Source organism: Oncorhynchus gorbuscha, linkage group LG12 (genome assembly GCF_021184085.1).
Source record: "Oncorhynchus gorbuscha isolate QuinsamMale2020 ecotype Even-year linkage group LG12, OgorEven_v1.0, whole genome shotgun sequence".
In the NCBI taxonomy this organism is placed as follows: Eukaryota; Metazoa; Chordata; class Actinopteri; order Salmoniformes; family Salmonidae; genus Oncorhynchus; species Oncorhynchus gorbuscha.
The window spans coordinates 58,993,474-59,102,069 of record NC_060184.1 but is presented as its reverse complement, the minus strand read 5'-3'; the positions used below and the strand labels follow the sequence as shown (position 1 = coordinate 59,102,069).

At 43.6% G+C, this 108,596-nt stretch overlaps 4 protein-coding genes across 6 annotated transcripts; 3 read left to right on the top strand and 1 right to left on the bottom strand.

Annotated features, from left to right (window-relative positions):
- Positions 1–49,873: 49,873 nt before the first annotated feature.
- On the top strand, positions 49,874–53,194 carry dtx3l1 (deltex E3 ubiquitin ligase 3L1). The gene is made up of 5 exons (XM_046290776.1): positions 49,874–50,082; positions 50,232–50,314; positions 50,421–50,575; positions 52,149–52,360; positions 52,686–53,194. The coding sequence occupies exons 2-5, from the start codon at positions 50,239–50,241 to the stop codon at positions 52,753–52,755; spliced, it is 513 nt and encodes a 170-aa protein (XP_046146732.1). The 5' UTR covers positions 49,874–50,082; positions 50,232–50,238; the 3' UTR covers positions 52,756–53,194.
- Positions 53,195–70,149: 16,955 nt separating this feature from the next.
- On the bottom strand, positions 70,150–74,820 carry LOC123990201. The gene is made up of 5 exons (XM_046290775.1): positions 74,649–74,820; positions 73,843–73,951; positions 72,856–72,975; positions 72,589–72,667; positions 70,150–72,497 (listed from the first exon to the last, which is right to left on the bottom strand). The coding sequence occupies exons 1-5, from the start codon at positions 74,795–74,797 to the stop codon at positions 72,406–72,408; spliced, it is 549 nt and encodes a 182-aa protein (XP_046146731.1). The 5' UTR covers positions 74,798–74,820; the 3' UTR covers positions 70,150–72,405.
- A 724-nt stretch (positions 74,821–75,544) lies between these two features.
- LOC123991164 (STEAP family member 1B-like) lies at positions 75,545–89,999 on the top strand. 3 transcript variants are annotated; one of them, XM_046292446.1, is made up of 6 exons: positions 75,545–75,757; positions 78,610–78,728; positions 79,415–79,772; positions 82,004–82,170; positions 88,497–88,661; positions 88,952–89,999. In XM_046292446.1, the coding sequence occupies exons 2-6, from the start codon at positions 78,618–78,620 to the stop codon at positions 89,213–89,215; spliced, it is 1,065 nt and encodes a 354-aa protein (XP_046148402.1). In that variant the 5' UTR covers positions 75,545–75,757; positions 78,610–78,617; the 3' UTR covers positions 89,216–89,999. The 3 variants fall into 3 exon arrangements, with proteins under 3 accessions (XP_046148402.1, XP_046148401.1, XP_046148403.1); XM_046292445.1 differs by lacking the exon at positions 75,545–75,757 and adding an exon at positions 76,187–76,337; XM_046292447.1 differs by lacking the exon at positions 75,545–75,757 and adding an exon at positions 77,123–77,319.
- A 508-nt stretch (positions 90,000–90,507) lies between these two features.
- Positions 90,508–100,092, top strand: LOC123990200 (metalloreductase STEAP2-like). The gene is made up of 6 exons (XM_046290774.1): positions 90,508–90,791; positions 91,957–92,393; positions 92,473–92,631; positions 94,092–94,619; positions 98,139–98,303; positions 98,582–100,092. Exons 2-6 carry the CDS (start codon positions 92,004–92,006, stop codon positions 98,864–98,866), a joined length of 1,527 nt encoding a protein of 508 aa, XP_046146730.1. The 5' UTR covers positions 90,508–90,791; positions 91,957–92,003; the 3' UTR covers positions 98,867–100,092.
- The last annotated feature ends 8,504 nt before the right edge of the window (positions 100,093–108,596 follow it).

Below are 108,596 nucleotides of genomic sequence, written 5' to 3'. Positions count from 1 at the left end.
TCCTCCAGGAGGTCTCACAGTATGACAACGGATGTAGCCAGTTCTTAAAGAAACGAACCAACCCACACTTTCCTCAGTGGTTGAATTGTTCCCCATCTGTGCCTCTTGGGAGTGAATGGAAAATTCTGGTACACCAAATTCTGTCCATTAGGAGTGAGGATTATTTGGTCATGGGCATAGGTTAGTACTTGTCACTGACTCTCTCTACACCTCTTATAGAGACACATAGAGCTTGATTCAAGCCGTGTCGCTGAATTTAAAGGTAATCTCCGACATATGCAGCATTTACTGTCTCTGCTAACGTGGGAACCGTTGCCTTTAAATGTATTTTGCACTGTGGCGCAGCTCTCCAGCACTACGGATTGAATTGGGCCCTTATATTTGCTTTGTTGTGAGTCACTCTGGCTCACCGCAGAGTTCCAAAGGGCCATATGGGCACTTTAGAAGTCATCTGAGTGGAAAACAACATTGGACAGACTCAGACAGAGAGAGAGGAGAGAGGAAGAGAAGAATGGAGAGCGTGAGGGAATAGGTGAAGGAGAATGGTGTCAGGGAGGACAATGCGACAGCCTCACACCTCTGTTAGCGCTCCAGATGGGGCGTCGGTCTGGCCGGTGGTACAGATGTCAGATCTTAATTTGAGCCAGTTCGCTGCGGCAGGAAAACAATCCTGCATCAACAGGAAATGAATTATTATGTGGATTATAACTATTGGACATTTTCGTATTGTAGGGGTTAATCATTTTTTTTGTAAGAGAAAATCAAGTCTGAAATGTAAAGGTGGAAATAAGAAACTTCAGAAGCCTTTTTAAACCTCAAATAAACTACAAGTTTGACATTTCCTGCATTTCAGGAAATATGTCCTGCAACAGGGTGATCAAATTAAGATACTTCATCTGTACAGGGGAGGGGTGTGTCTGGTTATGGACAGGACAGGACAGGACAGAACACAACTTGACATCTTGATTTATTCCTTTAACTTCCAGCAAACTCTGTTTACGAAACAACATTCCCACTCTATACAACACAGCAGGGGTCAATGGTTATACACAGACAGGGTTATGTAGTCAATATTGAATATTACATAATGTTATATTGATAAATGACTGCATTGTCATGGCTTGTTAGTATGGTGGTGATTAAAAACATCTGTCTATGCACAATGCTGCTGTTTTGGGGAGATTTCCCTTCAGAAGGTTTTTGAATCCTGAAATATTTATTTTGTACTGTCAGAAAAAGGTGAATGAAATATTCACAGAATCCTGGCTGTTCCATTATCTGATCATGCAGTACTAATTTAACCACACCCCCCAGGCTCAATTGCTACCACCTTATGTTGGCTGGGGACGAGATTTGTCCTATAGGCAAGTAAACATCATTGGATGACGTAGTAATGACAGCAAATTATATTTGTAAATTTGAAGTGAATTTAATGTTTAGATTATTAAAACGTCGTCCTGGAGGTGAGATTGGGCCAATCAGTGAGCTGTGGGTCATAGGTCAAAGGTCATGACACTTTGTTAGGTCAGAGTGATTCCCAAATGACCCTGCAGGAACACGTACCAGGATGGTAACAATACCACACATAGACATATCTCTGAGGACGATCTGTGATATCTACAGCCTTCATGCAACATGTCCGTACACTGGCGATCAAAGCGTCTCTTCTTACACACACACACACACACACACACACACACACACACACACACACACACACACACACACACACACACACACACACACACACACACACACACACACACACACACACACACACACACACACACACACACACACACACACACACACACACACACACACACACACACACACACACACACCAACCAAATGGAGTGACCTTTTACTCTCAGGTAATCAATAACATCCTCAGCGTCTTCAGTACGGGGACTTTATTAATCATTATAATGACTCTGATGTTGACAGCCTCTATATGCCACATGAAAGAGGAGTTATATCACACAATTATCTCAGAACTGCAGCTAACACAGTCAGATTTCTCCTCATTACTCGTCACAAATCACAATTGCTTCTTCAAACCAACAACTCCGTCAATAAATGGATAAATGAAAAAGATGCTACGTCAGCACTAGTCACTCTGCACATGCCAGTCCTCTAATCTCTCCTAATGTGTCATCAGACATACGTCTGTTACATAAAAGATACTTACTTCCTCAATCCAATCAAATCAGACTTTCTTTTCCCTTCATTCACAAGGAACCAACCAAGGACATCTGTCTGTGACGGGTTTAAACTTTGTGTTCCTTCCTTTCTTCCTTCTGTGTCTTTTCTTCTCCTGATGGCCAGCTTTAATAATGATAATGTCCAGGTTGGGATTGCTCCTATGTGGCCGTCAGACGGCCATTTGTCACACAGAGTCCTGCCTAGCGGAGCCACCTGTTCAGAAGGCTGCTGGCTGTCTGGCTGGCTGTGTGTGTGTATGTGTGTGTCTTTTTCTCACTGTACGTGTGTGTGTGTGGGTGTGTGTGTCTCTCTGTGTGTGTGTGTCTCTGTGTGTGTGTGTGTGTGTGTGTGTGTGTGTGTGTGTGTGTGTGTGTGTGTGTGTGTGTGTGTGTGTGTGTGTGTGTGTGTGTGTGTGTGTGTGTGTGTGTGTGTGTGTGTGTGTGTGTGTGTGTGTGTGTGTGTGTGTGCGTGCGTGCATGTGTGTGTGTGTGCTGGCTGCACATGTCCTTCATTATGAGCTGTCTATCCCAGACCCCATTAATTACACATCAGTTACCAGCAGGAGACAGGGGACACTGGACATCTTAGTTTGACTGAAACCCAGCCTACAGATCATACACATACAGGTACACGTGTGAGACTCACAGTCTATTTCTGATCTGAACCAACCCCACAATAATATTCTATTCCGATGCCGTCCTTCGTCTCCTCGTCTCCAGTATATTGTGCTGTCCTATAAAGTACCCATCCTCCCTCTCCTTTTTCTGAGCCCCGTGTACTCTATTGCCCAACCCGAGATCTACCAAGTGTAAAAATAACACGGTCTAGAAAGTTGGTTGGAAGACATACTGTCACGGTCTTCCTCCTCTTCATCTGAAGAGGAGAGGCGAGAAGGATCAGAGGACCAAAATGTGGCGTGGTATGTGTTCATACTGAATTTTAATAAAGAGAACACTGAACACTGCAATACTATAAAAAAGAGTTACAAAAACAATAAACCAATGACGACCGTGAAGCTACACATGAGACCTGTGCTGACACAAGCCACTAACATAGACAATCACCCACAAACAAACAGTGCAACCCAGGATACCTAAGTATGATTCTCAATCAGAGACAACTAATGACACCTGCCTCTGATTGAGAACCATACTAGAAATCCCAAATCATAGAAAATCAAACTCACGCCCTGACCAACTCACGCCCTGACCAACTCACGCCCTGACCATACTAAATAAATACAAAACCAAGGAAATAAAGGTCAGAACGTGACACATACAGACATTATCGATACGATTTTTCCGGTTGACGTCTTCTTGGTACAGACAGCCCTGTGTCAGGACTGAGGACAGAACAGCTGAATATACCGATCTTCATTTGAGCCAGTTTGCTACAGCAGGAACATAATCCTGCAGTAACAGGACATATTAATTGTTACGTGGATTATAATTAAAGGACATTTTTGTTGGGGTTTATACATTTTTTGTAAGGGAAAATCATGTCTGAAATTTCAAGGTGGAAATTACATACTTCAAACTTTTTAAACCTCAAGGTGGAAATAAAAATAAACACGTTTTACATTTCTCCTGCAACAGGGTGATCCAATTAAGATCGTACATCTGTACAGTCTCCAGTCACAAAATCACAATAGGAAACAATGTCCACATTACCAGAGAAACCTGCAGGTCAGAAGATAGATAATAGAAGTGTTAACACACACTCACACTCACACACGCACACGCACGCGCACGCACGCGCACGCGCACGCGCACGCACGCACACACACACACACACACACACACACACACACACACACACACACACACACACACACACACACACACACACACACACACACACACACACACACACACACAAAGCTCATTGAAAAGATACCCTTAAGTGCCATTACTGCAGAATGGGTCTCCGGGACAGAAACCAATATAAATTGATAAATATGCCAAGGGAATATGCTGGGTGTCATTTATCTAGCGGAGCAGCGCTCAAAGATTCTAGGTCTAGAGTCTGGAGGAGAAGCCTGAAATCAATCTGTATGGTTATTTCTGAGTGCTGTTATATCTGAGGGGCATCTGTAATGTTGACATGTTGTCCTGCTTAGGCCTATTATATAAGGAGCACAGACAGCCAGGCACAGACAGACAAGGCCAACAGGCAGGATAGTCTCCCCAGAATAATCTACTCTCCATGGCTGCGCTCAAAATGATTACCGTCGTTGGGTAACAAGTTATGGTTTCAAGGTACTTTGCAGCCAATCCAGTAACGTAACTGGTAAACATTTGAAAGTGACCCAAGTAGCCTGTGTGGAATAGGAACAGTTGACAACAAAAGCATAAATGGTCGTAACATTTATAAAACCTCATCTTTTTTTGCACGGCGGTCATTGGAAACAGATATCTTAGCTACTTTACTTGTTTGAACTATCCTTTAAAAATAAGACATCACAATGGAAACCTCTGATCAATATTTGATTCAATGAGAACTGCCTGTGCAATGTTATGGTGTATCGTGACTCAAACTCATTCAAAGGTTTATTTAAATTTCAATGAATAGTTCTATCTGGGGAATGGGCGAGAAAGCCTGAGAGAAAGAGAGAAGAGAAAGAAAAGGGAGGAACAAAATAGAAGGGGAGGAGAGAAAGAGATGATAGAAAACAAGAAAGGAGGAATGCATTAATCAGAAGGTAAATCGATGGCTGTGTGTCACATTCAGGAAGAAGCTATATCTGTATGTGTCTTTCCAGAGTGAAAAAAAAAGCCCTGTGAGTTGTGTGTGTGTATGTGTGTGTGTGGGTGTAACAGTGTCAATGCTCACCCCACACCACCCCTTTACGCACGAATGCAATCATTAATGGGGTCTGGGATAGACAGCTCATAATGAAGGACATGTGCAGCCAGCACACACACACACATGCACGCACGCACGCACACACACACACACACACACACACACACACACACACACACACACACACACACACACACACACACACACACACACACACACACACACACACACACACACACACACACACACACACACACACACACACACACACACACACACACACACACACACACACACACACACACACACGATCCAATGTTTTTAATCAGGAAAGGTCAGAGCAGAGAGAGCAGAGGGGGGATGTGAGGTGTTTAAATAAGAGGCAAATTATAACGATGAGAGAGAGGAGGGCTGAAGAACAAACATATTAACAGCATCCCATCTGAAAGGAAATTAATGTGGGAGTTAGGAGGGAGTGAAATGTCACTGGCCTTGCTGTCTCATATTGGGTAGAGGCCTCTGTGACTCAAGGAGATCAACTTTCATCTCTAAGCACATCAGCTAAAATGCTAACGAACCACGACAAGCTAACTACAGGCCTTAATTTGCAAGCACTACTCTTATGACATTATTTAAAAAAAAACTCTTTATGGGATCATCCTAACTTTCACATTTTTTTAAAGAGGTAGTAGGCCTGTACAGTCTATTTACATATATTCCCACAAAAAACTTCCATAGGACCACACTCAATCACAAGAGCGTTCAATTTGTAAGTTGTCAATTGTTAGGGGTCTCCTTGCCCCCAAGCAGGCAAATTGAATTCTCTGCACCTTACTGTGATGTTTTATTGATAACAACCTATATTGATCTACATATACTGTGCACCAGGCCATACTATTGTCTGAATCTATAAATACCTATAGGGCTCTATTCAATCCATAGCACTGAAGATCCGCTTTATAGCGCAATTGACAATTAAAGGAATTGTTCTCATGGTTGTAGAGACTACATTCATGATAAATGCTGGATATGTCGGCTCAATTGGAAAAAACCTTTACATTTTAACCCGGCTCTTCCGCGATACTTCGGTGATACGGTTTGAATCCAGTCCATGGTCTTCAGAGAGGAATTTCAGTTCAATCTAAGCGCTTTTTGTCTCAAACCCTTTTGTTGTTCTGACATAAATCCCCAGCTCTCCTGGTGGCTCTGCGGATCTGCAGAAGGCCTGAGCAGTGTGTGTGTGTGGTAACACTGCGTTTTGAAAACAGGCTCTTCTCCTCGGGCACGGATCGGCTCACACTCTGCTCCCCACTCTCCTACCCCCTAACCAGATTTTATCGTCTCAAATGGCAGCCTATTCCCTACATAGTGCACAACTTTTGCCAGAGCCCTGGTCAAAAGTAGAGCCCTTTATAGAGGATAGGGTGCCATTTGGGACTCATATCCCAGTGAGATAATGAAGGCCAACCCCGGAACGCCACGGGAACCCCATCTGACAGCCCCAAATCCTCCCTGACTTTGACTGATCGGGACAGGAACAAAAACACGCAGCAAAAAAGTCCAATTACCTTCAGTGGCCGGTTCCCCCCACTACTCTCCTCTTTTCTGGTCAATGTGGAGGGAGAAAGGGAGAGAGGAAAGAAGGAGAGGAGAGGGAGGGAGTTAGAGTGTGCATTGCGGGATTGGCCCCATGTTCCACTTAGAGCTGGGAAATGGAATGGATAGGATTGATTTAAACAACTCAAACTAAACATGATGACCTGGGGCTAGGCTCTGCTGCAGTTGCCCTGGCCGTGACAAACTGTTGAAGGTGCTAGTTGTGAGTGAGTACGGACAGAGTGTATTCTTACAGTATGAACTGATTTGACTGTATAGTATGCCTTGTGTACCCACACACCAACTGGTCTTGTAGTACTGTATTGCAGTACCCAATCTGCTATGGAGTGTGCAGCACTGTCAGATGCAGTTGTGTCAGGTGTGCAGCACGACAAATTGCTGATACCAATCTACAGTGGTAATCCCCTGTAAACAACTGGTTTGATGTCAACGATGCCAGGCATGCACGAACACACACACACACACACACACACACACACACACACACACACACACACACACACACACACACACACACACACACACACACACGCACGCACGCACGCACGCACGCACGCACGCACGCACGCACGCACGCACGCACGCACGCACGCATGCGCTCACGCGCACACACACACACACACACACACACACACACACACACACACACACACACACACACACACACACACACACACACACACACACACACACACACACACACACACACACACACACACACACACAGCCTTTTTTCTTTCCTGAATTAGCTAGGTAGAGAGAGGCAGAAAGGCTGAGAGCGGTGAAGAGATGAGAAGTGACAGGTACTGTGGAACTATTTGGACGGGGATGGGATTCACTTCTCTCCTTACTGATCAAATCTCCCTGAGAACAGACTATTAACTCCAAGCAAATTGTGCCAAGTAGCTTAAAGGGCCTGTTGTCTCTTCTAATATCTTTGATATCTCCATTTGTTGTCAGGGTGTAAAACACTCTGCTGCTGCTGTGGATCTATTAGGACAGGGGGATGTGATAGCAAAAAGCACATTTGTCATGGTCCCCATCACCACCTCTCTCTTACTGTATCTCTCTCTCTCTCTCTCTCTCTCTCTCTCTCTCTCTCTCTCTCTCTCCCTACCTCCCTCTCTCTCTCTCTGTCTCTCTCTCTCTCTCTCTCTCGCTCTCTCTCTCTCTCTCTCTCTCTCTCTCTCTCTCTCTCTCTCTCTCTCTCTCTCTCTCTCTCGCTCTCTCTCCCTCTTCATCTCTCTCTCTCTCACTTTCTTTCTCTCACACGCACCCAACGTGTGCACACCCACACTACCCATCAGATGTCTCCTTGCTATTTGCTGCTGGTACAGAAGTACTCTTCACATTACATGGGTGAATGCTGACATTGGTCGCGTCTCAGTTTCTTTGAGAAGTGTGAAATTGTGAACACTGGTTCCAATTCTAAGTGTTTATTTTCTTCTTCAAATCAGCTGTCCCTTGCTTTTCTTAGCTAAATAGATAAAATTGAAAGATTTGATTGAGGTTGATAACTTATTTATCTACATATTTGTAATCATCAATCATGCACACTATGTCAATGTAATGTAAACCAGGTGTGTGTGTGTGTGTGTGTGTGTGTGTGTGTGTGTGTGTGTGTGTGTGTGTGTGTGTGTGTGTGTGTGTGTGTGTGTGTGTGTGTGTGTGTGTGTGTGTGTGTGTGTGTGTGTGTGTGTGTGTGTGTGTGTGTATGCGTGCGTGCATGTTTTTTGGGTCCATGCCGAAGCTGGCTGCCACCAATTCTTCTGGGATGGGCCTGTCACACACGCACTCTTCGGACGTCTATCCCTGTGGATATAGGACTATGGATTTCCAGACAGCAAATGAGATGGCAGCGCGATGTCTGAGTTCCTCAACACAAACCAGTTCTGACACCAACAAGACAAGACACCAGCGGACAGTGGAGAGGAATGGCACAGAAGAATTAGGGGAAAGAAATAAAGTATCTAACAGATCCGGCCCGAAAGACCATGTAAAAAATAGTCTGTTGTCAGCTAAGGGGAGGGAGGAATGCTACGTTTTGTAGTATGTTTTCAACTAAGGGGAGGGAGGAATGCTAAGGTTTGTAGTATGTTGTCAGCTAAGGGGAGGGAGGAATACTAAGGTTTGTAGTATGTTGTCAACTAAGGGGAGGGAGGAATGCTACGTTTTGTAGTATGTTTTCAACTAAGGGGAGGGAGGAATGCTAAGGTTTGTAGTATGTTTTCAACTAAGGGGAGGGAGGAATGCTACGTTTTGTAGTATGTTGTCAGCTAAGGGGAGGGAGGAATGCTAAGGTTTGTAGTATGTTGTCAACTAAGGGGAGGGAGGAATGCTAAAGTTTGTAGTATGTTGTCAACTAAGGGGAGGGAGGAATGCTACGTTTTATAGTATGTTGTCAACTAAGGGGAGGGAGGAATGCTAAGGTTTGTAGTATGTTTTCAACTAAGGGGAGGGAGGAATGCTATGTTTTGTAGTATGTTTTCAACTAAGGGGAGGGAGGAATGTTACGTTTTGTAGTCTGTTGTCAGCTAAGGGGAGGGAGGAATGCTAAAGTTTGTAGTGTGTTGTCAACTAAGGGGAGGGAGGAATACTAAGGTTTGTTATGTGTTGTCAACTAAGGGGAGGGATGAATGCTAAGGTTTGTAGTATGTTGTCAACTAAGGGGAGGGAGGAATGCTACATTTTATAGTATGTTGTCAACTAAGGGGAGGGAGGAATGCTAAGGTTTGTAGTATGTTGTCAACTAATGGGAGGGAGGAATGCTAAGGTTTGTAGTATGTTGTCAACTAAGGGGAGGGAGGAATGCTACGTTTTATAGTATGTTGTCAACTAAGGGGAGGGAGGAATGCTAAGGTTTGTAGTATGTTTTCAACTAAGGGGAGGGAGGAATGCTATGTTTTGTAGTATGTTTTCAACTAAGGGGAGGGAGGAATGTTACGTTTTGTAGTCTGTTGTCAGCTAAGGGGAGGGAGGAATGCTAAAGTTTGTAGTGTGTTGTCAACTAAGGGGAGGGAGGAATACTAAGGTTTGTTATGTGTTGTCAACTAAGGGGAGGGAGGAATACTAAGGTTTGTTATGTGTTGTCAACTAAGGGGAGGGAGGAATACTAAGGTTTGTAGTGTGTTGTCAACTAAGGGGAGGGAGGAATGCTAAGGTTTGTTATGTGTTGTCAACTAAGGGGAGGGAGGAATACTAAGGTTTGTTATGTGTTGTCAACTAAGGGGAGGGAGGAATACTAAGGTTTGTTATGTGTTGTCAACTAAGGGGAGGGATGAATGCTAAGGTTTGTAGTGTGTTGTCAACTAAGGGGAGGGAGGAATACTAAGGTTTGTTATGTGTTGTCAACTAAGGGGAGGGATGAATGCTAAGGTTTGTTATGTGTTGTCAACTAAGGGGAGGGAGGAATACTAAGGTTTGTTATGTGTTGTCAACTAAGGGGAGGGATGAATGCTAAGGTTTGTAGTGTGTTGTCAACTAAAGGGAGGGATGAATACTAAGGTTTGTAGTGTGTTGTCAACTAAGGGGAGGGAGGAATACTAAGGTTTGTTATGTGTTGTCAACTAAGGGGAGGGAGGAATACTAAGGTTTGTTATGTGTTGTCAACTAAGGGGAGGGAGGAATACTAAGGTTTGTAGTGTGTTGTCAACTAAGGGGAGGGAGGAATGCTACGTTTTGTTATGTGTTGTCAACTAAGGGGAGGGAGGATTACTAAGGTTTGTAGTGTGTTGTCAACTAAGGGGAGGGAGGAATGCTACGTTTTATAGTATGTTGTCAACTAAGGGGAGGGAGGAATGCTAAGGTTTGTAGTATGTTTTCAACTAAGGGGAGGGAGGAATGCTATGTTTTGTAGTATGTTTTCAACTAAGGGGAGGGAGGAATGTTACGTTTTGTAGTCTGTTGTCAGCTAAGGGGAGGGAGGAATACTAAGGTTTGTTATGTGTTGTCAACTAAGGGGAGGGAGGAATACTAAGGTTTGTTATGTGTTGTCAACTAAGGGGAGGGAGGAATACTAAGGTTTGTTATGTGTTGTCAACTAAGGGGAGGGAGGAATACTAAGGTTTGTAGTGTGTTGTCAACTAAGGGGAGGGAGGAATGCTACGTTTTGTTATGTGTTGTCAACTAAGGGGAGGGAGGAATACTAAGGTTTGTAGTGTGTTGTCAACTAAGGGGAGGGAGGAATGCTACGTTTTGTTATGTGTTGTCAACTAAGGGGAGGGAGGAATACTAAGGTTTATAGTGTGTTGTCAACTAAGGGGAGGGAGGAATGCTAAGGTTTGTAGTGTGTTGTCAACTAAGGGGAGGGAGGAATGCTAAGGTTTGTTATGTGTTGTCAACTAAGGGGAGGGAGGAATGCTAAGGTTTGTAGTGTGTTGTCAACTAAAGGGAGGGATGAATACTAAGGTTTGTTATGTGTTGTCAACTAAGGGGAGGGAGGAATACTAAGGTTTGTAGTGTGTTGTCAACTAAGGGGAGGGAGGAATACTAAGGTTTGTAGTGTGTTGTCAACTAAGGGGAGGGAGGAATACTAAGGTTTGTAGTGTGTTGTCAACTAAGGGGAGGGAGGAATGCTAAGGTTTGTTATGTTTTGTCAACTAAGGGGAGGGAGGAATACTAAGGTTTGTAGTATGTTTTCAACTAAGGGGAGGGAGGAATGCTACGTTTTGTAGTATGTTGTCAACTAAGGGGAGGTAGGAATACTAAGGTTTGTAGTGTGTTGTCAACTAAGGGGAGGGAGGAATACTAAGGTTTGTTGTGTGTTGTCAACTAAGGGGAGGGAGGAATGCTAAGGGTTGTTGTGTGTTGTCAGCTAAGGGGAGGGAGGAATGCTAAGGTTTGTTATGTGTTTTCAACTAAGGGGAGGGAGGAATGCTAAGGTTTGTAATGTGTTGTCAACTAAGGGGAGGGAGGAATGCTAAGGCTTGTAATGTGTTGTCAACTAAGGGGAGGGAGGAATGCTAAGGTTTGTTGTGTGTTGTCAACTAAGGGGAGGGAGGAATGCTAAGGTTTGTCGTGTAGTTTATACAAATAGAATGTTATGCGCCTAACAGCTTCAGTTAGAGAGGGACTGGGCCTCAATTTGGAGTGCTATTATAAGGATAAGATTCTTTGTCCAATCCTGGAACAGCACTGAAGGAGAGCATCTCAAACCCCTTACTCCAGTTGGCCCAATATCCCCAATCTCTCACCATGACAACCATATAATGGGGTAGAAATAATGGAAATTGCTGCAACATAGTTCACTACATGGTCAGTCCTTTTATAGATAAAGATGAGTTGAGAGTAGGTAGGGATTGTTGTTAGCGAGGAAAAGAGAGAAAGGGATAGATAAACAATCTGTCCCTGAGTGAAAAAGAACAAGACCAATAATAAAATGGATAATTCTCATCATTGGCCCAAGTTCCTACTCATTCTGTCCTAGAATGTGTAGGTAATGTGGTAATGTGTTGATAATTCAACAACAACATCTACCATAGTGGTTTTGTGTGAATGGTGTTGTTATTGTGTTGTAAATACAGTGGTGGAAAAAGTATTCAATTCCCATACCTTAGAGCATTTTATTCGTATTGATTTTTATTTAACCTTTATTTAACTAGGCAAGTCAATTAAGAACAAATTCTTATTTACAATGACTCAAGTAAAAGTGAATGTCACCCCGTAAAATACTACTTGAGTAAAAGTCTAAAAGTATTTGGTTTTAAATATACTTAAGTATCAAAAGTAAATGCAGTTGTTAAAACATAATTAAGTATCAGAAGTAAAAGTACAAATCATTTAAAATTCCTTACATTAAGCAAACAAGACAGCACACTTTTATTTAATTGTTTTAATTTACGGATAGCCAGTGTCACTCTCCAACATTCAGACATAATTTAAAAACAAAACGTTCAGAGGCAGTAAGGATGACCAGGGATGTTCTCTTAATAAGTGTGAATTGGACAATTTTCTGTCCTGCAGGGAGTAAAAAGTGCATGATTTTATTTAAGGAAACGTAATCAAAAATATAAATGGTAAAGTAAAGTACAGATACCGCAAAAAACTTCTTAAGTATTACTTTAAAGTATTCTTGCTTAAGTACTTTACACCACTGTGTAAATATAGTAAGTTATCCAATAAATTCACAATAATAGTAGGGAAATAAAACATGAATCCTTTAAAAAAAATCTGTAACGTAGTCATCAACATTATAAATCAAACATTTTTTGGTTACTAAGGTCACTTTGAATTGGCCTCAAACTGAAGGAACATCAACAACATGTGATGTAGACTGATAGACATTGTATTGACCAGAGAGAGAGTTCATCATTGCTTAGTTCGAGCCAATGTCAACTGCTCCATTCAGCCTATTGCTGTGAACTAACAAATGGCTCCTTCGTGGCTGTGTGAAATCAATGTTCCCTGTATGTCACAATCAGAACCAGCCTGCAAAGCTAGTTATTATTGAAGATAGATTAGCTGTATGTTCCATTGCTTCCTACACAACGCACACAAATGACAACCATTGACTAACTACACAACCTGAACATCGAGAGAGACTCACATTTCAGGACATGCAAAGGTTGAAGGCACTGGCAGAGGAAAAACCCTGTCCATGTTCATAACAGCCCAACCACTTTCTCAGCTGAAGTCTTGAAATAAAATTGCAGCTCGCAGACGGAAGACAGATCAATTGTGACATTTCTGGACGGAGTGTGAAACATTTAATTAGCACAAGGCAACACTGGTGAAAGCTTGAATTACTCAATAAATCAGCCGCAGACGATGCCTGCTCGGACCGGGAGCAGTGAGGTGTCGGTTGAGATGCGGGAGGAGCAGGAGCAGGAAGTGCTGTCCATTTATTTGGCACTTTCCACAAATGTTTCACAACAGGAGCCAGTAATACTTGACAGCATTTAGGGGCTAATTGAGGCCCAGTCGGCACCTTGATGAAGTAGTCAGCTGATCCCCTGCAATTGGCTTTCTGAAACAACCAATTCCTTCTGGTAAATGTAACCTCTATCTCCTTGACGTTTCCAATTAATACAGTGCATACATTTTCAAGACAATCAAGTTTGAAAGTAATGGATAATTGTAAAGTAATTCAGGTATAAAACAATAGAGAAAAATAAGCCATGGAGTCTAGAATAAAGTTACCTGTAAGTCTAATGGTTGATCTAAGGTCTGTTGTTTCACCTTTCTTCCAAATCTTGAAGGCTACAAATGGGGTGGAGTAAACTGATCAGGTCAAACCTACAGTGACCTCCAAATTTTTAGCAAAATTATTTAAATTATTGGCACAATTATGTGCAAAAAATACTACATCAAATAAATAATAACAAATACTGAGCTATGTTGTATGCTCCAAAAAATGAGACAATTATATTATTTAATACTAATACAATTGCTTGGGGAAGTAATTTCTGTTTTTTAAAGACAGGTGCCATAATTATTGTCAACCCTGTTTTCAATGCTTTGTGGACCCTCCCCTTGCGAGGATAACGGCACTCAGACTTTTTCTATAATGTTATCTTTCCAGAACCTTGATTTCCTTGGTCTGCGCTTATGGACTGCCCTCTTCAATTCAAATCACAGATTTTCAATTGGGTTCAAGTCCAGAGACTGAGAAAGCCACTGAAAAATGTTGATGTTGTGGGCAATTAGCCATTTCTTTGTGGATTTTGATGTGTGCTTGGGGTTATTGTCTTGCTGGAAGATCCACATGTGGCCAAGTTTCAGCCTCCGGGCAGAGGCAACCAGGTTTTTGACTAAAATGTCCTGGAACTTGGTAGAATTCATGATGCCGTTGACCTTAACAAGGCCCCTAGGACCAGTGGAAGCAAAACAGACCCATAATATAAAATATCCACCACCATATTTTAGAGTAGGTATGAGGTTATTTTCTGCAGATGCATCTTTCTTTCGACACCAAACCCACCACTGACGTGGGTGGCCAAAGACCACTATTTTCATCTCATATCACCATTGCACTTACTGTAGTTCCAATCCAAGTGTCAATTCTGTTTAACAAGACCCAGACATTTACATTTGTTGGTTACTGTCAATAAATGCTTTTTTTCTGATAAGCCTTGCAAATAGCCTACTGGCATAGAGGTGGCGTCTAACTGTAGATTTGGAGACTTGCTGACCCGAAGATAAAAAGTTCTGTAATTCGCCAATTCTTTCCCTTGGACTTTTCTTTGCCTCCCAAACCATCTGGTAGAGGACCCAAGTGTATCTTGGCCATGGAAGGCCACAGAACAGTTCTATAATCTGAGATGAACATTAAAAAGTAAAATGTTAATGCTGATTTGATTTCTAAGAATCTTTACGGGTGGTCATAACTCTGACACCTACTGTATCTTTTATTCGATATTTTCCGCTCCAAAGGAAACAAGTGAAAGACAAAACAGTACAGATAAAAAACAGGGTAAAAACTATGTGCAGGTGAGGTTGGAAACCCAAAAGGGCTTATGGGAAAACTACAGTGCCTTGCGAAAGTATTCGGCCCCCTTGAACTTTGCGACCTTTTGCCACATTTCAGGCTTCAAACATAAAGATATAAAACTGTATTTTTTTGTGAAGAATCAACAACAAGTGGGACACAATCATGAAGTGGAACATTTATTGGATATTTCAAACTTTTTTAACAAATCAAAAACTGAAAAATTGGGTGTGCAAAATTATTCAGCCCCTTTACTTTCAGTGCAGCAAACTCTCCAGAAATTCAGTGAGGATCTCTGAATGATCCAATGTTGACCTAAATGACTAATGATGATAAATACAATCCACCTGTATGTATTCAAGTCTCCGTATAAATGCACCTGCACTGTGATAGTCTCAGAGGTCCGTTAAAAGCGCAGAGAGCATCATGAAGAACAAGGAACACACCAGGCAGGTCCGAGATACTGTTGTGAAGAAGTTTAAAGCCATGTTTGGATACAAAAAGATTTCCCAAGCTTTAAACATCCCAAGGAGCACTGTGCAAGCGATAATATTGAAATGGAAGGAGTATCAGACCACTGCAAATCTACCAAGACCTGGACGTCCCTCTAAACTTTCAGCTCATACAAGGAGAAGACAGATCAGAGATGCAGCCAAGAGGCCCATGATCACTCTGGATGAACTGCAGAGATCTACAGCTGAGGTGGGAGACTCTGTCCATAGGACAACAATCAGTCGTATATTGCACAAATCTGGCCTTTATGGAAGAGTGGCAAGAAGAAAGACATTTCTTAAAGATATCCATAAAAAGTTTCGTTTAAAGTTTGCCACAAGCCACCTGGGAGACTCACCAAACATGTGGAAGAAGGTGCTCTGGTCAGATGAAACCAAAATTGAACTTTTTGGCAACAATGCAAAACGTTATGTTTGGCGTAAAAGCAACACAGCTCATCACCCTGAACACACCATCCCCACTGTCAAACATGGTGGTGGCAGCATCATGGTTTGGCCTGCTTTTCTTCAGCAGGGACAGGGAAGATGGTTAAAATTGATGGGAAGATGGATGGAGCCAAATACAGGACCATTCTGGAAGAAAACCTGATGGAGTCTGCAAAAAACCTGAGACTGGGACGGAGATTTGTCTTCCAACAAGACAATAATCCAAAACATAAAGCAAAATCTACAATGGAATGGTTCAAAAATAAACATATCCATGTGTTAGAATGGCCAAGTCAAAGTCCAGACCTGAATCCAATCGAGAATCTGTGGAAATAACTGAAAACTGCTGTTCACAAATGCTCTCCATCCAACCTCACTGAGCTGTTTTGCAAGGAGGAATGGGAAAAAATTTCAGTCCCTCGATGTGCAAAACTGATAGAGACATACCCCAAGCGACTTACAGCTGTAATCGCAGCAAAAGGTGGCGCTACAAAGTATTAACTTAAGGGGCTGAATAATTTTGCACGCCCAATTTTTCAGTTTTTGATTTGTTAAAAAAGTTTGAAATATCCAATAAATGTCGTTCCACTTCATGATTGTGTCCCACTTGTTGTTGATTCTTCACAAAAAAATACAGTTTTATATCTTTATGTTTGAAGCCTGAAATGTGGCAAAAGGTCGCAAAGTTCAAGGGGGCCGAATACTTTCGCAAGGCACTGTACATCACAAAACCAACATACAAATATTAGTACAAAAAAAGTTTGATCAATCAGTTACACAGAGCATACTAATTATACATGTACATGATGTACTCAGTGTATAAGAAAAACCATGATTGATTATGCGTGTGCATGTGAATGTGAGAGTTAGGTTATATGGAGGGGATTACTGGGTAGTTTGGTTCATCAGGCTGACCCCCTTGAGGGATGGTGATGTTTTGACAATGTGAAGATTGGAATTCCAGAGTATGAAACCTCTGTATCTGAGAGAGAATTGACTACGTGAGGTGAGGCAGTGGGGAGGGTGAAGGTTATCGCAGTGTCTTGTGTTGTATGCATGGATTTAGGAATTCACTTGGAAGAGTCCTTTGAAGGTTTAGGGCCCATAGGGCGGCGCACAACTGGCCCAGCATCATCCGGGTTTGGCTGGGACACTTCAGGGTTGGAGCGAGCGGTCGCATCGGCACTTCGCTCCGCAGGTAGTATAACTTTTTCATTACATTTCATTACATTTCATTATAGTACAACGGTTTGATTTGTCTAATCTTAGCAATTTCTTCTTAGCTAGCTACATAGCCGTCTTTGTATCAAAGATAATTGCATAATTATCGTATTTCGTCGTCCTAACGTAGTCTTCACTGCTATTTGCCCAGCAGCTAGTCAGCTAGCCAGCTAGCAAAGCAAACGCCCACCGATTAACAGCACTGTAGTAACTATTACACTCAACGGAACGACTTGATTAGTGTAGTGTTAGCTAGCTACATAGCTGTCTTTGCTGTCTTCGTATCCAAGATAATTGTGTAGTTTAGAGTGTGTAGTCTTAGAGTGATTATCTTAATTTACCGAGGTTAGCTAGCCAGCTATTTGTCGTCCTTAACGTAGGAGACTCTGCTAGCTAGCCAACAGCTAGCCAACAGCTAGCCAACAGCTATCCGACAGCTAGCCAACAGCTAGCCAACGTCTACCGAATAGACTCAACAACCCGGTCGCATTCACAGGTAGTATCACATTTTCATTTCATTTCATTACAGTACAACGGTTTGATTTGTTTGATCGTAGCTAGCTACATAGCTAGCTACATAGCCGTCTTTGTATCAAAGATAATTGTGTAGTCTAGAGCGATTTTCCAGGTTAGCTAGCCAGCTATTGTCGTTCTTTTAACGCAACGTAACGTAAACAACACTGCTAGCTAGCCAGCTAGCCCCCGAATAGCAGCACTGCAGAAACTATTACACTCAACGGAACGACTTGATTAGTGTAGTGTCAACAACGCAGCCACTGCCAGCTAGCCTACTTCAGCAGTACTGTATCATTTTAATCATTTTAGTCAATAAGGCTCTTGCTACGTAAGCTTAACTTCCTGAACATTCGAGACGTGTAGTCCACTTGTCATTCCAATCTCCTTTGCATTAGCGTAGCCTCTTCTGTAGCCTGTCAACTATGTGTCTGTCTATCCCTGTTCTCTCCTCTCTGCACAGACCATACAAACGCTCCACACCGCGTGGCGGCCACGGCCACTAGGGTGGCTGCGCGCACGACCCACGTGGAGTTCCAGGTCTCCGGTAGCCTCTGGAACTGCCGATCTGCGGCCAACAAGGCAGAGTTCATCTCAGCCTATGTCTCCCTCCAGTCCCTCGACTTCTTGGCACTGACGGAAACATGGATCACCACAGACAACACTGCTACTCCTACTGCTCTCTCTTCGTCCACCCACGTGTTCTCGCACACCCCGAGAGCTTCTGGTCAGCGGGGTGGTGGCACCGGGATCCTCATCTCTCCCAAGTGGTCATTCTCTCTTTCTCCCCTTACCCATCTGTCTATCGCCTCCTTTGAATTCCATGCTGTCTCAGTTACCAGCCCTTTCAAGCTTAACATCCTTATCATTTATCGCCCTCCAGGTTCCCTCGGAGAGTTCATCAATGAGCTTGATGCCTTGATAAGCTCTTTTCCTGAGGACGGCTCACCTCTCACAGTTCTGGGCGACTTTAATCTCCCCACGTCTACCTTTGACTCATTTCTCTCTGCCTCCTTCTTTCCACTCCTCTCCTCTTTTGACCTCACCCTCTCACCTTCCCCCCCTACTCACAAGGCAGGCAATACGCTCGACCTCATCTTTACTAGATGCTGTTCTTCCACTAACCTCATTGCAACTCCCCTCCAAGTCTCCGACCACTACCTTGTATCCTTTTCCCTCTCGCTCTCATCCAACACCTCCCACACTGCCCCTACTCGGATGGTATCGCGCCGTCCCAACCTTCGCTCTCTCTGTCTCCCCCGCTACTCTCTCCTCTTCCATCCTATCATCTCTTCCCTCTGCTCAAACCTTCTCCAACCTATCTCCTGATTCTGCCTCCTCAACTCTCCTCTCCTCCCTTTCTGCATCCTTTGACTCTCTATGTCCCCTATCCTCCAGGCCGGCTCGGTCCTCCCCTCCCGCCCCGTGGCTCGACGACTCATTGCGAGCTCACAGAACAGGGCTCCGGGCAGCCGAGCGGAAATGGAGGAAAACTCGCCTCCCTGCGGACCTGGCATCCTTTCACTCCCTCCTCTCTACATTTTCCTCCTCTGTCTCTGCTGCTAAAGCCATTTTCTACCACTCTAAATTCCAAGCATCTGCCTCTAACCCTAGGAAGCTCTTTGCCACCTTCTCCTCCCTCCAGAATCCCCCCCCCCTCCTCCCTCTTTGCAGATGACTTCGTCAACCATTTAGAAGGTCGACGACATCCGATCCTCGTTTGCTAAGTCAAACGGCACCGCTGGTTCTGCTCACACTGCCCTACCCTGTGCTCTGACCTCTTTCTCCCCTCTCTCTCCAGATGAAATCTCGCGTCTTGTGACGGCCGGCCGCCCAACAACCTGCCCGCTTGACCCTATCCCCTCCTCTCTTCTCCAGACCATTTCCGGAGACCTTCTCCCTTACCTCACCTCGCTCATCAACTCATCCCTGACCGCTGGCTACGTCCCTTCCGTCTTCAAGAGAGCGAGAGTTGCACCCCTTCTGAAAAAACCTACACTCGATCCCTCCGATGTCAACAACTACAGACCAGTATCCCTTCTTTCTTTTCTCTCCAAAACTCTTGAACGTGCCGTCCTTGGCCAGCTCTCCCGCTATCTCTCTCTGAATGACCTTCTTGATCCAAATCAGTCAGGTTTCAAGACTAGTCATTCAACTGAGACTGCTCTTCTCTGTATCACGGAGGCGCTCCGCATTGCTAAAGATAACTCTCTCTCCTCTGCTCTCATCCTTCTAGACCTATCGGCTGCCTTCGATACTGTGAACCATCTGATCCTCCTCTCCACCCTCTCCGAGTTGGGCATCTCCGGCGCGGCCCACGCTTGGATTGCGTCCTACCTGACAGGTCGCTCCTACCAGGTGGCGTGGCGAGAATCTGTCTCCTCACCACGCGCTCTCACCACTTGTGTCCCCCAGGGCTCTGTTCTAGGCCCTCTCCTATTCTCGCTATACACCAAGTCACTTGGCTCTGTCATAACCTCACATGGTCTCTCCTATCATTGCTATGCAGACGACACACAATTAATCTTCTCCTTTCCCCCTTCTGATGACCAGGTGGCGAATCGCATCTCTGCATGTCTGGCAGACATATCAGTGTGGATGACGGATCACCACCTCAAGCTGAACCTCGGCAAGACGGAGCTGCTCGTCCTCCCGGGGAAGGACTGCCCGTTACATGATCTCGCCATCACGGTTGACAACTCCATTGTGTCCTCCTCCCAGAGCGCTAAGAACCTTGGCGTGATCCTGGACAACACCCTGTCGTTCTCAACTAACATCAAGGCGGTGGCCCGTTCCTGTAGGTTCATGCTCTACAACATCCGCAGAGTACGACCCTGCCTCACACAGGAAGCGGCGCAGGTCCTAATCCAGGCACTTGTCATCTCCCGTCTGGATTACTGCAACTCGCTGTTGGCTGGGCTCCCTGCCTGTGCCATTAAACCCCTACAACTCATCCAGAACGCCGCAGCCCGTCTGGTGTTCAACCTTCCCAAGTTCTCTCACGTCACCCCGCTCCTCCGCTCTCTCCACTGGCTTCCAGTTGAAGCTCGCATCCACTACAAGACCATGGTGCTTGCCTACGGAGCTGTGAGGGGAACGGCACCTCAGTACCTCCAGGCTCTGATCAGGCCCTACACCCAAACAAGGGCACTGCGTTCATCCACCTCTGGCCTGCTCGCCTCCCTACCACTGAGGAAGTACAGTTCCCGCTCAGCCCAGTCAAAACTGTTCGCTGCTCTGGCCCCCCAATGGTGGAACAAACTCCCTCACGACGCCAGGACAGCGGAATCAATCAACACCTTCCGGAGACACCTGAAACCCCACCTCTTTAAGGAATACCTAGGATAGGATAAGTAATCCTTCTCATCCCCCCCCTTTAAGATTTAGATGCACTATTGTAAAGTGACTGTTCTACTGGATGTCATAAGGTGAATGCACCAATTTGTAAGTCGCTCTGGATAAGAGCGTCTGCTAAATGACTTAAATGTAAATGTAAATGGCTGGAGTAGGCCGTCACTATAAATAAGAATTTGTTCTTAACTGACTTCGTCACGCCCTGATCTGATTCACCTGTACCTGTGATTGTCTCCACCCCCCCCCCCCAGGTGTCGCTTATTTTTCCCAGTGTATTTATCAGCTTTTCCGAGAGGATTCGAAGCCAACTGAGCGTCTCGTGAATCTATGACGGGTGAGTTGGATACTCCTGAGACTATGCAGTTGGGAAGAGCTAGGTTATAAGTTGGGAAACGCTCACTGAGGATGAATAGTAAATGTTGTCTGTACTGTGGAGGGGCAGGACAGTCTGCCCTATTAGGAAACCCTTGTCTCTAAGTGAGTACCAGTACTATGGTGAGTCAGACTGGGAGTCTGGGGCTAATAAGAGTTCTATGGATACCGCTATTGCTTCAGCGCATGGTATTCCCACTCTGCCTCTCTCTGTGCCCACGGATGCTAGGGAATTGGACAGACGCTCTATAGGGGAAGTCACCCAGAGTACTTTTTCCGTTCAATTACGGGTTTCTGGTAACCACAGTGAGACGATACAGTTCCTCCTCCTTGCATCCCCCCATGTTCCGGTTGTTTTGGGATTTTCCAGGCTTCAAAAACACAATCCTGTGATTGACTGGACCACATGCTCCATCTTGGGTAGAGCTCATTTTTCCATTCTCACTGCCTTCATGCAGCACAGCCTTCCCCAAGTCGTCTTCCTCAGGATGTTAGCAAGACTGTGGATGTCTCTGCTATTTCCCTTGAATACCATGAACTCCTGGAAGTGTTCAGTAAGGTACATGCTACTTCCCTTGCCCTGCACCATCCTTATGATTGTGCCATTGATCTTCTCCCAGGCACTACACCACCTCGGGGTAGGTTGTATTCTCTGTCCGGACGAGAGACCAAAGTTATGGAGGAGTACATAGAGGAGTCTCTGACCACTGGGGCCGTCTGTCCATCTGCATCACCTGCCAGCGCAAGGTTTTTCTTTGTGGCGAAGAAGGACAAGACCCTGCGTCCGTGCATTGACTACCGGGGACTTAACAACATTACTGTTAAAAATCATTACCCCAAGCAACGATGTGCTCCAGGACATGCTAAACCGTTTTTGTGTTTGTTTACCTTGACGACATCCTGTTAACCCGATCTGCCCAATAACATGTACTTCATGTCAGACAGGTCCTTCAGCGCCTCCTGGAGAACCAATTTTTTGTGAAATGCGAAGTGAGTTCCACCGCTCTACCATCTCCTTTCTGGGATATGTCATTGATGAGGGCAATGTTCAGATGGATCCTGGAAAGGTGAAATCAGTGGTGGATTGGCCTAAACCAACATCCAAGGTGCAGTTGCAACGGTTTACAGCACCCTGGTGGCCCCCCCTCTCGGCATTCACCTCCCCCAATGTACCGTTCAAATGGTCACCAGCTGTCGACAAAGCCTTTGTGGACCTGAAGCATCAGTTCACAACAGCACCCATCCTCATCCATCCGGACCCCTCGCGTCAATTTGTGATGGAAGTTGATGCTTTGGATGTTGGAATGGGGGCCATCCTGTCCCAACGATCTGACCAGGACCAAAATCTTCCTATCCCATTGTCTCAATCCTGCAGAGAGGAACTACGATGTAGGCAACCGAGAACTCCTTAGCAGTTAAGATGGCATTGGAAGAGTGGAGGCACTGGCTGGGAGGAGCAGAACAGCCATTCTGGGTCTGGAACGATCATAAAAACTTGGAATATGTCCCTACAGCCAAGCGCCTCAACTCCAGGCAGGCCCGGTGGGCCCTCTTGTTTACCAGATTCAACTTGACCATTTCCTATCACGCCCTGATCTGTTTCACCTGTCCCTGTGATTGTCTCCACCCCCTCCATGTGTCGCTTATTTATCCCTGTTTCCTGTGTCTCTGTGCCAGTTTGTCTTGTGTGTTTAGTCAAGTCAACCAGCGTGTTTTTTCCCCGTACTCCTTTTGTATTCTCTTTTGCTACTTTCCAGCCTGCCTGATCATCCTGCCTGCCCTGACCTTGAATCTGCCTGCCCTTTGGTACCTATTGGACTCTGAACTGGTTTTGATCTTTTGCCTGTACATTACCATTCTCTTTCCTACCCCTTTTTGGATTAATAAACATTGTACGACTCCAACCATCTGCCTCCTGTGTCTGCATCTGGGTCTCATCTTGTGCCTTGATAGACTTGCCTAGTTAAATCAAAACAATTAGAAGAGTTTCGGTAGGCTGTCTGGTACGTATTTATAGATGAATGGGCATAATTGGAGTAAATTAATGTAACTCTATTTTCTTAACTGCGTTGTTGGTTAACTTCTTGCGGCGACCCATCCCGGATCCGGGATCGTGACTACGGCTCAAGCTCATTACCATAACGCAAAATGCAAAAAAATATTCTTAGAAATATTTAACCTCCACACATTAACAAGTCCAATAGCTCAAATGAAAGATAAACACCTTGTTCATCTACCCAGCAAGTCAGATTTCTAAAATGTTTTACATTATTTATATTAGACCACCACCGAAACAAAAGACGAGAGGCAGCCATTTTGTCCCAGAAAATATAAAACTATAAAAGCAGGATTAAAAAATAAATCATTCACTAACCTTTTGAAAATCTTCATCATATGACAGTAATACTACATGTTACACAATAATTTTCTTTTTCAATAATATGCCATTTATATCCATAAATCTCTGTTTACAATGACGACATTTCAAAAAATGCTACTCAAATGTCTGGAGAAATGATGATAGCTCCGACAGATAACGTCACATAACAAGCAATAAACATGACTAAATATACATGTTCTACATATAGTTACAAAGATACACTTCTTCTTAATGCAACCGCTGTATTACATTTATTTTTAACGTTACAGAATTCGTTCACAATGAGACGGCGCTCAGATATTAGCAGTATGTCTCCTCTACGTTTGGAGTCCACAGAAACCCAAAATAACCACATAAATATTCCCTTACCTTTGATGATCTTCGATCAGAAGACGTAGAAGGAGTCATACTTACCCAATACATCGTTTGGTTTCACGTTGTGTGTCTCTGTATTAGCATATGCTAACAGCTTCAGCTGAAATGCACCCAAAATGACTTCTGGTCCCGCACTCTTGCGCATCAAAACTTCAAATTTACATATTATATGTCGACTAAACTGGTCAAACTATGTGCAGAATCGAGCTTTATGATGTTTTTAACATGTAAAACAATGATCAGCGCGAACAGACAAACCGCCTTCAATTGCTGTTTCTTGGAAAAAGAGTGTGCCCCAAATCGGCCGCGCGCAATAGAGTGCTAGTATTTGAGAGTGACCCTAACATTTTCGCCCGCCAATCGACGATGAACGCGCCATTTGAAAGCAGGCATCGCGCTGAACACATACATACTGTTCCCAGATCGGTAGCTGCCTGGGAAGGGTGGGTGCGATGACGTCAAAGTTGACCCAACTTTTCTCTTGACAAGAGAGAGTTTGGGAGAAAAGCTGCCCTGAGAGTTCTGCTTTACATACAGACATAATTTAAACGGTTTTTAGAAACTTTAGAGTGTTTTCTATTCAATAATTATTATTATATGCATATATTAGCAATTTTGGGGAAAAGTATTTTCAGTTTACTATGGGCACGCAGGGGGCAGTATTGAGGCCTAGTCTTAAGAGGTTAAGAGCTTGTAAGCATTTCACTGTAAGGTCTATGTATTCGGCGCATGTGACAAATAACATTTGATTTTATATGCTTCCTACCTACACATTACTCATCACACAACAAATCTGCAAGACTAGACACCTGTAAGTACTTGGCTCCATCTGCCCCTCTGTTTAAGAAACTCAATGTACTGTCTATTTACAACTACAAAATAAACCAAGGTTAAAAAAAATGTTAAAGTAAGACAAAAAAATACAGGGGTACAGAGTCAATGTGCTGCGGTACAGGGCAAATAGTCCAGGTTGCCATTTGATTAATTGTTCAGCAGTCTTATGGCTTGGTGGTAAAAGCTGTTAAAACCTCTTGAGTGTAGGGGGCAGTAATTTTGACGTTTGGATAAAAAAACATACCCAAATTAAACTGCCTATTTCTCAGGCCCAGAATCTAGAATATGCATATAATTGTCAGATTAGGATAGAAAACACAAAAGTTTCCAAAACTGTCAAAATATTGTCTGTGAGTATAACAAAACTGACATTGCAGGTGAAAACCTGAGGAAAATCAAACCAGGAAGTGGCCTATATTTTGAATGTTCCATAGCCTGCCTTCACTCCATTTAAAGGGATATCAACCAGAATCCGTTCCCTATGGCTTCCCCATGGTGTGAACAGTCTTTAGACATAGTTTTTATTTTGAAAAATGAGCTAGAAATATCACATCGTGTCATTGTATGGCTGGGTGCCAGCAGCATTTTGTATGCGCAACAGCTTGGAGCAGCCATTTTCTCTCTCTCCTATTGAAGAAGCTTACATTCCCGGTTGATATATTATCGATGATATATTGTAAAAACAACCTGAGGATTGATTAAAAAACATTTGAAATGTTTCTACGAACATTATGGTTACTATTTGGACTTTTCGTCTGCGATGTCGTGACCGCTCTAGCCTGTGGATTTCTGAACATAACGGGCCAACCAAATGGAGGTATTTTGGATATAAAAAATAATCTTTATGGAACAAAAGGAACATTTATTGTGTAACTGGGAGTCTCATGAGTGCAAACATCCGAAGATCATCAAAGGTAAGCGATTTAATTGATTGCTTTTCTGACTTTCGTGACCAATCTACTTGGCTGCTAGCTGTTTGTAATATTTTTCCTACTGAGAGAGATGTCCTTACATAAACGCTTGGTATGCTTTCGCCGAAAAGCTTTATTGAAATCTGGCATGCCAGGTGGATTAACAGCAAGCTAAGCTGTGTTTCGCTATATTGCACTTGTGATTTAATGAAAATGTAATAGTTTTAGTGATTTAATTTGAATTTGGCGCTCTGCAATTCAGCAGTGGTTGACAAAAATGATCCCTCTAACGGGATGGGTGCATCAAGAAGTTTGAATTAAGGAGCCTTTTGAACCTAGACTTGGCACTCCGGTACCGCTTGCCATCCGGTAGCAGAGAGAACAGTCTATGATTTGGGTGACTGGAGACTTTGGCCCAAAATATTTGGGACCTTCCTCTGACACCGCCTAGTATATTGGTCCTGGATGGCAGGAAGCTTGGCCCCAGTGATGTACTGGGCTGTATGCACTACCCTCTGTAGCGCCTTACGGTCGGATGCTGAGCAGTTACCAGTTACCAACAGGCGCTGATGCAACCGGTCAGGATGCTCTCAATGGTGCAGATGTAACTTTTTGAGGATCTGGAGAACCATGACAAATAATTTCAGTCTCCTGAAGGGGAAAGGTATTTTCATGCCCTCTTAGTGTGTTTGGACCATTATAGTTTGCTGGTGATGTGGACACCAAGGAACTTAACTTTCGACCCGCTCCACTACAGCCCCATCAATGTCAATGGGGGCATGTTCAGCCCTCCTTTTCCTATAGTCCATGATCTTCTCCTTTGTCTTGCTCACCTTGAGGGAGAGGTTGTTGTCCTGGCACCACTGCCAGGTCTCTGACCTCCTCCCTATAGGCTGTCTCATCGTTGTTGATCAGGCCTGCTACCATTGTGTCGTCAGCTAACTTAATGATGGTGTTGGAGTCGTGCTTGGCCAAGCAGTTGTGGGTGAACAGGGAGTACAGGAGGGGACTAAGCAAGTATCCCTGATGGGCCCCCATGTTGAGGATCAGCGGGGCAGATGTGTTGTTGCCCACCCTTACCACCTGGGGTAAGTCACTGGTACTTCCGGCTTTTGTTTTTGCTTGTAAGCAGGAATCAGGAGAATATATTTGTGGTCAGATTTGCCAAATGGAGGACGAGGGAGAGCTTTGTACATGTCTGCATGGTCTAGAGTTTTTTCTCTCTGGTTGCTTATGTGACGCGGGTAGAAATGAGGTAAAAACGGATTTAAGTTTGCCTGCATTTAATGTCCCAGGCCTCTTGGAGCACCTCTTCTGGATGAGCATTTGTTTTGTTTGCTTGTTTGCATTGGACTAGTAACTGAAAGGTTGTAAGATCGAATCCCCGAGCTGACACAGTAAAAATCTGTCCTTCTGCCCTTGAACAAGGCAGTTAACCCACTGTTCCTAGGCCGCCATTGAAAATAAGAATTTGTTCTTAACTGACTTGCCTAGTTAAAAAAATAAATAATGAAACATGGCCTTATAAAACTTGTTGAATGCGGTCTAAGTGCCAGAGTCGGTTTGTGGTGGTATATAGATGGCTACGGAAAATGTAAATGTAAACTCTCTTGGTAGATATTGTGGTCTACAGCTTATCATGAGGTACTCTACCTCAGACGAGTAATACCTTAAGACTACCTTAATATTAGACATCACGGACCAGCTGTTATTGACAAATAGATACACACCCCCACCCCTCATCTTAACGGACGTAGCTGTTCTGTCCTGCTGATGCGTGGAAAACCCAGCAAACTGTATATTATTTTGTATTTTCTTTACCCCTTTTTCTCCCCAATTTCATGGTACCCAAATGGTAGTTACAGTCTTGTCTCATCACTGCAACTCCCGTACGGACTTGGGAAAGATGAAAGTCGAGAACCGTGCGTCCCCCGGAACACAACCCAACCTAGCTGCACTGCTTCTTGACACAATGCCCAATTAACCCGGAAGCCAGCCGCACCAACACCATACACCTGGCGACCTTGTTAGCGTGCACTGCGCCCGGCCCGCCACAGGAGTCACTAGTGCACGGTGGGTCAAGGACATTCCTGCCAGCCAAACCCTCCCCTCACCTGAACGACGCTGGGCCAATTGTGCACCGCCCCATGGGCTCTGCGACAGAGCCTGGACTCGAAACCAGAATCTCTAGTGACACAGCTAGCACTGCAATTCAGTGCCTTAGACCACTGCGCCACTCCAGATTCCAGTGTAGAGTAGTTTTTACGAAAACCATATTGGTGCTCATATAGAATATAGTGTGGTTTTAAATGTTTCAACGTTAGTATTATAATTAATTTTATTCAACGAGGCAAGTCAGTTAAGAACAAAGTCTTATTTACAATGACAACACCAGTTTCTCTAGGACTATTGGTGCACAGATTTGTCATAAAACATACAGTACATTGGTCAGCCATGTTAATCGTTTTTTCTAACAGCCGATATAGTAAGCCTTACTCAAATGATCACTTCCACTTGACCTTAGCTTAGTCTGTTTGCTCACTGTCTTTTCTCTGGTCTGTCCACTATACACTCACATACTTAGCCAAATTAGTCAGAGCCAAGCGAGAATAGGTTGTTGGGGCTGCTGGATACGAGAGTTCATCTTTCATAAAGCCCCCCCCCAGCCATGCCCTAATCTGGCCGCACATTCTTAGATTCTCTCCCCTGGGGCTGGGGCCATAGTGTGGGGATCAATACCAATACAGCCAATTGTTTAGCTGTGCATGCCTGACCACACTACTGTATACTCATACATCACAGCCAGTAGGCCATGAGTGGCCAGGGAACACTTCTGCATATGTGTCTTCGACAGGACACAATACACACACACATATGCTCGCACAGAGGGCCGGTTTCAGGCATAAGCGACATTAAAAACACTTTAAAAAAATAGGCAAGTCAGTTAAAAACAAATTATTATTTATAATGACAGCTCATCTCAGCCCAGACAACATAAGACTATGGGACTCCCAATCACAGCCAGATGTGATGCAGCCTGGATTTGAATTAGGTACTGCAGTGACATATCTTAACACTGAGATGCAGTGTCTTAGACCATTGCACCACTCAGGAGCCCTAAGTGTTAAGCTTGGGCACTTGGTCACTAGAGTGCCCCCGACCCAGATATAAATAAATATATATGTTGTATTTACAGTACCAGTCTGGACACACCTACTTATTCAAGGGTATTTCTTTATTGTTACTATTTTCTACATTTTAGAATAATAGTGAAGTCATCAAAACTATGAAATGACACATATGAAATCATGTAGTAACCAAAAAAGTGTTTTGTAGTTGAGATTCTTCAAAGTAGCCACCTTTTGCCTTGGTGACAGCTTTGCACACTCTTGGCATTCTCTCAACCAGCTTCCTGAGGAAGTCACCTGGAATGCATTTCACTTAATAAAACCTCTTTGGGCTAGGGGGCAGTATTTTTCACATCCGGATGAAAAGTAAAGTAAACTGCCTGTTACTCAGGCCCATAATTGGTCGATTTGGATAGAAAACAGTTTCTAAAACTGTTAAAATAATGTCTGTGAGTATAACAACTGATGTGGTAGGCAAAACCCAGAGGACAAACCAGCCCAAAAAATAATAATTTCAGCCTACCACAGTTTCCAATGGCTTTCATGTTTATTATGAGGCGAAGTCCTCCCAGAGTTCAGTTCCTAGGGCTTCCACTAGATGCCAACAATCTTTAGAAAGAGTTTCAGGCTGGTTTTTGGAAAAATTAGCAAGAAGTTATAATTTTTCTAAGTGGCTCCCATTTTGGCTGTAGTGTTTTCATGCGCGTGGATGAAGCGCGTCCTTTGTTATTTATCTCCGGTAATGAACATACTATTCTCCGTCTTAAATTGTATCATTTATTTACGTATAAGGTTTGATTATAAACCATTTTTGACTTGTTTGGATAAGTTTATTTGTAACATTTGGGATTCAATTTGTATGCATTTTGAAGGAGGGAAACCGGTGGATTATTGACTGAAGCTTGCCAGCAAAACTGTTTTTATGGATATAAAGAAGGACATTATCGAAACAAAAGGACCATTTGTGATGTAACTGGGACCTTTTGGAGTGCCAACAGAAGAAGATAATCAAAGGTAAGGCATTTATTGTATCGCTATTTCTGACTTTCGTGTCGCACCTGCCTGGTTGAAAAATGTTTTTCATGCTTTTGTATGCGAGGCGCTGTCCTCAGATAATCGCATGGTGTGCTTTCTCCGTAAAGCCTTTTTGAAATCTGACACCGCGGCTAGATTAACAAGAAGTGAAGCTTTATGATGTATTACGCTTGTATTTTTATGAATGTTAAATATTTATATTTCTGCAGTTTGAATTTCGCGCTCTGTAATTTCACCGGATGTTGTCGGTGTCCCGCTAACGGCACGTCTAGCCGTAACAGGTTCATTTAACAGGTGTGCCTTGTTAAAAGTTTGTGGAATGTCTTTCCTTCTTAATGCGTTTGACACAATCAGTTGTGCTTTGACAAGGTAGGGATGGTATACAGAAGATAGGCCTATTTGGTAAAAGACCAAGTCCATATTATGGCAAGAAAAGCTCAAATAAGCAAAGAAATGACAGTCCATCATTATGGAACATTTCAAGAACGTTGAAAGTTTCTTCAAGTGCAGTCTCAAAAACCATCAAGCACAATTTTTGTCCTTCATTTAACTAGGCAAATCAGTTAAGAACAATGATGGAATAGGAACAGTGGATTAACTGCCTTGTTCAGGAGCAGACAAAAGATTTTCACCTTAGGGGTTTGAACTAGCAACCTTTCGGTTACTAGCCAAATGCTCTAAACATTAAGCTACCTGCCACTATGATGAAATTGTCTCTCATGACGACCACCACAGGAAAGGAAGACCCAGAGTTACCTCTGCTGCAGAGGATATAGTTCACTAGAGTTAATTGCTCCTCAGATTGCAGCCCATAAATGGTTCACAGAGTTCAAGTAACAGACACAGCTCAACATCAACTGTTCAAAGGAGACTGCATGAATCAGGCCTTCATGGTCAAATTGCTGCAAAGAAACCACTACTGAAGGACACCAATAGGAAGACGAGACTTGCTTGTGCCAAGAAACATGAGCAATGGACATTAAACCAGTGGAAACCTGTCCTTAGGTCTGAAGAGTCCAAATTTGAGATTTTTGGTTCCAACCGCCGTGTCTTTGTGAGACGCAGAGTACAGCAGGCGGACGGATGATCTCTGCATGTGTGGTTCCCACCACGACTCATGGAGGAGGTGTGATGGTGTGGGGGTCCTTTGCTGGTGACACTGTCAGTGATTTATTTTGAATTCAAGGTACTTAACCAGCATGCCGACCACAGCATTCTGCAACGATAAGCCAGCCCATCTGGTTTGCGCTTAGTGGGGCTATCATTTGTTTTTCAACAGAATAATGACCCAACACACCTCCAGGCTGTGTAAGGGCTATTTGACCAAGGAGAGTGGTGGAGTGCTGCATCAGATGACCTGGCCTCCACAATCACCCGACCTCAACCCATCTGAGATGGTTTGGGATGAGTTGGACCACAGCGTGAAGATAAAGCAGCCAACAAGTCCTCAGCATATGTGGGAACTCCTTCAAGACTGCTGGAGAAGCATTCCTTATGAAACTGGTTGAGAGAATGCCATGCTGTCATCAAGGCAAAGGATGGCTACTTTGAAGAATCTCAAATATAAAATATATTTTGATTTGTTGAACACTTTTTTTGCTTACTACATGATTCCATATGTGTTATGTCATAGTTTTGATGTCTTCACTATTATTATACAATATAGAAAATGGCAAAAATAAAGAAACCCTTGAATGAGTCGGTGTGTCCAAACTTTTGACTGGTACTGTACATTTTTTAGAATCTCAGTTGGTGTCTTAATTTACTATTGCGAGTAAGAATAGTATAATACCAGCAGCCTGGTCACTAGACATCAGGTTAATAATACAACCAGTTTTGAAAATTTGTTGTGCATCAGCAGTTTTTTTATTTTGTTATATCAATCACTGAGTTACTCAATTAGCCATGTCAGCTAACACTTTTTAGATTGGTAGGTAGTGTAGCCAGCTATCTAAACTTGTAGTAATCATGGCTGAAATACTGACCGGGTACGCAGGGCACTTGCCCATGGGCCCTGAGCTCCAGGGTGCCCACACTGATTTTGTTAGTCATTGTGAGAATCTCAAATGCATACTCCTCACATCCTCTCTTATTTCTCCTGTCCTCCTTCTCTAAACCCATTGGATGAGAAAGCCAGAGGTCACTCCCCGCTCTAATCTCAGTTTAGAGAAGGAGGTGAGGAGAGAACGCGAGGAATATGCAACTAAGATTCTGATTGTATCTCAGACTGTCTCATATTAATATGGTATAAGTCATTCCAAAATGTGTAGAATTGCAGGAAATTAGCTTTAAAACTGCACGTTTCTTCTCTCTACCTCATGATAAAATGAGTAGAATTGCATGAAATTTGTTATATAATTTCCATATTTTCTCTACACCCCACGTAAAAAGGTGTACATTTGCAGGAAATTAACTTTAAAACTTCAAATGTTCTGTCCATCATCAAGAGGGGGGGCCAAGAAAATGGTTTGTAGCTAAGGCCCCCAAAAGGCTAGAGCTGGCCCTGCTGTCACACACTAATAACAAAATACATGGATAGCTATAGCTCAACATAGAGCTGATATATAGTGAAGAGATATTTTTAACTCTCATCTATAATCTAAATAATCTGAACCTCTCTCATTTAATGGAAATTGCTTTTCACCACTCTGACCTTACCAGCCAGGACTCAAGCAGAACTAATTTCTGAATACTGATTAAAGTGCTTTTGGCTGAAATCTGCTCGTGTCTGCTCCCATCTGCAATTTCCAAAGACAACTGAACTAAAACAGATGAACATTTTATCCCCTTGAAACACTTACACAACCATGAGAGTAATCAGGTGTTGGTCAAGAGATTAATTTGTTTTGTAAAGATTTAAAAAAAAATACATATAACCTTAACTTAACTAGGCAAGTCAGTTAAGAACAAATTCTTATTTACAATGATGGCCTACCTCAGCCAAATAACACTGGGCCAATTGTGCGCTTCCCTACAGGACTCCCAATCACAGCCAGATGCGATACAGCCTGGATTCGAACCAGGGACTGTGGTGACACCTCTTGCACTGAGATGCAGGAGCTGATGAAGATGTGCTTTGAGTCAATAAACCTGGCATAAAGGTAAATGAATAGGATACCCCAAGGAGGCCGAGATGCAAAAATGATAATATCATTAATTTAGTCCATGCTCAAAATAATTACAAAAGTGAAAGTACAAGGGGGGTTAGGGAGAGGGGGAGGTACAACTGCTGGTGCGTGTAGACAATACAACTTAATATCAGTCACAGCATGATTAGCCTCATGAAAGTATCTGGCCACTGGTGATTTTTTTTAGCGAGAAGTGGCCTCACCAGTGTGAGATATTTTCATGAGGCTAATCATGCCGTGACAGATCTTAAGTTCTGTGCCATTGACCGTGTTTTCTCAAGCCGCAGACGCCGCAATACGGATGAGCGCCTTCTCCAGTGTGAAGCCCGATGGATCTTCTACTTAACTCACACCCCCAACGGCTTAATGAGGATTTGGACCTTGTATGTTTCCAGTAGTGTTGTCTACACGCACATGTAGCCCCCCCCCTCCCACTGCTCTCTGAGTATTTCATATGTATTGCTTCTGATATTGTTTTGTAACCCAGACTGTTGTCTCTTTCCAATTATATGTGACATTTGAATTGTCCATTTTTGATAGTCATATATATTCCCTGTTAATGTGCATTGACTCCCGATTAGCCAGTCTCTAATCAACTATCTGCTTGCAACTGTTGTGCCTGTTATGCACAGCAGGTGTGTCTTCATAAGTGTCTTCTTAATTTGTTTGTACAGCACTGAAGGCATAAGGCTGAAACGTATGCTTCGTTCCCTTTATTTTAAATATTTTTTTACTGAACAAACGGAACATTCAACAGTTTCAAAGATTTTACTGAGTTACAGTTCATATGAGACGATCTGTTAATTGAAATAAATAAATTTGGCCCTAATCTATGGATTTCACGACTGTGATTGCAGATATGCATCTGTTGGTCACAGAAACCTTTAAAAAAAATGTAGGGGCCTCCCGAGTGGTGCAGTGCTCTAAGGCACTGCATCGCAGTGCTAGAGTAGTCACTGCAGACCTGGGTTGGATCCCAGGTTGTGTTGCAGCCGACCACAACTGGGAGACCCATGAGGCGGTGCACAAATGGCCCAGCGTCGTCCGGGTTAATGGCCCAGCTTCGTCCGGGTTAGGGGAGGGCTTGGCTGGCCGGGATGTCCTTGACCCATCGTCCTCTAGCAACTCATTGTGGCAGGCCGGGCGCATGCACACTGACTTCAGTCACCAGTTGTAGAGTGTTTCTTCTTACACCTTGGTGGGGCTGGCTTCCAGGTTAAGTGGGCAGTGTGTTAAGAAGCAGTGTGGCTTGGCAGGGTTGTGTTTCCTGAGTCCATGCAGAAATTTCTGCGATGGGACAAGACTGTAACTACCAATTGAATATCATTTTTAAAAAAAAATTAAAGTAGGGGTGTGGATCAGAAAAACCTGAAGGTGTGACCACCATTTGCCTCATGCAGTGTGACATATTTCCTTTGCATATAGTTGATCAGTCTGTTGATTGTGGCCTCCTCCTCAATGGCTGTGCAATGTTGCTGGATATTGGCGGGAACTGGAACATGCTGTCGTACAGGTGGATCCAGAGCATCCCACCGGCTCAACGGGTGACATGTCTGGTGAGTAATGCAGGCCATGGCAGAACTGGGATATCTTGTGCACAAACCCTTGTGACATGGGGCTGTGCATTATCATGATGAAACATGAGGTGATGGCTGCAGGCCTCAGGATCTCATCACGGTATATCTGTGCATTCAAAATACCATCGATAAAATGCAATTGTGTTCTTTGTCCATAGCTAATGCCTGCCCATACCATAACCCCACCGCCACCATGGGGCACTATGTTCACAACGTTGACATCAGCAAACCGCTTGCTCACACATAGCCAAGATCTGCATTTGAGAGGCCGGTTGGACGTACTGCCAAATTCTCTAAAACAATATTTAATCAGCTACCTAGATATGCCACATTTGTCAGGTGGATGGATTATCCTTTGACAAAGGAGAAATGCTCACTAACAGCGATGTAAACAAATTCATGCACTTTTATTTCAGCTCATGAAACATGGGACCAACACTTCGCGTTTATATTTTTGTTCAGTGTATATAGCACCTTACACTTTCACTTTTTGTTTTCTTTCGAGCATGGATTAAATTATTTTAAATAAATTATTTCATTTTTGCATCTCGGCCTCCTTGGGTTATTCCTTGTCATGATTTTGAGTGTGAGTACCTATTTTCACTCCCAAGCACCGGCCTTTCATTCTAGCCTGAGCGTGAACCCTCATGGCTTTCTACATCAAATGAACCTTCAAACTAACAACATATTTTACATACAGTACATTGATTACCAACTGGGGTTATTTTGACACCAAGAATGAATCACAATTAATTAAATGGCCACCGGAAAATTTACATTGACCCCCCCCCCTCCCAGTTGCTTTGTACACTGCTGCTACCTACAGTAACCTAACCTGTACACACACGGCCAGGTCTCTGACCTCCTCCCTACAAGCGGGCTCATCATTGTTGATGATTTGGCCTACCAGTGTTGTTGGAAAACTTAATGATGGTGTTGTAGTGCTTGGCCATGCAGGCATGGATTACAGGAGGGGACTGAGCACACACCCCTGAGGGGCCCCCGTGTTGAGGATCAGCATGGTGTGGCAGATGATTTGTTACCTACGCTTACCACCTGGGGGCAGCCCATCAGTATGTCCAGAATCCAGTATGTCCAGAATCCGTGTTTAGTCCCTGGGTCCTTAGCTTGGTGATGAGCAAAAAAATATTTTACCTTTATTTAACTAGGCAAGTCAGTTAAGAACAAATTCTTATTTACAATGACAGCCTACCAGGGAACAGTGTGTTAACTGCCTTGTTCAGGAGCAGAATGACAGATTTATACCTTATCAGCTCAGGGATTCAATCCAGCAACCTTTCGGTTACTGACCAAGTACTCTATTCACTAGGCTACCTGCCACCCCACTATTGTGTTGAATGCTGAGCTGTAGTCAATGAATAGCATTCTCGCGTAGGTGTTATTTTTGTCCAGGTGGGAAAGGGCAGTGTGGAGTGCAATAGAGATTGCATCATCTATGGATCTGTTGGGGCGGTATGCAAATTGGAGTGGGTCTAGGGTTTCTGGGATAATGGTGTTGATGTGAACCATGACCAGCCTTTCAAAGCACTTCATGGCTACAGACGTGAGTGCTACGGGTCGGTAGTCATTTAGGCAGGTTACCTTGGTGTTCTTGGGCACAGGGACTATGGTGGTCTGCTTGAAACATATTGGTATTACAGACTTTCTAGGGTTTCTGGGATAATGGTGTTGATGTGAACCATGACCAGCCTTTCAAAGCACTTCATGGCTACAGACGTGAGTGTCATGCAGGTGAATGAGGACCCAAAAGCGACTTGGCGAAAACAGAGTTTTTAATCCAGTAAGATACTTAACAAAACAAAAGGCATAATACTACTCGTAAAGACGAGAACAGACTGGAGACATGATCAAGAACTGCAGGTTGCCTCGGGAAGGCACTTGAACCTAGCAGACTCAGACACCTGCTCACCACGCAGCATCTGAGGGAAACACGACACGACAGGGCAATACATAGACACAGCACGGTGAATATTAGACAAGGATCCGACAGGGCAGGAACGGAAAACAAGGAGAGAAATAGGGACTCTAATCAGGGAAAAGGATCGGGAACAGGTGTGGGAAGACTAAATGATTGATTAGGGGAATAGGAACAGCTGGGAGCAGGAACGGAATGATAGAGAGAAGAGAGAGCGAGAGAGTGAGAGAGGGAGGGGGAGAGAGAGGGATAGAAAGAGGGAAAGAACCTAATAAGACCAGCAGAGGGAAACGAATAGAAGGGGAAGCACAGGGACAAGACATGATAATTAATGACAAAACATGACAGTACCCCCCCACTCACCGAGCGCCTCCTGGCGCACTCGAGGAGGAACCCTGGCGGCAACGGAGGAAATCATCAATAAGCGAACGGTCCAGCACGTCCCGAGACGGAACCCAACTCCTCTCCTCAGGACCGTAACCCTCCCAATCCACTAAGTATTGGTGACCCCGTCCCCGAGAACGTATGTCCATGATCTTACGTACCTTGTAAATAGGTGCGCTCTCGACAAGGACGGGAGGGGGGAGGGAAGACGAACGGGGGTGCGAAGAAAGGGCTTGACACAGGAGACATGGAAGACAGGATGGACGCGACGAAGATGTCGCGGAAGAAGCAGTCGCACAGCGACAGGATTGACGACCTGGGAGACACGGAACGGACCAATGAACCGCGGAGTCAACTTACGAGAAGCTGTCGTAAGAGGAAGGTTGCGAGTGGAAAGCCACACTCTCTGGCCGCAACAATACCTAGGACTCTTAATCCTGCGTTTATTGGCGGCTCTCACAGTCTGTGCCCTGTAACGGCAAAGTGCAGACCTCACCCTCCTCCAGGTGCGCTCACAACGTTGGACAAACGCTTGAGCGGAGGGAACGCTGGACTCGGCAAGCTGGGATGAGAACAGAGGAGGCTGGTAACCCAGACTACTCTGAAACGGAGATATCCCGGTAGCAGACGAAGGAAGCGAGTTGTGAGCGTATTCTGCCCAGGGGAGCTGTTCTGCCCAAGACGCAGGGTTTCTGAAAGAAAGGCTGCGTAGTATGCGACCAATCGTCTGATTGGCCCTCTCTGCTTGACCGTTAGACTGGGGATGAAACCCGGAAGAGAGACTGACGGACGCACCAATCAAACGACAGAACTCCCTCCAAAACTGTGACGTGAATTGCGGACCTCTGTCTGAAACGGCGTCTAACGGGAGGCCATGAATTCTGAACACATTCTCGATAATGATTTGTGCCGTCTCCTTAGCGGAAGGAAGTTTAGCGAGGGGAATGAAATGTGCCGCCTTAGAGAACCTATCGACAACCGTAAGAATCACAGTCTTCCCCGCAGACAAAGGCAGACCGGTAATGAAGTCTAGGGCGATGTGAGACCATGGTCGAGAAGGAATGGGGAGCGGTCTGAGACGACCGGCAGGAGGAGAGTTACCCGACTTAGTCTGCGCGCAGTCCGAACAAGCAGCCACGAAACGGCGCGTGTCACGCTCCTGAGTCGGCCACCAAAAGCGCTGGAGAATAGACGCAAGAGTGCCTCGAACACCGGGATGACCAGCTAACTTGGCAGAGTGAGCCCACTGAAGAACAGCCAGACGAGTGGAAACAGGAACGAAAAGGAGGTTACTAGGACAAGCGCGCGGCGACGCAGTGTGCGTGAGTGCTTGCTTAACCTGTCTTTCAATTCCCCAGACTGTCAACCCGACAACACGCCCATAAGGAAGAATCCCCTCGGGATCAGTAGAAGCCACAGAAGAACTAAACAGACGGGATAAGGCATCAGGCTTGGTGTTTTTGCTACCCGGACGGTAAGAAATCACAAACTCGAAACGAGCGAAAAACAACGCCCAACGAGCTTGACGGGCATTAAGTCGTTTGGCAGAACGGATGTACTCAAGGTTCTTATGGTCTGTCCAAACGACAAAAGGAACGGTCGCCCCCTCCAACCACTGTCGCCATTCGCCTAGGGCTAAGCGGATGGCGAGCAGTTCACGGTTACCCACATCATAGTTGCGCTCAGATGGCGACAGGCGATGAGAAAAATAAGCGCAAGGATGAACCTTATCGTCAGACTGGAAGCGCTGGGATAGAATGGCTCCCACGCCTACCTCTGAAGCGTCAACCTCGACAATGAATTGTCTAGTGACGTCAGGAGTAACGAGGATAGGAGCGGACATAAAACGTTCTTTTAGAAGATCAAAAGCTCCCTGGGCGGAACCGGACCACTTAAAACACGTCTTGACAGAAGTAAGAGCTGTGAGAGGGGCAGCAACTTGACCGAAATTACGAATGAAACGCCGATAGAAATTAGCGAAACCTAAAAAGCGCTGCAACTCGACACGTGACCTTGGAACGGGCCAATCACTGACAGCTTGGACCTTAGCGGAATCCATCTGAATGCCTTCAGCGGAAATAACGGAACCGAGAAAAGTAACGGAGGAGACATGAAAAGAGCACTTCTCAGCCTTTACGTAGAGACAATTCTCTAAAAGGCGCTGTAGAACACGTCGAACGTGCTGAACATGAATCTCGAGTGACGGTGAAAAAATCAGGATATCGTCAAGATAGACAAAAACAAAGATGTTCAGCATGTCTCTCAGAACATCATTAACTAATGCCTGAAAAACAGCTGGCGCATTGGCGAGACCAAACGGCAGAACCCGGTACTCAAAATGCCCTAACGGAGTGTTAAACGCCGTTTTCCACTCGTCCCCCTCTCTGATGCGCACGAGATGGTAAGCGTTACGAAGGTCCAACTTAGTAAAGCACCTGGCTCCCTGCAGAATCTCGAAGGCTGATGACATAAGGGGAAGCGGATAACGATTCTTAACCGTTATGTCATTCAGCCCTCGATAATCCACGCAGGGGCGCAGAGTACCGTCCTTCTTCTTAACAAAAAAGAACCCCGCCCCGGCCGGAGAGGAAGAAGGCACTATGGTACCGGCGTCAAGAGACACAGATAAATAATCCTCGAGAGCCTTACGTTCGGGAGCCGACAGAGAGTATAGTCTACCCCGAGGAGGAGTGGTCCCCGGAAGGAGATCAATACTACAATCATACGACCGGTGAGGAGGAAGGGAGTTGGCTCGGGACCGACTGAAGACCGTGCGCAGATCATGATATTCCTCCGGCACTCCTGTCAAATCGCCAGGTTCCTCCTGAGAAGTGGGGACAGAAGAAATGGGAGGGATGGCAGACATTAAACACTTCACATGACAAGAAACGTTCCAGGATAGGATAGAATTACTAGACCAATTAATAGAAGGATTATGACATACTAGCCAGGGATGACCCAAAACAACAGGTGTAAACGGTGAACGAAAAATCAAAAAAGAAATAGTCTCACTGTGGTTACCAGATACTGTGAGAGTTAAAGGTAGTGTCTCAAATCTGATACTGGGAAGATGACTACCATCTAAGGCAAACATGGGCGTAGGCTTGTCTAACTGTCTGAAAGGAATGTCATGTTTCCGAGCCCATGCTTCGTCCATGAAACAACCCTCAGAGTCAATCCAGGCACTGCATGTAGCACCCGAACCGGTCCAGCGTAGATGGACCGACATAGTAGTACATGATCTAGATGAAGAGACCTGAGTAGTAGCGCTCACCAGTAGCCCTCCGCTTACTGATGAGCTCTGGCCTTTTACTGGACATGAATTGACAAAATGTCCATCAAATCCGCAATAGAGGCACAGGCGGTTGGTGATCCTCCGTTCCCTCTCCTTAGTCGAGATGCGAATCCCTCCCAGCTGCATGGGCTCAGTCTCTGAGCCAGAGGAGGGAGATGGTTGCGATGCGGAGCAGGGAAACACCGTTGATACGAGCTCTCTTCCACGAGCCCGGTGACGAAGATCTACCCGTCGTTCTATGCGGATGGCGAGAGCAATCAAAGAGTCCACATCCGAAGGAACCTCCCGGGAGAGAATCTCATCCTTAACCACTGCGTGGAGTCCCTCCAGAAAACGAGCGAGCAGCGCCGGCTCGTTCCACTCACTAGAGGCAGCAAGAGTGCGAAACTCAATAGAGTAATCCGTTATGGATCGATCACCTTGGCATAGGGAAGCCAGGGCCCTAGAAGCCTCCCTACCAAAAACTGAACGGTCAAAAACCCGAATCATCTCCTCTTTAAAGTTCTGGTATTTGTTAGAGCAATCAGCCCTTGCCTCCCAGATAGCTGTGCCCCACTCTCGAGCCCGGCCAGTAAGGAGTGAAATGACGTAAGCAACCCGAGCTCTCTCTCTAGAGTATGTGTTGGGTTGGAGAGAGAACACAATCTCACACTGGGTGAGAAAGGAGCGGCACTCAGTGGGCTGCCCGGAGTAGCAAGGTGGGTTATTAACCCTAGGTTCTGGAGGCTCGGCAGGCCAGGAAGTAACAGGTGGCACGAGACGAAGACTCTGGAACTGTCCAGAGAGGTCGGAAACCTGAGCGGCCAGGTTCTCCACGGCATGGCGAGCAGCAGACAACATGATCAAAAACTGCAGGTTGCCTCGGGAAGGCACTTGAACCTAGCAGACTCAGACACCTGCTCACCACGCAGCATCTGAGGGAAACACGACACGACAGGGCAATACATAGACACAGCACGGTGAATATTAGACAAGGATCCGACAGGGCAGGAACGGAAAACAAGGAGAGAAATAGGGACTCTAATCAGGGAAAAGGATCGGGAACAGGTGTGGGAAGACTAAATGATTGATTAGGGGAATAGGAACAGCTGGGAGCAGGAACGGAACGATAGAGAGAAGAGAGAGCGAGAGAGTGAGAGAGGGAGGGGGAGAGAGAGGGATAGAAAGAGGGAAAGAACCTAATAAGACCAGCAGAGGGAAACGAATAGAAGGGGAAGCACAGGGACAAGACATGATAATTAATGACAAAACATGACAGTGAGTGCTACGGGTCGGTAGTCATTTAGGCAGGTTACCTTGGTGTTCTTGGGCACAGGGACTATGGTGGTCTGCTTGAAACATATTGGTATTACAGACTCGGTCAGAGACAGGTTGAAAATGTCAGTGAAGATACTTACCAGTTGGTCAGCGCGTGCTCTTAGTACACATCCTGGTAATCCATCAGGCCCTACAGCCCTGTGAATGTTGACCTGTTTAAAGGTCTTACTCACATCGGCTATGGAGAGCATGATCAAACAGTCTTCCGGAACAGCTGATGCTCTCATGCATGCTTCAGTGTTGTTTGCCTCGAAGCGAGCATAGAAGTAATTTAGCTCATCTGTTGACCTCATGTCACTGGACAGCTCGCGGCTTTGCTTCCCTTTGCAGTCCGCAATATTTTGTAAGCCCTGCCACATCTGTTGAACGCCGGAGCCAGTGTAGTGCGATTCAATTTTAATATCATTTGCTTTTTGGAATTTTGAAGTAAATATACTTATTTCCATATTTATGTTATTAAAAACTACTGCAATGTATAGGGGCAGTACACCACAATTGGAAATAAACTTTAAATGTATTGACAAAGAGTGATTCATCTATTGTATCCTAAGACAATTACCAAAATATGGCTTCATTTTCTTTATTGACATACCCCACAGCCAGCATTAGCATCGCTGCTAGTGAAACACTGGGAGTGGTAGGGCCTGTGGCAGGATGCTTCAAAAAGCATACCCAAATCCTCAAAGTCACTTGAACCCAAATGATATAGCAACCAACATACCATAACAAGATGCGTATATATAATATTGGTGGGTATTATAGGAATTCTGGTATTAATATAACATTTTCAGTAGGATAACTCTTTTTCGGGGGAATACACACCAATACAGCACTATGTGTACATTCAGAGGGTATCTGGTTTCTGTATTACAGCTCTACTAAGTATTCATAGTACTGACAGACTTTTATGAGCTGTTTAGACTGCAACTATGCATATATCTAAAGTAATTTCTATTTTGTACACGTCATACCCAGTTATAACCCTAGGTGAGTACATAAGGTGCTCCATCTCTGCAGTTATTTTTGTATTTATTAGGATGCCCATTATCTGCTGCCATGACAGCAGCTACTGTACTGTTCCTGTGGTCCAAACAGGATTAAAACAATTACTTTACAACAAAACGCAACAGCCTACATCCTTAATAGCACAATAAGTCATACGTGACATCATTACATTATTATGTTATTATTACACCTCTACAACATAAAATGTACGATAATACAATACAACAATATTACAATATGTGTGTGTGTGTGTGAGAGAGTGTTTGTGGGATCTGTATATCAGGTCAAAATCACTCCAACAGGTCCCCCTCCACCCTCTGACGATATGTACAACTTAAAATTACGTCACCAGAGAAACCTGGATTGAATAAATACTTGTTTATATTTGCCCATTGAATAACTACACTCTCATAAAAAAGGGTTACAAAAGGGTTCTTCGCCTGTCTGTGGAAAAGGTTCTGCAGGGAACCTAAAAGGGTTCTTCAAAGGGACACCCAAAGAACTCTTTTAGGTTCTAGATAGAAAAAAGGTGCTTTTCAGAGAATACAGAGTGTACTTTTCAGAGAATACACACCATTACAACAGTGTAGACCATATCTGAGTACTGTATTGCAGTTCTATGAAGTATTTATACTATTGGCAGACTTGTATAGATACACAAAAATAAGGTACTTTTGGTTATGTACACAGTCTTACGATACGTGATATAGAAAAGTACATGGGAAGTTATATCTCTGCAGGTTATCTGTCAATCTGGTCAAAATCACTGATGCAGGTCCCCCTCCACCTCTGGTGGTGTGGATAACTTGTTATCCAGAGAAACCTAGATTCAAATTAAGGTCCTATCTTTTAAATTCCTATAGGTGGAATTAGGTGTTTTTGGCCGGGATCAAAATGACCCCAAAGGACTTGGATTTTTTTAGTTCATGTGGATACTGAAACACAAAACAATGGTTTAGATTTGAGTAGTTACCCGTGTCATAGGCTATCTTTGTCATGTTTTGTCATATATTGTCTTGTCATTATGCTTTCCCTTCTGTTCGTTTCCCCCTGCTGGTCTTATTAGGTTCGTTCCCTTTTTCTATCCCTCTCTCTCCCCCTCCCTCTCTCTCCTCTCTCTATCGTTCCGTTCCTGCTCCCAGCTGTTCCTCATTCTCCTAACTCACTCATTTAGTCTTTTTACACCTGTTCCCTATTTTGTCTTCTGATTAGAGTCCCTATTTCTCCCCTTGTTTTCCACTTCTGTCCTTGTCGGATCCTTGTCTATTGTTCACCGTGCTGTGTCTATGTATCGCCCTGTCGTGTCGTGTTTCCCTCAGATGCTGCGTGGTGAGCAGGTGTCTGAGTCTGCTACGTTCAAGTGCCTTCCCGAGGCAACCTGCAGTTCAAGATCAAGTCTCCAGTCGGTTCTCGTCATTACGAGTGGAAATTGTTTTATTTGATTGTATTTTTACTTTACTGGATTAAAGACTCTGTTTTCGCCAAGTCGCTTTTGGGTCCTCATTCACCTGCATAACAATCTTAGTGTGTGAGCTTATTGCTCCCCTTTATAGACTACTCTGGTGGCAGCAGTGGCCTTATTGTCTCACGGGTTAACCTAAACCATGCCCTCAGTTTAACCCAGGTGCCTGCCTGCCTGCCTGTCAACGCCGACAGCAGAGGCGTTATGGAAAGATACAGCCAAAGACCGTCTTCATCCCAACTGGCATCATACTCCCTATATAGTGCACTACTTTTGACCAGATCCTTATGGGCCCTGGTCAAAAGCAACGCACTACATAGGAAATAGGGTGCCATTTGGGACATATTCAAGCTATAGACACATCCTGAGTCGGAGTTGGAGGAGCAAATTGGTGCTCCCGCATTCCGGGCCATTAAGTGTACCAGGTGGTTATAAATAGACCATTGAAAAACAGACATTAGATCAGACAGCCTCTCTGAGAGATTGGAGGTTGTCGGCAGGACGCAGGGCCACTGTACAGGTGTTAGTCAGTTGTGCTGCCGTGCACACAAGCATGTTCTCTTCTCTGTGTTGTTGGACTCTTAAAATACTGCAGAGACTGCAACATGGAGGTCAAAAGTACCCTCTTAGAAAAAGGTGCTATCTAGAACCTAAAAGGGGTGTTCAGCTGTCCCAATAGGAGAACCCTTTGAAGAACCAGTTTTGGTTCCAGGTAGAACCCTTTTGGTTCCAGGTAGGACATTCTTTTTGTTGTTGTGGAACCCTCTGTGGAAAGTGTTATCCTATGGAGACAGCTGAAGGACCCTTTTGGAACCCTTTTTTCTAAGAGTGCAGCTAAAACAAAGATTTTGAATGTATTCATTTCCCCCCTCTCCATCTCTCTCAGAGTATCTTTAGGGTATTCTATTGTTGATTAGACTCAGTCTGGGTAGAGATAATCATGAATCACATTCATTTCTTCCAACTGTTAATGAGACCTGCGTAGAATCAGCACTAGCATAATGACGTGGGTGCTCATGCATGAGTATCTTTTTGTACTGTAGTGTCTTTTTGTGTTTTGTCAATGTATTCTATCTACATACTAGATGTAGTTGTATGTTTGAGTGTGTCTCTAGCAATACAGTGGCATCAGCCTTAGCCCTGGGCTAAGAAGCAGGGTTACTAAAGCGTCTGATATTCCACAAAACAGAATGTATTTTCACCTAGGCCTAAATGTTCTAACCCCTGAGTAATAGTATGGATAGCCCTAAGGTAGGTAGCTAGGAAACTCAATTGATGAGAAGGAGTTCCCCAGAGACTATGGCTCACCAATGACCCCTGAGGATGTGTCCCAAATGGCACCCTAGTCCTTATTTCGAGCACTACATCTAACCAAAGCCCTACGGGCCCTGGTCAAAAGCAGTGCACTATACTGGGGTTAGGGTGGGACATAGATCTACAGTGATATATTTTCTAGCCTTAATATTTTCGAATGTATTATTTACATAATCTTGCAACCCTGATCAAGGGAGATTAAAGCCTTGTTTACAATTTGTGCTAAAATGTGAGTTTCTTGATCCAATCATAATAATCCAATCACTATCTGATAAAGGTCTGTCGTTTCTAAACATTGTAATAAAATGCCTCTCTCTGTCCACTGTATCTGCATTGTGACCAGATTAGCTGGTGCCTCCCTGTATGCAAATTGTTTGACAGATATTCTTTCCCAAAAAATCTGAATTTATTTTAAGATAATTACGGATGCCAAAAGTCAATGGTGCTACCTGTCAATGATTTTAGAGGCCATTATGATGATGATTTTAATGGTTTTAGCAACCAGATCTGTTTACACTAGATTATATACAGTATATGTTTTAAAGTAATGAACAAAGTTTTTTTTTTTCTGATAGCCAATAGAAGCTCATCATAACACACCTCTTCTTACACAGAGGGTCGAAGATCATACCCAAAAGACATGTTAACCTATCCTGTTAGTGGTAACGGTCAAAGGTTAGCATGTCTTGGGTGTATGATCTTTGACCCTCTGTAACTTTCTCATTATTCACAATTCAATTCTTATTGTATATTAAGGCACTCTAAAATGACACTACATTATTTACCATTCATTTCTATTGGGCAAATAAAAATACATCTGAAACGGAACCAAAACTAACTGCAAATGCATCCTACAAGTCTGTAGACTGATGTTGTCATTGCATGCTAGGAATATGTTTAGCATGCAATATAAACTCAGCAAAAAAAGAAAAGTCCCTTTTTCAGGACCCTGTCTTTCAAAGATCATTCGTAAAAATCCAAATAACTTCTCAGATCTTCATTGTAAAGGGTTAAAAACACCTTTTCCATGCTTGTTCAATGAACCATAAACAATTAATGAACATGCACCTGTGGAACTGTTGTTAAGACACTAACAGCTTACAGATGGTAGGCAATTAAGGTCACAGTTATGAAAACTTAGGACACTAAAGAGGCCTTTCTACTGACTCTGAAAAACACCAAAAGAAAGATGCCCAGGGTCCCTGCTCATCTGTGTGAACGTGCCAAAGGCATGCTGCAAGGAGGCATGAGGACTGCAGATGTGGCCAGGGCAATAAATTGCAATGTCCGTACAGTGAGATGCCTAAGACAGTGCTACAGGGAGACAGGACAGACAGCTGATTGTCCTCGCAGTGGCAGACCACGTGTAACAACACCTGCACAGGATCGGTACAGCCAAATATCACACCTGTGGGACAGGTACAGGATGACAACATCAACTGCCTGAGTTACACCAGGAACGCACAATTACGCCATCAGTGCTCAGACTGTCCGCGATAGGCTGAGAGAGGCTGGACTGAGGGCTTGTAGGCCTGTTGTAAGGCAGGTCCTCACCAGACATCACCGGCAACTACGTTGCCTATGGGCACAAACCCAAAAGTGCTCTTCACTGACGAGTAGCCGTTTTGCCTCACCAGGGATTCACATTTATCGTCAAAGGAATGAGCGTTACACCGAGGACTGTACTCTGGAGCGAGATCCATTTGGTGGTGGAGGGTCCGTCATGGTCTGGGGCGGTGTGTCACAGCATCATCAAAATGAGCTTGTTGTCATTGCAGGCAATGTCAACGCTATGCGTTACAGGGAAGACATCCTCCCCTCAAGTGGTACCCTTCTTGCGGGCTTATCCTGATATGACCCTCCGGCATGACAATGCCACCAGCCATACTGATCGTTCTGTGTGTGATTTCCTGCAAGACAGGAATGTCAGTGTTCTGCCATGTCCAGCGAATAGGCCGGATCTCAATCCCTTTGAGCACGTCTGGGACCTCTTGGATCGGAGGGTGAGAGCTAGGGCCATTCCCCCCCAGAAATGTCCGGGAACTTGCAGGTGCTTGGTGGAAGAGTGGGGTAACATCTCACAGCAATAACTGGCAAATCTGGTGCAGTCCATGAGGAGGAGAGGCACTGCAGTACTTAACACAGCTGGTGGCCACACCATATACTGACTTTTCTTTTGATTTTGACCCCCCCCCCCTTTGATCAGGGACACATTATTCAATTTCTGTTAGTCACATGTCTGTGGAACTTGGTCAGTTTATATCTCAGTTGTTGAATCTTGTTATGTTCATACAAATATTTTCACATGTTAAGTTTGCTGAAAATAAACGCAGTTGACAGTGAGAGAACATTTCTTTTTTTGCTGAGTTTAGCTCAGTATTTAAATGATTTATCTCGTACAGTCATTATTTCTCATCTTTATCAAGGGCGTCAATCATTTATGTATATCTACGTTTGTGTTTGTCTGTGTGTATGTGACTGCTTGTCTGTCGGTCTGCTTGTGTGTGGTACCTCTATCTAGCTATATTGTGTCATCTATAAAGTGTAACCCCACATACATCATTGGAAATTAAAGGAAATAAATGTGATTCAAATCCATAGTGTACCTGTCATTCTCTCTCATTGTAGCCTATTGTTTATCAATGCACAGTGACTCCTCCAATTGGATACTGACTGACTGACCAACCCCTCTTAACCTGTTAGAAAGATTAATCATTTGTCAGCCACACTGAGGTACAGTATTCCCTCTCTCTTCTGTCTCTCTTTCTTTTCTTTTTTTTCTATATCGCTTTCAAGAGTGGGGTTTCAAACTGTATGCATACAGTTTGAAACAACGGGAGTAGCGAGAGAGAGAGAGAGAGAGAGAGAGAGAGAGAGAGAGAGAGAGAGAGAGAGAGAGAGAGAGAGAGAGAGAGAGAGAGAGAGAGAGAGAGAGAGAGAGAGAGAGAGAGAGAGAGAGAAAGAGAAAGAAGACAAAGAATATTTAAAAAATGTAGACATAGAAAGTGAAAGTAACAAAAAAGGCTGAGCAGGGTGGGGCAAAGGAATCTCCTTCAGGAACATTGAAGGCGCTCAAAGCATCACCACCCAGACAACAAAACTATTCCTGTTGATCCAGGTCGGTAGCGAACTAGTCCTGTAGAGCCCCGCTCCCGTCTCCCACTCAGAGCTGTGGACTTAAAGGCAGCTGAGGGCAGAGAAAAAGCCTATCTCTCTTCATCATTCGACTATTCCTCCTATGCACTTATTATTGTCCCATAGGACTTGAGTTATAGCCCAGGGATACAACTCCAGTTATTGTTTGTATCAACACTTGCACCAAGGTATAGACGAGAACGAAACACTGCCCAAAAGAAAACATGTACCACTGTGTAAAAAAGTAATCTACATTTAAAATCTGCAATATTACAGGCAGAGGTATACAAAATAAATACACTGGCAAAAGAAAGCAGCTTAAAAATGTAAATATACACTATTCTGTCTTCGTTGGAGTAGTAGTGTGCACTCGTCAGGGTGTTAGTTTGTCTGTCAGTGGGTGTGAGACAATACAATTTTGTAATGGTGTGTCAGAATGTCTAATAACGAAAGTACTGTATACTGTCTATCAGTCAGTCAGTCACTGCTCCTATCTTCACTTATAGAGCTAATGTGCATGTTAACAACAACTCCATTGAAGGTTGCTCATAACCCCATTCACCAAACATTTAAAGGAAACATTTAAACAACACTGTAATTTCAACCAGTGCATGATACTAACTGACATGGTAATCTATGTCCCCATCACACTTACTCCTAAAACACAATAAGACCAGTCTGCCACACCCAGTGACCCACAAAACCCGTATCATGCATGACTTGACCTGTCTGGGGAGTTTGGAGCGGTCTGAAAGAGTTTTGGTCTACGTTGACATCTATTTGAAGTCACTGTACTGATAGAAAGTCCCATTTCCTGTTGTAATAGCCATTCGTTTATCAGTCAAATTAAATTGGCGATGCCACCAAAACACCCGTCAAACACAGTTTGAGAAATGGCATTGGAGAAAGTGTAGCCTGGTCATTGATGACTCAGTTGACAATTCAAGGAACACAAGAGCTCAAGAACATTGTAACGAAGGTGAAGAATAACAATCTACTGTAGATTAAGGCATTTAAGGCATCAACACCAACCCATCTAAATGTGATTAAGAAGGAACCAACAATAAACCACATGATAATGTCTACTTTCTGCCACGCCTCCTTTTGTTGTGAGGCTGAACAAGGAAGAACCTCAACCCCTGTGCATATACTTGCCAAAAGTACCTCCCGCCACACCCACCCGAACACACATGACAGGACTGCCAGCACTATTGTCAAAAACATTTGACCGCAGCATAGTACTCAGGTGACAGCTTGGTAGAGGAAACAGAGTTACTCAGACCCAGTCCCAGACCGTAATGGTTAGTATTGGGACGAGCTGAATGAACGTGGTCTGAGCTACAGGACCAGAGGAGAAAATAAGGCCCTGGAGGAGTAACAAGGCTGCGGAGACCATCACACAGTTGAGTGACACAGGTGAGGACTAAGTTTAATAGATCTTGGCAATCGCCAACCATCAGACTTGCTGGATGTTTTCACAGTTTAATACTACAATATCTTCATTGAAATAGTTTAAAATCCTCTCTTACTGAAAGGTACATTGTGTTATTTCTCTCCCCCCACAGCCCTGCTATGGGTGCTAAACAAGAGAAAATGTACTGCACCAGGTACTTGGATGGTCAGGGACCCCCAGCACTGATAGACCAAGGTACACTACCTGGATATTCTTCTCTCTCTCGATCATCCCTTTCTTTGTCTCGCTAATGCTTAAGATTGAACTCTGACCCTACCTGGTTGTGTGTGTCTGCCCCCAGCTAATGGGGATGTGAAGGGGAGCTATGCTGGGGTGTCAGAGGGCAGCCAGCCAGAGGGACAGATGACATGGGTCATTCTACACAGAGACCTCCCTGGTTACCCAGGGGACAACACCATACAGATCAATTATGTTTTTGCAGATGGAATACAAACAGTAAGTTAGTGTTAAAACAAAAGGCTTCAGTACTTATCATGTATTTATTATACAGAATAGCATACATCATATAGCCTGGTCCCAGATCTGTTTGTACTCTTGCCAACTCCATTGCTGTCTTTGTCAAGCCAAACATGCCAATGAGTGACAGGAGGAGTTGGCATGATAGCTCAAATTTCAAATTCAAGTTTGAAGTGTATTTGCCATGTGTTGGATATTTTACTCCCTTACTCACTCATACTGTTCTATTCTAAGTGTGTTCCACGTCTGAGTGTTCTGAGGAAAGAGAAACGCATTCTACAGGTGCTTATAGAGAGTTTGGTGACATTCCGTCCTGTTGATGTGATGATGTGGTAAATCAGGTTAGGCTAGTCGCTAGTCATTGAGATGTTGCATACCACTGGGGAGGAAGCACAGAATGAATGGGTGATGTAATGCATTCACTACAAGTCAGCAACTAGCATGAAGGAAATCAAATATCTTTGAATGTATTCAGAACAGGTGCACCCCACTGGGCAAAAACTGGCTGAATCAGCATTCTTTCCATGTCATTTCAACAAAAAAAAGTAAATGTGATGATGTTGAATCAACCCAACTTCTAACCTACATTTTAACCCAACTTCTAACCTAAATCCAATGTCATGGTGACATTTTCTATTGATTTCACGTTGAATTTACGTTAATTTATAATGAAAAGGAACAAACACGACCGGTTACCCGGCTTTAACTTTACCACTAATAAAAAGGAAAACATCAAACAGACAGGAGTGTACATAGTATTGCATCTCAGATTTGAGACTGGAGGTACAGTCATTCATGCCAGCTATTTGCTAGCCTTTTGGGGGCCCTAAGTAACATTTTGTTGGGTCCACCCACCTTTTGGCGATGCGTTTTAGTGGCCCACCTATTGATGACGGAGAGACTAAATTGAAGTTTTAGAGTTATTTTCTACACATTTTGCCTTGGGACGTAGAGAAAATGTTGCAGTTTTTAAGCAAGTATGCTGCAATTCTATACATTTTTCCATGACTTAAGCCAGCCTTATTTTTGCAGGGGGGGGATTGCATCAGCAGTCACTCAATTAGCCCATGTCAGCTAAAATGATTTAGATTGTTCAGTCTACACTCTTAAAAAAAGGGTTCCTAAAGGGTTCTTCGGCTGACCCCAGTTAGAACCATTTTGGGTTCCATGTAAAACCCTCTGTGGAAAGGGTTCTACATTGAACTCAAACGGTTCTACCTGGAACCAAAAGCATTCTACAAGGACCCAAAAATGGTTCTTCAAACTGTTCTCCTACAGGGACAGCCGAAGAACACTTAGGTTCTGCATGACCCCTTTTTTTAAAAAGAGTGCAGCGGACAGCTTTCTAAACTTGTAGTAATCATGGTCGAATTAGCGAACGGGGTGGGGCCCATTGATCATCAGTTATCATACTATAAACTGCAAACACTTGCCTCCAACCTATGGCAAAATGTGTAGATTTGCAGGAAATCGGCTGTAAAAATTGAAGTTTTAGAGGTATTTCACAGATCCATGATTATTTTGGATTTATTCAGATATTCTGATTTTACAGGACAAGCATCCCAATCCAGGGCAGACGTTTTTGGGAATGAGGACATTGGCGTATTTGCCCGACAACCGCGATGGAAGGAGGATCTTGGGGCTATTGGATAAGGCCTTCTACCAGAGGCTGGTCTTTACTGTAGCAACCAATGAGAATGGAGAGGATATGGTCACATGGGCAGATATACCCCATAAAACAACCCCTGACGCAGGAAAAGACAGGTTAGTGCTGGATGTGTGTGCTACAGAGCAATAGAAAAAGGCAAAGTTCCCATGTTAGTGGACTCTGCATTCACGGTAAACCCTCCATACATTTAGTCTCAATCGGAAATTACCTTCACATTTAAATCATGCTATAACACTGAACGTTGGTGATACAGATTGAATCAAGCCTTAAATTATTTATCTTTAAATACTCACTTTAAATCTATTATGTCTGTAAATCTATGTAATCTGTCTGACCCAGTGTTTCATATATATTAACTCTGCATCTGTACACACAATTGACTTTAGTCATAGACATTCATTTGTTTTTCTGATAATTCAGTCACAGCTATCCAGACCCGGACTACCTGAAAACAGCGAGGAAAATACTGAAAGACAAAGGCATCGAATGAGAGGCGACGAAGATCCAATCAACATCAGTTATCAACACTGTCAACGTCAACAGTAATGTCTGAAAGGTGCTGAATGCTCTGTCGTAGCCTACAGGTCCCGGTGTACAATTATTTTAGACCTCTACAGCAGGATTACGTACAAGTTTATTATAATATAATATAATATATGCCATTTAGCAGACGCTTTTATCCAAAGCGACTTACAGTCATGTGTGCATACATTCTACGTATGGGTGGTCCCAGGAATTGAACCCACTACCCTGGCGTTACAAGCGCCATGCTCTACCAACTGAGCTACAGAAGGACCATCTATTATTAGCTGCTGTACTGTATCGTGTCGGTTTTGTTTCTTGAACGCTTTGATAATATATTCATATTTTAGACTACGGGGTCCTTGTGTGCAGAATGTACAATAAATAGCTGTTTGCTGTACACTCCCTCTTGTGGTTGTTTATGTCTCTACACTCACTGTGTTTCCCTCCAAAACCAGCTCATAGGCACCTTGTTCCCTATGTAGTGCACTACTTTTGACCAGGGACATGTCCCAAATGGCACTCTATTCCCTATATACTGACTACTTATATTGAATAGGAGGTGTGTTCTTCAGGATATAGTAGACTAGTGGTTCCATAAAGATAACAGCATTCATTTGAAAACTAAGGTTTGTCACATATCTACACACCAGTCTCTCCAAACCACAAAAATGACTTTTAAGCACATGATGCTTCCCAACCTTTGTCTACCTCCCTGCAACAACACCCTAAACCCTAGCCCCTTTTCCTGAGAAAAAAGTGTACTCTCTCATAGTTATTATTTTTCTGATCTCCTTCCTTCCTTCCTGCTGGCCTAGCGTGTTATTGGTCCAGATTGCCGAGTGTGAACTTTCCACAGGGTGACGGCAAGGCCCTCTGTTCTTTTCAAACTGAATTACAGCCTGGGCTTCATACAGACAATAAAGTCTAATCTCATTGGCTGGTCCCATTAGGGAGGTGTCTGTCATCCAGGGGCGCCTCTTAAACCACTTTCTCCTGGACGTTTCACAGTAGAGTCATCCGTCCCAACTGTCAGGGTCTGGAGCTGGAGCGGCAGCCACAGCCACCGCAACGACAGCTATCAAATCTGTCTCACTGAGGCACTCAAGTCCCCCCTCCCATGCACCTCGCAGGCTCGTATCCTCCAGCACATTCTGGCCCCCATCGTCGCCACTTCCCCTGTCATCAGAAGCCTCCTATCTCTGTCTTTCTTAGAAAGACCCATGAGGAAAAGAGATGACTTGATGCTCAGTGTGTGCATGTGTTTGTGTGTGTGTGTGTGTGTGAGTGAGAGAGAGAGAGAGAGACAGAGAGAGAGAGAGAGAGAGAGAGAGAGAGAGAGAGAGAGAGAGAGAGAGAGAGAGAGAGAGAGAGAGAGAGAGAAAGAAAGACAGAGAGAGAGAGAGAGAGAGAGAGAGAGAGAGAGAGAGAGAGAGAGAGAGAGAGAGAGAGAGAGAGAGAGAGAGAGAGAGAGAGAGAGAGAGAGAGAGAGAGAGAGGGGAAAGAAAGAAAGATTGTGTATGTGAGAGAGAGAGGGAGAGAGAGAGAGGGAAAGAAAGATTGTGTATGTGAGTGATCGTGTCTCTGTCTCTGTTAGCAGTGTTTTGTATTAGCCTTTGTGACGCAGGCAGCCCTGTTAGATATGGCCAGAAATCATTGACAAATCATGACTACGCCTTAGACCAAAGCCAAAAAACACTTTTTTTTTAATCAGCCATAGAAAGCTTGAATTCTCAGCAGAAATATTTTCTCTCTCAATTAATTCCTCCTCTTCCTCTTCCTCTTCCTCTCCTCTCGCTGCATGAGTCCCAAATGGCACCCCATTCCCTCTCTTCCCTACCTAGTGCACTACTTTTTACCACAGCCCTATGGGCCCGATTCAGACCAGAGTTAAGCTGTCATAAATGGAACATAATTCCCTTTTGATGCACTTTTCGTCTATGCGTATTCTGACCAATTTATTCGTTTGGGGGGAGATCAAGTAAATTAAGGTGACTTTCACTTAATTCCCTCCACCTTTACGCGCAAGGGAACTGTGAATAAGGTCTAGCGAACCTTCCAGTGCCAAGTGGGAAAGGCATGTATTTATTTTTGGAGGATAGAAATAACACCGTTCTCCATACACTGCAATTTACAACCTGATAAACACCATTGACAAGAGCAAGGTACATTAATAATCCATTTGGACAAAGGAATTGTAAATATCAATGAATCTTGTTTTAGATATATTTGACCTTATAATCGCTGGAGAGAAATGTGTAACCAGTCATATTGGCAGCAAACTGAAGCACATCAACATATAAAGTTTCCCACTGTAAAGTTGAGGAAAAAATGTGCCATTATGCAACATCACATTTGCACTGCCTTCTAACATGCAGGGGTGGGCACTCTCGAATGTCTTAATTATAGGCTACCTTGACTTTCTCTGTCTCCTATTTGCTATCATTTTAAATATTTGCCACTATCAGTATCAACCGTCAGTAGGCCTAATAACCACACATATTCAACTGCCATTTTACTGTTAGTTCCCTTCAGTTGGTTTAGTCGACATTATCATTCCATTTCCTTCCATTCTTTCATTTATCTTCATTTGTTTCCTCCTGGCTGTTGCTGAGGATCATAAGTAACAGTGGATAATATGTTTTTTTAAAGACGTAGGCTAAATAAATCGTTATGTAGCGGAGCGCAGACCAAGCCTTATTAATTATTATTATTATTATTCAATTGTTTTGGATAAACACTCCAAACAGCCTACCAGACTGACCGCTCAGAGGCATCCGCATGGTCCTAAAGCACACCGTTGCCTCATTTTGTATCACATTCCAATTATATAACTGGAGGGGACAAAAATGCTATTTCAAAATGTGTGTGTGTGTGTGGGGGGGGGGGTTACGACCTTGTTTGGCCGTGTCATCACACAGTTCCATTGTTAGTGCAGTTCCATTGTTAGTGCAATAGTAGACTATAGACAAAGCTATAGTCTACTATTGCACACTATTCTCTCTATTACAATGACATGTAAACTAATCTTTCAACATTACCATGGATTGAAGAACATAATGTGGCAATTTTCAGAATGTCAGACCACCGTTTTCTTTATTTTGTGCGAAATGGCTCTCCAACCGATTTTTTAATGAATCATAAGTACTTTCCTAAACCTAAATAATCATGAGCTGAAGTAAAATATCCCAGAAATGTTCCATACGCACAAAAAGCTTATTTCTCTCAAATGTTGTGCACAAATTTACTTACATCCCTGTTAGAGAGCATTTCTCATTTGCCAAGATAATCCATCCACCTGACAGGTGTGGAATATCAAGAAGCTGGTTAAACAGCATGATCATTACACAGGTGCACCTTGTGCTGGGGAAAATAAAAGGCCACGCTGAAATTTGCAGCTTTGTCACACAACACAATGCCACAGATGTCTCAAGTTTTGATGGATCGTGCAATTGGCATGCTGACTGCAGGAATATCCACCAGAGCTGTTGCCAGAGAATGTAATGTTCATTTCTCCAACATCGTTTTAGGGAATTTGGCAGTAAATCCAACCTGCCTCACAACCGCAGACCCCATGTAACCACGCCAGCCCAGGACCTACATATCCAGCTTCTTCACCCGAGGGATGATCTGAGACCAGCCACCCGGACAGGGGTGGCAGGGTAGCCTAGTGGTTGTGTGAGCGTTGTGTTGTGTGAGTGTTGGACTAGTAACCGGAAAGTTGCAAGTTGAAATCCTAGAGCTGACAAGGTACAAATCTGTCGTTCTTCCCCTGAACGGGCAGTTAACCCACTGTTCCAAGGCCGTCATTGAAAATATGAATTGGTTTTAACTGACTTGCCTAGTTAAATAAAGGTAAAATAAAAATAATAAAAGATGATGAAACTGTGGGTTTGCAAAACCGAAGAATCTCTGCACAAACTGAAGTCAAAGAAGCTCTGACTTCAAAATGGCCCGAGTTGCTCCTTCTCAAGAAACCAACATTTGACTTATCTGAAGGTCAAAAACGACAGACCTGTATCCCTTATTTATTTTCTTTACAAAACACTTGAGCCTGCTGTCTCTGATCAACTTTCTCATTATCTCTCTCAGAACGATCTTCTGGATCCTAACAAGTCAGGCTTCAAGACGGGTCACTCAACCGAGACTGCTCTGGCAGGCCGCTCCTTCCGAGTGGAGTGGAGTTGTGTCTCCACCAGTGGAGTTGTGTTCCCCGCTTGTGCCATCAAATCCCTGCAACTTATCCAGAATGCTGCAGCCCGCCTGGTTTTCAACCTTCCCAAGTTATCTGATGTCCACTACAAGACCATGGTGCAAGAGGAACTGCCCCTCCCTACCTTCAGGCTATGCTCAAACTCTACACCCCAACCCGAGCACTCCGTTCTGCCACCTCAGGTCTCTTGGCCCTCCCAAGCCTACAGGAGAGCAGCTCCCGCTCAGCCCAGTCCAAGCTCTTCTCTGTCCTGGCACCTCAATGGTGGAACCAGCTTCCCCCAAAAGCTAGGACAGCTGAGTCCCTGCTCATCTTCCAAAAACATCTGAATCCCGACCTCTTCAAACAGTATCTTAAAACATCTTCCTCCTCAACTCGACCACCCTCTCCTCAAAAGAAAAGAAGATAATAATAATAATATGTCGTCGTGTGGGCGTGCAGTTTGCTGATGTCGACGTTGTGAACAGAGTGCCCCGTGGTGGCGGTGAGGTTATGGTATGGGCAGGCATAAGCTACGGACAACGAACACAATTGTACGTTATCGATGTCAATTTGAATGCATAGAGGTACCGTGATGAGATCCTGAGGCCCATGGTCGTGCCATTCATCCGCCGCCATCACCTCATGGTGCAGCAGGATAATGCACGGCACAATGTCGCAACGATTTGTACACAATTCCTGGAAGCTGAAGATGTCCCAGTTCATCCATGGCCTTGAAAACTCACCAGACATGTCACCCATTGATCATGTTTGGGATGCTCTGGATTGACTTGTACGACAACGTGTTCTAGTTCCCGCCAAGATCCAGCAACTTTGCACAGCCATTGAAGAGGAGTGGGACAACATTCCACATGCCACATTCAACAGCCTTATCAACTCTATGTGAAGGAGATGTGTCGTGCCGCATGAGGCAAATGGTGGTCACTAGGGCTGTTGCGGTGACCGTATTACCGCTACACTGGTGATCACGAGTCATGAAGGCAGTCAAACTCCACGTGAACGTTTAGTAATTAGGCTTCTCAAACCTCTGATGCTGTTATTGGTCATTAGTAGCCTACCAAACTTGCTAACTGCCTGGTACTCAGCACTTTATTGTCCCTCTAATCACTCTGACACCAATGCAAATGTGATCGAAAATCTAATCAAACACTTCATGAGAGCCTATGAGCTCATGTTGTGCAACATTTCTATAGGCCTATGCAATTGAGCTAGACAACAGAGTGATGACCTCTATTAAAAAGGGGAGGATCCCATCAGCTTTCTGACTAGGCCTAATGTATTTATTTTTCAACTTTCCTAATATTAAGCACATTGCTTATCTTAAACAACAGGAGTATAGGCTACCTGGCTGGCATGAAAATGAACCATGAGAAAAGCTCCTCCTTTCGCTATTTAAGTGCGTAGATGACATATTTTTCCCCCACTGCCCCTGTTTGGAGACAAGTGCATGATAATGGTGCATTCTAAATGAAAAGAAATTTCACAAATATATTATTTAGTATATGTAAAGAGAAAATCAAGAATAGTTTGAATGGGTGACAATATTTTTGGCAGCTTTTTTAGAATCATATCCGCACATGAATGGGCTTTACAGGGGCTGTAGAGCCTAACTGCACACATAAGCAGCATGTGAGTTTCACGTTTGGGGAAGATCATTTTCACCATAGAAATTCACCTTTATAAACACAGTTAAATATTTGAAATGGTTGCATGTTACGTTTATATTTACGTATGGCTTTCTTTCATTGATCCCTGATATTCTCAACCTGTTCCCTTCCCTAATCTAGTGAGTCTGTAGACAAAAAGTCTAACTATGTAAAAGGCACCCTGTATTTAAAGGGATGGCTTAAGATAAATGTACCGAAAAACCTATTCAATGAAAACGCCACCACAAAATCTGCTGGCCAGCAGTTGAATGAAATGTATTCAGAGTATTCAGAGTATTCAGAGTGTGCAAGGTAGCCACACCTGAAGAGCGCATTACACAACTGAATAAGGTAGGCTAAGTCTAAATACCAACGACTGAGAAGTGCATAGGAAAGGCATACACGCCTAAGTTGGAATCGACTCCTATGGGAATAGGTGCCATTTGGGATGCAACCAATGTCTCTCTGTACTAAGCGGTGTACAGTTCCCCTTGTTAGTGGTGATGAATGGGCTGTGGAGCTGGTTTCATTAGGGTCTTTAATTTGAACCACAATTAGATGCAATCCCTTTTAGAAGACAAAGCAGATTCCCAGACAGTTCATTAAAAGACATGGGCCACAAACGCTGAAGATGGATGCCTCTGGTCTCACTGGCCTGGGTCTCTCAGTCTGGGCCTTGTTCACAGTTTACTGAACTGAACCCCCATGAGGCAACTTTCCCCTCTTTACTCTGTAGTTCAAACACTGGCAGAGAAACAGTGGTGATTTTAGTAGAAAAAGCAGGTAAAAGGAAACAGTTCATTTCTATGTAAAAGTGTTGATGTTGAAAACACCACACTTTTCTCATACAATATAGTTGTCACGCTCATCTGAAGAAGAGGAATAAACCGCAGCACGTGTTCATGATACGTATTCAAACTGAACCAAAATAACAACATGGAACAACACAATACAGTTCTGTCTGGTGCAAACACAAAATACAAAAATACCCACAAAACACAGGTGGGGAAAAAGCTGCCTAAGTATGATTCTCAATCAGAGACAACGACAGACAGCTGCCTCTGATTGAGAACCACACCCGGCCAAAGAAAGAAAGAAATAGAAAACATAGAAATAAAGAAACTAGACTGCCCACCCTAGTCACACCCTGGCCTAACCAAAATAGAGAATAAAAACCTCTCTATGGCCAGGGCGTGACAACAGTGATAATTATGTCACATTGTTAAGAGGAGATAAAGTGAATGTAAAACGCTGTTTGGTTAGTGTGATTAGCTAGCACCATGCGAACAGATCTAATATTTGAGTTATCCTATCAAACAATAGGGATGATAAAGTTTGATGACGGTCAGGTTGTTCATAGAACTGACTCAGCGGGGGGCAAACCCATTATTATAAAACAAATACCTCCGGACAAACATGCAATCAGTAGCTGTGTGCATTATTGATCAGGGATAGAGAAGATGGAGTAATGAAGTTATGCCCTGCGTCCAGGGTTTTGGAGCAACCAAGAGCTTGAACCACACGGAAAGTGCCCGTGGGTTTCTTGGGAAAACAGTGTAAAAAAAAGAAAGAGGAATGAAAACACAACATAGATTTGAATCGTCAGGGCTGTCATATGAGCTATTGTGTCTCGTCGGGGGAACAGCCAGTCTCGCGTCCCTCCCTGTCCGTCTGACAGAAGTTTGCGCTGCATCCCATTTGTGTCACTGTGTCTCCTGTTTTACAGGCCCTATAAACCCTCCATGACAAGGGGGAAAAGAGATGGTAGGCCATCAATTAGACCTGAATGGTGTCCGTAAAAAAAAAAAAACAGGCTGATGCCACAAAGGTGAGCTGAGTCAATCTCAGAAGGAAAATGGTTTACGGTGTGATAAATCTTCCAGAGAGAGGTGGATAGCGTGGAGACATCTCCGGTCCTGTGGAGGTTACGGGATGTCCTCTCCTCTTTCCCTGAGGTTATCAAAACAGAAAGGTAAAAAAAAAGAAGAGTTATTTAGCTGGCTGATCCAAATAGAACAGGGACACACAGGATCCGTGTGTACAACGAGGTCAGCTTACTTGCAAACAAACTGGCCAAGATGTTGATAGGCTTCTTCCATAATAGAGGTGGAAATGAACTTTGACAATCCCTGAAAAGGCCTGCACATGGAAAAAGATTTGTTTACATAGGACAAGGTTAATGAACAGCATACAGAGGAGTGAATGTGTGTGTGAGATGTTAAGGGATGGGGGAGACCAGCCATCTGTGAACATGTCTGTGACTTACAACATTCTGCTAAAGACAAGATTCCAACACATCATCGGGGGGCACAGTGCCTGCCCTCCAGGACACCTAGAGCACCCGATGTCACATGAAGGCCAAGAAGATCATCAAGGACATCAACCAGCCGAACCATGGCCTGTTCACCCCGCTATCATCTAGAAGGCATGGTCAGTACAGGTGCATCAAAGCTGGGACCGAGAGACTGAAAAACAGCTTCTATCTCAAGGACATCAGTCTGTTAAATAGCCATCACTAGCCAGCCTCCACCCGGTACCCTGCCCTGAACTTTGTCACTGTCACAACGGGCTACCACCCGGTTACTCAACCCTGCACCTTAGAGGCTGCTGCCCTATTTACATAGACATGGAATCACTGGTCACTTTAATAATGTTTACATACTGTTCTACTCATTTTATATGTATATACTGTATTCTAGTTAATGCCATCCTATTGCTGTATATATACTATTCTATACTACATATTGTACAGATATACTAAATATTCAATCTACATACTGTCCATAATGTCTATAATGTCTATACATCCAGTCCGACATTGCTCATCCTAATATGTATATATTTCTTTATTCCATTCTTTTACTTTTAGATTTGTGTGTATTGTTGTGAATTGCTAGATATTACTGCACTGCTGGAGCTAGGAACACAAGCATTTTTCTACACCCGCAATAACATCTGCAGAATATTTGTATGTGACCAATACAATTTGTTTGATTTGATTTCTAAGGTACCAGACTCCATGCTTTCAAAAAACCACCACACAAACCTCTGTCTCACACACACATTGAAAAGGCAACACTCGTCACAGACCCACTCAATCCCTACAATGCCATTCATATCATATCTAGACCCTGACTCTTTCCACCCTTCCCTTCCCCTGTATCTCTTTGAGGCTGTGCTCTTTTCATTTCTGACAGAGACCTGTCACACACTCTGTGCCCCCAGTGTCCCCACTTTGTCCTCTTACAGCGCTAGCCAAAGACTCAGAGATGGTCCGACCTGATAGCCCTCAGGCCGATTGTATACTAAGGTTAGCTGTTTGCTACTCTCATACAGAGACACTACAGTGTGTTGATATCTTTCTATAGCCCCGAAGAGCAATGCTTCTATGGAGTCAGAGATCTGATACAGTACAGACCTTCATTGGCCCCTCGCCTGCACTCCTCCTTTTAGCTAACATTCAGTCTTTTGAGAGGCCAGAGATGGAGGGCTGTGATACCGTCGACCTAGAGTTGTCGTCTTTCTCCCACTTGGGTCACTCACTCAAAACCCAGTGACGCACTTCACGTTGCCTTCATGCTCTCTGGACACTGTTTAAAAAAAATGCAAGTCCATTAAATAGATACACGATATGACCAAAAGTATGTGGACACCTGTTGTCGCAAAGTCTCATTCCAAAATCTTGGGCAACAATATGGAGTTTGTCTGCAATAATAGCCTCCACTCTTCTGGAAAGGCTTTCCACTAGATGTTGGAACATTGCTGCGGGGACTTGCTTCCATTCAACCACAAGAGCATTAATGAGTTCGGGCACTGATGCTGGGCAATTAGGCCTGGCCACGGGTGAGGCTGAAATAGCCAAATCCACTCATTTGAATGGGGTGTCCACATACTTTTGCATATATAGTGCAGGCAGTAAAGACAAAGAGAGGAAACCACAAGACACATTTGTCAGACCGACCACATCTACCGTATGTCTTACAGGCCATGCTAGTGAGAGCCCCTTGCTCTGGCTCGATACCCCAATAAAGCTTCTGTGTAGTGCTCTGTTTTCAGATGAGACCAGTGGGACCACTCTGCTGGTGGTGTTCTCTACTGCCATTTAGACAGAATAATACGAAGAAAGGGGACCATGTTACATAGAGAGGAGTGCGTTTGTGGATACCGTAGCTAGCTGCCCATAGAGAAAAGGTGTCATTGCACGTACAGTGCAATACAGTACAGTACAGTACAGTACATGTGTCAGAAGGTGAACATCGACAGGTTCTTTAGGATCTGGGTTGAGCAGGCAGAGTGCAGTAGAGACAAAACACAAAAAAAGAAAAAGCATATAAAATGGACCCCTACTTTACAACTGCCCACTCTGAGGCCCAGATCTTGCCGACTACACCAAACATCACACAGTGGAAAAGTGACAGGTACCTTAGGATCTGGGTTGAGTTGGCAGTGTGATCCCAGCTTCAGCCCAGCCTTAGCCCCAGCTCAGTCAAACCCAGCCCCAACCCAGCCCGTACAGCTCCTCTCCCTGCCTTGATCCTGACCTTGCAGGTCCCTGGGTGCTCCAGCATGGGTCCTGGATGGATGGGGTGACCCTGCTTGCATAGTCCCCAATCCCCTCAATGCACAGCACAGCCCCCCTCAAAACTCGATTCAGTGATTAATGAGCTTTAAGGTGACAAATCGCCCCTGTGGCTCAGCTGTGGGATCGAGCACTAGGGCGCTTCATACGTTGGCCATCGCCACCCATGCGATCCATGCTGCAATGTTTATTTTTTTTAAATCCTCATTTTCTCTCTTTGTTTCTCTCTCTTCGTTCCACTTTCTCTATTACCCCCCTCTCTCTGTCTGTCTCCCTCTGTCATTCTCTCTCTCTCTCCCCCTCTCTCTCAAAGTGATATCACAACAAAGCAGAGAATAAAATCTCATTTTTCAACACTTTTGACACACTAATTTCATCTGACAGAATGCAATGTACTCGTGTGCAGCCTTTATGCTTTCCCATTAAGTGTTTTTGTGGAGGTTTTGTGTTGTTTCAATGTACTCAACCCATTTTCAGCCCAAATGGAAAACTCACTTGACTAATATTATGTTGGCCATTGAGGATGTAACGCATAACCCCTATGCGTTATCAAAGCAATAACCTTGATATTTACACTTCCCAACCCTTGCCGTAATATTCTAATATCCTGGTTCTATTTGCTCTCTTAACGATGGACGTATTTTAATAAACAGAGTGGGTGGAGAGGTGTGAGCTGGCAATGGGGACATTAAAAGCTATTCGCACAGTGGCAACGAGGACGTAATCAGAGTGTACACAGACACATATACACGCACAAACACACGCACGCACGCACACGCACACGGGCAGAGGCGATTCGCCGGGTAAAGGTTAGATCTGAGAGAAAATGGGCTTTTCTATATTGAATAATTAATGTGATCATCTTCTCTCTGATGGCCCTGCTCTCATTCGCTGGGACACTGCTTCATGTTAAACAAACAGGACATCTGATTGGTCAGGGGGAGAACTTAGGGGTTCTACGATATGCTGTCAACATTATACAAGCTCAGGGGACTCCGGTGACACGTAAAATGTTTGCCGCTTGGCTAGCTGAGCTAAAGACTGTTCTTTCACCTGAAATGAAATAGGCCACATTCCTTTTGACAATTCTTATAAATAACCAACCTGACAACATCATTATTTGTGAGACTTTTAAATCAGCGCCAAGGTTTCAGCTTTGTACTGTAACAAAACTCCCTCTTTCTCTCTTGAGATAGACCCACATGCTTCCAGGATAAATGTCATATCTCTCTCTATGTGCAGCCGGGCTGGGCAGCAGGCAGCCTCAGAGACAAAGTTATTACAGAGGCAGAGCTGCCAAAATGGATGACACTGTGGTGGGTAGACCACTTCTCCCTTTTATTTCTTAATAAAAGGATTTCTCTCACCGACGGCTGATAGATTTCTGCCTGTTTCTGCCTGGAGAGGAGCAGAGGAGAGGGGAAACCCGAGGAGGATATGTTTCCTGACAGTGGGTCTGTCTTCTTAATGACACAGACTTCAACATAACCTTCAATAGCCGCGCGCCGCACATGGTGCCCGGGCAAAGCCGCCCTCTTCACTGACAGTTTACCCAGGTCCCCCGGCTCCAATAAATGTCATGCACTCATCACTCTCTGACCACCGGCCAATTTGAAACCCCGACTTAAAGGACGAGTCATAAATCGGAACATACAGACCCCATTTTTCGCTCTCTCTCAGGTCTATCTATGTGTGTGTGTGTGTGTGTGTTTGGCCTGAGGAATCTCCACCTCTCCACCATAATATTCCATATGTTCATTTTAGCTCCCTGCCTCCACCTCCTCTTCTTCATCATTTAAAGCCCTGATGGTCTCGCTAAGCTAGCATTTGTCTGGAGGGCTTATGGGGTGTTGCAGGGGGTGGGCAGAGGTAATATTTACCATGTGTGAGGGACTTCATAACTCACCACTGGTATAGGCAGTTTTCATAGAGTTGATGGGGTGATATTAGAGGCATGGTATAGGCAGAGTGAGACACTCTTTAGATAAGGTTGAGGGGAGGTTAGGGGCATGGAGGTATGAAGAGGTTACCGCAAATGACTATTTCCCACTGCAGGAATGACCTGCGAGATAAACAAAGATGATAGATTATTTGAGGCTGCCAAATATAATAAAAAACAAGAGCAGTAAAACCTGAAATCTGTTTTCTTGATGAACGATCCACACACTGGTGACCTTACTTATAGAGATCAAAACTACATTTCAAGGAGTGACACTTGTTACCCGTAACCCTCCGTTTAACTTTCCATAGCTACGTCCAAAATGACACCTTATTCTCTGCACAGTGTACTACTTTTACCAGAGCCCTATGGGCCCTAAAAGGGTTCTTAAGCTGTCTCCGTAGGATAACCCTTTGAAGAACCCTTTGGGTTCCAGGTAGAACCCTTTTTACTTCCATGTAGAAACCTGTACATGGAACCCAAAAGAGTTCTACCTGGAAGCAAAAAGGGTTCTACCTGGAAGCAAAAAGGGTTCTACCTGGAAGCAAAAAGGGTTATTCTATGGGAACAGCCGAAGAACACTTTTGGTACCCTTTTTTCTAAAGAGAGTAATGAATAGGGTGTCATTTCTTCCCCAGTACTCTCTCCCCATGCTCATTTTCCCTGGTCGTCAGGACCTTGGCTGTCAGAGGGTTGTTGGACGAGTGCAGCCTCTCACAGTGACAGGTATTCATGTGTGATTAATGGACCAGGATCAGCTCTGTGTGGGTGAGGCAGAAGTCCTATCAAACCAGAGAAAATCATAGCAATTAGTGACTGACTGATGAGGTCACTCACCATGCTATTTCCTGCTGGGGGTTTAGAATATCCTGTTCACCCTGACACTACTCAGAAGGACTATAATACACCACAGAGACACATAGATAAAGGCTTTGTCCATCCTGTTTGGGTTGCATTTATTTCCTGCAAAGCTGAAGACATTTGTTTAGTCTCTGAGTCAATCAATTATAAGAACCCAGCATTCAAAATGCAACACAAGCAATTGACAAAATGAGAGATCCATCCTATTCTCATCCATAGGGATCAAGCGTGTGTGTGTGGGGGGGGGGGTCGACATGGGAGCGTACGGTGTTTTTAAAGAGGAACCAAAGAGCAATCTCCATTCCTGTCACCTGTGTTCTGACCACCCCAGAGGGCAGGGGACACGGTCGGACCTGGACATCTGACCCACAGATTTCAAATGGAGGCTTGAACAAGGCCCTTCTATCACCAAGGGTCCAGAGTGATGAACTACACCCACACCTCCATGAGACAGCAACAATACATCCCTTCAATTCCTCCCTCCCTCTGTCCATACCTTCCAATACCTCCTTTTCGCTCTCTCGCTCTCTCGCTCTCTCGCTCTCTCCCTGCACGAGTGTCCAGCCTTCACCTAGGTTTACCCATTCGACTCACCCCCCCCCCTTCAACTCTCCACCCCTTCACCTCTCCACCTCTTCTCGGATCCATCCATCCATCCATCCCTCCACCCAGCCCACCACCTCCTCAACCCCTCCTTAAAGACATCGCGGAGATGCAATCATTTCCAAACTCCTTGTGAGTGATCCCCCAGCCCGAACGTATGCGTGTTAGGGTGTTAGGGTGTTCAGGCCCACGGGTGGCAGATGACTGATAGCGCTGTGTCTGCGAGGGGAACCTGAATGATGGCTGTTGGACCAGATGGTAACAGAACAGAGGGTGTGTATTTAGACAGAGCTGGGGAGAGGAAGGATAGAGCAGCAGCCAAACCTACCCTGTCCTGCAGCTCAGATCCTACCAAATCAGCACAAGCAAGATTATTCGACTTATCTAACATGATCATACCTTGTATCATACCTTTCTAAGGCTGATAAGTCATTATTTTGTAGAATCACTTTATGCCACGTACATTAAATCTGACCTAATTAACATATTATAAATGCATTAATAGAACACCATAATATTTGCACGGTAGGTAGTCTAGTGGTTAGAGTGTTGGGCCAGTAACCAAAAGCCTGCTGGTTGGAATACCTGATCTGACAAGGTAAAAAATCTGCCGATGTTCCCTTGAGCAAGGCACTTAACCCTCATTTGCTCCAGGGACGCCGTACTACTGTGGCCGACCCTGTAAAACACATTTCACTGCACCCATCTGGTGTATGTGACAATAAAACATATTTGTTGTTAGTCGGTATAAGTGATCCAGTATATCTGAGTAAGTTGGGGGAAAAAATTACTATGAGTACTCTGAGTAGTCTTTTGCCAACTCACACCTGGCCCTGGCCATTGTAGCAAACCATTTCCTTCCAGTTGAAGTGATTCGGAAGAACCTCCTGTGTGCAATCAAGTCCGCCCACACAAACAAACCACAACAGACTGTTTACAGGACAATAATCATACTCACATATTGGTAATTAGGTGTCAACGTCACCCTCAAGTCTAGCAACCCTCTGGAAGGTATTGATCCCTAAGCTGTGGTAAACAACACAGAGTTAAATGGAAGACACAACCACCAGTAGTCATAATAGCTTTAATCCGCCTTAAAATTCGGGCTGGACAGTTATCAACCAGACGGAAGGGGGCGGGAGAGGGGGGGGGGTTCTGACAGTGCTATTGCCGATGACGACTGACAGGCGAAGGTTTTGGAGCACTGGTTGTGGTGTTGGGGAGGAGTGACGCATTGTCTCCTGGGTAATGCTGGCCTACGGTAATGAGTCCTCAACGTGGCTGTCTCCCAGGCTCCCGGCTTGTCTGGGGGAGGAAAGTTTATTACAACTTATGTGATCACAGAAGCTGATAAGCCCAGGGGCCGTATGTATCAAACACCTCAAAGTACTGTAGAAGTGCTGATTTAGGATCAGTTTTTTCCTTTGAGATCAAAATTAATAAGATTACATGGACAGAAATAACCTGATCCTAGATCAGCCCTCCTAATCTGAGATGCTTGATACATACGACCCCAGCCCAGCTTTGCAAGGTGGCTGTGGGATTGTTGTTTTTGAAGTTGTGCTGTTGGGTGCACTACAGCACCCATAGAGTAAGGCCCCCATTTGGGTTTCTCCCAAAGAATAGACACGCACACATATGCACATGCGCACACACTCCTCCCCTGCCACACCCCCTCCAATAGGGTTTTTCAAATCTCTGCCTCGGCCCAGCCCTCCTCGATTTAATAAGGAATTACAATTATTTGTCATTCTAATCTGTCTAGTCAGACAGAAGGAGACGTAAAGACGACGGTAAGGCCATGTTGGACAACAGGGCGTGTGTATGATTCATCACTCTGTCCTCCGGCCCCAGATTAATATTTGAATGTAATTATTACTTCCCTAGCCATTAGCGTACTGGCTAAATGAAATCATGTGAAAGAGGTATTTCATTAAAGTTACCACAGATGGGGAAAGGAGAAATCACTGGAGAGGCGATCCCAGTCCTAGATGACCGATGGGACCCTACAGACAGACATGGAACACTCAGGGTTCTGGAATGCTGTTCTGCATTTTAATGTGGAACTGGTATGATCGTTGCAGTGTAGCCATGGCTATAAAACATTCAGAAGGACATCCCTTTATTATTTAGGCCACAATAAGCAAGACATAAATCAATGACTATATCGAAATGTTTGGATTGAATTGGATTTTATACAAACACTTCTAATGCGGAAATATTGAGTCATTGAAAGGGGTCAGCGGCTTTATAAACAGGCTGAATGAAATACCACGTACAAGGTGAACAGGTGTTGAGAGCCACAAAAAATGCATTATAGTTGAAATATTAGAAGACCGATATAACTTATTTTAAATAAACTTGATTCATAAACTTTTTTTAAGGAATGTATTACTTTATTTTTCTTCTTTAAAAGGACAACAAATTGTATTTAAACCTGTTAGCCTTTCAGACAGACTGTTACTGTACCTATAATACATACGGTAGATATTTTTTTGAACAGAGCTGCAGTTCAATCAATTACAAAGCTGGCACCCCCACCACTGTTTAGGTAAAAACATCTGGGATGGGGTTGGAGAAATGCTTACCACTCAAATTAATAGACAGAGCCATACAAGAGTTCAAAAGTACAAGAAGACAGTTGGTGTGCGTGTGTGTGTGTGTGTGTGTGTGTGTGTGTGTGTGTGTGTGTGTGTGTGTGTGTGTGTGTGTGTGTGTGTGTGTGTGTGTGTGACAAACACACTCAGTGGAAGAAAGCCAAGTGGGGTTAGCTAGCTGGAGGTGACAGCTTAAACACTGTCAGGTATGTTTGTGTCCCACTGTGTTAAAGAACACACACCACGCTGCATGGCTCTATACTCACATATCATTTGCACTGCTGCTATAAGGGCGTCAAAAGAACGAAGATGTTTTGTAAATGAGAGGTTTGGGGAAGATCATATCATACAATAGATCCATACCAACTCAGATGGATCTCAAGGGGCATTAACACACACACACACACACACACACACACACACACACACACACACACACACACACACACACACACACACACACACACACACACACACACACACACACACACACACACACACACACACACACACACAGAAGCCGTCACAGTATGAATGTGGTGATCTGAGGCAGGGTGATCCTTAATGCTAGTGACTGGGTCACATGGTCATATGTAACGGAACCCTCCCGCTCTAGAACCATACTAGCTCCATTCTCCACTCCTCCACTGAGCTAATGTTCTGTCACAGCTAATGAGAGTGGTGGAACCAGAGTGATGGATCCGCTCTGGCATCTCCTCACAGAGAACTAGCATACACTCAGTGTAGTGGAGATAGAGATCACTGCTCCTTAGACTCCTATAGGGAGGTGTTGTGTCAATGTGTATAATACAGGGAGACACATTCGCTAATTACTATTAGCTTGTGTCATGTTAGGTCCTTTCTTACTTTGAGCCAACGGTTTGTGAAAGAAACCTAGTTCTCTTCATATACTGTAAAACATTATGCATCAACTATATTTAATTGTGAATTACACCAAAACAAATCCTAACAGTTTAACCATTAAGGCAAGGTAGTATGTGGGTTACAGTCCACAACAATAACACTGCCTTGTATAAAGCGAGCAGACACTTTTTACAAGGTTGGTTCCCTTCCGGCTAGAGGGGACAGCCTGTTTTGTCCTTGAGATCCTGGATCCAGCGTGGCTCTCATACTCTCAATGGTGATTTATAGATGGTATTGTTGTGCTTCTCAATATTGTTCAATACACAGCCTGTGATTACCTCGTCCCCCTGCCACTCTGGACCTTGTCATGGCTTCCTTCCAAATGGCACCCTATTCCCTATGTAGTGCACTACTTTTGATCAAGGCCCATAGGGTTCTCATCAAAATGTGTGCACTATACAGGGAATAGGGTGGCATTTCGGACATAGCACCAGGCAGACATCTCAGACAGGGACTATAAGGCCCCTGATGGCCCTGGGGCCCCTTGTCAAAATCGTTGTTTTGGGCAGGATTTTGATAGCCTGGAATCCAAACTGATATGTTCTGTTTTAATGGTGAAATTGAGCATATCAGTTTAGATTCCAGGCTATGAGTTTTTGGGGTCATTTCAGTTTTAATAAGAGGGAATTCACCACTGTTTGTGTTATGTGGGCAGGAAAAGGGAATGCACTGTCATGGGCCTGTCCTGTCTAACCATGTAAAGCACCCGTTGAAAGGGCACATACAACAACGTACGCATGAAGATATGCACACAGAGTAGGATCATATGCACACAGCATAGGATCATATGCACACAGCGTAGGATCATATGCACTCCAAAATACTGATGCCACAGGGAAGGAGTCATAATACATCCTGTTCCCCCAAAAAAACATAGTGAACGAGAGTTTGGCCATGCTTTCAAAATATCTGTAACTTGACACACCTAAAACAAAAACTATTTGCATGTGTTACAACATACACATTAAATAAACAGCTGTTAAATTGGACTGGATGGAATATGAAGTGGAACAGCGTTCATCCACATTTGGATGGAGGACAGGACGATGCTAACTGTCAGATGGACATAAAACTGTCAATTAAAAATGATCTCTCAGAGCCTATTCATTTTGAAGTCAGTTCCACGACCACTATCCCAATTTAAACCCTGATATTACCGTAGTGTCCGTGTTAGCTGAAGAGCTGTTTCAATTCAATCATTATATTGGATAACACAGTCACAGAAAATAATAGTCTACTTACTATCAGAATTAAACAATTCGTTGATCTCTTTGAGTACACATCATTCGGTTATGTTACACTTCTTCAGAAAGCAGGGAAATCTATGCCCTTAAGCTGTGAAGCGTGGTGGTTCGTATGTGCTGGAAAAATGAAAAATCAAAGCAATAGTCTTTATGCAATGCCTGCTCTCTTCCTAGTCCACTTTCTCTATCCATAGTGAAATGCATACAACTTTTCTTTGAAATATTGGAATTGCTGTGGTTTAATGATAATAAAAAGTCAATTTGTGCAGATAACCGTAACAAGACAAAGGAGCTTGCAGACACTGCCACCTATTGGCAAGAGAGGAAAGCTATATGGCTAAACTAAAGCATAGATTGTCTAACTCCCAAATGGCACCCTCTACCTATAAAGTGCACCCTGTGGGCCTATGTCAAAACCAGTGCACTATATAGGGAATACGTTGACATTTGGGATGCAGCCATAGACATTGATGTCCGTGGCAAAGTGTCTTCTAGCAGTGATCTGAAAAGCCTTCGCTGTGATGGATGGCAAAGCCCAGCTGACCATATTGCTGTGCTAATAAAAACCTGCCCTGCAATTCACATAGCTCACTGTGTTTTGTTTTTTTACCCCGGCACCATTGCTTTTAAGAGGAAAACTGGTTTAGGTGTCAAAAAGAACGATGCCCCTCAGAACGCGACTCACCTCAAGAGGTATAGAACGAAAGGAGAACTATATTTACAACTACGTTTTCTCCCGGCTTGAGACAGCAGGAAAGACCTTACAGATGAAACTTTTACCTCACTACTCCTTACTTGAACCTTTTGACTTCATTGCTTCATTAAAAAAAATAAAAAGGATAAAAAGATACAGCATAAGAATGAATGGATCAAATAAAAAAAGAAGACCTCTAAGGAAACAAAAGCAGTGTGTGTATAAAATGCGGTGCTGCTAACACTGGCAGATGATGAGGAATGATCTGACGGTGAGCAAGCTGTTGCCATGCAATATGAACCATGGGCCATCATGGTGTCAGTATACAGTGCAGTCAGCAGAGGACCGCTGGGTACACAGGAAGTCACTCGTTAACTCTTTGTATCCAGGGGCATCTGTAAGGCCACTTCCTGTTTTAATTACAAGGAGAACAATTAGTGACAACATTTTATAATTCATGTGCAGATGATCCAATATATGTATTGGAGTTAACCATCTCACCTTCCATGAGATTATAAAGGTTGCAGTAGTTTGTGCCGTGATCTCTAATGGCATACCAGCTCTCTGAGACAGACATGGCCTGCAGAGAAAGAACGATTCTGGTTAGAAGAAGTGTTTCAGACCTGAGACATGTTACGGTAGTGTTAGCTGCAGATAACCCACAAAAAGAGATGTGATCCCTAAGTAAGCCTACACATTATATTATTGTCCTTATATGTCATATGGATGTATAGAAATGACAACAGGATCAGAGAATATCCCTCCTACTGAGACGTGACAGTGGGTGAAGAACTCAAAGGAGACCAGACGGAACGTCAGGTCATCGACAGTCTTCTTAAATGGTGTGGTGTGTTTGGCTGCTATGAAGTGGATAGAGGCTGCCTGGAGCTGGGGAGCAGAGATAAAGAGATAAAGAGAAAGAGATCAAGAGAGAGAGAGAGTAGAAGGGTCATAGTCGGAAATATGCAACACACATAGGGTTGTAAAACTACCAGTATTTTACCAAAGTTACTGGAATTTTCTCTACTTTTGGTCATTAACAGGTAATCTATGGCAATCTATGGCAATCTATGGTAATCTATGGTAACTTTGGCAATTTATACTTAAATAACTGAAAATATATATTCATATAAAATATGAATTCAAGAGAAAACAGCTAAATAAATTTTTTAAAAGCATCTAAACAATGACAATTTCAAATGAACTTTTCCAACAACTTACTTTTTTGACAACTGCCACCAGTTTGGCACCAAAACATTTACAACAATCACATATTGACAGAGTAAATAAAGTTGAGTAAAAATATCAAGGATAATTCATGGCGAAACCCTCACATTAAACACCAACGGTATTCACTAAGTTGATTGATTATATTTAGGTCACAGGTGGTTGGTAGCACCTTAATTGGGGAGAATGGGCTCGTGGTAATGACGGGAGCGGAATGGTATCAAATACATCAAACACACGGTTTCAAGGTGTTTGATGCCATTCCATTTGCTCCATTCTGGACATTATTATGAGCCGTTCTCCCCTCAGCAACCTCCACTGATTTAGGATCATGTTTTACAGCTTTGTTACAATGTTTTAGATTCAAATAATCTCAATTTATCATTTTATATATTTTACATGTTTTGAAAATTCCATAAAAGGCTTGTGAACATTTCAACTTTGAAAGTTACCAGTAATATACTCTTCTTTTGCAACCCTAAACACACACAAGTAATTATACGATATAAAAACACACACACACCATACCTTGTAGAGGCACCTCTGTCCCCCCATCACACAGCTGGACATGGTTCTCCAATGCTTGATCTGAGTGACCAGACCTTCATAGACCTGTCTACAGGGGATCCCAAAATACCTGTAGTAGGACCCAGAACATAGAAACACATCGATGACGAGGCTTAATACTTAGTCTCGTCGGGCCATCAGCTTGTCTAGTTGAAAAGCTTGGGCCCCAGAAGCTACTCATTACTCGTGTCCACCACAGTCATTTCAGGTAAAATGGCACTGGCACCATCTTGTGGATACAGAGGGTAGTGTTCAACTGGGCCTAACATAACTGCTAATTCAATTCACAAGTGGTTGTAATAAATCAGCACTTTGTAAAGATATAGATTTTTATTTGGAGCCATTTTGCACAGAGAGCTATAATAAATTATTAGTCATCATGAGGGGCATGTCCATCAGATTCTATGTTTGTATTTATTTTGTTTAACTCGGCAAGTCAGTTATGAACAAATTCTTATTTACAATGACAGCCAACCCCGGCCAAACCCGGACGACGCTGAGCCAACTGTGCGCCGCCCTATGGGACTCCCAATCACGGCCGGTTGTGATACAGCCTGGAATCGAACCAGGGTCTGTAATGACACCTCTAGCAGTGCCTTAGACCGCTGCGCCACTCGGGTATGGGTCAGACCATAAAACAGCAAGAGTGAACAACAGCAACAATTTGTTTTACTAACATCCAGCACCGCAATAAAAAACAGCATGCACCATCTGGTCAAAACATAGACATATAGTAATAGCATAGTAATGGTCAAACAGTAGCTTACCATTCTACTTTGCATTGTGCATGGAGAGGTCCCGCGGATGTGATCTTGAGATTTAAGGTCCCAAAAACTAGTGCCACCGCAAGGATCCACCCTGCCAAATGCATCTTGTGAAAATAAATATTTTTTGAAGCAGTATCCAAGTAACACATTCACAACACCAACAACGAAGTTCTGAGGCCTGTTTTGGGAGACGGATAGAAAATCACAGGATGGTCATGTGCGTTTAGAGGAAAGGAAACAGCCTAAACTCAATTAAATTTAGAAAAAAGATCCATCATTCTACAGAGCAGAGAGAGAGATACAGAGGGCAAGACTAGAGAGACATCTAGGGGTCGTTGAAATGAAAGCACCCACTGTGAACTTGTAAACTGCTTCATCAATGAACATACATTACAGCCATACATTCCAGGCAAGTGCATGTTCAGGGTTCAATAATGAATTGGAGACTCTCCAAAAAGGAGAGGAAAAAAGTTATTCAAGTTGTTGTAAGAGGATGAATAGGACATTCAAGATACAGTGTGGTTGTTGAAAGCTTTTTTGGTGCAAATAAAATCTATTTTCTATATTGGTTAACTCAGTCTTCAGAATATAATATAACTTGTTTTATTGCTAGAGGTGTCTGTATGTGTTCGTTGATCATGTTTGCCCATGTCTTCTAGAAGGAACTAAATATTACAGAAATTGTAAACACACCATTCAAAATGTGTGGCTGTGAATTGTATCCTAGACCCGCCCCGAAATGTCGTATTCACTCCGCCTCACGGGCGTACTTACCTATCCTTGCCCAGAGGTGTGTAATATATCACGCCCCTTCCAAATCCAACTTCCAATCCGTGGACAGAATTTGCCAGACCCCCTCCTTGCCGCGGTCCTTTCACTATAGAACGCTCAGTGCCCCACGTCCGCGTCATTTTGAAGACACGTAGGTTGTTGAGCTTTTAAATAGATGTAGCCCGAGCCGCGAGCTCGTCGAGGACTGGACACTTCTCTTTATAATGTAAATAATTATCCCCGTGTCCTCCACGCAGCTTCCGTTTTCCCCCACAACTTTCATCCCTTTGGACCCGTCCATCGGCAGGATAAATATTTGTAGATGACCTAAACTTCCAGTAAGTCACTGACATAACACACATACAGTAGGTTGACAGATTGTCCACATTTATGCCATTATTTGCTTTTACTAATGCTATTTGCGCATATGTTCTCTGGTAAGGATTCTATAGACACTTTTAAAAAAAAGTTACAACGAAATCTTCAAGTAAACCAATAAGACATTTATATAGGTATAACATTTCCATATTTGCTTTCTACTTTAGTAGGCTACACTGCACTATACTAGGCTACAAATGTAATACGGTTTTTCTTCCTAATCTATTTCTGTCACAATTATGTTATTGTGTTGTCTTTTGCCAGTCGTTTTTTTCCTCTGGTATTAATGGTTTCGGTTTAATGCCGTGGGAATGAAAGTCATGTGGATTCTGCTATCAGATCTCGAGTTCTTCACATTCCATCTTGTGAATTAAACCCAGGAGAGTCTGATTGGAACGGGCTAATTATTCACAGATTTCACGTCCGTCACTCGGTCGCGTCATTACATTATTATGAACGTTCTTCAAGCCGCCCTCTATCGGTGGTGCTATAGTGGTGGCCTAAAGAGGTTACAAACCCAGTCAGTCATTCTGGGTGAAGGTAACTACTGTTTTGTCTAAATTACTCTATAATTCCTGGAAATACGATGATATTTCAACATTCGTCAAATATTTAGTAGGAAACCACTTCGTCAGCATTATCATGTCGTCAAATTGACTTGAGACAGATGGCAACGTTGTCATTCGCTAGCAAAGTTTGTCAATACTGCATATACAGTCAATTTGGTGACATCAAAATGATGACAGAAGGTTTTTCAACAAATTATTTGCCTCCGTGTGAATGACATTGTATTTCCAAGCAACTGTAAAGATTGCAGTCAAGAGTTTAGTATAACTGAAGTCACTGCAGTATGACGCAAATACTGCATCCAAAATAACATTTTTTTTTACTGCGGTAATTTTGCAGTGTAAACTGCAGTTAGAGTGCAGTATAACTTCAGTTCAACTGCAGTACATTGCAGTTGTTCTGCCATTATTGCATCCAAAATACCACAGCCGACTGCAATTACGGAACTTTTACTGCAGTTTCAAAACGGCAATATTTTTTTTGTAAGCGCACTCATTGACGATGCATTGAGTAGAATGCTCATCAATCGGTTCAAAACAATAATGTGACAACATACAACCCATGATATTCACGATAGTTGCGTCTATTATAGGCATTGGTTGAAGCTCGGTGTTAAATTGAAATATCCGTTTCATAACTATGCCAATATGACACCAGTATCGATGAAAATGTGCAGAGCAACTTGATTGGAGGTCCACAACACACTCCACGCCCATCGTCATCAGCCGTCCGTCATTTACCGAGAACCACATACCAGATTTGTAATAGGGTCTTTAGCAACTGAGTTTTAAGAGTATTTCTTGCGCCTATCTATCTCAAATTCTAGAGGTCAGATTAAAACTAGACTATAGCGTCCATAAAGTGACCATGCGATTTAAAATAAATACCGGATTGACTAAATCAGCTGCTTGCCCCATGCTGCCAGTCATAAGAAGTGTTTGCGAACAAACCTAGGGTACTGTATGTGTGTGTATAAAAGCTAGCTATCTATATTTTGCCAAGTAAGGTTTTTCCTCGCATACGGCTGAAGTCATCATGTGTAAACTGCTGATGTAGACACTTGCGTATAATCAACAACTAGCGAACGTCCTTGGCTGCTATGATATCCAATGAACTTTAGCTAGCTAAGTAACCTTAGCCAGCGTAGATTTGTAACGTTAGTTAACGTGTATGGCCAGTTCATGCGCCACAATATATTATACTTTCTTACACAAAACATAACTAATGTTAACTAACTAGTTAAGTTTAAAACCAGCACATTTGGGGAAACTGCCACCCTGATCACGTTAATTTGCATTGCACTGGCCAAACTACAGTAACGTTAAGACGAGGTAGCCAGATTTCAGACGGGACAAACACTGCAGTTAGCTGCTATATTTCCTTGACTAAGAACATCCAAGACCACAACACAAACCGTAGCCAAGAAAACAAATTGCTTTGTTAATACGAAACAGTAAATGAGATATGTTGAACTGCATATAGTAAATGGTTGAACCCAAAACTAAACTAACAAGTGTAAACACAACTTAAGCTACACATTATTTTGACAGAGGTAATGCACTATCCATTGATCAACAAAGCAATTGATAAAACAGGACCATGTTTAAAACATGTTCCTGTTGTATCAATTGCTGTGCTGATCAATGAGCTTATGTCAATATTACACAAATAAGTTAAGTTACAGAAATCAGAAATGCAGACCTTCTCGATCAATCTGAGCTACTGTGTCCAACACACCACCACCTGTGTTTATGTTGGGTGCCTACTGACCAAAAAAAGGATGTTATGATTTTTTTTAGGATAAAATAAAGGTTTAAGGAAATGCACCACATGTGGTACAACTCACACTATTGTGGAAGCACCTCTAAGAGTATGAATTAAGCTGTTTGAATAGGTTTGAATAATAAGCAACCTGCCTACCAATAGTTTGAAGTACAGTACCAACATAGCTACTTATGTAGGTGAAAGCTAGGTGCTGGAAAACCTTGGTAGAGCATCGTGATGCACGTGTGAATTTCCTGACTTTTTTTTGGCTTCAGACCCATGCCTCTTCTCACTTATTCCCACTCACTTGTTTTTAATAATGTTCTATTGATCAGTAAGACCACATAGTCAACTCTATAGTAGTACTAGCCAAACTATGCACTACAATTAAGAGGAACTACCAAGGGTGTTTCCAGACGTGTAATCCCAGGATGTTGAAATGCCTTAATCTATGGTGGTGTCTCTGTTCCTGTCTGCCCAGTCTCTGAAATGATGGAGGAAAGACAAGCGGATTCACAGAACACTGTGGTGGAGGACCAAGACACATGGCATGAGCTAGCTATAACGGACCCAGTGGACAAACCACACCTGGTACACAAGGTAAAACACACCCATTGCCCATGTCAGTGAATCAGGCTAAACTCTGGTGAGTAGGAAAAGCGTTTCCCGAGGGGAAATATGCCGTGTGAATAGGGGCACTTGTTTCATTAAAAGTTGTCCTGCTTACCCTGTTGCTGTTATTTGTCATTTCAACTGGTTGTGACTCAGACAGAATGAGAACCGTTTGTTTGCGTTTAAGCTACCACCACAGAAAACCAAATATATAGTCAGTTAGTTGTATGTCGGCCATACATTGCTGTTGTATTACTGTGCTTTAGAAGAGGAAGCTTATAGACACATTTCCCGGCCCATTTCCCAGAATCAGAAAGCTCTTTGTTTCCCTAGCAGTTGATACGATCACATGCAACTTCAAATGCAGCTCATGACAGTTAAAAAATACGTAATCAAATGGTTATTGTCCACAATATTGCAGATGTCATCAGAGGATTGATTACATAGCAAGCCAGCGAAGCAAGGTAAAATATCACAAATAGAGCTAGATAAAGCCAGAAGAATAAAATGCATGTTGAACATAGCTTTGTTTTTTTTTCATGGTCATCACTCACTCACTGTTAAGTTTGTCAAGGTTCCGACTTTAGCGTTAGCTATTGTTCTACAGAGATTTTTGGTCGGGGAATGCGTGCGTATCACTCGAACGTGACGTTGCCTCTCCTCTCCTCCCGAAGGACTCGGAGGACCAGGAGGCTCTGTTGTTGAACGGGGCTAAACATCCTGAACATCGCCCTCTGTTGGTCTCCTTCGCCCTGGAGGAGTTTGAGTTTCCCTCCAGCGTCTGTTTAGAAGAGATGCCCCTCTTCCCCCAGTGGCACCTACCCCTCAAACTGATGGCCATCTTGATGGCGCTGACCTTCCTTTACACTTTTACAAGGGATGTGCTGCAGCCCTTTGTGTCTCAGAGCAGGAGTGACTTCTATAAGATCCCTATACTGGTGATGAATAAGACCCTGCCATGGACGGCCATATCTCTGCTTGCTCTGGTCTATCTGCCTGGGTTACTGGCTGCCCTGTTACAGCTGCACAGAGGTAGGCTACACACGCATACACATACTGTTTGTATGGAGGCAGGGACAAACACACACACACTCGCAGGCTTGGGCACACACACAAACATGCAGGCAAGCACATGCATATACACCTAAGTATGCTCAAAGTCCTAAACTTAAATTTGCCCATTGCTATGTGCTACACGTGGTGTTTTTCCTAGCCGAAACAGTTCGGAAGAGTTTGTGCATGTATTATGATGACATTTTGTGACGTTTTTGTTAGTTTTGGGCTGTTCTGGCACACAACCTGTTTTCTGGAGGCAAGCCGAAGTCTATGCCCCTTCATCGATGATTGGTCAAGAGTAGCGATTCTTCAATAGTCTTAGTTGTCATTAACATTTTTTGTTGTTGTGGAATAATGCACCAAACATCTTAGTTAAATTTAAAATTACCCGACTAACATCTCCTCTGCAAAACGTCAATATTAATGACAGAATTTTTGATTATCTTAGATTCCTTCTCAGTCTTTTGAGGAATAGTCTGGCTACGGCGTCTCAAAATGAACAAACTATTGCTGCTTTTTTCTCGTTTTTCAAGCGAAGGTCTTTTTAAAGGAGTATGCGAGCATACTCGTTTAGTTCGGCTAGCCGCCAACCAAAGCATGCTGATACCTTTCCCCCCACACAACTGGGCTGCCAGTGTTTTATGTTAATGTTACCTCTAGTCTTATCATATCAGGAGTGTGCCATTAAAGACCTATGGCAAGCAGAATCAACAACCTCTGCATCATTCAAGACTGTTGCTTTGTGAGAAGGTATTAAAGTTCACACTTGGCAATTGTTATGAAAATGACATATGAACAGTTCGAATCAAAGTTTATTCGTGGTGAACACATTTGAAGATGGTATCACAGGCGCAGCAAAATACTTTTGTTTCTAGCTCCAACAGTATAGTAATTACTAGACAAAAAAAAACAAATTCAAACACAATACATTAATATTAAAATCCAAACAAGCGTTTACATTTTCTAGACACTCTTATCCAGAGCAACATGCAGTAATGTGTGGACACATTTTAATATTTTGTTTGTACTGGTCCCCCACGGGAATTGAACTCACAACCCTGGCATTGCAATTGCCATGCCCTACCAGCTGAGCCACACGAGATATCACAGAAGTTAGAGCAGGTCTGCCAGAGCCATGAGACACGGGTGCTGGCCTGCATAGATGGAAACTGAACATTTGGAAAGTGAATTGTCAATGGAAATGCTCGATTAGGCCTACTACCACAAACAATTGGATTTGAAAGTCATTGGAGTGAAAAGTCATACACGTACTCTCACAAAAACACTGACATGAAATCAGTGCAGTGAGACACACAGTTTGCATAAGCTCAGTCAGAGTGGATTTATTTACTTATTTAAGTTCAGAGAATAAATTAAATCCTATTTATAGTTATGAATTAGCCCAAGGTTATCTTTCCCTGCAGGAAGGTCTACTCTTGTCTGCCTGGCAGAAGAATCTCAACATATTGTGTATCATTGGGTCAACACCAACACCCTAGTCAAAAAAATGTTCCCGTTTGATCTTACTACCCCCCCCCACCCTTGTCTGACCCTTCCCCTCAATCTCCCCTCCCCCTCTTCATCTCTCTCTCCCTCTCTCTCTCTGTCCAGTCACTATTCGTAAGGGTAATTGGAGCCTTGCAGTGTATAAATATAGGTTGAGGTTTCCTCAGTGCAATGCAATTATAGGGGGTTGAAAATATGCAGCCAGCCACAATGGAATAAGCTTCATAGATAGGATAACACATGGGATTTTTTGGGGGCATCGGTTTCTCCACAACAAAGGTTGATGGATCATATGAAAAGTACTGAAGTTAGTCTATATTCGGGTTCCAGTGAGAGCCACACAGCCAGGATGTGGCAAGATGGTGTCAAACCAGAGCTAGGGTGTTGGTTTTGACATGACACACATCATCTTGAGGTTCTTCTCCCAGGCAGACGAGATGTAGATCCACCATGTAAAAACAACTTTCCCAGACAACTGTAAGCCTTTTGTAGCCTGACAGTTTGTCAGCCATTTTAAAAATGTGTTGGGAAGCACTACTAATCCCCCCCCCCCCTCTCTCACACACACACACACACACACACACACACACACACACACACACACACACACACACACACACACACACACACACACACACACACACACACACACACACACACACACACACACACACACACACACACACACACCCCTCTGTCAGGTACCAAGTACAGCAGTTTCCCAGGCTGGTTGGAGAGGTGGATGTCTATGAGGAAACAGCTGGGCCTGCTAGCTTTCTTCCTAGCAGCACTCCATGCTATCTACAGCCTCTGTTACCCTATGAGACGCTCCTACAGATACAAGCTGCTCAACTGGGCTTACCAACAGGTAGATGGCTACTGGCTAGACCAGGCTTGTATCAAAAATGGCATTTTAGTTTAACTTGATATGCGTTTTATACTATGATGAACAGATGGTTGCTTATTTCAGCAGTATGGCATATATTCAATCAATCAATCAAATGTATTTAATAAATTCCTTTTTACATCAACAATTGTCAAAGTGCGTATACAGAAACCCAGCCTAAAACCCCAAAGAGCAAACAGGGCAGATGTAGAATCACAGTGGCTGGGAAAAACTACCTGGAAAGAGAAAGGACAACTGACTAGGTATCCCCCTACTGAATATATTCAACTGAAATGTGTCTTCTGCATTTCACCCAACCAAAAGGCAGGAACCTAAAGCAGAAACCTAGAGAGGGACCAGGCTGCAAGGGGTTGGCCAGTCCTCTTCTGGCTGTGCTGGGTGGAGATTATAAGAGTACATGGCCATTGAGGCCAGATCGTTCCTCAAGATGTTCAAACATTCATAATGACCAGCAGGGTCAAATAATAATCACAGCGGTTATAGAGGGTGCAACAGGTCAGCACCTCAGGAGTAAATGTCAGTGGGCTTTTCATAGCCAAGCCTTCAGAGGTCAAGAGAGCAGGTGAAATGGAGTGAGTGGGAAATAGAGAGAGAGAGGGTTGTATATTGGTATAACATTTCATGACAGGGTAAACCAATTCTTAAATGACAAATTACAGTGCCAGGTTTCTGTTGGTATTGAGGTGTGGGAGTTTTGGTATGTGCTGTATGCTGGCCAGAATAAACAGAACAACCTGATCGTTGTGTACTTTTCTCAGTGTGGAATCTTATGTGAATATGAAGAACAGCTATTATTGAAAGCCAACTTTATATTGACTCTGTTGCCCATCCCAATGTGCCAGTTCACAATCAGGCATAGTTGTCAGATGTGACTTTGATACAGTGGGGCAAAATGTATTTAGTCAGCCACCAATTGTGCATGTTCTCCCACTTAAAAAGATGAGAGAGGCCTGTAATTTTCATCATAGGTACATGTAAAAAAAATCCAGAAAATCACATTGTAGGATTTGTAATGAATTTATTTGCAAATTATGGTGGAAAATAAGTATTTGGTCAATAACAAAAGTTTATCTCAATACTTTGTTATATACCCTTTGTTGGCAATGACAGAGGTCAACCGTTTTCTGTAAGTTTTCACACTGTTGCTGGTATTTTGGCCCATTCCTCCATGCAGATCTCCTCTTGTGCAGTGATGTTTTGGGGCTGTTGCTGGGCAACACGGACTTTCAACTCCCTCCAAAGATTTTCTATGGGGTTGAGATCTGGAGACTGGCTAGGCCACTCCAGGACCTTGAAATGCTTCTTACGAAGCCACTCCTTCGTTGCCCGGGCGGTGTGTTTGGGATCATTATCATGCTGAAAGACCCAGCCACGTTTCATCTTCAATGCCCTTGCTGATTGAAGGAGGTTTTCACTCAAAATCTCACGATACATGGCCCCATTCATTCTTTCCTTTACACGGATCAGTCGTCCTGGTCCCTTTGCAGAAAAACAGCCCCAAAGCATGATGTTTCCACCCCCATGCTTCACAGTAGGTATGGTGTTCTTTGGATGCAACTCAGCATTCTTTGTCCTCCAAACACGACGAGTTGAATTTTTACCAAAAAGTTATATTTTGGTTTCATCTGACCATATGACGTTCTCCCAATCTTATTCTGGATCATACAGATGCCCTCTAGCAAACTTCAGACGGGCCTGGACATGTACTGGCTTAAGCAAGGGGACACGTCTGGCACTGCAGGATTTGAGTCCCTGGCGGCATAGTGTGTTTCTGATGGTAGGCTTTGTTACTTTGGTCCCAGCTCTCTGCAGGTCAACCCCCCCCCCCGTGTGGTTCTGGGATTTTTGCTCACCGTTCATTTGACCATTTTGACCCCACGGGGTGAGATCTTGCGTGGAGCCCCACATCGAGGGAGATTATCAGTTGTCTTGTATGTTTCCCATTTCCTAATAATTGCTCCCACAGTTTATTTCTTCAAACCAAGCTGCTTACCTATTGCAGATGCAGTCTTCTCAGCCTGGTGCAGGTCTGCATTTTTGTTTCTGGTGTCCTTAGACAGCCCTTTGGTCTTGGCCATAGTGGAGTATGGGAGTGTAACTGTTTGAGGTTGTGGACAGGTGTCTTTTATACTTTTATACTGATAAGTTCAAACAGGTGCCATTAATACAGGTAATGAGTAGAGGACAGAGGAGCCTCTTAAAGAAGTTACAGGTCTGCGAGAGCCAGAAATCTTCCTTGTTTGTAGGTGACCAAATACTTATTTTCCACCATAATTTCCAAAGAAATTCATTAAAAATCCTACAATGTGATTTTCTGGATTATTTTCCTTCTCATTTTGTCTGTCATAGTTGAAGTGTACCTATGATGAAAATTACCGGCCTCATATTTTTAAGTGGGAGAACTTGCACAATTGGTGGCTGACTAAATACTTTTTTGCCCCACTGTATGTGCATGTGAAATGCTTATTTGACTGAATATATGCCATATTTATCAAAAGTATTTTATGAGGCCCTTTTTACATCAACAGTTGTCACAGTGCTTATACTGATACCCAGCCTAAAATCCTAAAGAGCAAGCAATGCAGATGTAGAAGCATGGTGGCTGGGAAAAACTCCCTAGAAAGGCAGGAACCTTGGAAGAAACCTTAAGAGGAACCAGGCTCTGATGGGTGGTCAGCTGAGTTCCCTGCCATCCAGGACCTCTACAGTGTCGGAGGAAGGCCCTAAAAATTGGAATAGATTCAAGCCACCCAAGACATAGACTGTTCTCTCTGCTACCACACGGCAAGAGGTACCAATGCACCGAGTCTGGAACCAACAGGACTCTGAACAGCTTCTACCACCAAGCCATAACACTTCCAAATAGTTAATGAAATACAGTACCTTGCAAAATAATTCATGCCCCTTGGCGTTTTTCCTATTTTGTTGCATTCCAACCTGTAATTTATTTTTATTTGGATTTCATGTATTGGACATACACAAAATAGTCCAAATTGGTGAAGTGAAATGAAAAAGAATAACTTGTTTCAAACGGAAAATGAGTGCATGCATATGTATTCACCCCCTTTGCTATGAAGCCCCTAAATAAGATCTGGTGCAACCAATTACCTTCAAAAGTCACATAATTAGTTAAACAAAGTCCACCTGTGTGCAATCCAAGTGTCACATGATCTGTCACATGATCTCAGTATATAAACCTGTTCTGAAAGGCCCCAGAGTCTGCAACACCACTGAGAAAGGTGCACCACCAAGCAAGCGGCACGATGAAGACCAAGGAACTCTCCAAACAGGTCAGGGACAAAGTTGTGGAGAAGTACAGATCAGGGTTGGGTTATAAAAAAATATCAGAAACTTTGAACATCCCATGGAGCACCATTAAATCCATTATTAAAACATGTAAAGAATATGGCACCACAACAAACCTGCCAAGAGAGGGCCGCCCACCAAAACGCAAGGATCAGGCAAGGAGGGCATTAATCAGAGAAGCAACAAAGAGACCAAAGATAACCCTGAAGGAGCTGCAAAGCTCCACATTGGAGATTGGAGTATCTGTCCATTGGACCACTTTAAGCCGTACACTCACAGAGCTGGGCTTTACGGAAGAGTGGCCAGAAAAAAAGCCATAAGCAAACACGTTTGGTGTTAACCAAAAGGCATTTGGGAGACTCCCCAAACATATGGAAGAAGGTACTGGTCAGATGTGACTAAAATGTAGCTTTTTGACCATCAAGGAAAACGCTATGTCTGGCACAAACCCAACACCTCTCATCACCCCGAGAACGCCATCTCCACAGTGAAGCATGGTGGTGGCAGCATCATGCTGAGGGGATGTTTTTCATCGGCAGGGACTGGGAAACTGTTCAGAATTTAAGGAATGATAGATGGCGCTAAATACAGGGAAATTCTTGAGGGATACCCGTTTCAGTTTTCCATAGATTTGAGACTGGTATGGAGGTTCACCTTCATTCAGGACAATGACCCTAAGCATACTGCTAAAGCAACACTCGAGTGGTTTAAGGGGAAACATTTAAATGTCTTGGAATGACCTAGTAAATCCAATTGAGTATCTGTGGTATTACGTAAAGACTGCTGTTCACCAGTGGAACTCATCCAACTTGAAGGAGCTGAAGCAGTTTTGCCTTGAAGAATGGGCCAAAATCCCAGTGGCTAGATGTGCCAAGTTTTATATAGACACCGCAAGAGACTTGCAGCTGTAATTGCTGCAAAAGGTGGCTCTACAAAGTATTGACTTTGGGGGGTTAATAGTTATGCACGCTGAAGTTCTGTTTTTTGGTCTTGTTTCACAAAAAATATTTAGATTTTCAAAGTGGTAGGCATGTTGTGTAAATCAAATGCTACAACCCCCCCAATAAATTCATGTTAATTCCAGGTTGTAATTCCAAAATAGGAAAAATGACAAGGGGGTGAATACTTTTGCAAGCCACCGTAGCTACCCAGACCATCTGTATTTTGACTTTTTGCACTCTTAACTCACCATATACACTGCTGATACTGTTTATTATCTATCCTGTTGCCTAGTCACTTTACCCCTACCTATATTTATTATCTACCTCAATAACCTGGTAACCCTGCACATCGACCCGGTACTGGTACACCGTGTATATAGCCAAGATTACGGAAATCTTCCAACAATGTTTATTTGTATTTTTATGGGAAAGTTACTGGAATTTTGCAACCTTAGACAATCACAATTATATGAATCAATCAAATGCATTTATAAAAGCCCTTCTTAAATCAGCTGATGTCACAAAGTGCTGTACAGAAACCCAGCCTAAAACCCCAAACAGCAAGCAATGCAGGTGTAGAAGCATGGTGGCTAGGAAAAACTCTCTAGAAAGGCCAAAACCTAGGAAGAAACCTAGAGGAACCAGGCTATGAGGGGTGGCCAGTTCTCTTCTGGCTGTGCCAGGTGGAGATTATAACAGAACATGGCCAAGATGTTCAATGGTCATAGATGACCAGCAGGGTCAAATAACAATAATCACAGTAGTTGTAGAGGGTGCAACAGGTCAGCACCTCAGGAGTAAATGTCAGTTAGCTTTTCATAGCCGATCATTCAGAGTATCTCTACCGCTCCTGCTGTCTCTAGAGAGTTGAAAACAGCAGGTCTGGGACAGGTTGCACATCTGGTGAACAGGTTAGGGTTCCATACTCGCAGGCAGAACAGTTGAAACTGGAGCAGCAGTACGACCAGGTGGACTGGGGACAGCAAGGATTCATCAGGCCAGGTAGTCCTGAGGCATGGTCCTAGGGCTCAGGTCCTCTGAGAGAGAAAGAAAGAAAAGGAGAGCGAATTAGAGAGAGCACACTTAAATTCACACAGGACACCGGATAAGACAGGAGAAATACTCCAGATATCAGACTGACCCTAGCCCCCCGACACATAAACTATTGCAGCATAAATACTGGAGGCTGAGACCGGAGGGGTTGGGAGACACTGGGGCCCCGTCCGACGATACACCCGGACAGGGCCAAACGGGCAGGATATAACCCCACCCACTTTGCCTACCCGGACAGGAAGATCACGTCAGTGACTCAAGCCAATCAAGTGATGCACCCCTCCTAGGGATGGCATGGAAGAGCACCAGTAAGCCAGTGACTCAGCCCCTGTAATAGGATTTGAGGCAGAGAATCCCAGCGGAGCGAGGGGAACCGGCCAGGCAGAGACAGCAAGGGTGGTTCGTTGCTCCAGTGCCTTTCCGTTCACCTTCACACTCCTGGGACAGACTAAACTCCATCATAGGACCTACTAAAGAGTTGACTCTTCAATAAAGATTGAGACCAAGTCGATGTCTCACGTGGATAGGCAGACCATTCCATAAAAATGGAGCTCTATAGGAGAAAGCCCTGCCTCCAGCTGTTTGCTTAGAAATTCTAGGGACATTAAGGAGGCCTGTGTCTTGTGACCGTAGCGTACGTGTAGGTATGTACTGCAGGACCAAATCAGAAAGATGGGTAGGAGCAAGCCCATGTAATGCTTTGTAGGTTAGCAGTAAAACTTTGAAATCAGCCCTAGCCTTAACATGAAACCAGTGTAGAGAGGCTAGTACTGGAGTAATGTAATCAATTTTTTTGGTTCTTATCAAGATTCTAGCAGCCGTGTTTAGCACTAACTGAAGTTTATTTAGTGCTTTATCCGGGTTGCTGGAAAGTAGAGCATTGCAGAAGTCTAACATAGAAGTGACCAAAAGCATGGTAAAAAAAAAAAAAGCAAGATACATTTTTCTGCATCATTTTAATTTATAATATGGTAATCTCTCCATCAGGTCCAGCAGAATCAGGAGGACTCATGGGTAGCAGATGACGTGTGGCGTATGGAGATCTATGTCTCCCTGGGTATCATGGGTTTGGGTCTCCTGGCTTTATTAGCCATCTCCTCCCTTCCCTCCATTTCTGACGCCCTCAACTGGAGAGAGTTCACCTGGATGCAGGTGAATCTTTTAATGAATAATGATCTGTCTGTCTGTATGTCCTTCCATCCACCCGTCTGTCTTTCTATCTATGACTTAAGTGGTCAGGGTTTCCTCTCCAGTATCTATTTATCTCTGTGTCAATGACCCTGAATTTCACTGTCTGTCTGTCTGTTTGGTAGTACCTGTGGAACTGTCTCCTTGTTTACCAATTCTCCTAATGTCTGTCTCTCTGTCAGTCTGTCTTTTCTTAGTAGCTGTTGACAGGCCTCCTTTTTGTTTACCTATCTTCTGGTCCTTCTGTCCTGCAGAGGAGTCTGGGATATGCTGCCCTGGTCCTGTGTACAGCCCATGCTCTGGTCTATGGCTGGAGGAAGTGGGTGGAGCCAAAGCACTACGTGTGGTACACCCCTCCATCCTTTATCCTGGCCTCGCTCCTCCCAGCCACCGTCCTATTGGTCAAGGCTATGCTGCTGCTGCCTTGCCTGGACCGGCGACTGGGGCAGATTCGTCGAGGCTGGGAGAGTCCCCGCCCCCCAAGGGGAAGGGGAGTGACTGAAAAAGACTCGCTCTGAAAGAAGACGCGTCAACCTTGGATGCAGCAGTGACGATTGATAAATTGTTTCAATTTTGGGATAAGACCGGAAGCTTGGTCTCTGGACCTCAAGGAGAATCGGTGCTGGTTGATGGGCAACATAAAGTGGCCACTGCACAGTTCCACTCTTCTGCTTATTATACAGATATCTGAGGTGACATACTCTGTAGTCTACACACAGTGTGCTTACTGAATTGATGTCCTGAGAACATAGCCTGGTTAAGCAGACTGACCGCTGTGCTCATGGTTTGTTTAATTGAGATATTGCAAGATCAGACTGGTTTCACAAGGCTACTGAGGAAGATCAGTTGAAGGTAAAAGTAAAACGAATGACCATCTTGTGGCCTGTTTGCACCCAGTCAGGGAAACATGGAGAAACCAAAGCCTGCTCCTCTTAGACATATATTCTATAAGTAAGTAGTTAGTGCATAGTAATGTTATTTAATGTCAGACTAGACAATGGCTGTAGACAATCCCTGTAGACAATGTTAAATGTTGTGCACTATATAGGAAATAGGGTGCTGTTCAGGAAGCAGCCATTGAGAGCATCATCATAATTCTGATTTAAGTAGGCCCATGATAATTTGTATGAATGATTTTGAAGCTTACTTTGTGTATTTTCTCTGGCGCTAGAATATCCATTAGAATATGATGTATCAAGACCGCAGCAAAACGTGCTGAAATATCCCAAAATGCAGTTGAAGGTAGAGGAACTACCCTCAGTTTCAGTCTGAAATAAAGATTTGAACATGATGAGAGTTCAACTGCTTGCCCTTTCATGAGTACAGTTCACTTTTGACATTCACAATTGTTTTTTTTTAAACACATGACTATAGTTCTTTGTCTGAGTACCAGAGTCAAAGAGGTGATTTAGATGAATGTGTCTAGCTGTACAGTGACACTCTTGTTTATAATTCTTGGTCTGTGCCCTTCCTTGTTCCACTTTATTTTGTTCCACTTTATCCTCAGACTCTGGATAAACATGATGGAGATGTTGGAGAGAGAATACCAATGCAAGTCATACTTTGTTTATAATTACTTCTGTATTCTTTATCATTTCTAATGTATAAAAACGTGAGTAATGTTGACAAATATGACTATCCTATTCTAACTGGGACTTGGCCCGTTTTTTGTATGAAACGGGTTTGATCTGAGGATGCTCAACTGGTCCTTTTCTTTCATCAAAATTCAACCTCACATGGGATTTAGCCTTTGCAAATGAATGATGCTACTCCAACACGAAAATCCTAAAAGGATATGACCTGTGTCCCTAACTGAAGGAGACCTCGTTTTGAGGACTACCTGCGTTGCATTTGTGCGTGGCGCTACCTCCCCTTTGTGCGTGGTGTGATGCTCGTCGCTGGTACGTGCTCTGCCTGCAAGACAGGAATCCGCTCAGTGTCTGTATGCATGACATCGCTGCTGAGCCGAAGCACAACCACAGCCAGATCCACCTAGGAGAGAGAGGGAGGGGAGTCCGACAGACAGACCTGTGGAGATCAGCTGGCTGGATGTGTGTTATTCGTGCAGTGGTGTCCTTACCAGCTCCATGAAAGGTATGGCTGTAACCTTGCGATTAACGCACGAATTTGCACACACTTGACACGCAGCCTACAATCTATGTGCATACACCTGTGAGCTATAGTAGGCTGTATTTGTAAAGCGTAATGATGTATTACATTGTATAGTGGAGTCTGAAGCTAAATAATTCCTCTGCGATGTGGAGCCTGGTTATTCTGCACTAGCAGCAATCTATTCTGGATGAGATGAGTCATGTTGTCTAAACCTCGATTGGCGGGATAATTTTTCTAACATTAGGAATACATGGTTTACTGTGAATGATTTTTTAGCATATAGTAAATTGTTTAGTAGTAATAGTTCTACAGGTTAATTAATAGCACATTTTACGAGAAGATATTTCAAAGTCACCAAAGGACATATTGTGACATGATAGTGCCGTTCAAAAATGTTGAATGTGTAGATTATACTGTATTTCACAAAATATGTCAGGTTAGATCATTGAAAATAGTATGATCTCTATGATAAGATTACAAAATATGGTGACATTTTGAGATTTTTTTTTTTATAACCTGAAAGCAACCTATAGCCTACAATACTAATTTAATGTCATGTTGTAGTTGGTAGTCTAGTAGGTTAATATAATTTTAATATGAATTAGACAACATATCTTTTTTGGCTGGTTAGACATACAGTACATCAACTACATATATTAGATTCCACCCTGATTTATCTAATTTGATTGCATCTACAATTTGCAGGCAGTTTGATAATTTAATATAACCAATTAAGGTCCCCAAGCTTTGCATCATCATAATGTGTTTCCAGTATTAAAATGTCCAGACCACCAAAGAAGGAACAATCAGCATCCCAAACTAATAACACTCTGCAATGAATGTCTCCACTGTGACTGTGCTTGGCCTAACAAGCTGTTGCTGCATCCTGCAGAGTAAAAGGGAGGAATTCCTTCTTGATAGGCTAGGGAGCCAGGCAGCTGGGTGGATAGATGTTACCAAGGGTACTTCCTCTCTTCTGGTCAGAGAGCAAGCAAATCGCAGTTGACACAGTTGGAGGCAATGTACTACACAGTGAATATTCAGTGTACTTTATTCTTATAATGTAAAGTTATAGCCAGACACCATCGATCTCTATGCTCAAATCAAGTACTGTACATAACTAACTGACCATATTCCACCATCCTAGAACCTGAGACGTCCTCCTAAAGGACAGGAGAGGTCTTGAGCCTAAGGATGGACACCATCTCCATGCTGGGCAGCGGCTGCAGCAGCCCGGCTTACACTGACACAGCCCACCCTACCACCCCCTCCCTGTTCCTCCCCAATGGGGTAAGGAAGAATGGCCCCAGGGACCCTCCTCCCCACGGCCCCCTCCCCAAGCCTGTCGTAGCCATCCTGGGCTCGGGTGACTTCTCCAAGTGCCTGACCATCCGTCTGCTCCGCTGTGGCTTCCACGTGGTGGTGGGGAGCCGCCAACCCAAACGGGCCGCTGAGTTCTTCCCTCATGTTGTTGATGTGACCCACCATGAAGACGCTGTGGGTAAAGCTTCTGTGGTTTTCCTCGCTATCCGCAGGGAGCATTATTCTGTTCTCTGGGACCTCAAGCATCTGCTGGCAGGGAAGGTGTGTGTGTTTGTGTGTGTGTGTGTCAGGGGATTGGGTTGTGAGCAAAAAGACACATTTTCATTCTTCTTCTTCTAAGGTTCTGGTGGACGTGAGCAACAACCGCCGTGTGAACCAGTACCCTGAGTCCAATGCTGAGTACCTGGCCTCCCTGCTCCCAGACTCTACAGTTGTGAAGGGCTTTAATGTCATATCTGCCTGGGCTATGCAGTCTGGACCCAAAGATGCCAGCAGGCAGGTAAGATGGAAGAAGAGGTCTGTGTCCCAAATGGCTCCCTGTGTCCCATAGGGCTCTGCTCAAAAGTAGTGAAGTATTTAGGGAAAAGGGTGCCATTTGGGACACACAAAGGTTAATTTCAGGAGTTACTTATTCAGAATTAATTCAGGATCACACACTGTCCCACTCTTTAACTCATTGCACAGTTAGTCATTCATTTCTAACTTATAAATATTGTATTGCATAAACCACGCAGAGCGACTTAGGACTAAATTAGTATTTTTACATAAATAGAATGTCTCCCCTTGTACAGACTTGTTGCAGGTAACAAACCACTCAGTCTATTAAAGTTGGACCCAGAGCTGAATCTGCTGAAATAACATTGTTGGCAGCCAAGGCAGTATAGATGTTGACCTGTCTGTCTAGCATGGTTCCAGATCTCTTACCGCTGTGGTGCCGAACTGGCAAGACCGCACAAACAGATCTGGAACCAAGTTAGGCTAACATCCGTCTACAGAGAAAGTAAATGGCAGCATCAGACTCTGCAACAGGATCAGCCAAATGGCTGCTGATAGTCTCTAAGCATCCATTGTCCTAAACACTTGTTTGCTGTGATCTTTTGAACAGCAGCTACATCTCTCTACATCATTCTCAGTTGTTCAATGTCAGTTGTTACAAACCATTGTTGTTGACACAATCTGATTGGCTGACCTTTCAAAGAGGTGCACTGACATTCTCCTCAATACATACCCTCCCCCTACGGCATGATGATGTCATATGCGGGGGACAGATCAAACATGATTATGACATATCACATCTCAGGGTAATGTCACTGCACCTTCGTCTTTATTCCTATGATATCCTCACTAGGAGGAGTGTAAGGCAGGCTACTGAGCTGGTTAAAGCATTAACAGTCTGGTCTGTGCTTGCCTGGGAGGGAGACTAATTCCTCCAAATATTATGCAAGGATTATAGTGAGACTCTACAACTGAGAAGAACATTTTACGCTGCCATCCTTCTTCAAATAAAACCATTCTAGTCACACACACACACACACACACACACACACACACACACACACACACACACACACACACACACACACACACACACACACACACACACACACACACACACACACACACACACAGTAAATGCACACAGTAAATTCAATTAACACAATTAGGACAATGAAAAAACAAGCTCAATATTATGAACCAGGGCATCAGATTGTGTTTGTCTCAGTCACAAGGGGTAGAAACAACCATGTTTTCCTTTAACATAATTATATCTGCTAATTATTTGTTATTTCATGCCTATGATTGACAAGGTAAGCCTTCCGTGAGGTTGTTTAGAAAAAAATGTACACATTACATCACATTCACAATACATGCAATGCACATTGACCATGTCATACATATTAGATTGACCGACTGATTGACTACCTTGATTTATTATTGCTTGATTACCCATTCCTCAAGGTGTACATCTGCAGTAACTCTGTAGAGGGCAGACAACAGATCATGGAGCTGACCAGGCAGCTCAACTTCACCCCAGTGGACATGGGAGCCCTCTCCTCCTCCAGAGAGATTGAGAACATGCCCCTGCGCCTTTTCCCCGACTGGAAAGGCCCCGTGCTAGCCACTGTGGCTCTCTCCATCTTCTTCTTCGCCTATTCCTTTGTCCGGGACATCATCCACCCTTATGTGAAGAGCAAGCAGAGTGACTTCTATAAGATCCCTATAGAGATGGTGAATAGGACTCTGCCCACAGTGGCCATAACACTACTCGCTCTAGTCTACCTGGCGGGCCAGCTAGCCGCGGTCCACCAGCTGTACTATAGGACTAAGTACAGGAGGTTCCCTCACTGGCTGGAGGGCTGGCTACAGAGCAGGAAGCAGCTGGGGCTCCTGAGCTTCTTTCTGGGGTGTGTCCACGTTCTCTACAGCCTCTGTCTCCCCATGAGGAGGTCAGAGAGATACCTGCTCCTCAACATGGCCTACCAACAGGTGGGTGATGGACAGAGGGAGGGAGGGTGTGTGTGTGTCAAATCAATTAACATTTTATTGGTCGTATACACATGAAATGCTTAGGTTCCTAGCAACAACAGTGCAGTAATATCGAACAATAAACTCTAAAAGTAAAATAATATAATTAAGAAATATGGAAATATTAGGACGAGCAATGTCTGAGTCCAGAGTATAAATATATATATATAATGTGTGTATATATACAGCACCAGTCAAATGTTTGGACACACCTACTCATTCAAAGGTTTATTTATTTATTTATTTTTTTACAATTTTCTACATTGTAGAATAATAGTGAAGACATCACAACTATGAAATAACACATATGGAATAATGTAGTAACCAAAAACGTCTTAAACAAAATGCATTTCAATTAACAGGTGTGCCTCGTTAAAAGTTAATTTGTGGAATTTCTTTCCTTAATGCATTTCAGCTAATCAGTTGTGTTTTGACAAGGTAAGGGTTGTATATAGAAGATAGGCCTATTTGGTAAAAGACCAAGTCCATATTATGGCAAGAAAAGCTCAAATAAGCAAAGAGAAACAACAGTCCATCATTACTTTAATACATGAATGTCAGTCAATCTGGAAAATGTCAAGAACTTTGAAAGTTTCTTCAAGTGCAGTCGCAAAGACCATCAAGCGATGTGATGAAACTGTCTCTCATGAGGACCGCCACAGTAAAGGAAGACCCAGAGTTACCTCTGCTGCAGAGGGTAAGTTCATTAGATTTAACTGCACCTCAGATTGCATCCCAAATAAATGCTTCACAGAGTTCAAGTAACAGACACATCTCAACGTCAACTGTTCAGAGGAGATAGCTCAAATCATGGTTGAATTGCTGCAAAGAAACCACTACTAAAGCATACCTGTAAGAAGAAGAGACTTGGGCCAAGAAGCACGAGCAATGGACATTAGACTGATGGAAATCTGTCCTTTGGTCCAAATTTGAGATTTTTGGATCCAACCACTGTCTTTGTGAGACGCAGAGTAGGTGAACGGATGATCTCCGCATGCGTGGTTCCCACCGTGAACCATGGAGGAGGAGGTGTGATGGTGTGATGGTGTGGGGGTCTTTGCTGGTGACACTGTCAGTGATTTATTATGAATTCAAGGCACTCTTAACCATTATGGCTTCCACAGCATTCTGCAGCGATACGCCATCCCATCTGGTTTGTGCTTAGTGGGACTATCATTTGTTTTTCAACAGGACAGTGACCCAACACACATCCAGGCTGTGTAAGGGCTATTTGACCACGAAGGAGAGTGATGGAGTGCTGCATCAGATCTGGCCTCCACAATCACCTGACCTCAACCCAATTAAGATGGTGTGGGATGAGTTGGACCGCAGAGTGAAGGGAAAGCAGCCAACGACTTCTCAGCAGACAGAGGCTTGTGAAAGTATTCACCCCGTTTGGCATTTTTCCAATTCTGTTGCTTTACAACCTGGAATTAAAATATATATTTTTAAGGGTTTGTAATCATTTGATTTACACAACATGCCTACCACTTTGAGGATGCAAAATATATTTTATTGTGAAATTAACAAGAAATAAGACGAAACAATACTGAAGACTTTAGCGTGCATTTTTGCCCATTCTTCAGGTAATTGCTTGCACCACTTCAGGTAATTGGTTGCCCATTCCGAAGGTAATTGGTTGCATCATCTTATTTAGGGGCTTCATAGAAAGGGGGGTGAATACATATGTACGCACCACTTTTCTGTTTTTTATATTTATAAAAAAATACAAATGTAAAAAGTCATTTTTTAAATTTCACTTCACCAATTTGGACTATTTTGTGTATGTCCATTGCATGAAATCCTAATAAAAATCCATTTAAATTACATTTTGCAATGCAACAAAATATGAAAATGCCGAGGTGGATGAATACTATTGCAATGCACTGTATGTGGGAACTCCTTCAAGACTGTTGGAAAACCATTCCTCGTGAAGCTGGTTGAGAGAATGCCAAGAGTAAAAAAAATAATAAAGAAAAACCCTTGAATGAGTAGGTGTTTCCACACTTTTGACTTGTACTGTATGTATAATGGGAAATATAGACAATATGGACAGTATATAGATAGAACATTTAGTATATCTGAAGAATAGTGTTTGTGTCAGGTCAAAGACACCCTTCATAAATGCTGTTGTTTATGTAATTGAGGTCTGTAGATGTTTTATCAGATTTAAGTTCACTTTGGAATCGTGAATCAGCAACAATGCAGCAACACTAACCGTTATGCAGTTTTATTCTCCTCTATAATTCTAATCTTGAGAGTGACCCACATGGAAGTGATTGGATGTTTGGCCTCAGAGTGACTCATCTATTTGTGCTGTGGCTCCTGAGGCATGGCCATAAACAACACTTACGACAGCCAGCCAGCTGCACTGGGAAGACCACAGAGGGACAAACAGCACGCACATACTGTAGATCCTTCGGTTACCATATAGTACACATCTTCTTCTTCACAAACTAATTGCAATGCATCTTTTCCTGATGGTGTTTCTTGTTCATATAAGTGAAACTATAAGCTATGTCTCATTCCAATTGGGTATTGTGAACAACATACATCTTCCAGTAATTGTAACGGTTGTACATCCAACATTTATCTACTGATCTGTGTGGCATACCGTAGTGTGTCATATCTGCCTCTTCACCGGTTTAATCTCAGTTTATTCTTTTCACGTCCTCCTCTGACCTTCATCTGTCTCTTACTGCAACCCCCGTTTCCCCGTTTCCCAGCATCCTTCATTCTCACGCACACACAAACCCTTCTAGCTGTGTGTGTCTGACGATCCAGGCCACACAATCAGCTGCACTCTCCAGCACATCTCTCGCTGTGTGTTTTGCTTCTCAAACACACCTCTGGCTGTGTGTTTATGTGTGGTGTGTGTGTGTGTGTGTGAATCCAGGCCACCTCACCCTGTCAGGCTGTCCTCTAGTTCAGGCCTGTTACACCCATATGGCCTCTGAGGTGCTCCTTCAGTTGTATTGAAATTGCTTGATATGCCGCATGCGGTTTTTCTTTATTTCACCTTGTGTGAGGCACACACGCACACGCACACACACACACTGACACACACGCACACACACACACACACACACTGACACACACGCACACACACACACACACACACACACTGACACACACACGCGCACACACACACGCACGCACGCACACACACACACACACACACACTGACACAGCCAGTGGACTGTAGAGGCTTTTGTTAATGAATGAACACTGCCAAATTTAAACTGAAAACTAGGTCTCCTCATTTAGATAAATCAGGCAGCAGCATTTTTGAAGGGATGATATTTCATTTTCTTTGTCATTTTTACTCGTGTGTGTGTGTGTGTCTGTGTGTGTGTTTGTGAGAGTTTATTTCATGTTAAGTGTTTATTTGTGAATACACTATGCTTGTGTGACTTTGTTTTCTATTCATACATTATGTGTTTACTGAATGTATGTGTGTCTGTGTTCTCCTCTCTGCAGGTCCATGCTAACGTGGAGAACTCGTGGAATGAGGAGGAGGTGTGGAGAGTAGAGATGTACCTGTCTTTTGGTATCATGAGCCTCGGGCTCCTTTCTCTCCTGGCCGTCACCTCCATTCCTTCTGTTAACAGCGCCCTCAACTGGAGGGAGTTCAGCTTTATTCAGGTACTCAGACAGACACTGTTCATGATGATAATAATGGTGATGGTGAGGATGAAGATGGTGACGAGGATGATGAACATTCTTATGGAAAGTTCTCTGATTTAATAATACTGACTAAGAAATAATAACAAGCTGTCAACCTCTGGGTAAAACACTTGTTTGTTTTCTGAGTAGTCTTCTTCATGTTGTTTGTAATAATGTTTTTACTGTAGATGTAAAAGCTGTGATATAATGTATCGTTGATGCATGCATGTGTTTCTCCCGCTCTCCATCTCCCCAAGTCGACACTGGGCTACATCGCTCTGCTTATCGCTACGTTCCATGCTCTGCTGTTCGGCTGGAAGCGGGCCTTTGAGGAGGAGGCTTACCGTTTCTACCTACCCCCTAACTTCGTGGTGGCCCTGGCCCTGCCCCTGTGTGTCATCCTGGGGAAGGTGTTCCTGCTGATCCCCTGTGTGGGACGGAGGCTCCACAGGATCAAACGGGGAGCTGAGAGCAGCCAGTTGCGCCAGGACCCTGTTGGGGCAGCAGCACACGTCTCACCAGAGAGGGTCACTATCATGTGAATGAATGGGTGGAGGGGTGGATGGATGGATGGATGGATGGATGGATTGGCTGGATGGATGGATGTATGGATGATAGGTGGATGTGTAGATAGGCAGGCAGACGTATGACTGGATGGATCAATGAATGAATTAACTTTATTGATCCTCAGAGGAGAAATTGGATTGTGGAACTGGACTGTGAAGCCAGAGTCCTGGGTTGGTTGGGCCACACAACCAGACTGGGCCAGACTGCAGCATAGCCTATCTAGCTATCGATATTCTGCCAGTGCTCTAGCTAGCTACCACTGCCCTGCCATTGATCGATCAGACATACGTCTTTGCTCTTCAGTGACACTTTGATGACACGCTGCCATGACCAACCATACTGTAACATTTCCAACAGCATTTAATGAGCCCCTAGTTCCAGACGAAATATATTAAGGATAATTAGCCTATATGTTATATGCCCTTGAATCTGTGGTTCAGTCAGTGCTGCAAAAGGCACAATGTGGTTCTGTGACTTGTCTGAGTATTGTCTGCAAATTGCCAATTTCCTTGTTGTAGAATTATAATAGTCATCATGGAATTATGTTCAGCCCAAGTACCATGTATTTTTAGATATGTACTTTTATGAATTCTGATATATGTGAAGATCGTATTAAATGTGAAATCAATGTATGAATGTTGACTGAGAATCACACACTTGAGAAAACATATTTCCATGATCTGTGTCACTGTGTTCAACAGACAGAAAAATGTGCCAAAAAAAAAAGTATTTTTTACACGGCCAATAGAAATGATGTAGCAGGTTATTGTTGAATCAAGCTATTTGTTGTCAATTGAAGTCATGTAATTATGGAACAACATTCATGTATACTGTGTGTGTATTGATAATGCAGTACTGTATGATATGCATCCTAAAAATGATCATTTCATGACACTATGGTATAAAATGTATTTACTAGTAGGCATACTTCACAACAACACAACCATCAGTAGTGAATAATGTGACAATCCACAAAGACTTGATCCAGATGTTTTTATACTATTGATAAGTGTATTTCCGAGTCCTTCTGCATGGATTAAAAGCCTAGTCAGTAGGAGAACATATCAGCTATCAAAGAGCATGTGTGACAACATGTTTGAAAATACACTGAACAAATATATAAACGCAACATGTAAGGTGTTGGTCCCATGTGTCATGAGCTGAAATAAAAGATCCCCAAAATGTTCCATACACACAAAAAGCTTATTTCTCTCAAGTTTTGTGCACACATTTTTATTTACATCCCTGTTAGTGAGTATTTCTCCTTTGCCACGATCATCCATCCACCTGACAGGTGTGGCATATCAAAAGCTGATTAAACAGCATGATACTTGCACAGGTGCACCTTGTGCTGGGGACAATAAAAGGCCACTCTAAAATGTGCAGTTTTGTCACACATCTCAATGCCACAGATGTCTCAAGTTTTGAGGGAGCATGCAATTGACAAGCTGACCTCAGGAATGTCCACCAGAGATGTTTCTAGAAAAATCATTTAGTTTTAGAGAATTTGGCAGTACGTCCAACGACGGCCTCACCACCGCAGACCACGTGTATAGAATTGTGTGGGCAAAAAGTTTTCTGATGTCAAGGTTGTGAACAGAGTGCCCCGTGGTGGCAGTGGGGTTATGGTATGGTTAAGCATAAGCTACGGAAAACAAACACAATGGCATTTTATCAATGGCAATTTGAATGCACAGAGATAACATGACGAGATCCAGGGGTGCATATTTCACTGGGGACGGGGGACGGGGGGGACATGTACCCCACCACATTCTGAAATTCCATTTTTGTCCTCCCCAGTTCTATCATTGGAATGTGATACAAAACTAGGAAATGTTGTGCCTCAGGACCATGTGGACGCCTCCGAGCAGTCGGGTAGTTGTTTGGAGTGTTTATCTGACAGAAGATAATTATATATATATATATGTCCCCCTACTTCTAAAACCAATTACGATCCTGACAAGATCCTGAGCCCCATTATCGTGTCATTCATCTGCCGCCATCACCTCATGTTTCAGCATGATAACGCACAGACCCATGTCGCAAGGATCTGTGCACAATTCCTGGAAGCTGAAAATGTCCCAGGTCTCTGGATCGACTTGACGACAGCGTGTTCCAGTTCCCTCCAATATCCAGCAGAATCACACAGCCATTGAAGCCTCTACCTTTTTATTCAAGGTATCTGTCACCAACAGATGCATATCTGTATTCCCAGTCATGTGAAATCCATAGATTAGGGCCTAATGAATGTATTTCAATAGACTGATTTCCGTATTTGAACTGTAACTCAGTAAAACATTTGAAATTGCATTTATATTTTTGTTCAGTATAAATATGATTTTACTGTGTATTTCTCTGTATTCACTGTCTTCTGCCGTGTATTACAAAATGTTGCCGATAGTTTAATATATTGATGAATAACCACCTACTCTGAAGAGAAAAGAGGAGATGGAGAGGAGCGCAGAGAGGAGTGTTGCATGCACTCAGGCCAGTACTTCACCTTAACCACTAGGGGTCAGTGCCTAACAACATTGATGGACTTGGTACCTCTCATGGATTCCCACCCTCTAAACAAGTTATCTCGAACTGGTTTCTCACAGAAAGCAGTCAATTTATTGATACCAGCTATCCTGTCCCCGCTTAGAGCGTCTCGCACACATGCTTAATTCCATCTCCTTCTGATTCACGCCTGAAAAGCAGCTTATCTTTAGAGGCTGGTAAATTCTACTGGACAGCAGTGGAAACAAATGCCCCTCTAAAAGCAGCTACGGCTAATGATTGTGATAATATGTTTTGTATGCATGCTATTCATAGCCTGCATCTTAACATAAAGGAATGGTGAATGTAGGTCATGGACCAAGCATATACATGTGTCCCAATGGAGCCCTATTCCCTATATAGTGCACTACTTTGCACTACTATTGTTTAATGTGTAATGTACTTTAAAGGAATTGGGTGCCATTTGGGACAAGAACTATATGATTCTGGTCATGGCGTCAAGTGCGCTTGACCTCAACCCCCTGCTAGCAGTTGTACAAGCGTAAAGTCTACGATCAGAGGCTGTTTGTTTGTAATACCTTTGATCGTCACCATCAACAATTCGACAACCAGCTCTCCAACTCATCCGCCACACACCTCCAGTGTTCTCTCAGTCCTATTGGAGCAGCTCCTCATGTGAAGTGGGCTGGCTGTACGAGACATTGTCATGTCATTGTGCTTTAGCTATACCAGCCCCATAGTGAATGCTACTTTTCTATTTCCATTTGTCCCATAATTCCTCTACAAATAATGAGGACGAGTCTGTGGGTAGAGGAGACACACACACACACACACACACACACACACACACACACACACACACACACACACACACACACACACACACACACACACACACACACACACACACACACACACACACACACACACACACACACACACACACACACACACACACACACTAGAGGAGCCGCGCTTCTACACTGTGTCACGATTTGGGAGAGCGGGTTGGATCGAGCGGGTTGCCATGGACACAAATATGCTTCCTGTCGCCACGCAGAGACGGGGGAAGAGATTAGTCTTAATTAATGCTTGTGATCAACAAACAACAAGAGATGGGCCTCCTCTTATCCTCCGCCGCAGGTTAGCAACACAAACCCCTAATAACGACAATAATGGGCCCACAATGAAAGCCTGGATGGGTGCTCAACGTTACAATGAAATAACAAGATGCTGCGTTTCAATGGAACTCTGAAAACAAACATTTTTTATATATTTATATATATATTCTTCTTGCCAAGTCCTAACCCAGGAGTGCGCTAAAAATAGCATATAAGCAGTTTTAATATGAGCTCTGGAGTGCATGGCTTGACTCAAGTCTCGGGCAATTCTACACAATTGAAAGCTAATTTCCTGCAATTCTAGCCATGCTGCCTGGGGCAGCGAGATCATTTAGCAGTTTTAAAGCTAATTTCTTGCAATTCTGCACATTTTGCTATGGCGCAGAACGTTTTTAGGCTTACATTACAGTGCTTTTAAGTTTTAAATTTTTTTTGGGGGGGGAATACAATAAAAAATGTAGCATTGATAGAGTACTGTGGATAACAATATCCCTGTGAGCCTCCCGGCCCATGTTTGTCCATCTAAGGCGTTAAGAACATACATTGTGGATGAATAATGTTGCATTATATTGCACCCTAAACCCATTCAATGGATCCCGTGTCCAAAATGTGTTTAATCTGTTGTTGCTAGCAATATTCATACAAAAATCTGTTGTAATTATTATTATATTTTTTAATAACTATATTTAGATCTGACCTCTGACCCGAAACCCCTGCCCTAACTAACTGAACAATACTTTTTCCTACTTTTTCCTGATAGCAAGCCCAATGATCAAGTGCAATGACAGGAACGTTGCATTCTTCTGATACAAACACTGTTTCCCTGGCTGAAGCGGTACCTATTGGACACTGCCCTGTTGACTGGTCATATTGTGGACTGCCATACCAAATACATTAGCAAAACAATGCAAAACTTTATACTTCATTTTAAATGATCAGACCTTGCTGTGCTTTGTGGATGGTGATTTGCGGTCTTGGACTGCAAACAACTATTTCACTGTAGAGTGACTGTGGGTGGAAGGACACTATTCTGAACAGTGGCTCTCTTTATTATCGATGGCTGGCCGTATAGCATTTCTCACCTACTGTCCACGTAGAAAAGAGAAGGCAGATTATTCCTCTAATTACTTAATCTAGTTACTAAATCTACTATCAGCGTAGTGCCACACATTTTATAGAGCATTTTTGTTATTGTTGTACTCAAACCTCCTCTCTTTCCCTGTCTGTCTGTCTGTCTGTCTGTCTGTCTGTCTGTCTGTCTGTCTGTCTGTCTGTCTGTCTGTCTCTTTCTCTTTCTCTCTCTCTCTCTCTCTCTCTCTCTCTCTCTCTCTCTCTCTCTCTCTCTCTCTCTCTCTCTCTCTCTCTCTCTCTCTCTCTCTCTCTCTCTCTCTCTCTCTCTCTCTCTCTCTCTCTCTCTCTCTCTCTCTCTCTCTCTCTCTCTCCCCTCCCTCTCTCTCTCCCTTTTTCACCCTCTTTCTCCATCGCCAGATCACTCTTTACAGCCTGACTTCATTTCCCATCTTGTTGAAGTGCGTGGTGAGTCTGCAACAACCCCTGCTCCTCTCTGTTTAGCTGTGGGTGGTTGGAGCGTTGTTTTTTCACTGTTTCCCTCCCGCTCTCATCACTCACTATGCCATGACACAGTTTGTACCATCAGCCCACACAATGTAGAGGACAGCCTTCCTCCTGTACTCAACTGACAACTCCCTCTTTGTCTTGTTCCTCTGATTTTGTTTTCTAGCTCACACTCATCTTGGCATCCATTATGTCTGTCTGTCACTCTCACGTTGTCTTTCTCAATATTTAACTACTTAAAAAAAAACATTTATCTTCTCTCTACATCTAAACCAACCGTAGTTTGTTGTGCAATTGAGTTCTTGTTACAGCAAACTACATTTAGCGGACCCCACTATACCCCCTCAAGCAGGGTCCATTTTGGCCATGGAGGGTGTTTTTGTTCTGATCTTTTGCCCATCCTCTTAATGAAAATAAAACTGCTTTGCCTAATGTTATGTGCAGATCCATCTTTATCATGCAGGGCATCAAGAAACTTGCCTGCATCCCACTTCTGAACAACTGCCAATAAAGGCAATCAGAGCGTGTAAAGGAGAGGCCCCCGGATACAGAGAGAAAAAGAAAGACAAAGAGATGGGGAGAGAGAGAAAGGGGGAGAGAGCATGTCAAAAAGACAGCCGCAGGGTCCAAGGGTACATCGTCCCTTCTAGACACAAAAGCATCACTCATGGAAAGTGCTCATTTCAACAATAGACATAGATAGACCTTTGTGCTTTTTGACCCTATAGGCAGTGAGAGCAATAGCAAGCAAAACACCCATTAAAATGTATGCGCAGACAATCAAGCATGGAATATTATGGATATCTGTTGGATGCTAATCTTCAAAACAGGATGTTTGTCACTTTGTGACCAAGCCATCAGACTATACTGCAGTGGGAGGGAGTGGCATTTGAAAGGCTGTTGCTATGTGTGACAGAATCACTGTGACAGTTGATCAGGCAGAGGAGTGGGAGGGTGGCAGCTGCTCCGAACAGCCTGGTGATGAGTAGGAAGGGCTGACCCCCCTGCTACTGCACTAATTAAGATCTTATGAGGATTATTAAAGTGTGCTTTATGGACGTGAGACTAATGTGCTCAAAGGTAACACAATATATTTTGTATAGTAGCTTTAGTTTCAACTATGGCTTTTCTTGGTCTATTCGCTGTCAAGCCCATTGATGGATGGTTCATTTTAGGAAGAAGGAAATAAACCGCGGTTTGCTACTACTGCTTCACAGCGACTCTTTTCTAAAATATCAAGCATCACGACACTAGAGAAATGACATAAAATCACTTTCTAGCAAATGGTCTCAGTCGAAAGTAATCTGGCTTATATGTTACAGCGGTCAGATACAAATGCGACTCAGCGTTTGTCATTTCTTAGAGCGGTATCTTAACTACTATTTGGCATATGGAGCCGCTGAGTGGCGGCAGCCAGTGTCGGGTCCAACCCGACGTACCTCCTGAAGAAAATACAACTGGTGTTTTTATTGGAGCACATCAAAGACTGCCAGTTGAGAAAGGTTTGCATGTGATGTATTGGTGCCCACGGTAAAGAGCTCCATCAAATCATCACCCTGAAACAGTTCTATTTGTCAAACTGAAAGCTGTGTGTGTGTGTGGTTGGTTGGGTGGGTGGGGGGACGAGTGGGTGGGGGGACGGGTGCGTGTTGGGCAGACAAAGAAAGTGAGAGAAAAGCCTACCCCACACACACCTAATATACACAACATGTTTCTAATCACAACCACTAACCCTATAGCATCACCTTCATCCTAATCCCATACCTCAACACTATACTCACCACCAGCTCCTTTCGACAAACCCCCGAATGATTTGCCTGGGTCTGGGTTTATCCAGATCGACAGCCAGTGGAGATAATAATTTGACAAAGTCGGCAAACCATATCAGATCCCCAACTAAAAACATGCAAGTTTTGTATTCTGTTATCAAAAGATAAGCAGCTAAATCTATTTCTGCAAGCAAAGAGATGCCCAACAAGGGTTGTTATTCCACTCTGTTTAAGCTCTTGTTAGTTTAGGCATTCTAGCCAGACTTCATCTCACATCTAGATGTGTGTGGTAAGTTTCATTCTCTCTCTCTCTCTCTCTCTCTCTCTCTCTCTCTCTCTCTCTCTCTCTCTCTCTCTCTCTCTCTCTCTCTCTCTCTCTCTCTCTCTCTCTCTCTCTCTCTCTCTCTCTCTCTCCCTCCCTCTGGGGAACTGTGGGTGGTAGAAATGTTGTTCCGGGCTGTTCTCTTCCTTCTCTCATCAATCGCTGTGCTGTGCCACTCTAACCCAATTTACACCAGCCCACACAAGGAGAAGGACAGGCTCTGCTACTTGCCTGGCAAACTCTTTCCACTCTATCTTGTCCTTTCTCCCTCACATCTCTCTGTTATTCTCTCTCTGTGTCTTTTGGTCTTCCGTCGTTCTCTCGCGGTTTGTTCTTTCCTTCTTGGCTGTCTTTTGTCATCTCGTTGGAGACCGTTGGACACAACAGTGCAACATCAGTTTACAACAGCATCAGCCACAACACACAACAGCATCAGCCACAACACCTGGGAATTTGTATTATGGGAGTCTTTGGGTTGCAATAAGTGGGAGATGCATTAACATAGCCGTTTCTATTTCAACCAGAGAGGGCAGTGCAGTACATCAGTTACTTTCAATGTCACAAAATGCAAGTGTCAATGTTCTACAGACTTGGTTGGTGCTTCTGATGTTGTGGTCAATAGCCCAGTCAGTGAAAACTGAGCCTGGTTAGGGGCAATACACCCCAGAGAGTGTTGCTAATTTAGACATGCAGATGTTGGAGAATAGACTAAGCAGGGAAGACAGAGACTCCATTTAGGCCCGCGACTGGGCTTGGGAGGCTTGGGGAGGAGGGGGGGTCTGTCTGGAAGCCTCATACGTGTTACTAAGTGAGTCACTTCCCTCCTCAGCCTTATTGACCTTTATGAAAACGTGTAATAAACACCTCAAAGACGCCAATAACCACCACATGAGTCACTGTCACTGTTACCAGTTGGGCTCAGACTGGAGAAATGTATTCTGAACTGAATCAGAAAGAGCAGAAGCAAGTGGCTCTGTGTATAACTCAGCTAAAGTTGAGTTTAAAGTCCCTTTCTGGTGTATTCAGTTTAATGATTAGACAAGAGAGAGTTCATAGTTTCAACTCTTCAAACCCCGCTATGGTCTATTTGGACTGAAGAAACACAACTTGAAATTAGCTGATGCTAGATGGCAGTATAAAAAGGTGGGCTCATTTTGGCCAATTCAACTGATGGGCCATGTCTAAAGATTGTTGTGTTTGAACAAAGAAAGACAGTTTTCTATACTAACAAAACATTTGTACAGGATATTTCAACTATACCTTAGAAACTAAGGGATTTGAGTCTTTCCCTTTCAAGACAATTCAATACGTATCTAGATACATGGGTCTGAGCTGACCTGTGTGTGTGTGTGTGTGTGTGTGTGTGTGTGTGTGTGTGTGTGTGTGTGTGTGTGTGTGTGTGTGTGTGTGTGTGTGTGTGTGTGTGTGTGTGTGTGTGTGTGTGTGTGTGTGGGTGCGCGTGCGCGTGCGCGTGCGCGTGTGCGTGTGCGTGTGTGTGTGCATGTGTGTGCGTGCGTGCGTGTGTGTGTAAATGGTGTATGTCCGGGGTGGCAGGTAGCCTAGTGGCTAGAGTGTTGGACTAGTAACTGAAAGGTTGCTAGATCGAATCCCTAAGCTAACATGGTAAAAATCTGTTGTCCTGCCCCTGAACAAGGCAGTTCACCCACTGTTCCCCAGTAGGCAGTCCTTGTAAATAAGACTTTGTTCTTAACTGACTTTCCTACCAGTTAATTTAAAAAATATATATTATGTAGGCACCTGAGCAGGGCCCTTAAGGGAGATTAGGCTACCACCAGTACAACTATCGACTAGGGGGGTTAATGTAGCCTTTTTTTGTCCATTCACTTTGGAACTGAAATCACCATCACCCACTAATTAACTTGTTATTTTTGCAGATTAAATATTTTAGCTCGTAATGTATCAATATGTATTATTTACAAATGAGCTATGACATAGCCAGTGGCGACCAGTCATTCAGGGCAGGTGTGGCTTGTTTTGAGCCCCACATTTTTTGTAAAAAATAAAATACATTTTTGGTGGGGAGGGCTTGCCTGTTTTGCATGTTATTTTGGCATTAATACATATCACATATCGGTTTGCAAATCATGTAAAAAAAACAAATATATATATATATATATATATATATATATATATCATTGAGCTGCATAAAAACAGACAGGTGTTTCAGCCTAGCTCAGTGCTTTCTGTGGTGGTAGGGCAGGCCAGCAGAAAATAGGAGCATTGCACTGTGATTGGCTCAGTGTTCTGTCAATCATTGGGAGACTACATCACCCGCCTTTAGTAAGGGTAGACATCACTGCACCTGTACATAGCTCATCTGTAAATAGCCCATCCAACTACCTCATCCCCATAATGTATTTATTTATTTAGCTCCTTTGCACCCCAGTATCTCCACTTG

Bases quoted from the DNA above. Each gene is read 5' to 3' on its own strand.
- LOC123991164 (XM_046292445.1), top strand. From the start codon at position 76,250: ATGAACGTTCTTCAAGCCGCCCTCTATCGGTGGTGCTATAGTGGTGGC. The intron at 78,729-79,414 runs GTAAAACACACC...CTCCTCCCGAAG, and splicing joins AACCACACCTGGTACACAAG to GACTCGGAGGACCAGGAGGC. The intron at 82,171-88,496 runs GTAGATGGCTAC...TCTCTCCATCAG, and splicing joins TCAACTGGGCTTACCAACAG to GTCCAGCAGAATCAGGAGGA.
- LOC123990200 (XM_046290774.1), top strand. From the start codon at position 92,004: ATGGACACCATCTCCATGCTGGGCAGCGGCTGCAGCAGCCCGGCTTAC. The intron at 92,632-94,091 runs GTAAGATGGAAG...CCATTCCTCAAG, and splicing joins CCAAAGATGCCAGCAGGCAG to GTGTACATCTGCAGTAACTC. The intron at 98,304-98,581 runs GTACTCAGACAG...CATCTCCCCAAG, and splicing joins GGGAGTTCAGCTTTATTCAG to TCGACACTGGGCTACATCGC.
- LOC123990201 (XM_046290775.1), bottom strand. From the start codon at position 74,797: ATGTGTTACTTGGATACTGCTTCAAAAAATATTTATTTTCACAAGATG. The intron at 72,976-73,842 runs GTATGGTGTGTG...TCTGCTCCCCAG, and splicing joins GACAGAGGTGCCTCTACAAG to CTCCAGGCAGCCTCTATCCA. The intron at 72,668-72,855 runs GTAGGAGGGATA...CTTTCTCTGCAG, and splicing joins TCACCCACTGTCACGTCTCA to GCCATGTCTGTCTCAGAGAG.
- dtx3l1 (XM_046290776.1), top strand. From the start codon at position 50,239: ATGGGTGCTAAACAAGAGAAAATGTACTGCACCAGGTACTTGGATGGT. The intron at 50,315-50,420 runs GTACACTACCTG...GTCTGCCCCCAG, and splicing joins CCCAGCACTGATAGACCAAG to CTAATGGGGATGTGAAGGGG. The intron at 50,576-52,148 runs GTAAGTTAGTGT...CTGATTTTACAG, and splicing joins TTGCAGATGGAATACAAACA to GACAAGCATCCCAATCCAGG.